The sequence below is a fragment of the Calypte anna genome, chromosome 6, assembly GCF_003957555.1.
Source record: "Calypte anna isolate BGI_N300 chromosome 6, bCalAnn1_v1.p, whole genome shotgun sequence".
NCBI classification, from domain to species: Eukaryota; Metazoa; Chordata; class Aves; order Apodiformes; family Trochilidae; genus Calypte; species Calypte anna.
The window spans coordinates 29,937,823-30,082,001 of record NC_044252.1 but is presented as its reverse complement, the minus strand read 5'-3'; the positions used below and the strand labels follow the sequence as shown (position 1 = coordinate 30,082,001).

Below are 144,179 nucleotides of genomic sequence, written 5' to 3'. Positions count from 1 at the left end.
CTGTGTACAAGAAAGCTGATTAAACTTGCTTTAAAAGCTAACATTAGAGAGCAGATAATGCCTTTGACCCCCTGAGCATACTTCATACTAAAAAAACAACCTCAGGAAAAGTCCAGCAGTTGTCCCTGCCCTCCTGCCTTGGGCTGTGCTCCCTGGGACATTTCCCAAGGGAAGCAGTGAGCAGCAATGAGATGCTGTCACACCCTTCTTCCTGCCCTGCTGCTTTACTGCTTTAGCTCCCCAAGATTTTACTCACCTACAAGCCAAAACCATCCCCTGCCCACCTTCCTTCCCCTGCTGCTCTCTGGCTTTGCAATCTTTCCTTTGCTTGCCACACCAAGGTGCCCACCAGAAACTTCCCATCACTTCAGGCAAACACTGAAATCGCTGCAGTGGGATGCAGGGGAGGGGGCTTTTAATTTTGTTTGCAGTTTTCTTTTCCAGTGTCAGGTTGGTTGTTTCCTTGCTGGAGCATTGCTGCACAACCCCTCCATCTGTGTTTTCCTGCAGGTTTGTCTGGAAGCTGTTTCTGCCTGGCCAGAGCCCTCAGCTCAGGGGAACTGGTGGTGATCAGCAGGGGTTTGAAGAGCAGGATGTGCTGGAGCAGAGCTGGACTTATCTCAGCATTAACAAATGTGGTTTCTGTTTTCCTCAGGCTTATCTCAGCTGCCCGTGGGATGTGGCTGCTTGTGAGCATTTGATTAGATAGATTTCAAGTGTTTTTTTTCCAGGTCATTTATAAGAGGAGGTAGGGACTTGAAGTGTCTGAACAAGTTATGCAGCACTGAAGCTCTCCCAGTGTTACAAAAATACAAACGTGGAGGTAAGTTAAAGTCCATGGGAATGGGAAATCCATTTCTGCTGCTTGGCTCACACTGTTCTGTTAGCCACTATTAAAAACCCAGGATGCTCAGCATCCCAGCCAGGCTCCTTGGCAAACCCAGAGGCCTAGTAGAGAAGACCTCTTGGATTAAAATTACAAGGTACCATGTAATGAAGATAATCAGGCTCACACACCACCTCTCACTGCTACTCATCCCACGTCTTTGACACTGTTTCTTGTTACAGAAGTATGAAATTACCAGGTTTTATTATTTTTTTTTTTAGAGCAAAGCTTTCATCCTGAAGCCAGAAGAGTACGAGCTGCATGTTTCATCCTTTCATCCCTTTTCCCCTCCCACTTCCTTTTCTACTGTTGAGAAATAAGTCAGCTCTTTGTGATCTCTGCTTTCTGAAGGTTTCATCTCCCAGGCTGCTTAATAGATTATCAGGGCCAGCCCAGCTAACAGATGGCTGGAAGTGACAGCAGTGCTGCAAAGAATTAAGTAAATTATTTCCATCTCAGGACTGGTCTCATTCACTGTGTTTTGTAGCTTGGAAGTATTTTCCATCCACTCGGATGAATATTTGTGTGTCATTTACAGAACATGAACAAAATCTCTCTGAACCAAGATTTCCAGCCTCAAGGCATCTTGTTGTTTTTGGAGTCACCATTAGGCCTTGGGCAAAGACTGAAGGGAAATCTTATCCTCTGTAGTTGGGCCAATAACCCTGTAAACTTAAAGATGAACTGTCTTTTTCTGAGCTCAAGATTAGGCAATGAACCAACCTCTCACTGGCAGCAGTCAGAAAAACTACTGAGTGTGGCAGTTTTTTTGGTAATTGTTTGTGTTTGTTATTCTGACTCTTTGCTCTGGTTTGCTAAAAAATCCCTTTCATCTGCAAGTGTGGAATGTTCTTCTGTGAGAGGCAAGCTGCCAAAACCTGAATCAGTCTTTTTTTCTTCTTCTTTCATTTTTCTCCCTACTTCAGAAGAGAGGCTACGAGCTAGAAAACCAGAACTGAGAGGTGATGAGGTTTTTTTTTTTCAGGGCTCAGCATTTTCAAAGAGGGATTCCCAAGGATCCCACAGCCAGACCCCCAGCTGGGTGGGGTGGGGCAGATGGAACGGGGAAGCTTCCCAACTGGATGCTGCCAAGAGCAGCTTGTGTTCAAGGCTGTGCTCTCCTTGTGGATGTAACTGGTGTCCCAGTAAAGCCCTCACACTGGATAGGAAAAAGGAGGGGAAATCCATCTCTATGCCAAAGGGTCCTTGTGGTATGCTGAATAAAAATGGGGAAAGCCAAAGCAGCAACCAAAGGGACATAAATGAAAAAAAAAAAAATGGCATTAGTCTGAGTTCAGGCAAGTTTCAGTTTTGGTCCCATGTGAAATGATTGGTGGGACCAAGGCTGTTAGAGCAGGGTGGGTGCAGCTACTGTGTGAAAACCATGATTTGCTTCACTGTCATTTCTCAGTTTGCCTGTGGATGAGTTCAGCTGGGAGCTAAGGTCTCCAAAAGCATGACATGGGAAGGTCCTGCCAGCTTCCATTTCACTGACATGGTGACAATCTCATGTTAAACAACATTTTGCTTCCAGGCACATCTTGCTTCACCAGGTTGGAAAATTTATTAGCATCTGGACAACAGCAGAATAAAGCACCCACTTCAGGAAGATGTGCAGTCCTCACATCCTCCCTCCCATCCCTCTCTGTGGTCTTCACCCCATCAGTTTTCATAGAATCATAGAATTGGCTGGGTTGGAAGGGACCTCAGAGATCATCGAGTCCAACCCTTTTGCATAGGCATAACCCATTCCAGGATTATTACTTTCCCCCCCCCATTCATATTCTCCTTCAAAGCTTATCAATACAGTGGTTGTACCTCTGGAGGGCTTGGTTGATCACAAGCCCTCCTAAATAACCTATAAAAATAATGTTTTCATCACAGGAAAAAAATATAGTGCTGAGAACAGGAAGTATCTGTTACTGAGCTTCTTTAAAAAAAAAGGAAAATCATGGCTGACACTAATGTGAGCATCACTCTTTTCCATTGAGAAGTTATGTCACACATTCCATAACATGTTCCTGGAATATTTTTTTTATTAACAGATGTGTTACACAGTTCTGATGCATTCATACACCTCTGTGCAGTGAGGATTTAGTTCTCCATCCCCAGCCTCACAGCACAGGCACAAGGACATGTGGAGCATGAGCAGGCAGGACACTGTTACACCCATACCAGAGTATGCCCAGTTTTTCCCACTTTCCAGTGCAGAGAAGACATAATGAAAACACTTTTAAACCCCAATCCTTGTTCTTCAGAGATCTGTAAGAAGTTAAAGCACAGGTAGGTCACACCACACCCTCAAAAGGATGCTCTATGAGCTTGTCCTGCTCCTTTGGTTCATCAAATACCTTTAGTTCAGCTGGGTAGTGCTGAGCTTCAGCCATCCCGGGAGAAATCACAGAGGGGGATGGGGGGCACCAGAGGTTCCTCTGGCTGATGGGGGGGTCTGGGACTCAGCTTCACCTCCAGCTTCCCATCGTGGCACAAGAGCAGAAGATCCTGGTCAGGGTTTCAGCAGCACATGAGGCTTTGCAGGGAGCATGTGAATCATTGCTTGCCTGCTGAGCTCCTTGGGAATTGTGGCAAGGAGCAGAGGGCAGATGCCTGGGGCTGGTGTAGTGGCTCTGCTGGAGACGAGAGCTGCTTTGTAAGCAGAGGAAATTTTCTTTGTGGGTATTGGGGTTTGTTTATATTTTTTTTCCCCCCCATGGCTTATTCCTGTTGTAGCTGTACTGATACAGCTGGAGCTACAGCCAAAGTCCAGCTGTCTGAACCATCTCATGGGAGCCTGGACCCGCTGGCACTGACAAGGCACTGACAATTGCAAGGTGTGCTCTGAGACACGGGCTGCGAGCCCATTGATACTGATAACAGCGCTAATTTAAAAGTGATTTAATCAGGTGGCAGCTTTTGCATCTGCTGCAGCCTTCACCAAATTAACGCCATTAACAGATTTGCATTTTGGGGACCTGTCTCAGCCGCCTGTTTGGAATGTCAGGAGCCAGGGAGCCAGGGACACAGCTCCCAGCGTTGTTACATCGGTGCTGGGATTTCCAGAGGTTTAGGCAGCAACTGGAGCCAGGGGGGGATTTGTTCGATGGCCCGGGGCGGGAGGTTGGCTCTGGTTTTTTTGTTTGTTTGTTTGTTTGTTTTTTTTTTTTTTTGTTTTTTTTTTTTTTTTTTTTTTTTTTTTTTTTTTTTTTTTTTTTTTTTTCTTTCTTTTTCTTGCCTTTTCTTTTTTATTTCTTTTTTTTTTCTTTCTTTTTCTTTCCTTTTCTTTTTTCTTTTTCTTTTTTTCTCTTTCTTTTTTTCTTTTTTTTTTTTCCTTTTCTTTTTTATTTCTTTTTTTTTTCTTTTTTTTTTTTTTCTTTTTTTCCTTTTATTTTCTGTCTTTCTTTTTTTTTTTTTGTATTTAACACCTTGGAAAATTCGGTGTTGAGAGGACGGTGCTCAGCTCTCAGCCAGGACCACGGCAGAAAAGCGTGACACTGACCCACTGACCGGCAAGCAAAGGGGGGGGGAAATTAATAAATAATAATAATAATAATTAAAAAGCATAATTTTGATTAACCCGCCATCCCCTTCCCGAGAAGCCCATGCCCCGCATGCCAGGAGCCCCAGGAATCCCGGGATCCTTCCCGGTCCCGTCCCGTCCCCCCCGGGACCCCTGGGGACCCCCCGCGTCCCTTCCCCGCCGGGCCGGCAGGGGGCGCTCTGGGTCCGGCCAAGCGCGTGGGCAAGGCGGGAAGGTTCGGGCGGGGGTTAGCTCGGGGTTTGGGGAGGTTTTGGGGGTTTTTAGGGCTTAATTTGGGGTTTGGGGTTGCTGTGTTTTGCCCCCGGCAGTCTGAGGGGGAGGCAGGGGCAGCAAAGGGGGAAATTTTTAACTGCGCTGCCGCAAGTGAGCGCAGAGTGAGGGGGATGAGAGTGTTCGCCTCACGGCTCCCCTGACAGGAGGAGCGGGGCGGGGGTGAGCTGAGGGCTCAGAGACTGTGGGTGTCCCGTGGGTGTCCCGTGGGTGTCCTGTGGGTGTCCTGTGGCACCTCTCGGGTCTGTATCATCATCCAGGGGTGAAATCCGTCGGGATGAGTCAAAGGGTCTGGGGAGTTTTCTTTTTATGGGCTGTCCCAGAGGTGGGGCTGCTGAGGGTGTTGTTTCTCTGGGTGGGACTGTGCCCTCTGCTCGGTTCTGCCTGGAAAGAGGTGAAACAACAAACAGCTGGTTCCAGAAAGAGCAGAGGATCACAGCACCAGACCCTGACTGCGTGGCAGCAAAGGGCATCACTTGCTAGAATATCCACTTGTTATCACCTATGTGACTGATGTGTCAGTACTTGCCTCTCCTTGCTCTTCATATGAGCAATTTCCTCAGACATCTGTGGAGGCAAAGCTGAGCTTATCCACCACCAGCTTCTCTGTTTGCCACCATTTCTACAGGTGTCTTGGCCAGCTGTGGCAAAGATGTTCTAAGCAGACTGTGAGAGCAGCAGAAAGCTAGATGGGGAGGCCAGTTTGCTTGTCTCTGTGTTAGAAGAGAGGAAATGGCACGAAAAGTGGATGGAAGATGGAGAAGTCAATAGGAACAGAGCTGATGGGAGGAAGGAAAGTGATGTGTTTGTATCTAGGCTTGTTACCAGGAGCAGCATGCAAGTGTCATAAAAAAATCAAGTAAACACTACTGAGAGCAAAAGCAGAGAAGGAATAAAACCATTTGTGAGCAGGTGAGACAAGAAATCACCTGTGTTCTGGGGGTTATTATGTACTTCCCAAGAAAAGGAGAAATCACAGCAGCCAAAGATGCAGGGGTCCCAGGAGGTGGGGATGCAGGGAGGACCCTCCCCTCCTTTGGCTCTGTATTGGCTCTGGTATCACTTGGAGCAGCTGATAAACCTGACAGCTCCTGGTGGCTCTCATGCTTTTGCAGCTCAGTTTGCCCTCAAGAGCCCGAGGAGAGCAAAAGGACAGAAGTTCAGTATTCCTGAGCCTGTTGAGGTACCCAGGTGATCGTGGAAAGGTCCCTCATGGACAGTGAGTTTCAGCAGTGTTAATCTGTGTATGGTTTGTAGCTCAGCATGGTTCAGGGAGTGAAGACAGAGAAAATCTGATGGAGCAGATCTGACTAGATTTGTATGTGTGGCAAGCAGTCGCTTTGTTTATAACTTTTAGTGTGAATTTTGCTGTATTTTTCCTCTGCCCTGGGTTTTACTCAGCTGTAGGTTTGCTAATGCCTGGGTGCTGTGGGGTGAAGGTGGGTAGATGAGGCACTTTGGGCTTTTGGAATAACCCCATTAGCTTAATGCATCTGAAACTCCAGGCAGTGACAGTGTTGTCATCAAGTGTCCACCTTTAATTTCCAGAATCAATCTCCTACAGAAGGAGGAGGCTGCTTTCATAGCCCTCAGAGTGCTTTCCTTGAAGGTGTGCAGTGCTGTAAATGTGCTACAAAACTGCCAGCAGGGTCACCAGGTCCAGGTGAATTAATTCTTAATGCAGAGCAGCTGCAAGCAGAGCCAAGGACAGCCCATGCCAAACCCTGCTGGCCTTGAGGGATCAGAGATTTCCCTGTGCTTTCAGTCACCCAGCCAGGAAGCTGAGAAACCTGTGCTCAAAAACAGGAAAAGAAACAAAGAAAGAAAAGCCCCGAGAGCCTTGTCCTGGGGGAAGACGGTGGCAAAGCTCACAGCTGCTTTATTCCATGGGTCACACCTGTCTGATCCACTTGGGATGTTCACGTGGGGAAGTTTGTGCAGAAGGATGGCAGAGTTAATAAATCAGAGGATTCATCACAAAAAACCCCACAGCGTTGCTCCCAAGTCAACCTCAGGGGTACAGAGAAATGTGGGTCTTGTAGCTCCCCTCTTAGATTGCACTTCCCCTCCTGGAAGAGCAGGAGTTATATATTTTTTTTTTAATTCTTTTTCAATCTCTTATTTAACATCCACTCCTAATACTCTACTTCCTGAACTCTAAGCACCCCTAATCCCTTTCCTGTACTCCAATCCACTATCAATTTAAAAAAGAATCAGAAGCACTGAGAGATACAAATGTAATTGTGGCTCAGCCCAGTCAGTGACTGTTTGCTTCAGGCTTAAAGCCAGTGATTATGACAAAAATCTGGGCCAGGAGCCTCTGGTGAAAATCCAATAGTAAACACACCACGTGAGGCAAGCATCTGACATCTGCAAACGGGTGCCATCTGTTTCTTCTTTAAGAGTATTAGTCAGCTGAGAAAGGAAAGGAGGTGCATGAAACTTGCTCTGAGGTCAGGAGGGTGCACCTGAGATCAAGGGTTTGGTGGCTAAGTGGAAGGGGGTATTAATTCACACCCCACAGTGCTTCTGCAATAATAACAGGGGGAAGTCTGGCTGCAGGGCAGGGACACATCCTATGTCCAGGCCAAAGGAACTGAGCAACCTCAGAAGCCAAAAAAATGTGATTTTTTTTTGCAATTCTGCCCCCACTCCCAGCCACTCATCTCCAGGTGAGGAACAGCTCATAGTGTGTCTTTGGGGTGTACTTCCAAAGCCTGCTTGTCTCCTGGGGCAGTTGGTAGTGGAGCTGCTGGCTGATCTCTCCTTAGAACCTCCCAGCACTGCTGCCTTGCAGCCCCACCTGATTTTACCAAGGATTTGGATTCCCTATGTCTGCTCCAAAGTGTTGCAAACCAGCACCTTCCACAGCCTGATGAGAACTCCTTATAACTGAGAGGCTTTACAGCAGGGTGCACTCCGGGCAGCTGTAGGGAAGCAGCAGCCTGCTCTGTAAGGAGCATCCACCTGGCAGCTCAGGGAGGTTTTGCTGAGCAGCAGGATGGTTGCTGGTGCTCAGGCAGAGTCTGGCATGTTTATGGTGCATGTAACAGCAAGGAAAAGAAGGGGTTCTGCTGTGAAATTCACTTTCCTCATGCTCACAGCCCCACAGGAGAGCATCTTGGTGGGTTTTGGTGCAGGCTTTAGCAGCTGCAGCTGCTGGGGTGGAGGAATTAGATGGGAAGGTCAGTTTTCCTTCAAAAATAAACAACAGCAAACACTCCTGGGTTGTGGTGAGATCTAAACTGGTTTCACTGGTGCTGTGCTTTTCTCTTTGCAGGGTAAGGCACATTCTGCCACCAGTCACACTGCACCCTGCTTGTCTCTGCATGGCTGAAGCAATTTAGACCTGGATGGAGTGACTTGGCCTACAGATGTCCGGACCAGACCCAACTCCTGCCTGTTCACAGCAGCTTCTTGGTTCTGGTTTGCCTGGAACATACCCCAGAGACAACTTTGGCTCAGAGGATATCTGAAAAATCTGGAAAGGAAAAGTAAATATCAATATCTATACCTATCTATCTACATAATATTTTTACCTCCTAAATTGGGCCAAGTAAGGCTTTTAAGGGGAATTTTGGTGCCAAGAAGCCTTGTTAATGCTTTGCTATTTTTTCTCAGGTAGTACAAGCAAGGCCACATTGTGCTTATGTATGAAGGCACCACTGTGTGTAGGACAGCAATGCAAATAACCAAGGCTGCATCAGGGGTGACTCACAGCTCTGTTACTTTGTGAGCATGCAAGTTGTTATCATCCCCCTCCTGTTTGAATTCGTGTGGGGCTTACACAGAGCTACAGACACAGACCCTCATCTGGTTCCTGGTGTGTGTTTAGCTAAGAATCAGTTTACCCTCAAAAAAAAGAAAAATCCAACACCAAACAACCAAACCCCTAAATGCTAGAGCCAGAACTGGCAAAACAGTGGTGTTGCATCTTTGCCTTTGGATACTGATCAATGCAACTGTTTACGTGAGCTCCTCCCTCACTCCTGAGCTGCTTTTGGCCAGCAGCCTGGTGGGTGCTGCCACCAACCCTGAGCCTGCCAAGCTGCCATCTGCCAGGGAATCCAGAGCACTAACCCAAATCCAGCTGAGGGGCTCGTGGATAAGATCCAAAGCTCTTTACAGCTCACACTTAGTGCTCTGCATACATGCATGCAAATACTTGTGCATACCCCAGAGGGACAGGGATTTCTGGCTCATCCTGGCCATCCCAAAACATTTACATAGGTGCTTCCAGAGCATGCAGATAGTTATGGATACTTTGGGTAAAGTAGCAGCCCCGGAGGTTGAGGGGTTTGTAAACCCCCTCCATCTGCCTTGCACAAGCACTAGTGAGCACAGTGATTGTGCTGTGGTGGGGAGAAGGGAGTTGCCCAGGTAGCCAAGAATGGCATCCTGGCCTATATAAGGAACAGTGTGGCCAGCAGGTCCAAGGAAGTGATTCTGCCCTCAGCCCTGGTGAGGCCACACCTCAAGACCTGTGTCCAGTTCTGGGCCCCTCAGCTCAGAAAGGAGATTGAAGTGCTGGAGCAGATCCAAAGGAGGCAACTGGGCTGGTGAAGGGACTCGAGCACAGATCCTATGAGGAAAGGCTGAGGGAGCTGGGGGGTGTTCAGCCTGGAGAAGAGGAGGCTCAGGGGAGACCTCATCACTCTCTACAACTCCCTGAAAGGAGGTTGGAGCCAGGGGGGGGTTGGTCTCTTTTCCCAGGCAACTCTCAGCAAGACAAGAGGGCAGGGTCTCAAGTTGTGCCAGGGGAGGTTTAGGTTGGAGATTAGAAAGAATTTCTTTCTGGAGAGGGTGATCAGGCATTGGAATGGGCTGCCCAGGGAAGTAGTGGATTCTCCGTGTCTGGAGCTATTTCAAAAGAGACTGGATGTGGCACTCAGTGCCATGGGCTGGGAACTGCAGCGGGAGTGGATCAAGGGTTGGACTTGATGATCTCTGAGGTCCCTTCCAACCCAGCCAATTCTATGATGCTATGATTCTATCCCTCAGCCCCAGTTCCCTGCATGCAAAGTGGCTGCAGTGGGGCAGAGAATGGAGGTGCAGGAGATGCTGCCCACTGCTGCAGTGGGCAGTAAGGAGCTCCATGCTGGCAAAGCCCCTGACATTACCAAGAGTCACAACTACATTTATTTATCTGCTTTTAGCAGGTCATACCCAGAACAGATCTTTCAGTCAAACTTTTGGAGCTGTTTCCCTGACTGCCCTTCACCTGCGCTATGTCTGTTGTTTCCCACTGTGAACATTTTCACAGCTTTGGCTGAAAGGAGTCTGCCTTTTGCCAAATCTGTGTTGCTGCCAGGCAGTTTGAAGGCACAGCTACTCAAACAGGGGAGGCAGTTTGGGTCTCCTCAGATCTCCAGGGCTGGAGCCCATCTCTAAGCACACTGAGGGAGCCTGGTGGTGAGGGAATTTTTTAATTACAGCTGCCTACACTGACTTGCTTGGCCTGCTGCTTAATTGTGTTGACTTGCTCACCTTTTGCCTCGCTGAGCAAAAGCCCTTTGTGTTGTGCTGTCAGGGATCCCTCATCAGAAGGACAGTGATCTCCTGCTCCCAGGTAAGCTGGGGATCAACTCCTCTGTGTGTGGGCTGCTGAGCTTCTCTAATTGCTGCCACGTCAGCTGGCTGGCTGAGCTGATGGTGTAAAACCTTCTAATCCCTGAGGATTCCCTTCCTCACCTCAACCTTTTGCGTTCATGGTTTGGATTTGCTGATCTCCTGTGAGGAGCTTTCAGAGGATAAAAAAGGCATTAATGGGCTGAGGCTTCCAGTCCTCAGTGAAGGCATCACCTGCACGTGAGCTCTCAGAATCCAGCTCAAAGCTGTCAGGCTGTCTGCTGTGTCCTCTGGAGCTCAACAGCACGGACTCTCAAAGGGCTCAAAGAAAAAATCAGAAGAGGGAGTTATTCCAGAACACATCTCTCCCAAACCCTCCTGAATTGTGCAGGAGGGCCCCACCCTAGTGCTGTGCCTGAGGACTTGCTGTAAACCAGGTTGTAAACCAGTCCATTCCCCTGAAAATCCACCTGAGCTGGGACAACCCCACCACCCCAGGAGCTCTCCTAGGACAATGAAGCAAAGGAGGTCAAACAGCACCAGCACCTGCACCTTGCCCACCATCCCCGAGTACCCCGGCTTCCAGGACTTCAAGGTTTGTAAGCAAAACCTCTCTGTGCAATAGATGACACCACCACCTCTGTTAGAGGAATCCCCTGCTTCCTGTGAGTTGGCTTTTTGATCTGATCATAAGTTTTGGGCTGTGTTTTGGTACAGAAAAGCTTAATTTGAAATAGTTGGATTCTGCTATTAAATTTATTCTTAACTTTTAAAATGGATTTTTAATTTTGAAACCATTTCTTAAAGCTACTTTTTAGCCAAGTTCTAGCATTCTTCACTTACCTCATTCCTAGAGTGCCACCACCCTTAGCAGGGTCATTAGATTTGCTGGGTGCCTTCCAGAATGAAGTGTGATGGAACAGGGAGAAATCAAAACCTTGATTACTGCTCAGTTTACATGGCATGTCCAACCCACTATTTCTCTTTTGTACTCTACATTTTTCATTCATTACCAGTAGGCAACGTGCCAGATGCTGATGATGGAATGCCCTGCTGAGACATTGCTGGGTTCTGAAATCAGATTTGGGGCTTGACTCTTAGCAAGTATCTAGACTCAATTAAGAGTTGTCAAAAACTTCATGAGAGATGGCTTTTTTTTTTTTTTTTCCTTTTTTTAATTTTAATACCAAAAGCATCATCAGGCATAATAAATGATTGCAAAAATGTTCCATGATCCTGCTGTGGCTGTCAGCTACATGCAGTGTGGTCTTTTTATTGATATGAACCACTAATAGAATATAAAACTGTTCTTTCTTCAAGCTGAACTGCTAAGATATTCCAGAGAAAAAGCCATGGTCCAGTCTAACTTGGTGTACAGACACCAGCTGCCTCTCCTGGTAGCTTGAGGGTGTCTCAAAAAAATCTGTGAGAAAGGTGGAAATGGCAGAGCTGTAACTTCCAAAACCCAGGGGACATTTAACTGTGGACATGGAAAGGCAGCTCTTGGCACAGTGAATTTCCAGCAAAATTTCACAGTGAATTTCCAGCAAGATTTTCTCTGACATGCAATAAAAGGACTTGCAGTGTGGGTCGTGCTCCCCTTATGTCAACTTAAGGATCCCCAGTGGTGTCCCTGGGGGCAGGATCAGGCCTTTCTCTGCCTGGTTGGAGAGGCACCCTGAGAGGGGAAAGGAGGAGAAAAGTCTGTGTGCACCTGTGATCTGCTACAGGGTAATAACAGTAAACTTTATAGGTTTAAGATGCAGAAGGGGGAAAAAGAGAAGGGAAAAAAAGAAGGGAAAATGAGTATGGAAACTGAAAAAAATCCCTGACAAATGGGATCTGTTTTTACCATGGGAAACAGCAGCTACAGGATAATGAGATCTGAAAAGGATAAACCTGAAGTTCTGTTAATAGAGACAGGTGAGAGGTTCTTTCAGAAAATCAGCTTTTCAGAGAGGTTGTAGGGAATTGTGGCAGTCCCTCAGGGCCAGGGGGAGGTACAAATGCTCAGCACTGTTTGACCTCAGCCCAATGGACTTTTTCAGAGAGGGTTTGGCACAGAACTGCTCAGACTTCACAGAGTTTGGGTCAAGAACCTAAAACCTTCCCTAACAGCTGTTTACTCCGTGGATCCATACACTTAAGTTTTTTTTTCTACTGAAGCCAGCATCTTTTAGTTTCTTTCTTTCTTCTCCCACCCAATCCTGCCTCTCCTTTCCTTCCCCTATTTTAAGTTATCAAGAAATTATTTGGTAACTTCAGCCTTTAACCAACGTTTCCAGGATTTGGGAAGAAAAAAGAGATCATCATCATCATCATCATCATCATCACAGCTGAACAGTTTTCCAAACAGACCTTCATTAATCCATTGCTTGGGGACCTCCTCAAGAAGCCCTGGGAAAGGCCACCCAGTAACCAGCAGTGGCTTCCAGGACAAACCCCTGCAGGAATATTTCAACGAGAGGCTAATGGAGCTCAGGAACTATGATAGTAAGAGGTCCAACAAGCAGACAAAAATATTTGCTGATAAGAACCCAAACCCCTTCCTCACCCCCAGAGGATCTTGGTGCAGGAGCAGCTGTGGTGCTGTTTCTGGGCATGGCAAGGGGAGAGCAGAGTCCTGTGGCTCAGCACACCCAGAGAGCACAAAGGTGATGGGATGTAACCACCAAGAGGAAACCCAGAATGTCCTGGACCTCTACAAGGGTGATTTCTTGGACTTCTTGACACTGCACATCACTGCCCCCCTAGAAGCTTTTGTGCAAAAGAAATGATACTGGAGCTGGCTGCAGCTTTTCACCCAGTCCTGAAAATGAGGAAGAATTGCTCCTGTGCAGCACCAGCCTGACTCAAGGAGTTCATTTTTGTCACTCTGATGCAGAAACTTTCTTGTTTCTGGGAGGAAATATTCTCACATTTTGCGTTCTGGATTAATGTGTCTATTTTTTTCAGTTATTTTCCCCAGAGTGTCTGTAGAATTGAGACATAGTTGTGACATTATATATGGAGAGCAGTGTTCTAAAATACATGCACATGTCTTGAGTTCTTAAGCTGCCTTTAAAAAAAGGTGATTAGTGTTAGAGGAGCAGTGTGTTTAGAGGAGCAGTTTAGATCAGAAAGACTGCTGGTTTTTTTATATTATGTTATTATTGTGTTTATTTGCTTGTTTTAAACCTCTTGTTTTTTATCACATCACTTTGGCCTGACTCATTTCTGGTGATGTTTTGCACAGATGCAAATGGTTGATGAAGAAGGGTTGATTTTCACTTTTTTGCCACATGTATGCACCAGGTTTATGTGTCTGAGGCCTGAAGAAATAAACACAGACATTAAGTTTTACTTTAAAGTGTGATCAGCCATCATGGGTTCATTTGCAGCCTCACAAACCTTTGGCTCAAAAAGCTTCACAAGGGCCAGGAGGAAAAAACATGCTAGATTTAAATGAGAATTTTGGAATTAAGTCTGAAGGAAAGCTCCTGCCCTCTTTCCTACTGTAAATATGAGACCAATGTAGTGAATTCCTAACAGAATATGAGCTTCAAATTGTTTGTTGTGTTTTAGTGTTTGATGTGGTTAAGCACACACTGTCAGCTGCAGCTGAACCCTTGTGCTATGTGAAACAACAACCTTTAATTCCACAGCTCACTGCTGGAGTTTCAGACCCAGAGCAGGGCAATTCTTTTAAGCTTCCAGAAAGGACCAACAGCTGCCTGTGGTACCACCAGCAATAAATCCCTCATTCCAGTGCTGGTTTGAGCTGCTGTTTCTCTCTCTGTTTGCAGACTCCTTTCCATGTGAGCTCACAACTCAGCCATGCCCCTGGCTGGAGCTCTTCCTGTGCTCCCTTCTCTCCATCAGTTTTACCTCTCCAATCCTCCCATTTCTTCAGCCCTGGTGAAACTTGCTCCAGGGTGTGTCTTCTCTCTTCATAGAACCATAGAATCATAGAATTGGCTGGTTTGGAAGGGACCTCAGGGATCATCGAGTCCAACCCTTGATCCACTGTTGCGGTTCCCAGCCCATGGCACTGAGTGCCACATCCAGTCTCTTTTGAAATAGCTCCAGACACGGAGAATCCACTACTTCCCTGGGCAGCCCATTCCAATGCCTGATCACCCTCTCCAGAAAGAAATTCTTTCTAATATCCAACCTAAACCTCCCCTGGCACAACTTGAGACTCTGCCCTCTTGTCTTGCTGAGAGTTGCCTGGGAAAAGAGCCCAACTCCCCCCCTGGCTCCAACCTCCTTTCAGGGAGTTTTAGAGAGTGATGAGGTCTCCCCTGAGCCTCCTCTTCTCCAGCCTCAACACCCCCAGCTCCCTCAGCCTCTCCTCATAGGATCTGTGCTCGAGTCCCTTCACCAGCCCAGTTGCCTCCTTTGGACCTGCTTCAGCACCTCAATCTCCTTTCTGAGCTGAGGGGCCCAGAACTGGACACAGGACTCAAGCTGTGGCCTCCCCAAGGCTGAGTACAGGGGCAGAATCACTTCCCTGGACCTGCTGGCCACGCTGTTCCTGATCCAGGCCAGGATGCCATTGGCCTTCTTGGCCACCTGGGCACACTGCTGGCTCATGTTCAGCTTCCTGTCATACTTTCCCTCTTCCCAGTACTCACCTGTCTGCAGAGATATTTTTTTTCTACTGCCCTTCCCTCTTATTTCTTATTTCTCTGATTTCTGGCTTGGCCTCCCTCTTCTCTCACTTTTTTTGAGGCAGCTGAAGTCAGAGAGTTGGTGAGTGAAGACACACAGAGAGCAAAGGGATCTCTCAGGAAACAACCAAGAGCTTCTTTCTCCCCCAGAAAAGGATGGGAAGCAAATCAGATTCACTGCGCATCCCTTCCTCAGCCCTGGGATACTGGGAGCACTCAGCCTGTGTGTGCTGGGGAGAGCATTATGGGCTGCAGCTGCAGGAAGGACTCAGCATTCCCAATCACCATCCGGCTGCAAGGGAGGGGAGCAGCCAATTAGGTGAGATTTTCCCTGCAGGAAAAGATTTTTTTTTTCTTTTCTGGATTTATATGGAAGTCTGAAACACATAATGCATGAGCAGATGCTGCAGAGGGGATGCAGCTGGTTTTCATTGCAAATCTGCCCGAGGTTGGTGAATGCATAGTAAAAACATAATATTATGTGAGGACATAGAGCAGTGCAAAAGGCCAAGGGACCAACATTAATGGGACACAGGCAACCTTAGTTCTTTCTTTCCCTAAGCATGTGGCTTTGCACCCCTGGAAGCTGCTTTTGAAGTTTAGTTTTGCAACTCAGTTCTACCCACAAGCTTTTTAAAAAAGGCAAAGTGCCTGCCTGTGCCTGGCATGGCAGTGATCCCAGGTAGCAGGACTGGAGCATCCCGAGCCTCCCTGCAAACCTCTGCCCTATGAGCTAGCAGAGGGACATGTTTGCTGGCACCAGAGGAACAAACTTGCCTTGAGCTGAGAAAAAATGTAGTGATAATAAATTGTAATTAAAAGAAACAATTTAAAATCGAGTAAGATTTATTTAAATGGGCTACTCGAGCTGGAAGAGCAATGCAGCTTTTGTGCCAGAGCTCCTCTTCACTCAGAACAAGTCAGAGCACCAGTTTTTAATAGACCCTATTTTAAATTTTTTTTTCTTTTTTTTTTCTCTTTCCTCTTTTCTTTTCCTTCTCTTCTCTCTCTTCTCTTCTCTTCTCTTGCTCTTCTCTCTCTTCTCTTCTCTTCTCTTCTCTTCTCTTCTCTCTCTCTTTTCTCTTCTCTTCTCTTCTCTTCTCTCTCTTTTCTCTTCTCTCCTCTCCTCTCCTCTCCTCTCCTCTCCTCTCCTCTCCCTCCTCTCCTCTCCTCTCCTCTCCTCCCTCCTCCCCTCCCCTCCTCCCCTCCCCCCCTCCCTCCCCTCCCCTCCCCTCCCCTCCCCTCCCCTCCCCTCCCTCCCCTCCCCCCCCTCCCTCCTCCCCTCCCTCCCCTCCTCCCTCCTCCCCTCCCCTCCCTCCCCCCCCTCCCCTCCCTCCCTCCCCTCCCTCCCCTCCCTCTCCTCTCCTCTCCCCTCCTCTCCCCTCCCTCTCCTCTCCTCTCCTCTCCTCTCCTCTCCTCTCCTCTCCTCTCCTCTCCTCTCCTCTCCTCTCCTCTCCTCTCCTCTCCTCTCCTCTCCTCCTCCTCTCCTCTCCTCTCCTCTCCTCTCCTCTCCTCTCCTCTCCTCTCCTCTCCTCTCCTCTCCTCTCCTCTCCTCTCCTCTCCTCTCCTCTCCCTCTCCTCCTCTCTCTCCTCTCCTCTCTCCTCTCCTCTCCTCTCCTCTCCTTCTTCTCTTTTCTTTTTTTTGTTTTCTTTTCCTCTTTTCTCTTCTTTTCGAATGAAAAAGCCCAATAAATTAGACACTGACTGACTTGGAAGGAATTTCTATTGACTCCTCCCCTGGAAGCACCCCATAGACCTGAAATTGTAGAGTCAGGCCCATTTATGGTATTTTTCATCTGTAAAGCACCCTAAGGGACTGAAAAAGTTGACTTTTTTTTTTTTTTAATTGGATTTCCTTCAAAACAGTGCAATGACTTTCCTCTGAGAAGCTGCACATCTCATGCCAGGGACTGTGTCAGTCTAGGGACAATTAAACCTCCCGGGAAGGAACAGATCTAGATGTTGCTGTACAGAAAGGACATCACGTTATGGGGAGAACAAAACCATCACAAACTGTTAGAGAAGGAGTAAAATTTCATCTCAAATCTTCTCAGATTGTTAAAATCTTGTGAAAAATGCCTTGGTTTTGTCTGGACTGTGCTAAGATGTATGACCTGAATGGATGTAGTCCATTCCCTTAGGTTTCTGAGCTGAGCTCTTGGCCATTGCTGCTGCTCTCATGCAGATCATCTGTTTTCACAACGCTCTTTTCATGAAACCTGATGCACTGTTTGCCATTAGCAGGCCCATAAAAATCTTCTTTCTGCCTCTTTCAGAAACTCTTCCTTCTCCTTGTAAAGAAAAAGCAGAGCACCACTTTCCCCCCCCTGAGGTTTTGCAGCTCCACTTTATCTTTGTTATGGATCTTTCTGTACGGAACACTGAAGAGGACCCTTGGTTGCTGTTGTTGTTTTCCTTCCCTCAGGGGGAGTCCTCTGCAGGGCCTCATAAGTCAGAGAGTGCTCAGCTTAAAAAAAGAAAAAAAAAAAAAAGCCTTCTGAATCCTGTGTCCCTAATTATGATTTTTGTCATCTTTCCCTTGAACTTCTTTTTAGGGTCATGAAGAGCTGTGCAGAGCGAGGAGAGGGACATCTCAGGGGAAACACCAGCAGTGAGAACCCGAACCTCCACACAGTGAGCCAGAACCTCAGTTTGGGTTTCAGTTCCCTCGAGCTCTGTTGAGATGTGATGGGCCAGAAAGGACCAAAGAGTAATATTAAAATGTGTGATAAGGGCTGCATCCCACCCTCACTGTAACCACCTGCACCATCCCAAGCACTTGAGAAAGCTCTGTGTGATTATGTGCCTCATTAAAGCAAAAACATAGGGCTTTCATGTAGTTAAATTAAGGAATTTATTAAAAAAACAAAACAAAACAAACAAGAAAACAAAAACAAACAAACAAAAAAGCCCAAAACCCAATCAAAACAGTGGTTTGATCTAGATACAGCAGCACTGTGACATTACTAAGACATTATGTACGAAGAATCCAAGCAGCCATAGAACACAGAAGCCTTTATCTCCAGTAACAATCTCAAAATGAAACTCTCTTCATCAAACAATGTTAAAGATCTTCCTGGAAAGAGAAATAAAACCAAACAGACCCTCCCAACCCCTCACCCTTTGGATACTAGTAGGATTATTTATTTTATTTTATTAATACCAACAGCCACTAGCTCTTCTAATTGAGAACACTTTAATTTATTACAAAAATGATCTGTTGACTCAGTTATGAAAGACAACTTTAACATTGCTTCAGAAGTGTCTGCTCCTCTTATAGACTACAGTAGTAGAAGTGCTTAAAAACATTTACTCCTGGATATGCTCTTGAAATTCAACCAGAAGGATATTCTGTGTGTCTTTATATACCAAATATGACTTTAGGTTTTTGAAGCAGGTGAAAAGACTAACCCTAATATGAAACTGCAATTTTACAATTTAATAATTAGTCAGATATGGGCAACCACGTGATAGTTCATGGAATCTTTAGGTCTATCTACATTGCTCAGAAACACAAAATAAAGTTTTTACAGCTTTCACCTTCAAAAGGCTAAAAGGTTAAGTCTTTTAGAAGAGTGTCCAGTGTTTTAAAGAAAAGAAATTAAGGGAGGCTGCATTCAGTACACATGAAATAACTCGTTTCAGCTTCCTAATAAACACATTTAACAGCTGCATGTGGGGTGATGAGAAAGGAAAACACAGTTGGCATCCAGCCACTACCTGAAATGTTTTCTTCTCTGAGAATGAATCTTCTCTGGTCTTGCTCTGGCAGGGGTGTTGGACTCGATGGTCTCTTTCAAGGTTCCTTCCACCCCCTCCCATTGCTGTGGGACTCTCTGCAGGACCAATATTTCTCCAGAAAACCTGGAGCTCCCCTTTGGAGCCTTCCCAAGCACACGGTTCCCTCTTTTGGTGCCACAGCTGGGCTGTGTGCTGACTCAGCGTTTCCCACAGGTGCTGCTTTGTGCTTTCACACAGCATCTCACTCAGCTGGTACTTTGGCCAAAAAAAAGTTGAACCAATGAATATTGTTTTGTCCCCTTCCTCAGAACTATTTCTTTGCAATATATATATATATAAAGAGAGGAAATACTGGTGTGAACGCTGCAGTCACTATCTAGCTCTTAAACAAGAAATTAACATTTGCACTGTCACCTTCTGTTGGAGATGTCTTTACAGAAGCACAGTGCACTCTGTTTCAGTATCTCTAAAGAACCAAGACAACCCAATAATAAAAAAAGAGCCCTAATTTACCAGAGTCATCTCCCCAGGCGTGTAAATAGGAGCAGCTCCATGGAGTCTGTTCCACTTAAATAACAACACAAAGAGCTGATATTGATCTGTTTTATGCACAGGCTCCAAAGTGCATTCTATTGACAGGCAGGGAGCATCTCTCATGTTCAAGAACGGGCAAAACAAAACTGCACAGAGGTTTGGGAAGAAAAACAAGGGCAGAAGAGGAACACAAACCACCACTTCTGGCTCCAGGGCATAAACCAAGGAGAACACTTCTGAGCCAGCACGAATACTCAGTCCAGAGAGTCAGCAGCAGTCTGTTCAGAGTTGTTTCTTTCATCAAGAAGATACTCACTGCAGCTGAGCTGCTCCAGCCACAGCAGCTTCTATTTGTGTTATCACAGAGAAAGTGGGGGAGGTGAGCACATAACACTGCAGCACACTCTTGGCTTTCACCTCCTCTGGTGGCTTCTCAAAAGGAATTAATCTCAGAAATTCTCAGAACCAATTTTTTTCTTTTCTTTTCTTTTGCAGTTAAGGACAGAAGGTTATTACCAACCAGCACTGCATAAACAAAGTCATTTAGTATAAAGAGAGATTGTGTCCTGTCCTGCACACAGAAGTGAAGAATTCTTTTAAACTTATGCACTCTTATCTCTCAGCTTGGGCTGGTGAGTGTTTGTCATTAATATTCTTACTCTGAATAATTAGTAGTGGCCTAAATTGCAGGTGGTATTTGTGGAAGACTTGACACAGACAACTCTGGGACTGTTTTCCATGAAGCAGAGCAAAGAGACCTCCCCACAGCCTGAGGGAGGCTTGGACCATCCTCAGGCAGGAGAGACTTCAAGCCTTCGGCTCCCACCCCACTCATCACTGGACTTTTCTGTTGCCAGGACAGACAAGAAGTGGGGTTGTTACGAAGCTGGGATCTGCTCTCTAAGTGTTCCTAACTTTAGTCTGGAACAGCAGAGGTCCTGCAGGCTGCTTTGTGTTTCATGGTGCACAGATGAAGGGTGATGCTGTACATCCCAAGGTGCAGATGGACCCAATGATGTGCTTTGAAAGTGAAGTCTTTTCATGGATTGTAAGGGAAATGCCTAAAAATGTCTGATTATGGTCTCATCAGCACTGAGAGACTTAACAAGTGAGCATGACAAATAGGAACTGAAAAAAAATAATCACAACTAACTGCAGAGTAGAGGCAAAGCTGTAGTGAAATGAGGCAACCAGGTGCCACTAATTGCCAGGGAGTGAGCATGAGCTTGTGTCAAGCCCACCTGTGCCCAATTAGGGTGGGCCAAAAGGCTCCTTTTAGTGGCCCCCTGATCCTGCTCATGCGCAGTTGGGGCCCACCCTAATCAGGCACAGGTGGACTTAACACAAGCTCATGCTCGCTGCCTGGCAATTAGTGGCACCTGGTTGCCTCATTTCACTACACAAAGCCACCCATTTCTTGTCCACAATGCAGTCAGTGCATCCTGTTCCATGGAGACCCATAAAAAGAAGCAGCTGTGCTCTAAGGGTGGGTACTTATTGCTCTTCTAGAAAATTCTGCAGAGGGAACTCCTGACTGAGGCTCAGGTGATAGGAGCAGAGGCCTGTGTGAGGGCTGTTCCTGCAGGTACCTGGAAATCAAACGTTTCCATCTGACCTGCACACAGACAATGTTGTGTCTGAGCCATGGGCCAGACCCTAACCCTGTGTTGTGCCCTTTCCAGGTCACTCAAAAAATTGTGAGCCACAGATGATGAACCAAGGAAGAACGTGCAGCAGTGTGTGACACCAGCTGCCACTGGACACTTGCTGAAGGTGCACACACTGTGGGACATTTCACACTGACCCAGAGCTCACAGCTTCTCTGCCTTCCTTGCCCTGCCCAGGGGTTTATGAGTATTACAGATTGGGTTCCTGGGTTTCTTTTTAGCTGAGACATCTCTACTGAAAAGGATCAACAGGATTTGAAGCGTGAGGCACTGAGAGATGAAGCAAAGAACTCAACCAGGACATAAAGAATCAGTGTCTGAATCAGATGCCTTACTGTGTCAGCCAAGATTCCTCCTGCTGATGGCACTGCTGCCCACAGTGAGGGGACAACTGCAAATTAAGAGGGTATCAAACTGTCCCTCTGGGAGCTGGTGTTGTCTCTGAACCACCAGTTACCAGGCACCCCTATTCAGCAGGGCCAGGAGAACTGCAGCTCCCAAATGCTCAGTTTGTTCTCTGGTACTTGTTTGGTTTGATAATCTGCACAAGGGGTTTGTGTTCAGGAGCTACAGCTGAGTCATGGCCATTCTTGTAAAAAAATCTCTTTTTGGATAATCCAGGTTAAGAGTGCACATTTTTTTTTCCCCTCCCTTATCCCTTTGCTTAAAAAAGTCTCTCCCCAACCAGAGAGTGGGAAAAAAACTGTTAGAAGACTTAAGTGAACCTTGAGACACTGGAAAATTAATAGCAAACATCTGAGTCATAAAGCCTCTAAATGAATTAGTGCTCATCAGACTACTCAGTGAAAGTTTTAAAATAATAATAAAAAAAAACCCCATTCTTGCACAATTCAGGATGGGATTGCAAAATATTTCTAATTCTTAAAAAGAGATTAAGAGTTGCTTGGGTTTTGCCTTCCCCTTTACTCACTGCTCCCAAGGGGCTGAGATCCAGAGGGGCTTCATCCCTTCCTTGATGCATCCTTCTTCCCTACCATGGTGAGGATTCAGGACATCTAACCCTGCCTCCAAGTATCAGGAACCACTGAATGCACCTCCTGTCCCTGTGTCTCCACTGCTGGAATCCTAGAGGAGCTGGGGAAGGGTCTGTCCCAGCTGAAAGGAGAGCAGGAGAAGGCACCTTTGCTGCCACTCATTGCTGTCACATGAAATTCATCCACCACTACTTAGGGCTGACAGCACCCAAGAAGTGTAAGGCCAGCTGTGATCCACTACCAGCTTGCTCACCAGCTTTCAGTCAGGGGTTTCTTGTAGTGAAATGAGGCAACCAGGTGCCACTAATTGCCAGGGAGTGAGCATGAGCTTGTGTCAAGCCCACCTGCACCCAATTAGGGTGGGCCCCAACTGCTCATGCTCAGGACCAGGGGGCCAATCCTAATTAGGCACAAGTGGGCTTGACACAAGCTCATGCTCACTCCCTGGCAATTAGTGGCACCTGGCTGCCTCATTTCACTACAGTTTGTTGCTGTGAGGGATTTTATTTCAAATGGGAGATGGTAAAGAAAATTTTGTCATTGTGCCCCAAACTGGTAACATGTAGGAGATGAAGCCCTTAGGGCAACAGCTGCTATTTTGTCAGATTTATCCAATGCAATGGATAAACCTTCCCCAAACCTTTTTTCCTTCCTCAGGGGGGTGAGTAGATGTGATCACCCACCTCTGTCTGATGGGGCACTATGCCTGGCAAAGTGAGATAACAGCAGTGGAAAAAAAGAGCTCAGACCTTCACTCCAGCACCCAACCAGCAGCTCCTTTCCCAAACACCAGAGCAGAGGAGGAAAAATCAGGGTTGCACAGACACACTGCACACCCCAGTGCTGGAAGGTGATGTCTGAGGAGTGATAAAAACAATTTAGAGTCTGCACAGCATTTGCAGCTCTCCAAGAACAACCGAGATCTGCCTTGTGTTGTCTCAGGTACTACACTGATACACATGTACATCAATTGTCTGACTGACATCTGCTCCTCCACTTCTCACCTACACTTCTTGAAATCAGGTGAAATCTCTTTGAAAAGGCCTCTGAAACCCCCCCAGGGCAGAAGAATTTCTTCATCCAGGGTGTGATCAGGTGACTGATCAGATTCCTGCTGATTCAGGCAGCTTTAGGTCAGGCCATGAGCAGAGGACTGGAAGTAACAGCCCCACCTGTGCAGAGTAGCTTTCACCTCTACAATATTTCATTCCCCTCCTGTCAGGAAGCTGAAACACCTATAGACTTATTTTATAGCTGGTACAGAGGGAGAAAATGACTCAAAATTCCCATCTGTTACTGACTCTCCCACAAGATATTAAATGGGAGAGTGGCTGAAGCTCTTCCTGAGCACCGCCAGTAACAAGGAAAAGGAATTTCTGGGCCACTCTGATCTGAAGGAAAAAAAAGGAACTTCTTGTTGATCCAAGGGCAGAAGCTTACACAGCTTTACTACACGAGCTGGAAAACTGGAGGCTTTTAAACAGTGTGGACTTGCATCCTAACATACATTACTCCTGACAAAGGCCCCATCTCCCTTCCTTGGCTTTTCCCTGCCAGCTGCCTCATGCAGATCCTGACCCTGTTGTCTCTCTCCCTCATGACCTCAGGCTGCCTCAGTCTGTAATTCCTCTGACTTTCTCACTCAGAGCTCTGTCACTGCTAACCTGCATCCTTTTTCTGGTCAGGTAGAACATGACAGTCTAATGGATTTTGGCTAAAAAGACTTAAACTGGAAGAGTTCTTCCTTGTGCCCTGGGATAACTGCACCACCAGCTCACAGAGTTTTACACTCACCAGGCTGACCTTCAGATGTTCCAGGTGACCCAAAGGATTAAACTCATCAGTCCACTGCTCTGACACTGAAAAGAGCAGGGTGATCCAACTTGTTCTACAGAACAGGTTGGGTGTTGGTGATCCTGTCTGCACTTGGAAGGTTTTCCTGTTGAAGAGAAATAACCATATTTTTTAGCTGATGTTTTTAATAACAATAGAGAGTGGCCCCATTGAGAAGAGCAGGATTCTGCTGCCAGAGGTCCTGCTCCTGCTCCTGAACCCATCCTGTCTGGACTAGTGGGGACAAGGATTTCATCAGTGCTTAAAGGATCCTGGTCAGAGAAGGATGGAACCAAAAGGAAAGAACCAAAGATATTACTTCCTAACTGACATTTTATTCAATTAAGTTGAGGACCTCACTGAGGGGATGAGTCCTGGTGTGCTTGGCATGACACAAGGATGGACTTTAAGTGAAGACACAGCCCAGAGGTTCTGCTACTGCTCAGAAGCAGCTCAGATCTCACTTTGAACCTGCACAGCCCAGTCCTGGAAAGCTGACATCAACCTCATGCTCAGCACAAACCAGATGAGTGAATTTCTTCCTTGCTACCTGTGTGGAATGAGCAGCTGTGGAAAGGCCTTGGACTTTGGGCTGCAGCACAGAGTTCTGCTCTCATTTCAGCAGGTGAAAGTTTCGAGTCCTTGAAGAACAAACAAATGCTCACCTGCTGGCCTGGTCACCTCTCACTCAGTTTTGTCCTTGCTGTCATTAAAAACAGCAGAAAGAATTGTGAAGGAGAAAGGCTTAAACCAGGGTTCCCTTTCTAAGCAAAATGTTTTTGATGAGCTAAATCTCAGCTGTGCTGGTCCCAGGACATCCCAAACCTTAGGCAGAGCAAGCAGCATTCTTGATGGCATCCAAGTCTTGTCTTTTAGCATTTAATGTGAGACATTACAAGCTAATGAAGAGGAGAAATGTATGCAGTGTTGCTGTAAAACAAATATACAGATGCAAAATAATTAAGAATAGACTGTTCCATAAAAATGCATGTCAGTAAAACCCAGCCTGATAAAGTGATTTATGAATAATTTTCTAGAATCACTAAAAAGAATGATTTCTCTTTTGAGGCTCTGGAAGTCTTGAGTCACATTTTTTTTTTTTCCTTAAAAAAAATGTCTTAAAACACATGGCTTTACAGCTGCTGCTTGGAAAATATACACCTCCAAAGTCTGACTTTCATTTAAATACAAATGTACAAAATGTAAACTGAGACAATAGAGAAATTTACAAAACTTTTCTTTAAAAATAATAAAGACAAAATTCAGTTCTAGTATGATGCTATTTAAATACGTGCAAGTAGTCATGTTCATTGAATTTCTATTGCAATGTTCTAAATAGACAAATTTGATTCACACAGTCTTGAGTGCCACCTCCAAAAACAGACCTGAGTGGAAAAGTCTTCTTAAAATGTGAGGCTCCACTGGAAGGAATGGATAGAAAAAAAATCTCCAGTTTTGGGAGATCCTTTTTTTGTTTGTTTGGGTTTTTTTTTTTTCTTCACTCAATGGTGGAGGCTCTCTCATCCATAGAAGCTCCATAGATTATAGTGGAAGGATGCAAGATGTTGCTTCATCAAGCTGAGCTGGAACTAGCTGCTTCCAGTGGAGTTGGAACTTACGTGATTGGAATTAATGTGGTGATTTAAACTGGCCTTGGAATTTGGAGAACTCTTTGAATTGTTCTGATGCTGCAGAGAGAGGAAGAGAATGAAAATTAGATTCCTCAAAATGTGCCATGTTTTCTCGTAGTCCAACATTGTTCAGTTTATGGCAAGAACTGGACTGACTGCACTGAAAGATTTTTGCTTGAAGATCTTAGGATATAAAGTACTCTCCACTTGCTTACCTGTATGTATATGTATCTATAAATATATTTTTATATATAAAAATTTATATTAAATATACCTTACCTGTTCTCTTAGGTCAGGAGAACCGTGGCAGTTCTTGAGGAATGCAGCAAGGAAGACTCTCTATACTCCAGGAGTCAGAGCAATTCACTACAAAATGTCAGTGTCTGCTAAACCTGACTAACAGAGGTTTTAACCCTACAGAAACAGATAGGTCTAAGAATGTTTAGATATGAAAATGGTTCCATGATGCCTCATAAAAGGTATAGATCACATATGCCCTGGTCTGCTCTATTCTCCAGTGTCTTGGTTTCCTGCTATTACTACCTCCCTTGATATTTGCATTTTAATTTTATTTTTTTTTTTTAACTCATGAATCAAGGGCTGTCACAACTTATGAAAACCATACAAGCACTTCAAAAGGCATTTCAGCACACCACTGAAAAATAGCTTGAGTAAGAAGTTTCCAACCACTGGAAACAAAGCTGAAAAAATGGCTGGAACTTCTGGCAGTAAAAAAAAAAATCACAAGAAAAAAGGGAGAAACCTGGGATTGGCAACTTTTGTCAGGAGGTTACCAGGTACCTGTGGCAGTAAGGAGTCTCTAAGATATACTGAATTCCTTCTACATGACCAGAACATGGCTGTGACACTGGGTATGTGAGGGAGGCTCCTTGTTTCAGTCACAGGAGATCTCACCTGTCGTTTAAATATTCTCTGCAGCAATCCTTTCTTGGGTGGCTCTGGAGGGTAGCTTTTGTTTAGGTCTGGTGAAATAGTACCATTTGGTCCAAATACATTCAGTTCTTTGAAACACTCTGTTTCTATCATCTGATGGAATGCGACAAGAAAGGGAAAAAAAAAAAAAAGAAATTATACATCTGTATTAAATATATTCCAGTGGTGCTGGGCTGTTTAAAGTCAAGAGCAGGACAAGCAACTGGAGCAATGTGTTAGGGGAGTTAAGAGTTGAATTCCTGCTGGTATAAAGAGAAGGTAAATAGGATGTATGAAAAAGTGGGGATGAGCGTGTTCTGCATCTCTGCACTTCAGTCTTATTAGAAATTGCTCCACAGAGCTTTCTGTTCTGTTCTTTAGCACTGTGAGGAACACTGGGTACAGACAGATGTACTCACAAAGTACCCCTCTGCCCAAGTGAACCTGGTGTTTGATCCAGGCTTGGGTTATGAAACCCACTGCTGCCTGTCTTTTGATACCAAACAGGAACAAAGAGCCAGCACTAGAAACCCTGGGGAAATTCAAGGTCAAGCTGGGACCTGCTGCAGGTTCAAGACAATGGGTGTGATCAGGATTCCTTCCATCCATCCATCCATCCATCCATCCATCCATCCATCCATCCCATGGGAGTTCCTCAGAGCTGCTGTGGAAACACCTCTGTAGAAACCCAGGAGAAGGAACTACAGTAGAATTTTTGCCAATAAACACAAATCTGTGGAGCCAACAGATACAGTCACCTGACCCTGACAGCTGTGGTACATTACAGAGCTTGAAAGAGGCCATTTGTAACTCATGAAAGCATCAGAGTCTGGCAAGTTAACTGGTAGCTATATATTACTGGAAATGCACAGCTCTTCTTAAACCATCTGTGTTAGGGGGTTTATTGGAGTAGTTTTACTCTGATACATCCTTACCTCATTTTGCCATGGAATAGACACTGATCCTGTGGAAAACTTGGAATAGAAATCATCATCTGTTTGGTCCAGGTTAACCCCTTTCACTGTGGAAAACTGCTCAATGTCCAACACATCCTTGCAGTACACTGCTCTGGGCTATTCCAGCAGGAAAAAAAAAGAAAAGAAAATGAAAAAACCAAACCAAACCAAACCAAAAAAGAAAAACAGCAAGAGAAAAAATATTTCTGAGTCTGACCATGTGCTTTCATTCACAGATTCAGTCAAGTGAGAATGCCCAACGAGTGACCAGCTGCAGACTCCTTCTCTAGGCTTGCTCTGCCTGAATATTTATCATCAAAGGCTGACTTTGCTTTAAGCACCTTAAACTTTGAAGTCTTAAAGCATCAGGGGCAGCCAAAGTGGGTTTTAGTCATCCATGCAGCATATGGCTGTGAGGTGAGGGGAAAAGGGCAGAGAGAGCAAGAAAACAAAAATCAAATCCTGCAGTAGCCTTCTCTTTTAGAGAGGGAAGAGCAGAAAACCAGAGTATGAGTAACAGCCCTGAAAAGCAGCCTCAGAGAGAAGTGTCCATCTGCTCAGATGGCTGTGGAGTTTGCAGCTTAAAAGTTTAAAGGAATGTATACTAATTGCTAAAGAAAACAGAAGAAGTTTGGCAATTTTCCATTGTTTATATTAATAGCTCAGCTGCTGGAAGCTGTCCAGAAACACCTCTGTTAACTCTTTTAACTTGGCTGCCTTTCTTCAGGCAGAGTCAAAAGTCTTTGCCTTTGAAAACTGCCTCAATTTCTGGGATGTCAGAGGCAAGGCTCTCCCCAGTGATGCTGCTTGTAGCTTGTCTTCCAGTAGCCAGCCACAGAAAGCAGAAAAAGCCATCCCTGGTGACCTCTCCTAGTTAGTGTGGTCATCTGCATGCCTGGAGAGCTCCCACCAGCAGAGTCACCCTTTGCTGCACAGGAATAATTGAGGGGTGACTTTTGGGACCAGCCTGCCCTGCTGAACTCAAGCATGTGTTGAATCTTTCTGCCTACACGAGGTACCACGACTGCACAGCCCGGGGCTCCAACAGGGCAGCACTTTTTCTAGAGCTGAGCAGTGTGACCAAATTAATGAAGCTGATTTCTGACAGAAGTCCTGCTTGCTGGAGGCTGCGTCCCCCTGCATTCCTGATGGCTGCAATCCACAACATTTTTGTGGAGACAGAGTAGTCTAGAAGAAGATGAAGAGACATGGCTTGGCTATATAGCTTTGGGTGATTCAGCTGACTTCAATAAAAGACTTGGAAATCTACGGATGAAGGGCCAAATAAATTAAATTAGGGGCAGCTCTTGAGTTCCCAATAAAAATTTATGGGCCTGTGCTTCAGCAAATATGTCTGTAAGAGGTGCCTTCTAGGCCTTACATGCCACAGTTAAGCTTTTAATACACTCTGGCGGATCCCAAATTTGAGCCCGGAATTTTCAGATTTTCTACATCAGAAAGAAATAGCAGCTTGTCTCCTGTTTCTTCCCACTAAAGCAGGTCATAACACCATGGGCTAATTGGCAGGAATAACCAGGCCACATAGTAAAATGTAAAGCAAAACCAGAGCAGCTAAAGTAAACTTCTGCAGCGCTCAAACCACTTTGGTTTGGTTGAGTTTGCAGGGCTGTGAGTGAGAGCTGCCAAGATGTTACTTTCCTTAAAACGTTAAAAATGGGAGTGTTTACTCAGAACCATGTGGGACCTTTAAGGATGGAAGGGCTGGCCAGAAAGAGAGCCCTGCAGGAGGAAAAGAATCAGATAACTTTGTGCACTGGGGTTACAGAGTGATACCATAAAAAGGGTGGAAAAAAAGTTTTGGTTTTGCCAATGGAACAAAACCTTTCAGTATGTGCAGGGCTGGTGTGTAAACCCCAGGGCTGCACTCCCTGCCCCATGAGCTCAAAATGCTCTCTCAGGTCCAAGTCCTCTCCTCTGCTGGAGGGGACACTTGTTATTCTGAACCTGGTTCAGACTCTGTACCAAATGCCTGTTTCCATGATGATCCAGTGCATTTCTCTGTTCTGTAGGAACTGTTCTGCATTCCTCAGTCCATTCCCATGTTCTGTAGAGATTTTTTGTAATTCTGCCTTCACCTCAGCATATATATTTAAGTATCTGTGTATATAACCACCTGCACGTGGCTTTCACTGATGCTTGTTCCAAGCACCACCTGGTCCTGAGCCTCCTTATTCTCACAAAGCTCCCATGGAAGCTGTCAAGGAGCACAAAGTTTGTGTTCCCAACGTTTGGGAATTGAGGCATGAAGAGATCAAAAGGATGTCTCCAGTGCCACATAAAAAAATTATGGTAAGGTAAGTGGGAATGAATCAAGCCCCAGCTGGATGCCACCCCAGCTTGCATGCACATTTCTCCCCAGAACCTCTCCTCTTCCTCCCATCCTCCCCACCCCAGCCCTGCTGCTGCTCACACCTGCCTAGGGCAGCTACCCACAGAGGCAGTGAGGACAGCTCTCAGAGAAGTTATTTTAGAAACAGATCTCTTGAAAGAGGCCACTGAGGCTTCTTCCTGCCATACTTACGTCAGGGACAAAAGGAGGATCCAGCATTCCTGCTTCCAACCTCTTGAAATTCATGCTCTTGAAAAAGGGGTGCCTCTTCACTTCTGCTGCACCTTCCCCTTGACATCCCAGCCGCTGCTTCACATCTTTGGTGAGGAGCTGAAAGATGCCAAGAGGAATGGGAAGGATGGCAGAAAAACAAGAGCTCCATAAAGGTAATAATAACTCCAGATGGCTTTGAATGTGCCCAGAGCTAAGTGCAGAGGGAAATTGCCACTGCTGTTAACTAATGGCCAAAGTTAAATGGATTAGGACTGCACTGCTCTACATGCTGGTGAAACCCTCTGGAAATTACCTGTTGTCAAGTGTTTACAGTCAAAATAGAGACTGCTCCTTCTGCTTACTGCCAGTGAACACTTTCAAGAAGAGGTCTGACATGGCCTAATAACATATAGAGATGCATATTCCTAAGTCCCATGTGCTTTTTATATTTTTTTTCCCATATTACTCTTGTAAGAATAATTTTCCTGTGCTGCTTAAGCTGGATAACTTCACTCCTAAACTGCATTTCCCACTGTAGCACAGTCCCTCACATTGAGCCAACCCTTTGTGCTCATGGCTCTGCTGAACTCCAGGGCAGTTTTGTCCCTGGAGCCAGTGTTGGCAGCCACCCTCAGTTCAGCCTAGTTTGTTTTCAGAGACAGGCAGTGCACCACCTCTACCTGCTACAGCAAGCCTGGCACCTTTCCTGAGGACAATTCCTGGAGGAATGGAGACCAACTGAACTCAGCACCCTTGTTTTATTGGATAAACAGGTCCATGAATACAAAGGCAGGGGTGGTAGGTCCTAAAAGACCTTGGATGGATGGATGGATCTGCAAGCAAATAGTTCATTAGAAGAACAAAGTGCAGACTAAGTGGTGGAGGAGGAGACAGAGCATGTGGCCAATCTTCACCAAAATGCCTCTGCTTTTCAGTGAAGTGGGCTAAAAAAATGCATTAACACATCATTACTAAAAAGCTGAAGTGAGGCATAACTCTGAATGCAAATGACTGGTGCAAAAAGGCCACTGCTTGTGACAGGCACCTTTCTGAATGTACCACAATTTCACTAATTAGTTTTCTTTTTTTCCCCTCCCAGTCATCTTTGAGGCAGCTTGCATGATGCTCTTTTACATCGAGGAGGGAAAAAATCACTCAGAACCCACTGTAAAAAGGAGATTAAAAAGTCATACAAAAAATACAACTCTGAACACAGGCAGACATTTCAACTGCTTATTGAAGAGCTGCATAAGGTGTACAACAGCAAAACAGCCATGAAACTGACAAGTTTTTTGTCAGGATTTGGGGGAAAAGTGGACATTTAGCACTGCAACTTGATGGGGGAAAGAAGGAGGAGGACACCACAGCACTGACTGACAGGGGCAGCACGGCCGTGCCGTGACACCCATGCAGTGAACCCCATCCCACCCCAAACTCCCCGGGAAGAGGCGACCGAGGAGGGGCAGGAGGGGGACCTCGACCCACAGAGCGGGTGCCGTGCGCCGCGGTGCCGCTAGGGGGCAGCAGAGGAAAGGGCAGCGAGGTCCGGTCCGGTCCGGTCCGGTTCGGGGGATGGAGGTAACGGAGCTCCAGGGGAAGGATCCCGAGGATGAAGCGGTCTTGGAGCGCGGACTCATCCCTGGGGAAGGAGGGCAGTGGGTGCCCCGGAGGAGGGAAAGGTTTCCGCCTCACCTCCTCTTCCTCCCGACGCTTTTGCTGCTCCAAAGTGGGAGCCCCAGGGGCTGCGCAGAGCAGTGGTACCGACACCATCAGCAGAACCCCCTGGGACTGCGGGGTCTTTGGGTTCTGAGAGGGGCAGACCCCGGGAATCTTTCCCAGGTGTAGGTGGCAGCCGGGGCAGGCAGTGAACTGAGCGAAACCTCGTTTGGGAGAGCAGGAGGCAAATAAATAGCTTAAAATAAATTGTTTTGGGAGGGCCAGGGAGGGGGAAAGCAGCATTTCAGGGGCTCAGGTGGATAATCAGGTGAAGCCCTGCAGGAGGATGGGAACGGAGCCAGGTAGCTAAGGCAAGGGTGTCTGGAGATGGGGTAGGATTTCCAGCTCTGGGTATGCCCCAGAACCCTCTGGCCAAGTAACCAGAGAAGGTGGTGAAGAGGTTTTGGGGACAGAAAAGAAGAATCTTTTGCTCAGCTCTCTCTGCCTCAGCAGTAGCAGCATCAGTAGGCAGAGGAAACCGGAGGATAGATTCCTGATAGCAATGTTCCTTTCCTCACAGGTTCCTCTGCCTCTGCTGCTGCCTAGGTGACACCATCTGGTCTGACTGGGCACCACAACTGCCTGGTCCAAAAAGATGGAGAAAGAGTTGAAGAAACATCTCTATGCCTTGCCATCTGAGCACCCAGATTCCTGTGATACAGCACCAAAGTGACCCAGCTCACAGGAAAGATCTTTCTTGGAGCACTTTTCTGGAGCTTGCTTTCCCTGGGTGCAAGGAGGAAGGGATGTTTTGCTTGCAAACCCTTTCATGACACTCCCAGCTGTCATGGTTTGGAGGTAAATTGGTATTCTAACAGGATTCAGCCTACACAACTATAATTTCTAGTGAAGATATAATTTACTCTATTGTGGCTGGGCAGGGAAGACAAAAGTCCTTTTGGTCTTCCAGTCTCATGTTGAGAGGACTTTCCTGGCAGATAGAAAGAAGAATCTGAAGGCAGAAGGACCACGCTGAATACTCATGGCTCTGATATCCTTTTGGAAATGGCAGCTTGAAGCTCTCAGGAACACTGCTGCTGAGGAACAAGCTGTAGTAGGAAGGTGTAGATTTGGACTTGCCTGTAGGTGACAAAGGAGACCTCTGCAGCTTCTGCTCTCCAAGTCAGCAGTGAAGGGAAAAAAAAGAGGTCTGTGCAGCCAGTAACTCCTGGCTCTGGAGTAAGTGGGAAGACCAAGCTAATCTGGGAATTTAAAGCTGTAAATGTTCATGGAGTGCATGGCCAGAGGATAGCTGAGGACAGAAAAAGGCTGTCTAGGGGATTCCTGAGCTGTTCCATGATAAACAAGGGAGTATTTGGTAACCTCAGCTGGAAGAAAGAAGTCTCTGGAGCATGAATGCAGTTGGTTGTGGGTGGCTGGCCACTGCTGGCTGGAAGACACAAAAGGGAACAGTCCACTGGGAATAGGCTGGGACTGAAAGACCACAGAAAAGAGAAGATTCTTCTGCAAGGTCCTGCTGCAGGGGAGCAACTGCCTGGGAGAGTCCCAGAGGAATCCCAATGGAAAAAATATTAAGAAATTCATGGTGTTTGGTAAGATGTAGCTGCAGCCAGCTCTAAAGATGGAAAAAAGGTGAAATCAGACACTCCTTCTGGCTTCTGTTGTGGATATCAAGAGACAGCACAGACTTGAATATTTCCCAGGAGAGAAAGTCCTTCCTTTCTCCAATGAATAATAAATCTTGTACCATTTCCTGCAGCCCAGAAGCTTTCTGCAATAGTAAAACTGCAAAACAGTCCCAAAAAATGCATCCCATTTGGGAATCTCACCAGGGGAAAACAAAGAGGTAACAACTGTATGTTTTGAGTCATCTCTATACTTCTGTTTAATTCAGTTTCAAAGGTTGTATTTAGTATGAAGAGAGAGCAGAACAAAAGCAGCTACAGCAGGTTGATGCCAAGCTCTCCTGGGACAGCAGTGCAATGACCCAATCAAACATAATTTAAGTGTAATTCTACAGTCAAAGCCTCTGGAGAGTTCAGAGAACTTTAGATCTGAGGATGGCTTAGGCCATCCAACCATGCATGAAGTTGATAGGAAGCAGGAGAGCTTTGTGTACTGGTAAGAGAGGCTCCAGATGAGACTGGATGTGTGTGGAGGAGGGCAGGATTTAGTCTACAGAGCTCTGGGCAAAGCATAACTAGAACAAGACTTCCAAAGAAGAGTCCTGGGTAGCAGTGGTGAAGTTACATTAAGATCTTTTTCCTGATATGAAGAATTCTCTGATAGTTTCCTGTCACTCATTTGATCCCCACTGGGGATACAAACTCTGCATTGTCTAAGACTTTTTCCACGACTTTCTACAAAAAGAAACAACTGTTGTGAGGGTTGCTAAAAAAAGCCATCAGTCCCCAAAGTGCTGCTTTATTTATCTTCATGTGATCAGTCAGTTCCTATCCAGATCATACCATGTAATAAATAACTCCAACTCCTAAGATATTAGTCCTGAAATTATAGGAGGAAGGGAAACATTCTGTAGGGTAAGAGTGCAAAAAATTGCTTCTCATGAAAGGAGAAAAGGAAAATGGTAAACCCACTTCCACTGACCCAGCTGATTGAGTAGTTTAAGGGATCACCTAGATAAATTCCAGCTCTGAAGGAGAAGCAAGCAGAGGACTTTTAACAATTTTTACATAATAGAAGAGTGATACTGTGTTCACCTCTCAACTACTAAATGCTACAAGACAGTGGTGTGGGAACTGATTATGGAATCATAATCCATGATCTGATCTGTCCAACTGAAGAGTAAAACTCCTGAGGCATGGAATTAAGCTTATTGCAAAAGCTTACTACAGAAGAATATGTATTATTATTATTATTATTATTATCAATAGCAACTATAATAATTTAAAGAGCACTTTGGTGTATGTGAGGTGCCTCTCAAGACACAGTTATTCTCAGGCAGCACTGATAACTTGAAGGTGTCATGATGTGTGACCAGGTTGGTTTCCAGGGCTGAAAGCAGAGAGGAAGGATGAAAGCAGGCAGGAGTTGTAGCCCCATGGTGACAGAGTCCCTGGTGGAGAGTAAGGAAGAGGAAAAAAAATGATTTTAGGGAAAAAAGAATCCATCATCTTTTGGTTGGCTGGGGAGACACTCTGGGAAGGGAATAGAGATCAGAATCAGCAAGGAGCTGAGGCTGGAAGGTGCCTTTGCAGACTGTCCCAATCCTGCTGCTCAAAGCAGAGTTACCTAGAGCTGCTTAAGGCTGTGTCCAGCTGGGTTTTGGCTGTCTCCAAGGGTGAAAACTCCACATTCTCTCTGGGCAACCTCTTCCAGTATTTGACTACCTTCTCTAAGGAAAAGTGTTTTCTAATATTCAGAAAGACTCTTCTGTGTTTCAGTTTGTGCCCATGGCCTCCTGTCCTTGTCACTGGGCACCAAACCAAGAGTCTGGCTCCATCTTCTTTGCCTCCTCCAGTCAGAGATCCCATTTGCAGAGTAAAATGGGAGCTGCAGGAATAAAAAGCAGCAAGGAAGAGTCTGGAGGCCACTAACAGAGTGGCAGAAGAGCACATCAATATGGTCCCATCCAACACTGCTGACTTGAATGCACTTCAAGTCACATCTTTGGATGCAAAATTGCACTTTTCAGGGAAAAACATGCATGTGCATCAATGAAGTACAAATCATAACAGCAACAAACAAGCAGCATTTCCTAGAAAGATTGGGTTTTTTTTCACAGAATAAACACACTATGAAGTGGTTATGTTATATGGGAACTATGGGCTAGGAAGCTTCCCAGAAAGCCAGCTGCCCCTGTTCCTAATTACTTATTATTCATCTCTGTTTCAGTCCAAAATGAGGTCTGATTTATGGGAAGTGACATACAAAACGAAACATGGAAATATGGGATGGATGATGATTAATGGGAGCTATGATATGTGCCTACAAAAATGCAAAGGGCATAGACATCCAGGAGGGAAAGGTTGACATGGAGTGACACAAAAGGGTTTTCATATGAGTAAGGGGATAAAGACTATTAGGGAATAAAGCTATTAGCTCATGGAGCTAATAGAAGAGCAGGTTAGCATGGTGGAAAATATGTTATTCCTCACTCTTGCCCTGAAGAGGCCACTACAGGAAAGCCTTTTGTGGTGGATCTTTGTGGAGGCTGAAGTTAGATTTATGTACTGCAGATTGGTGCTTCATTTTGCAGGTATGATGGGTATTTACCTATAACTTTTTGTTCCTTTGTTAAGATGCTGATACAAAGCAGCAAAGTTCTGGTTTTCAACACGAAGAGCAAAAAGAATCTGAGGAAAAATATCTGAGGAATGGATTTTTAAAAATATCCCTTGATAAAATAAATGACTTTTGGATGGAAAACCACAAATGCCATCATGCTCAGTATCAGAAGTAAAGCTCTTCCATCCCTAAGGCACAGTAATTTTAATGCATTAATGCTCAGAAAGGACAGGGTTATCTTTGGATCCATTAAGAGTTTGCACAAACCACCTAAATAAACATGCCACATGACTGGACAGTGAAGCAGTAATGATCAAGTGGTTCAGGAATGATTTGCATATAGTTCTTGCTTCCCTGAGGCAAGAGATGGGAAGTTGACAACTTCCTGAGGTCCCTGACTCCCTGAAACCATAGACTTTATGGCTTGAAAGATGAAAATGACCACTGTCTGCTTCCCTGGCAGTGGTAAGTCATCTGCAGCACTATCCCATCAATGTTCCATTTAATTCTTCTCAGCTTTACCTTCTCACAGAGTTGGTTATTTCCATTCTGCCTCAGGCCTGCAACTACCTACAGAACAAGCAACGGGAATCTCATTTTTGCCTCATGACATTTTCATTTCATGCTGACAGTGGGACATGCACAAACTCTCTGCCACTCCAGCAGATGCTGCTCCTCACCTGGTGGGAGTTGAGAGATGCTAGAGAGGAGATGGCAGCCTGTTTGAGCACAGGAAATAGTCTGTAAGAGCCTGTGGCTGGCCCAGATCCTCCCACGACAGACTTCACTGGGGGGTCTGAATTGCAGATGGAGGGCAGTGAATGGCCCAGAGTGTCTATCAAAAGTGATGTCAGTTAATTACTACCCTGGGGATTCAGCAATGAGTTGGTGCACTGTGAGTTAATGACTTCCAGGCATGATACTTGGCAATAAAACCATTATTATTTTGCAAGGAGACTTCAGTGTCTCTTCATGAAGCCAGCCAACCCAAATGTTGTTCATCTGCTGTTTGCTTGCCTGTTGCACAAGATATTGGTGAAACTCTCACTACCTATTTGCTGACCTTTCTTTCTCTTCATTCTCTCCTGAGCAGTATACACAGATAGGACATTGTCTCCAAAGGACACTTCACACTTTAGCAAACAACATCAAGAAAAAGGCCACATCCCTTTCCAAATTACAGTTCAGCCTTCTAAAGATGGATGTTGACAAGACAGTGATGAATTCAGACACAGCTTTGAGATTTCTCAGAGGATTTGAGGATTTCCATTGTCAGACATGGCTATTGTGCTACGAAAATGACTCCCAGATGAAGGACTGAGAAAACATTTTAAAGGACAGCTCAACAGTATTAAAAAAATCTGGATACCCTGGCACCCTGGGGGAAAAGCTGCTAACAAAGTTAGTGAGATGGGGTGGGACAACATTTGAGTGTCACAATAATTTCATTGCATAATCCTTGTCCTGCTTACCCCCAGCTCTCACCAAAGACAATGGAAACATGGGGTTTTTAGTTCCTTGCAGGAGATAATCAGAGTTTTGCATCACCAAGTCTTTTTTCTACAAGATTATAAAAGACAGAAATGTATTCTTGACTGCAAACTAACATTCAAAGTCTCACGAGAACAGAGACTGCTCCCTTGGCCATAAAACTTTGGAGGGGACTCAAGATGACTGTGATGAATCTCATGGAAAAAAAAAAAAAACCAAGCACAAATAGACACAATTTGAATGCACAGAGAATGCAGTCATCCCATCAACAGATGAGCTTGGTTAGTCCTTGACTGGGCAGCCCCTCTATAGTGCTGCTCAGGCCATGCCAGTTTCCTACTGGAGCTGCCACACTGGGCTTCCCAGCCCCTTACCATTTTACAGATGGACTTGGCCTCCTCAGAGAATTTATGGGAGTACACTTCTTCTGTCTCCAGCACCCTTCTGTCCACTTCTTCCCTCTTCACCTTCTCTTTCCTCCCACGAAATGGTGATTGCCCAGCAATCATTTCATAGATGAGACAGCCCAGCCCCCAATAGTCAGGGCTGAGTGTGTATCTCTGGTTGTTCAACACCTCGGGAGCTGTGGAGGACAAAGGGGTAGCTGGTGGAAATGCTTGATATTTACATGGGTGAAAAATGTACCCAAAAATGAACAGTTCTGCAAGTTCCATTTTGATGACTGAATACCCATGGGCAGAGAATGGCAGGTAAAATATAAAAATATCTCCTGGTTTCTGCTGATGACATCACAGAAAATGAAGCATGCTATGTGCCATGTGTTTTTCTCTGCATGCTACATGCTGTGTGCATGCCAGCTCCTGACTGCCCTGCCAAGGCAGAGCAATTGAAAAACACAAAAGAAGTTGAAGCAAAGTATTAAGCAGAGCCCTGATCTTAAGAGCCCTTCCAGATTTCTCCATTTAGGGAAGAAATAACACACAAAGACATATCCTGCAAACAGCACTGACATTTCTTCAGAAGCAAATTCTGTCTTTTTGGTCAATTTATAACATGTTTTTTCCCCCCTTTAAAAAACATATTTTTTTTTTGTCTTGCAGCCATCCAGTGTGCTTTGGGCATATGGTCATTGTATTGCTGGCATCCTCACTGCCAGGCATGGGTACAAACACAAACATGCACGTGCTCACAAGCACAGTCTTAGCATGCACACAAACTTACACTGAGATAAAAAAATTTAGAAAAAAATGTAGAAATGACAACTGATTTGCTTGTTTTCATCAGTCTCCATATGGTGTAACAGCAAGTTTTTATTTAGTCAAATAAGCATAAGCAATTTTTATTCCAAATATGCCCACCCAGAGAATGCATGAAAAGAATTATATTGAATTTAGAAAACAGATCTAGTTAAAGCTTGGGGAGGAGCTGGTTTTTTACCACTGTACAAATCTCTACTCTTCTTTTGTGCTGCCTTCCCTGCATACAGGGGTAGACTCAAAATAACCATGGTCAAGTTGACCACAGGTATGAACTTCCCCATTTGATCATAAACATACAAATACATTTTAACTATCACAGAAAGTAGCAAATAGAAATAAACTTTTCTTCTAGCATAACTCTTAAAATAAATCAACACCTAAGATCACTAGAATCCCAGTTGCTGTCTCCCCTTTTAATTGTCTTTGCTGATTTCAGATTATAGACCAGTCTCATTAAGAGCTGTTATGGTTTTGCCCACATCTGATTTCCACTTGCATGACTTCTTGGTGGGTAGCTGCAAGGAACCAGACCCAGGAATAATTTTAGTCTTTTTCATCAGTTTATGTGGCAGAAACATGTCTCAAACTCAAGTAAACTCAACAAATTGTAGAAAAAAAAAAACAGATGAGGTACTGAGCACTTACCCATATATCCTACTGTCCCTACTCTCCCACGGATTGATTCACCCTGAGGGATTTTAACAGCTAGACCCAAGTCAGATATTCTAATATGACCTGGAAGGAAAAAAAAAATGAAACCAAACAACACAAAGCAGATACAATAATATCCAAATTAGTGCAAAACGACAACTGTTGCCATTACTACAATACTCTTGCAATTTACTTTGCAAAGATTTTAAGAAAAGAGTGTTCTGAATTGCAGCAGTTTCATTGATAAGGAGAAGAGGAATTATTAAGAGCTTTATAATGCAGTGAAACTAACTTTAATGGTGAGGCTACAGACTAGAGTGGCTCGTGTTAGCTATTTTAAAATCAGCTGAAAAAAAGGTAATGAGGAGCATGCTGTGGGGAAGTATCTTGAGCTGATCACAGGAGATGGATGGGCTGACATAATTCTGTGGCTCTGATGGCTGAAGTGGCTACATCTGGTCTGTAAGTCAGCAGGAGATTTGATTATCAGTGCCTCCAGCAACAAGCAGGTACCTGGCTTTGCAAAAACCAAGATATGGTTTAGCAAAGGAGGAAAGTACTTTAGAAAATGGAGCAGGGAGCACAGAATTAGAAATCCCAACTTCCTTTGTGTTGTGTCAGCTTTGGAACAACAAGGATGGAAAAACAATGGGAAAAAAGGCAGATGCCCCCTGGGAAAGCTGTGTTCTTGAGGGCAGATCCTGCTGAGCTGCTTCATGGGGAGCTCCAGCACTTCACCCACCCCAAGACAGGAGCATTAGTGTGGGTTGAGCCTCTTACTCACTTCAGAGCATTATTTGTCCTTGTGCAATGTATATCCTAAAATGAACTTAATCTACTTTACTGTGAAAACATCTCTGTAAGCCTCTGAGACTTACCATAATCATCTAGCAGGATATTTTCTGGCTTCAAATCTCTGAAAAATGAAGGATAGGCAGCATTGGTATGAAGCTGGTTTTGATAACAGAACCATACAGCAGTATCTGAATGCATTTATTACTCGTAATAAACCAACTGAGTGTCAACTCAGACAGCAAGGAACTCATAAAACCAGTACCACATTCTATAACTCACTTTGCAGATAGACTGAAGCCATATGTCTTCTTCTAAACTGGAGTTACATTTTTTCACTAAGCCAAGCTTTTAGATCCTAATCCACTCTATAATGGACTCATCCATCCAGTCCTGTGAGCCCTGTAAACCAGACTCTATAGTCTGTGTGCTGTTACAGCTCTGTGCCATGTTCTAAAATCTGCTGTTAAAACCAAAAATATTGTCAATTTTAAATCCTTTCATTTGCATATGAAAATGGCAATCTGTTAGGCTCAAATTTTCCCTTCTTGGCATCTGACTCAGACCAAAGATGTGAATGTGTGTACAGGCACTTGTGCACATGTGTAATGATTTCAGCAAGTTTGGAAAATGAGGGGCAGAGGGAGGAATGCTGTGCCCAGATTAAAATTCTTCTTACAAACATTTGTGAAACTCTAGTGCCTATGTGGTTTGGAGCAAAGCCATGAAAATTGGCAAGGTGGTCACTCTGATGTCAAAGATGTGCCTTTTACTGCTCCAGTGAAAAAAAAAAATAAACTCCCAAATCTGGCCCAGTTATAAACTTCAGGAAAAAAAAAATTAAAAAATCTCAGTTTTCATATATTTAGCAGGACTTTGGCTGGTCATTCTTCTAAAATGTACCAAACCCACTTCAACACTTGCTGTTCCAGATGCTGCCCAGACCAGCCACAAGTCCCCTCTCTTGACCAAGGCTGTTTTCCAACCCTGGGGAGCTGACTCCACCTTTGCAGCTGCTGCTGCAGAGCCTGGATGCAGTGAGCTGCTGTCAGGAGGGCTCCTTCCCCTCCTCCCTGTGCCACAGAGCAGGGATGAAGTTCTGCTGCTAGTGCAGGGCAGGAATGAGACCAGGCTGGGACATGGGACTTGGAGATGTCAGTGGGAAGACAGGGACATAACTGGGCATAATCCTAGAAGGGTTGTGCTGCTGCAGGAGCCTGAATAAGGCAGCAGTGCAGCTGGGTGAGCCAGGGAAAACCATATTGCTGCAATTCACAACATCATGCCCTGACTGTTATCTGATTGACTCCTGCTCAAACACTGTGCTCTGCCTGGTGCAAATCCAAGAAGTGCTTGGCCTCCTCTTTTTTGAAGGCTTCCTTGCATTTGTGAACCAGCTTGATTCTGTTAAGCTTCCCAGCAAGACACATTTCATTTTTGAAAGAGCAAAGAGAGGGGAGTACAAGAGAAACCCCCACACTAGATCAGTGCCTTGCATAGTCAGTGCAAGAACCTGCCCTGGGTTTCAAGCTGGACCATTTCAGTGTCAATGAACTGTCCTGGGAATGGACAGAGGGATTTTATAGTTTTAACAATGCTGACATTAAAATTTAAAAACTAGCCTGTTTTTTATTTACTATTTCAAGCAAGAACATAGAGCACTTTGAACAATCTCTTCTTCTTTCTTGCCTCAGACTTTCCTGACCTCTCAAGAAAACCTTCACCAGGTACCCAGTGGCACCAAGCCTACTTTTCAGATAAACAGCACTGAAATATGTGAAGGGCAGCTGAATGCTGAGGAGAAGCTGTGGTTTTGTTTAACATATCACTGTGGGATTTTTCTGCCTATGGGCAGAAGGCTTCCAATGCCAGAGCAACAAGTCAAGGGCATTTCCTATTTATTTTTTAAAAATTAATCTTAATCCCTTAAGAACTATTTCTTTGAAGATCTCAGACTTCATTACTTACTTGATCTTCTTCTCCAGCAGTTATTAGTCCTATTTAAAGATACAGCTATGGCCAAATGACAAGAACCCTGCATGCAAGTTGGGAAATGTCTTGGAATGAGAAAATGAGAGAGCCCATGAGAACTCTAAGAACAGCAGCTTAGTCCTTACAGCCCTCTGTGATTCAGGGTAATTAGGGCAGTCTTTCCTTCCCCCCACACATCAGTTGTGATCTGATTTCTGATTTTAGGTTTCTCAGAATCAAGGCTGCCTTCCTTTGCATGAGTGCCACAGAAGAATCTGATTTCTGTCCTGAAATGTCTAGGAGAAATAAAACTCTCCAGTGGACACAGTTACATGTAATGATGCTTTCCAGTGCTACAGCTTCAAATTTGTAAACCAGCCTTGCCTGAATGTATGGAAACAGAAAGAGCTGGCACTGTGCCCATGCCAGAGAGGGGATGGTCCATTGTTTGGGTCTACAGGACAGCACAAACAACCCAATTAATCACTGTAGACAGGGCTTCACTCTATGCTTGGGTAATGCCTAGGACAATGAGATCTTGGTGCTGACTGGAGCTTCCAGGCACAGCTACAGTATATAGATAAACAATGTATATGTATTATATATACAACACAGACATATAATTGAAATATATATATATATTTAAGTGTATAAATAATCTGAGAAGAACCAGCAGCTTATTTTGTTTGCCTTCCATGAACAATTGACCCGTTGACCTTTACTGACATGATGCAGTTGAGAAATGCAATGTTAAGTGGCATGTTTAGGAATGGAATCCTGAATGAGATAAATCTGTCTCTGAGCCTGGTTGTTCTCTCGGGTCACATCTGCAGCGTGCGTCACTGGCCCAGGAGCTGGGGATGCATTTCTCTAGAGCAGTGCTTTGCTCAGAAGCATTCTCTTCATAGAAAATGCAATTAAGTCTGAGGAATAAGTGGTTTGCAAAAGAATACTTCACTTTGAGAAAGTGGTAGCATTTAGATGCTACATTTTATTGACCTGTGTAGCACTTCTCGTGGGTCCCAAACCACGTTGCAGTGTTACAAATTAGGGGCCTCTGCTCCTGAAATCCTGCTAGAAAATGTCACCTAGGAGGATAAAACATCATTCATCACCAGAATGAATGTGCCATCTGAGGTGTAAACTAGTAGCTCTCTTAAGAGGAAGATGAAAACAGCTGCTTAAGGAAGTAGGATGCCATTTCCTTCAGAGCCATGTACTGTTTTAGGTGGCCAGATCTAATTTATTAGAAAGCAGTATTAATATGGCATTTTCCCAGCCATGTTATGAATGTACCAGCCATTTTCATCAATAAAATATGCTTGTGATCTAGTACTTTTTTTAAGGAACACTATAATACCTCCTAGAACTTTTTTGAACATCGTAGGATGTTTTTTTAAAGAAAAGGGAAGCCAAACATGTCACTCCTTATTTGATTTTTCAATTGACATTAAACACTTAATTCAATTTTTTTCCTTGGAAAAAAAAAAAAATCCTTCTTGGGCCAGGGCCAACTAAAGCAGCCTGTTATCTGTCTGCCCTCTTTATGCCAGCCAGCAAGATCTGAGTCACAGTGAGGCAAACCAAGTGGCAGTTTGCTGGAGATCTCCTCCAAGGAGCAACATTATCATAATTTCTATGTACACAAGCATATGCACAGTGCTTATTAGAGGTGGGCAAACCAAATGATTTAAAGTGTGGCTCAGTTTTTTTAAAAATAACATTTAATTGTCTATTAATCATTGTCCTTGGAAGTTCTTTCATCAGTTTACAGGACTTCTGCTGTGAATGCCAGCAATGATGATGATTTCACAAGCAGGGATGATGAAGACAAACATTAAATGTTGTTTACAACTACACTGGTCGTTGATTAAAAAAATAAATCCTCAGAGAACCACAAGAACTCTGTCTGCAATCACCCTGCTTATCCAGCAAGTAAATCCTGTGATGCCCTGGAAAAATGCATGTATAGAGCTGCAAGCCAGACTGGAAGCTGAGAACTGGAAATTTGTCCCTCTGGAAGCTGGCTGCCTGTCCCTGCTGTGGGCAGAGCCCTGCCCCCTGGCTGCCCCTGCAGAGGGGGGGAAGGTGCCAGCAGGACACCTCCCTCCTGCTGGGAATGTGGGAATGTGCCTCCTTCCCCAGCTGGATTGCTGTGGCCAACCTCCCCATCCAATCTAGCTAATCAAACTAGTTGAGGTCCTGGAGGGTAAATCCATGCCCTGTGTCCCAAACACCCTCCTGCACTCATGGCACTTCCACTGGGAGAGGAGAGATGTTTTTCCCATATCTGATGTGCTGCTGACCCTAATGCAGTATCACTTAATTAAAATACAGGTTTGAATAGAATGTATTCCATTTCCTACCAACTAGAAACCAGATTCCTTAAAGAAATCCTTTTGAAGGAACTTTCCTTATCTTCTTATGCTGCCCAGTGCAGGCTGAGGTAGGGTTTGGGGAGCTTTGTGTTAGATCTGTACACTTCAGGCAGGAAGTATTTAGTGAAGCTACTGCTTCCTTCCATGATTATTGAATCACACTGTGTTTGTACACATCTCTGCAAAATTTCTCTGCAAAGCAGAGGGGCTTCTGAGCTGTGCAGCACCACAAGAAGTAGGGAGGATGCAGGTAAATCTTTCCTACCCAGAAAATGTGCCCTGAGACACCAGAGAGTGCTTACCTGTACACAGTATTTTCTCTGTGTAGGTCTTCTAAGCCACAAAGAATCTCTGCTGCATAAAACAAAGCTCTTTCCTCCTCAAAGCCTGGGTTTCCCATGTTGTAGATGTGGAACTTCAGGTCACCTCCATTCATTATGGTCAGAACTAAACACAGTGCATCCTTTGTTTCATAGGCATAGGCTAAGTTGACCTAGAAAACATTTGCAGCACAGTTGTGACAGTTGAGTTGGCTGCTAAGAAAATGCACTAGCTTTTCATTAAGGATTTTCTCTAAAATAGGAAAAAAAAATTGACTGAATTTGATACAGGCCTTATTAAAATAGCAAACATTAAAAGTACAGAAAAATCAGATGTTAAGACTTTATAGATTAATTTGTTGAATCCAGGCTACTCATCAGCAGAAACCCTCAAGGTTAATGCTCAGACAGCTTCACAGGCTGGACAAACATACTAAATCCAGACATACTTTTCCACATAAGAGAAATCTTAACAGTAAAGGGACCCCATCATCTCAGTAGGGTCAAACAGACCATCACTGAGGAATGAAGGTCAGCATCACCCCTGCAAGGCTCAGGTGGGAGCCCCAGGAACAGACAAGCCAAAAGCCAGCCATCACTTTTAAATATGTGTCATTGCCTTTGCTTCTGCCAGAGGTAAGTAAACATCTTGCATCTGGTGTATTCACCATGTTTCCTAAAATAAGTATGAAGAACAGAACAGATGCTGAGACAATTACACCTTTTTAAAATCTTTTTTACATTTTTAAATTTTTTTTTTTTATTTAATTCATCTCAGGTGAGGTTTTACTAAGACACAAGGCAGATGGCAGAGAAGCCCTATGTCTGGGAGACCAGTTCCATGCCACTTGCCTGATGGCCCTACTAGCCAATCTATTCTGATCTATGTGAGCTGAATCTCCTTCAGTCTCCTCCAAGCTCCTCTCTCCCAGACACTGGGAATTCAGGTAATCAGAATGGATATAAATAACACAGCCTAATGCAGCCCTGAGAGAAGTCAAGGCTGCAAAATGCATCATGTTCCCGTTGGTAGAAACAGGCACTTTGGTGCATTTCTCACTGATCAGAAACTAAAATGAGACTCTGTAAAGATTCATGGAACAGGACTAAGGTTCTAAGGTTCAAAGCAAAGGGGAGTCATCTTCTGGCACCTTCCCTGCAGCAGGAGTTGGAAGAGACATGGGATTCAACAGGAGACTTGCTCAGCAGGTGAGCAGAGAGCAGAGCACTTGGGAGTTCAATACTCACTACAAACTGACTATTGACTTTTTCTAAAATCTGCTTTTCATTTAGGGCCATGGATTCTCCTTTTCTCTTTTTTATTCTCTTCTTCTCTAATCTCTTGCAGGCGTACATCTTCCCCGTGGCTCGGACTTGGCAAGCACAGACCTGGGAATTAAAGAGAACAATTGCTGGGTGAATGGAAGCAAAGGCTGTGTCTGGGTTGCACTTTTGCTCCTCATGATCTGATCTGATTTAAGTCCTTTTAAGGCCAGAGACGGTGGCAGAGGCGGGGACTGCTGGGGCACTGACTACTGTTTCCAAACCTGCTGTGTAATATTGGTTTCATTATTTCACTTTCCTCCGCCTGCTTCCTATCCCACCTCCTTTTGTCTGTGCAGATCGCAATCTGCTCAGCTAGAGCCTCCTCTGACTCTGCTGCCCAGAGGGCAGGGACCTCGAGCCATCAGTGAAATACAAATAAGGGTGTGACCCTAATTCCACTCTGAATGCAACACTCGAATGCAAAACAGTGCTCAGAAGGGTTCTTCTGAGACGACAGTGTCATGAGAGGTTAAGTAGAACTGTCAGCAATTAATGAAAATCAGACTCTGCTGCATCGGGCTCCTGTAACCTGTAGTGCCTGAGAAGTAAGAAACACTTAAGAGAAACTTTCAGAATTACTCACCTCCCCAAAGCCTCCTTTCCCCAGTACTCTGTACTGCCGAAATGTGTTTTTTGTTACTGGTTGCCTGGAAGAAAAGGAAGTTAAAAAAAAGAAAAGAAAAAAAATGAATGCTCTCTCTCTGATTTATTTCAGAGCACACTTTTGAAAAGCAAAATAGATAAATATTATATAATCACATTATTTCAAGGTAATCATATTATACCATATAATACATAATTATGTAATCACATTACTTCAATACTATGTATGGCTTGAACTTTTCAAATCCAACATATTAAGTTGTAATAAAATACAACACATTAGTGAGTCATCAGTATAATTCCTGTGAGTATCTTAGGAGTGGTCTGAACCTCCATTATACATCTTTGGAGTTTGTTAAGAAAAGAGGAAGCCTGAGGGCTTCCAACAAGGTATGAATTCTCATGATATAAAGGAATTTTTTAAGGGTGGTGATGGGCTAATACTTTATGTTGCTTCGCTTGGTCTCCAAGCTGAGAAAAAGAGATTCAAAATTTAACCACCAGAAAATATTTATCATTTCTTGACTTAAACAAAAGAGGCAACTGGTGTGAAACAAGGAGAGAAACAATGCTGGGAAGCAGAGAGGTGGGCTGAGGTCCTGTTTGCAGGGGAGAGTAGGAAGGAAGACTCCAAGCCCTGGGTAATCTCCATCCTGGGAGAGCATCATGGGCAAGAAAGGAGGAAAAGCATCTCTGACATTTTAAAACAGGATTAAATAAGTTTTTCTTTCTGAGGGCAGAGTTTTCTCTAACAATCCCTATATAATCCCATAAAATTCTGCTCTCCCACAAGTGCTCCAGCCCTACATCTAACTTATACCACATTTATTCTCATCAAAGTTTTATGAAGTGGCAGAAGCAGAAATGTAGATTCGGAGACACCCAGTTTTGTATCCACCACTCCATCACCCAAGTTTTACAATCATATTAGCAGTCAATAGGAACATTCCTGCCAGCTCTGCTTTCCTCTGGAGGGCAGCCAGTCAGCAGAGGGAGCCCAATAACGTGGCTGTTCCCACAACAGTGATGATGAGGTTGATGACAATAAGGGATAAATATTAAAGTGAATCGTTTCATTTCTGCTCCTTATTGTTTTTAATAGTGAAGGAAGAAAAATATGTGGGAGGCCAAAACTGGAAGAGGAAAAGATGCTATTTTCAGGCTTCTGTGGAGATTCTGCAAATGCTACTTGGGTTAAAATCAACAATTAGCAGTGATAACTACGTGCTTAGCAATGTCCCTGGAATAAATGGACTGTGTGACTCCTCTGTTGGAGCCAGCAAACTGTCAGAAGGAGCTGTTGATCACCCTGTGCTACTACCATCTCTTTGCTAATCCTAAAAACAGTTCTTCCAGCTTCTTAAGCTGGACAGACACATCCCATAGCTTGTCACTTTTGTTGGGGGGAATGGAAAAAAAACAAATCCTCAAAGCATTTGAAAAAAATTCCTTATCCCAATGTGAAAATAGATAGGAAATAGCCTGGCTAGAGATGAATCATCTGATTTTTTTTTTTTTTTAATTGAAATGGAAGAGTGAATGTTGAATTCAGTAAAGATGGCATGTGGAAAATGTCTTGGCACAAAATGGCTCACCCCTCTGCCCACTGCTTCAGCAGCTTTGTAGCTTTCCAGGGAGAGGAACTGGCATGGTTCCTTTGATCTCCAAGGCACCCTGCTGACACACACACCACTCATGGATCTGGTCCTAACTCATCCACCATAATTAATTCCATTTGTGGAAACTGGGGCTTCTCTCAACTCAAGGTCACTGTTACCCAGCAGTGTGTGTCTGCTACAGCCCTTGATGAGAAGGGGAGTGCAGGCAGAGGCCCCTTTCTTTGCAAATTAATACCCACTAAGGCTGCCTGGTTATTAAATGTGCTCCAAAATGACTAAATGTGCTCCAAAATGCATAACAAATAAATATGGTGTGAGGACCTGTATGCCATGTTTTTGTTACAGTTACTTAATAATTATGATAACTGTTCCCACCAAAAAGTCACCATATTCAGACCAAAATTAAGCAGAAAGGCAACCAAAAGTTCTGAATGTATTTTAATCATACCTAATGTACATCACACCTTTAAACAGACAAACATTTGAGCTTTAGAAGCCAAGACTGGTTCCCTGCTGTTTTGGGGTAGATTTCTGTTTTGTTCTTTACTTCTCTACTGAGCAGCATCTGTTTCAGTCTCTCCTGGGCACAGTGCAGAGACTGGATGTGTATCTTACATTTTGCATTCTAGATGCACGAGGGTAGGTTCTAAAAAAGTGGAAAGAGTCCTTCAAGCTGTGCCATGAGTAGATCGTTGGGACAGGGCCTACAATGAAATTGGCCTCAGATGTTTCTCAGATTGCAGGAGATTTAGTTTCCTACTTTTCTATAGGCTGTAGGGCTTTTCCTGCTCACTCACTGGAGACTCAGTTCATAGCTGATTTGAGTCTAATGCCAACTTATGTTTATGACATCACACTGAGAGCAAAGCCATTATTTCTCCTTGAACCCTCTAACAATGAACTCTGAAAAACAAATGCTAAAATTAGGAAAGCCTTCTTGGTGCTCCCTGGGAGAACTTCCCTGGAGTGCTGCTCAGGGAAATGGGGAATGAGCCTTCATGGACCTTCCTGAAGGAGAACAGTGAGAAGAGGGAGAGAATCACAGCAAAGAGAGTGCCATAAATGGCAAACATTAGAGTGAGGCACAGTAATGACATAGAAAGTCCAAAGTGTCTTTCTCTTGAAGGCAAAGGGAGCAAATGTACAATCTCAGTTGGCACATTTTGATCATATTCGAAAGGTTTTGTAGGGAAAATTAAGAGAAACCTTTTATATTAATTCTAAATTAGCAAAAAATACTGTGACACTTACCTTTCCAACCACTTCCACTGGAGAAACCTGTCGAAGTACATGCTGTTCAGGTATTCTTGAAATGGTTCCCCACTGAGGTGGTCAAGGACAGATCTATCTCAGATGAAAAGGATATATAAGTATTTTATAATTCTGAACTTGTTGTAAAAATTAATAAAACAAGAGGAGAAACTCCAGGCTTCTTCTACAGTAGGAACCTTTTACTCCTATTTTATTTTCTACTTTATTTCACTCACGGATACAAACTAGGAACAAAGAAATATGTTGGATGGCTTTCATAACAGGAGGCCTTACACAAGCTGAATAGTAACATCTACTGGTTGTGCTTCCTGAAAATTAACAGGGCTTCCCAACAGCTAAAATGGACTTTTCCAAAGGCTGTTGGTAACCAGACAACAACCATTTTTGCTCCTGTTAGTAAATTAGGACTGGCTTAAGGCTGAACACAACACCCTGAGCTCCTCAACTTTGATGTTTACAGCTGGATTGAGAATGTCTGGCTGAAGTCCATTTCTGTCAAGGGACCATCAAAAATATTATTTTGAGAAAAAAAAATCAATCTCAATTCCTTCTACACAGAAGAACTAATGACTATGATTAAAGTCAAAAGGCTTTTCCAGCAGCTGTGTGCCTTGTGGAGTAAAAGAGAGGGAAGAAAATCTGAAGAGGGATGTGGACTTGTTTCTGGATCAAGTAAAGAATTTTGGTGCTCATGTAGTGAATACAAAGTCTTTTGTGTAATCAAAGGAATAAAGAAATAAAAAGGCCAGCCTGTAAATGTGAGAAATTAATGTGCTGCTTGTGGCAGGCAACAAACAGCCAGAGACAACCAGACATCCCCTAAGGAAGGTTTCAGAGCTAAGGAAAGATGGGCTGAGCTGAGCTGAGAGAGTGGCCTGAGATGAAGGTGGTCATGCTGTTGTTAACAGGGGGATTTGGGTCTGCTGGGTCTGGTTCTGGTCTTCCTTACTGGGGCTACTGTCTCTACCTCTGCTGGCAGCACTGGCAGGCACAAAACTTGGCTTTGGGTGAAAAATGCCCACAAGAAATGAGTTTCTGTCTTGGTGTATACAGATACTTTTGTGTTTAAGAGTATAGAGATTTCTAGATTTTGCTGGAGGAGGAAATCCTCTCTGAAGGACTGCTCTGGTTTGGGAATGGATAATCTCCATCTTACCCTGGGGCAGTTCTAGAGCTGAGCAAACAATTCACAGTGAAAAACCTGTCTCCTAAGTTTAGTTCTTCCCTGTTTATGAGCTGCAAATCTTAAATGTTTGGAATTTCTCAGCTGTTTGAATTTTTGGGGATAATAATTCTTGCACCACGAAGGTACAGGCAGGTAATTGCACATATTCAGAAGTCAAATTGTTGTCTTCATTAGCTTTGATTGGACACAGATCATATGGTTTCCCCTAAGTGGATTCAAGCTTACAAAATAAAATAAAGTAAAATAAAATAATAAAATAAAAATGTAAGTCTTAATGAGCTTAAACAAATGTGCAAATTCAAAGCCAAAACTAGAGGGGAAATTGGAGGGGCACAGAAGCAGGCAGTGGAAATATTAAAGGTCAAAGCAGAAGTTAGGGTTTCACATGTGTATCTCCTGCAGACTGATCTTATGTATGAAGATGTGGCTGAAACTCATCCTGGTTACTGCTCCTACAGGACAGCAAGCTTCATATTTGTATGTATGCCTCTTTTTTTGGTCTGACTGTGAACTCTTCCAAAATTAACATTATTCAGTACATTTAGTAAATACCAACAGCAAGTTTTTAAAACTTCCTTTTGACCCCATTTCAGTCCATGTGAAATAATCAGCATATTTATTAACAAGGTCTCAAACCTGGCTCGTTTACCCCTTTCAGTTGAGAGGGAGGAATGGCTGCTGGTGAGTAGGAGCCTGAATTAAGTGATGCCCAACTCGAGGCTATTCCATTCAGTTAATTAAAAGCTGCATGCATTTTAAAGAACAATAGCTGCCTTTCACCACTTGTTTGCTTTTTAGTTCCCCTCTTTGGCAACAACAAAGTGCATTTTAAAGGGAACTGCCAGCTTTCAAACCGATTTGAGAACTGGAAACAGGCATCAGGGGGGTTTGTGTGGAGCACAGTTCTGCCTTTGTCACTGGGACTGGCACACACAACTGGTGTGAGTTACATGAGCATCTCTACATGACACCAGGCCAATGCAAGTAAAATGGTTATGTTATAAGAGAGGGCCAGAAATAACCCACATCTCCTACCAAGGCAAAGAATAACTGAAAACAGAAAAGGTCAATTAAATGAATCAAAACAATGAGTGACAGCGGAGCAAATTTTACAAATCCCCATTACATCATCCAGGGAAAACAAACCAAGCTCAGCCAGAAACCACATGGGCCAGCTTGGGATGATCCCCCCTTTTCATATTTTTATTGGTTTATGATCTACTGGTGTGAAACTCCCTGGGTCAGTGTTTGCAAATGCTGATGGCATACCTGGAGCTTTAGCACATAATGGTACAAATCGCCTCTCTGCTACAAAACCTGATCAGCCTTTTCCCAGACAAAGGATGAAATAATGCACGTTTGTTTGAACTCCACAGACAGACAGAATGCATGAAAAAAGCCCCATTCTCCTGGTGAAGATTTTCTGGAAAAGCCATGTGGAGCAAAGCAAGTCTGCACATTCCTCTGTCTTAATGGACTGTATAGCCACTTAATTTTTATTCACTTTGAAACAGAGATGTTTTCTTTGGATACATTATCATTGTAGCTCTTTTCACACAGCATGAAATCCATGGCTGGTTTACTTGGCTGGAACACTCTGTCAAATACCTGAAACACTAAGTGCCTGTGTGTAGTGTATATAATGGTATGGAAATATGTATTATATTTTGCTCAGATGAAATGACTTCACTGCTTGTCAGCTCTGCCTCGAGGATTATGAGCACGAGCTGAACACACAGCTCCAGGTTGGAATGGAAATGTCTCTCTTTACCTGAGACATTCCTCACAAGCTGCTGACTGCAGGCCTCTGATCTTTGGGTATCGAGTTATACTTACTTTGTACACTGAGAGAACAGCTCTTTGCAGGGGCTGTTTTTGAGTTTCTCCTCCGTCTGGTGGATAAGGTCTTGACTGACTTTGGGGACGAAGGCTGGAGACTGGGGGAGAGAAGAAAGAGAGGGGCACGTTATCTCTCTGGCAAGGTGCAGCTTCTCCTCTCTCAACGTGTAAAAGATGCATTCATTATTTATGCCCTGAGCTGCTTCCATTCAGTTCCAGTGGTTGTGTAAAAGCAGAGGAGCTTTACGTCAAACAGCAGTAAAATAGGATCCCGTGGCAACTGGCTCCACATTCCACTCTCTCCCCACATTGCTTTTTTGCCTTCTCCTCTACCTTCACCTCCTTGCACAGCCTCATGAATATGCAGCACTCACTCCCTGCCAATTCTTTGAACTGCTCCCTCGCATCCCATGAAAAATGTGCTGGCCTGAACTGTGTACAAGCCATTCTCTTAAACAAAAGAGAATTTGCCCAGTGTTTTCACTTCATTGATGATTCATTGTGCTGCCTGAAAAATCCATCTGCTTTTTTTTTGTTTGTTTGCTTTCTTTCTTTTTTACCAGCAAAGGAAAACCCAAGCAGAGCATTGGTATTTATTGATTTATATATAAATAATATAAAGAAGTGCTCGGCAAAAGTGTCTGAACACCTTAATTCATCGTTAGAAGGACAAAAATAATCCAGTAGTTTAAAAAAAAAAAATTAAAAGGAACTCTGCCAACTAAACACATAAACTCTTTTCATCTTCTTCTCCCTTTAGAGAGATTGTTTGTTCAGCCCCTTGAAAAAGCCCTTGCCAAAGAGAGATCTTTAGCTGCATGCCTTGATGGTTAACCAGTTTAGGACCTTTGGGACTAATTACCTATAGAGACAATTTTTAGGCAATCCACATTCTTACTTATTAACAGTATACTATGATTACATATATAAAAAAGTGGTTATGCACGTGTGTGCTGTGTGCCCTCATTTATAGACATTTCTCCTATTCATATGACAGCCCCTTTGTATAACCAGTCAGATTTGGGTATTTTTAATAACCCAGCCATAGATGCCAAGATAATGTTTCCTTGCAAAAGCCTTAACCCATGGTAAGGTTCCCCCATCCATGGCCACAACCACCAGATGTGTTGAGTGGGTGGGTCACAGGGCACCATCATTCATTCCTGGCCAGATGTTCTCATTAACTCATCCCTAGGTGGGGATATCTTGGCAGGCACCGAGATGCGTTGAAGGCAGAGTTCAAAAACACTGGGAATGAGGACAAGAGGAAGGGGCAGAGGTGGAGGCAGAGAAAATCTCCAGGACTGTGAATGCTGAATTAAGTCTTTTATCTTTTCCTTCTCACTCCTGAAATCTGAATATGATCCTTCTTGTGACATGAAAAAGTTAGTTTGTTCCACTTGAATGTTTTCAAATAGGAACACGGTTTGCAGAACTGTCTGTGCATGCTGTGTGATGCAGTCTCACTATTCAGCCTTGACAGGCAATCTGCAGAACATGCTGGGTATCTTTGACCTCCCAGAAATATCCCCTTGTTTCCTCCACATATTCCTCCATTTCCTCAGTGAAAGGGATCTCGGGAACACCTACTTTTAATCACAGGCAAAGGATCTTTGTCAGGACCCACAAGGTGGGTGCAGCACTGTCACTTCTCACAAAGTGGGTACAGAATTACATCCTACAAAGTGGGCACGGGTAGAGTTCCCCAAAAGTGGTGGTTGACCCAGGGAGATTTGGACTGGACCCCTTTGCTTTCTAAACTCCTTCAGAGAGGAGCCTGGGTGCAGCTGGGCCCAATCCTCCTCCTCTAATTAATCTCTTTTAACAACCTATTCGGGGACATTAAGTTGGGGAATTCTCTTCTAGGAGTAAGATTGTTACCCAGACAGCCTCGCAGTTTCTTGAGGCAGATGAGCCCTCATATAATCATCTAAAAGAGGAAGAGGCTGAACCAAAGCCTGATTTTCTCAGCTTGAATGTGTACTGAGTTTGACAGCAACTGAGAATAGTACAGCAGTAAATCTGACAACTTACACAAATTCCTAACTATAAGTCCCAAGTTTAACTCAGAAGCCTAAGCATTGAAATAAGTAGGAAAAAACCCTCTAAAATCCTGTTTTCCAGTCCTAGAGATGATGCAATAAAACTACTGGAAGAAGGAAAAAAAAAAAAAAGGAAAAGAAAACAAAAATACTTTTAAAGGAAAATTCAGACAGGAAGCAGTGCAGCAGTATTTCAGTTGATTTGGGCTAGGAACCATATGGATTAATGTCTGCACTTTATACTTGGCACACTCAATGGGTTGTACTGCACAAGCCCATCAGCCACCCAAAGCTTGTACATGACTGGATGAGACCTGGTTGTCTTGAACAACTCTCAGGTTTACAGGTGCAGAAACACCACCCAACTCTTTAGTCTCCATGCTGCTGTGAATCTTTCCAGACATGAATGGAGTTGAAGTTACTACTGATTCAATCTAGATTTGTTCAGCATTCATAGATCACAATTGGGATCCAAAAGCTAAGTACTAGATCCCCATTTAATTAGGCATTTAGACCAAGTGACCTGATGCTTGTTCACACCAGGAAACAATTTCCCAAAGAGATGTAATCTGCTTTGAGGTTAGTGTTGAAGATCATGCACAGGATGAATTATTATAGTAATAATTTCATCAAATCTTGTCTGAGATTAAGGTACATTTAAAAAATAATCTATAGGCATCAGCTAAGTATTTATCATAACAAAACCCCAAAATTCTTACTGGGAAAGAGGAGAAGAATGAGCAAAAGAAACTCTAAGACAATGTCAGAAATATTATAAAATGGTATGAACAGTTCTTCCTCTCTCTAAATTTGTGAAAGATACAGTCACCACTCAGTTTCTCAAAACCACTCATTGCTGACCTTTGAACCTTTCTTCTTCTGGACAAATTATGATCAAGCTAACAATATCAAGATAGGTACAGACATAAATATGCTGACATTCTTCACAGGGATTAAAGTTTTACAATGCAGTGCTTTTACTAGACCACTTTCCTTTCTGTAATGAAAACACACTTTTTTTTCACAGGTAGATCATTTCCAAAGGTTTTGCAGGACCAGCAAAACATTTTGTTTCATTATGCAGCTCTTCCTAGTGCTCAGGCAAAGCAGCTGCACCACGGGTATAGATGGAGCATGCTCAACCCTTGCTATTCCTTCCAAATTAATTCCTTGGACCTGCAAAGATACTTTTCAGATTCTGAAAAGGTTGACTGACTTCTTCCTCTCCGACTCACTAGGATGCAACTGCTGAAAAGGTGCTAGGTTTGAGACTGGCAATTCACCACTCCAACCAGGTTCTTGGTGGGAGCTGAGAGCATGATGAGCCAAATGCAGCCTGGTTTCTCCTGCACTAGCACGGGTCTCCCTGGCAGCACATGCCAGGACATCCACACCAAGCAGCCCAGTGTGTGCTTCAGCTGGTACCATCCATGCCCCAGCACTTGGCCCCTCACTGAAGCACAGAAAAGATGCAAAATCTGATTCAGACCAGATGAAAGCTCCCAAACTCCCCATTATCCCTATTTTGAATGTCTCGTTTCATCTCTCTGTTTTAAAATATAAACTCTTCTTTTCTGACAGGTCTGTAAGTTTTGCTGCAGGCTACTTCACTCAGGATTTTTTCCCCTTCACTGAACAGGACAGCAAACAAAAAAGCCTCCTCATAAAATCATCTCTATATGTTTGCCATGGTACTTACAACGTGTCTCTGATGGTGTTTCCCCTGTGACTGTGTGACCTTTTTGACCATCTAATAATGCCAGCAGTACCAAGGGAAGCATTCAGAAGACCTGGTAAATTTACTTTTTCATGAAAACCTGTTATTTGTTCTAATTTTTCTTAAGACAGAACTTCTAAATCTTTAGAACAAATGACTTTGGTCAAAATGTACTGCACTCTAGGTGTTGCCTCAAAATCCATGGATGTGCAAGCATGCAGGCAGCTAGCAGAGGTTTGGAACTTCAGGGAGTGACAGCATTTTCCTGACCACCCAGTGGTTGGGTTTTGTGAAACCAGGGTGGAGTGAGTAGCAGGTCATTGTGTAACAGATGGGGCTTGGAGTAACCTGGTCTAGTGGAAGATGCAGTTCCCATGGCAGGGACTTTGGAATTAGATGATTTTTAGGGTCCCTTCCAACACGAACTATTCTGTGATTCCATGACTCTAATTATTTCCCAGATCTGTACAGAACCCAGAGCAGATGCACACACAACATGAACCTGCACGTGCAGAGTTGGTTTATTGAGTGCAGAGCTGCTGTTCCTGTGGGAAAAGTGCCCAAACAGCCAAGGGAACTGAGAAGGATGTGCTGAGACTCCAGTTAGAGACACGCATCCAGTTAGGGTCACCAGTGTTGAGAAAGTTACAGAGAGCTGAGGGGAGCACCAAATGTCTGAAGAGTTGAGAAACATGCCTGGGAAAATAATGCCAGAGGCAAGCATTGAGGAACTAGATTTGTTTAGTCTGGAAAAGTAAGAGTGAAACATGATAAAGGTCTTTTAATATAGAAATGTTTTTAATAAAGAAGGCAGGGATCAATTATTCTGCTCTACACTGAGGGAAATGATGTGAAGGAATCCAGTTAACTGGATATGAAGTGGGGTTTTTTTGTTGTTTTCTTGGGGTTTTTTTTTTTTTTTTTTTTTTTTTTTTTTTTGCTTGTTGTGTTATTTTTTTTTTTTTAATTTTCCACACAGGGAAGCACAAGAACAGGCTCATGAATATAGTGGAATCTGTTCCCAGAGGTTTGAAAGACCTCTGGGGGCAGACAGACATCTGTTGATGATCTAAGTGTATTTGATCTCTCTTCAATGCAAGAGGCTCTTGAGCCCTCTCCCAGTCCTTTGTACCGCTGATTTTGCAAAACCCTGGACTCTGTCAAATGCAGGCACACAACATGGCCCCAAGAGCAAGTGAAGAAGGGAGTTTGTATGCTGAGTGCTCACCAAAGGAAACCTGGAGCTCCAAGCAAAGGAACAAGTATCTTCTTTAAAACCAAACAGTCCTGCTTGAAAGACACTTATCTCTATCATCATTGTCTCCTACAAAAAAGAAAGAGCTTGCAGAACTCTGAACTTCAGACCAGAAAAAGGGATAGCATTGACTTTGGTCAGACTGACTTTGCAAGAAACAGAGCAGGTCTTTTGTCCAGAGGTAATTTGTCATCCTTGCACTTTCCACTGAAGAATATTGAAATATGAAAGCTTCACTGCATGATTAAGTCTTCATGAGGTGTCAATCTCAATATATTTTACAGAACAGTGAAGAGGGAGGTTAAGAGTTGTGTTTTGCAGAAGAGTTGTTCATCATCATTGGTCTCTTTTCCCAGACGACTTTCAACAAGACAAGAGGGCATGGTCTTAAGTTGTGCCAGGGGAAGTTTAGGTTGGATATTAGAAAGAATTTCTTTATGGAGAGAGTGATCAAGCATTGGAATGGGCTGCCCAGGGAAGTAGTGGATTCTCCGTGTCTGGCGATATTTCAAAAGAGCCTGGATGTGGCACTGAGTGCCATGGGCTGGGAATTGCAGTGGGAGTGGATCAAGGGTTGGACTTGATGATCTCTGAGGTCCCTCCCAACCCAGCCAATTCTATGATTCTATGATCTGTGACTGCAATCAAAGAAGTCTCAGTCAGATAAATGAAAGGTAGAGATGCCCAGATTCCTCAAACCAGTCCCTTTGTAGCTTGCAATTAATGAATAAGGAGCAGGAACCTAGAAATACAAGCTTCAGTTTTATAGCACCCCTTGCCAGTGGGTAGGAGTCATCATGTTATCTTAAAGCACAGCTCTTCATCACTACAAAAAACAGATGAACTAGAAAGATATTACACTCCTTAGAATGAATATACCTCATGCAAACTTTCGTCCTAAACACAACTGCTTTCTTGGCAGGTCTCAATGATACTGAAACACAAGGAGTTATTTTAAAAATCACTTGCATAAAACAAATAATGTGCAGCATATGTTATGTCTCAGGTTATAAAAACATTCCACAACAAACAAGCTTGGAACTATTAAAATTGTTTCAGTCAATGGACAAAAGTTCAAGCCCTAACTTTTCTTGAGCTGTCTCCAGTTCCAAGCACTTCTGTCTTAATGATATGTGTATTTTCAGATGTTGACAGCAATTTTCCACATCCACTGGATCTGCAAATCTCCACACAGACTTGCTGCTAGAAGAGACCTCAAAAGCATTGAAGAAATGGGCTAAAATGAACTTTGGTGTGAGATGGTGTATAATGGGATGAGAAGAGTTCATACACAAAATCCTGGAAATCTTGGTTTCATCCAGTTATTACCTTGCTGCATTTGATTTGCTCTCACACACCATGACCCAAGAGCTGCAATGGAGAGCAGTGGTTTGTGTCAGGGCCAAGGAATCTGGCACATGCAATGGCATTCCTGCCACTGCTTTTGCAGAGTCACATCCTTCTACAGACGTTTGAGGAAGGGAGTAGTTACCAGAACAGGTACCAATGGTACTGACAGTGAGTCAGTGGTGAGGCAAATATGCAAAAGGAGTCATGAAGAAGACCATAATCAGAGCAGTTACCAGAAAAAGGAAGGAAGGATAGGTACCCATATATACCTACTCACACAGCATGGCTAACCACGTGCAAGTAATGCTGGAAAGATGAATTTCTGTGCTCAGGTAATGAGTGTTTTCAAATATATTGGAAGGTAAAACAGACCATGAAATTGTGTCTGTGCCTCCAGGGTGCAGAGGTTCACCCCAAGAACTGGCCTGTGGCATCTCCTCTGCATTGCTGCCCTCAGAGCAGGACCAAGTCAGCACAAGGCACAGCCCAGGCTCTCCCTGTCCCATTGCAGGGAGGTGTCCAAAGTCACTTTGAGTGACTCTCATGTCCCCCCATGTCCCCACTTGAGACAAACCAGTGCCAGATGAGATCCAGTCTAAACGATAGCCTGGGGAGTACTGACCATGAAGATAGTGACCAATAGAGAGCAAGTGTGAAGAGGCTGATGTTAGGAATCAACCACCTAGGTTGGAAAAGACCCTTACAACCACCAAGTCCAACCAAGAAGTGGAGAGCAAAGCAATGAGGGAAGAGACAGAGTGTCTTGGTGGTACTTGGATTTTAGGAAGTCTGAGTTAGGCTTGTGTTTCAACCTGGTGAGGGAAAGGTTCCCAGCACTGTCACAACACGCTCAGTCTCTTGATGCTTTCTGGTGTTAGGCACAAAAATGTTGGAACATTCTTCTTTCTTGCCCCGTGTCTGATCTTGTCTGTTTGCTTTTAGCTGTATGTGTAATAAACAGCCAATTCTACATCAGGAGCAGCTGCAACATTTGAAGTAATCAACTTCTGCATTTTCTCTATTTTTTTTTTTTCCTACCACAAAGTCATCTGGGTCCATATGAGGCAAACCAGTAAAGCACAAGGCTTCATAATTCCAGGATATTTGCTTTGAGATGACAGATGTAGGAATTGGCAGTGAGGTGGACGGGGAGCATGGAGAGCAGCTGTGTTATGAGTAGCAATTTATCTCTTACAGCAGCATGTGGACATTCTACCTGCGAGCAGGCACCCGTAGAGCCTGGCACTACATCCACATGTCATGAGAGCCAAAGGTTCCAAAGCAAACCCATCCACTAGCCCCAGGAGTGGGAACAGGAGCCAAAGACATGAAACACCTCGTCCAGGATTACAGAGTGGGTCAGTGACAGAGAAAAAACCAGAACCTGATCGTGGTCTCTAAATCAAATGGTTATTTCAGTACTGAGGATCACGTGCTGGGAGCTCAGTGAAGGAAACCAGCAGTGCCTCTCAACTGGGGTTTGTTTTGTAGCTGCAAGATGGTCTGGAGTCATGATGAATCTGTTTTCCTGCACATTCTACTAAGCTATCAAAACACATGTTGACATATAGAATGTCTATGAATACAACAGAGCCTTCAGCAAACAGCTGAACATTTTCTTCTGCCTGGAGGGCTTGTACTAATCCATCAAAAAAAAAAACCCCAGTAATGCTAACCACCTCAGATCATGAACTCATTGACTCATTGACTACACATTGTAGCTTCAGGCCCGTGTCCTTGCTCTGGACTCACTGGGTTGCCTCTTGGGACTCAGCAAGCCCACAGATAGAAAAAGGGTTTCTTCTCTGGGTTTCCAGCAATCTTTCTCTGTGGTGCTGGGGTACAAGCTGTAGTCTTGAACTACGTTCTTCCTTGGAGGTTTCCTTTCTGACAAGTTCATGTTTCAAAGTTTCCTTTCTTAGAAGTTTTCATGGCTCTCCTGCCAGTCAGCAACAGGGTCTTCTATCTGGCTACCTCTTGGTTTTCCTGTTCTCAAAAGACCTTTTTATAGCTACTCCTTTCTAGAAACACATTTCTGTTCCTGATTATGGCAAACAAGCCACTGCCATGCAAATGGCACAAGTCAAAATGTTTCCTACATAAAGCTCTTCAATCCAAGGTGTGGTTTCCTTGGAATGTTAAATTTCTTTGATTCAGATCAATTTGGGGGTGCAAGCATAACATGAATTTCAAAGCAGATTGTCTAGATCAAGAAAAAGAAAAAATTTCTCCCTGGCTTCTAGAGGTGACCAGAGGAAACTGATACACTCAAAGCATCAGAGAAAGTAATTTTGAAATAACAGATTGTCCCATGAGACAATATTTAGTTATTTCATCTTTTGCTTCTTTTGCAAGTCCAGTGAATAAGCTGCAGATTTAATATTCTTCAAGCACACAGAAACACCACAATCCCAATCAGCTAAGAGGTTTTTGGTACAGTTTAGTTTTAGAACCTACACTGGTCACCACAGAAGATATGCTTTTGACTACAATTAGGGAGAAACTGGGCCTCACAAGAAGTGCTTGGAAAGATATTTTTCAAGATCTTTAAACCCTACTTTAAAAATAATTCTTTGGAAACCAGATTATAGAGGTTTCCTTGCCAAAGAAACAATTTTTTCCTCCTTTCTGTAGACACACAGGTTTACTGGTGTAGGGGTGCTCTTAAACTAGCCAACTGAAGTTGTTTTATAGAAGCTTGCTCTAAAGCAGGGGAAGGAAAAGTAAGTTTTACTTGTTGTTGCCTTTTTCTCTGCTTAAAAAGCATTTTGCACACAGAATAAAGGATGAAAGCACAGATGAGGAGGGTAGCTTAGGAAGCAGAAGACTGATCAGTCCTAACCAGGATTTTCTAGCAATCCAAAAGTTAGTGTACTCACACAATCCTTGAAAGTGTCATTAATTTAAAAGTCAACCTCTTTTGTTAGCAACCCAACTGAGCCATTTAGTGCATTCCTCCAAGCAGCCAGATGTTTGATAAAACATTTTTGGAAACAAACAGTATTTTTCACATTAGTGGCAACAAAGATGAGGGCAATTTTGAAAGCTTCTGTTGTCAGAAGGTTTTTTTCCTCTCATCACGTGTGCTTAATAGGTTTGGATAACATCCAGTGTCCAGCCTCTTATCAGAACCTTTCTACCTTTTAAAGCCCTCCTGCACTGATGGATGGCCTAAACATTAGCAAGCAACCTTATGTTGCAATAGTCATAGCTTGGCTTCCTCTGGTAAACCAAATGTCATTTGTTCCATTTAAAAAAAAAAAAAAATCCCTAAATCTATAAACACTCATTTACAACCTCAACATTATTGAATGGCTTTCCTGCAGAAAAACAAACAGATCCCTGCTTGAATTCACTCCTCTGAGACATAAGCCTGTGAACATGAGTAACCCTTCCCTTGCAAGTGATCTCCACACTGCAGCCCACAAGCTATTTGCTCTGCATGAAGGTAGCTCATGCATGAAGGTCTGACCTGGGCTGCACTTCATGGCTGGAGGGCAACCAATTGCAGTGGGGATTTTGTACAATTTGCCTCCATCTTTTCCCATTAGCAGGTCAGAAGCCTGAGGAAACACTTGAAAAGAAATGGAAATCCAAAAGAGAGTGAGTCTGGGAAGGCCTGCAAAAGGATCAGGAAGAGAACTAAATAAACATCAGGCAGGAACCAGTGGCCCACTCACAGGAGTAGATACACCCACAAAAGCAATCAAAATCACTACCTAGCATTGCTGGAAACAGGGCATTCCCTAATCACCTGTATCACACATCCATTAACAATCATATGGTAACAGCCATCAGCAAAGCATTGAGAGGGAAAACATTTATTGTAGGAGATGACACACTGTTTGCAGTGGCCTCTTCCACTCCTCAGCTTTGCTTGTTGGACAAACAGCATCTGTTTGGATAAAAAACTTGCTACACGCTTGATTTTTGACTCAGATTAGAGTCTGGCTTGATTAGAAAATAATAAATTGGCACAGAAGCTGAAGTTTGGCACGCAGGTTGAATGAGTTTTGTAAATGTAGCTGCATCAATGAGGAAAAAATATTAGACATGAATAGTCTGAAGTGCCACATATGCATAACTTAAACATGCTGGTTAATTTAAAATCCATTTGTAATTAAAAGACTTTTTAGAAAAAAAAAATCTTTTTTTTTTTAATACTGCTCTACTGATATTCCAATGAGTTGAAAAGTATTTATTTTCTGTGAAAATGAAATCATTCTTTATGGTAATTTTGTAATTCCTGGTTCCAAGTTAAATAACACACTCTAACTTTATTGGCTTAGTGAGTCTTTTAATTGCATCACCCCAGCCAGAGGTGACAGCCTCACGCATCTCATTGGAATTTGCCTGGCCCATTCTTCTGAGGCTACTCAGATGCTGAAGTCTCTAAATGTTTTTCCAGAATCTTGATTTGCTTTTATGAGGGAATCAAATGAGGAATAAGGCATGTTTAACATCCATTTTCATCATGTTCCTCTTCATTCTCTTCTTTATTGGGATCAAGCACATGGTTTCCTGTTACTGCTTTGGAGTTTAGCACAATGATCCTAAGCTCAGAGATATTTGTTGATCCAATACACTTTTAGCTTCAGAAATCCAATGATGGAAAGGAAAAGAAAGCAGGAAAGTTGCTGCAAGTCACAGCAGATGGATGGAAGGGCTGTGGAGATGTTCAAAATGCTGCCTTAACAGAGAAATCATGCAGAGAAACCTGTGTGAATATGCCATGCACTGTAATTTAATATATTCCACATATAGCTAGAGTGGAAGTCACCTTATTGCCCTTTAATCATCTAGAGAACAAGACACACAAGCTCCCTGTAGTCAGTGGGCAGGAGGAGGCACCTCATCTCACCTATCCAGGTGATCTTTGGACAACCAAGGCTGCAGTCTGTCTGTTTGGAGTGTAAGAGGCTGGACTTAGAGGTCTAATTTAATGTCATTCTGTGCAAGCCATCTTCTGCAGATTTCTGCACATCTTGCCAGTGTTTCAAACACCTGGAAAAGTCCAAATCCTTTTTTTTTTTTTTTCTTTTCCCTACATGGGCAAAATTTTTAGGCAGCAGAGTAGCTGGAGAAGCTGAATGAGCCTTAAAGGCTGAGAATTAACTTCCCTGGCTATTGGATAACTCATTCCAACTGAGAAGAAGTGAGGAGGGGTAGGGAAAAGATGAGACCCTGAAGCCAAGAGGAGGAAACTATAGTGAGCATATTTATTAGCCAAGGGCAGACGAGTACATCCTTCCTGTTCTCAGATAATCCTGAGCAGACAGCTCTTTATTAGCACAGTGTCCTCAGCCCTTTTGGATGCCCTGGCTACTCTCTGAGAGGAGTCAGAGCAGCCTGGGGGGCCCTGCCTCAGCAGACAGATGTGAGCCAGGTTTACTTGTGTGGTTGACAAACTGAAGCAAGTTTCCATTTTCCAAAGGGTCAAGTCAGAGTAATTCCAGCAAACACAGGGAAGGGAGAAGGCTTTTGCCCACTGAGCAAGTCATCCCAATGATTTTCCTGACCACAAATGGCAAACAGTTAAGTAAGATGCATGTTAATGTGGGTGTGTAACCCCTCCAAAACAAGAAGGAAGGAAAAGCAGAGCTTCAACTAATAGCACTGCTTAGCATAAAACCAGGGAAGTTAATGACTCCAGCTCAAACCTTCAACCAAATGCACTGCACATGCAGCCCTCCTGAAGTCTGGACACAGGACTGCCCAAGGACCTATTCTGGGAGAGCATCACCAGGATAGAGCAGGCTCAGGGTTGCTTCCATAGGCTCTGGTGCAGTTTGGCACCATTGCAGGAGACAGAAATCCTCAGTAAGTGTTTGGTTAACTAACATTTGTATTATAAACAGTGGGTAAAGGATGAGGAAATAGGACTTGAGCAAACCGTGAGAAAATGCCTTTTAGGCTGAGACCACAGCAAAAGGGACTCCTCATCAAGGCAACTCTGATATTTCAGATTCCTCTGCTACACTTCACTACAGCCAGGCCCCAGTGAGAGAAGAATGCTCATTAAAGTAAATTCTGATTAGAAAGCACTAATTTCAGTAACAGGGTTGTTGTTCAGCTGCTTTCAGATATTTTCCCAGAATTGAACGTTGGAAATTTGAGCTTATGCAGAAAGCACACTGAGAAGGTACTTTCCCAGACTAAAACATAGAGATCAGCAGAGATATTGATCGAGCTGTCTCTGGAACAACAACAAGAATTATGTATTGATTTCTCTGGAGACTGGATTATATATTGATTATGCTAGCTGCAAAGAAGAGGCCTAAGTAATGCTATCATCTCTGGCTAAAATGGTGCTCGTAGAGTAGTGAAGTCAATAGAAAGGGGAGATGAAAAATCCATCGAGTCAAAGGGTAAAGTCCCAGGGTAATTAATTAAATGGCAAAACTCTCCTTGGCTCAAATAAGGCCAGGATTTCTACTTAAGTATTTAGCATCCTGAAAAGTCTCCTAATAGGAACCCAAAGGACACAGTGAATAACGCTTTGAGCAAGTAAATAATTCCAGCCCATCCTGACTCCCTGTAACACACTGTGTTCAGACAGGCACCTCATTCATTGCTTACTTCAATCTGGTCGTTAATGAAATGCATAGGGTTTAGAAAAATCTGAAAACTAGCTGTGGAGATAACTGTTGGACCAAGCCTTAAGGGATCATCCACTGCAGCCTGTGAAAAGAGAGACTGTGGTGGCCTTTAGAAGCAAGATAATGAGCTTCCAGAAGGAGGGAGATGAATTGCTGGGTAAAAGTCATATAAGCTGAATTTGTACAAGAAAGGTAACAATGTAGAAAAGAGTCCCTGAAGGCTCACCTTTCAAAACACAAAGCCTCTCAGCCTTGTATTAAACTCTGCAGATTGCTTTACAGAAGCTTAATGTTTCTTTCATTCCGAGCTTCCCTTCCAGTGACATTCAGCTTTTGTTTTGGTCATTCCAAAAAAACTAATTAGAACATGTTCCCTGGAAGGCATTTAGAAAAACTAAACAGTTAGAGGAAGAGGTCTTGGTACTTGAATCCAATTCTTGGTACAGTATGACCTGCCCTTCTAGGATTCAGCCAGAATCATTAAAAAGTAACACACAAAACTTTTCTTCTGGGAGATGGAAGGCTTCAGTGATCAGTAAGGATGGCTCAGTAAGAAGCTGAAGTTTTTATTTATTTTGGTAATGAAAATAGGAAGAGAGAAAGAAATCTGAAGGAGAGAGCAACTGAAGGTAAAGATCCTTGGAATCAAGATTAAAGTAAAGGTGTACAAGAAAAAAAGTGCAGACCACATGCAGAGATGAGAGAGGGTGTTTGTGAGCAGGAGCCTGGGCCCAGCAGCATGGCTTTATCCAGCAGAAGGCCTCATTATCATTTTAATTTCATCTCACCCATATTGCATAAATGCTTTCATCTCCATAAAGAACTGGTTAGACAGAAGAGCACCTCTTAGCCAGTACACAAGTGGAAGGTCAGGCACTGCTGATCAGCCAGTTTCCCTTTTACAGGACTTTTCCCTCCCTTCCTTATCCTATAATTGTTAAAAACAAAGACATATTTTCACTTAGCAAAATACCCATTGCTAAGCTTAGGCTGCAGTAAGGATGTTACTGCTGTGTCCAGCTAACCTCTTGCAGCAAAGAAAGAAATTGCAAACATGGCCTTTATTCTGTGCCTTTCCTGGAGGAAAGGAGACTGAACAGGAATTCAGATAAGAAAAGCAATGCTGTTGCTTTCCTTCATATTCTGTGAAATATATTAATGGGGATAACAATGCACATCACACATCCTATTCAGTAACATTTTTTAGTGCCCAGCTGAGTCCAAATATAAACTATAATGGCATATGGAGACTGCCTTAAGAGCCATTTCAAATCAATTTAGTTTTATACAGTGTCTCTCAAAGTATCTCAAGATGATTTACAGTGAAAAAAAAAGAAAATAATGGGCTGGTGATTTAGTACTGTAAGGCAGGAAGGAAAAAATGCTGCACGGAGATGTAAAACTAATTTACAAGCAGTACAAAGGTAAAATCTCTGGTACAATCTCTGCTCTTCTGGTACAAGCAGCAGCCAGGCCAGGTTCAGTTTAACTCAACTGTTCCACGAAGCACTGAGGGCTTTTCTATCTACAGAAAAAACTTGAACCTAAAACTTGAAACTCATTACTCAGCTGTTGAGATCAGAAAAAGCCAGGAAAGAAATATTTGTGACAGATTAATTTTAGCAGTTTTACCATCATATTTCACAACCTCAAATTTTAGACTTCCTGTGGATTGGACTTTTGCCCTCTGGGTTTATTAAGTCAAGAAGGCAACTTTAAGGGCCTTTCTCATGGAAACTCTTAAAACCTCTTTTGATGAAGCAAGAAACCTTGACCTTGCCAGTGTGGCAACCATTATGCTGCTCCTGTTAAGCAAAGGCAGCCTGCAGGTGGAGTTCCCTTCACATCACATCTTTAGGCAAGAGAAAGGGAATTTCTAGGTGAGGAACTGCACACCTAGAATCATAGGGCAGCCCAGGTTGGAAAGGACTTCTAAAGATCATCTGATGTGACTTTGCATGGGAAAGGGAGCCTGGATCATACTCCCTAGCACCATGTCCAAGAACATCTTGAAAACCTCCAGTGACAAGGACTCTACTACATCCCTAGGGAGGTTGCTCTACACAACATTTCTTTTAGAGTCCTAAACCAGTGGTTTTCCTTCCAGGTGCCAAGACACAGAATTTGTCATTGCTGTTGCCTCTATGCCAGGGTGATGGTGGAAGCCTAACCTGCTCATGCTGTCCTTGGTGTCAGCCATGACAAAGACTAGCAAACCTCTTTGCAACTTCCCCAGCAAGCAGAAAGGGGCTGTTCAGGATGTTAAATCTGCAAGAAAAGCTGAATTATGAATACCTGAAGAAGTGTCTTCCCACTCAACCATCCTGGCAGGTGCTGAGCTTGTTGAGCAGCGTTGGGGCTGATGTTAAATGCTCTCACAGGGAGCTCTCCACGTGGGAATTCACTGTTCCCACATGTTCTGAGTCTGCTAACAGCACAGCATAGTGCAGCTCCATCTTGCTGACAGTGACTGTGTGAGTCACAAGAGGCTGTAAGTACTGGGGAGATGTCTGTTCATCTGGGAGAGAGGTGTTTTCTTTCCCTTTCTGCTCTGCAAGTGGTATATGTTTTCTTAAACAAAGTGCATGTTTCCTGTGCAAAAGGAATGCACTCTAGAATGATGATGTGCTGACACATTGTATGTTAAATATGTATGACATTTAAAAAAATCTAAGAGCTGAAAATAATGTATAAATATTAAAGAGCACGAAGTCTACTTTTTGTTTTCATTTTGCTTTTGATCCCACACTATGGAAAAAACCACTTTTCTCACTGTAAGACTGAATTATCTGTCCAAGAACTAAACCCATAATTTTATTCTATCAGTCAAGCTGTATGTCACACTATTTTTATAGCAAGACAGTCAGGTTCTTTGAAGCACAGACACACACCTTCTTAAAAGAAGCACTCTGAAAGCAGAAGACTTTGGAATCAGTCACAATTTGTATCTTTCAAGGGAAGGATAATTGGATGGAGAAATGCAGCTCCTAATGACAAGAGGGCTTCTTTTCTGGCCAGAAAAATATTCCATTAGGATGTTTGGGTCCAAATTCACCCCTCTTGACTGCAAGTATCTAACCTAGCTTCAAATCACTACTCATGGCTTAAAATCTGTCCTTTGGAGGTTCTTATTTCTCTTGACAAGAAAGGACAGGAGGCCATCTGAACTCCTAACCTGAGTAACATAGTTAGGTATCTTAAAAGAAAGTAAATTGATCCAAGTTTTGCTCTAGTTTTTTAAAGTATCTGTTATGTGGGAGAGCTGTTAGAGAATCTAGCATTCAACCCATTGCATTCTACCCATTCAAACCTTGCCTCTAGGAAAGTAGTTTCTGGGCTTAAACATCCCTCCATAAGAAGCAGAATTTTCCCATTAAGAAAAAAAAGTTAATTGAGACCAATGCATACGTAAAAGCACCATCATGAGGGAGGCAAATTTAGATTACAAGTGAAGGAGTAAAACTTTGTGTTTCCTTCTGCCCAAAGACCTTAAGGCAATTTGCAAATACCAGAAAAGTTTTAGAAGAGACTGTAAATATCCAGTGTCCATTTTATGACTGAAAAAAAAAAAACCCAACCAAAAAACCAGGCACATAAGTCAAATATGAAGTGCAGAGTATGTCAGAAAATTGAAACTCCAGAGTCTCAGTAATTTCCCTTCCTGCAACACCACCACTTTTTCTTGATGAAACAACTGCTCTCAGATTAGACTTCACTGCACATTCACTTACCTCAATAAACTGCTCAGAGTGCTTCTGCTGCACTAAGGGATTCCTGGCAAATGGACAAGAGTGCCATGAGAGAGAAGGGAAGGATCTGGCATCTGGAAACCTGCCCCAGACTGGCTGCAACGAAGCAGTAGCCTCTGTCTCTCACTTTACTAGCCCTGCTCTCAGCAAAGTACCTTTCTCCATATCCAGATGAGAACTAGAGAACTGGAAAACACTTCCCCTCAGTATTTGTCCCTCATTCCTCTGCTGGCAGAAATTTTAAGACAAATGGTGACTCTGGTGGAGTTAAAAAGCAGTGGAACTTCATGCCCCTACAGAATAGGCAGCAGGATCTCACACTGGCAGTGCTCAATGGCTGCACATGAAACTGGCCAGGCTCAGTAAATGGAACCAGATCCCAAAACACAGCCTGAGATAACTGAAAGTCTGCACTGAAATTTATTGTAGGAAAATGACTGACTGGAAAAAAAAATAAAAAATGGTCTGCTCTGCCCCTGCACCTCCAAAACATATTGTACCATTTAAAGACTCTAGAAAGGCATCTGACAAAAATGCAGCCAATTCTCCTGAAGGTCAGATGTATTTCTCTTGTAAAACAGTTGAAGCAGCAATTGTATGTCTCAATTGCTCTTGTGAAAGCAACTTAGGAGAAATCCTAGGATTGTTCTTTCCTTTGAAGCTGGATGTTGACTGCTTACTGGCAGTGACTTTTGTTGCAAAGTTAAACATCGTCAGTCAGCTAATGATCAAAACAGCCCCCAAAAAGGGTGGTTTTGGTACAGCCTGTCCAAAATTCCCACATCTGTAGTTCTGTTTGGAGCAGCATCCTGTGGACACAGCTCCTACCAGGAGCTCCCCTCCTACCAACAGCCCCAAGAGATGCAAGGGTGACAAACCCACAGCAAGGGGAACAAGAGTGGTGAGAGCATCTCCAAACCATGAAGCCCCTTGTTCATCTCCAGATGAATGAAGTCCCAGTTAGCTCAAGTTATCCTTGAAAGTCAATTTCTGTATTGGATTATAATTTCTTTTTCTCTCTCTGCATCAGACCTGCAGGTTTATTCACTGGAGATTGCCACCATAGATTTTAGGACTCTGATTTACAAAGCCTATAACTACCTTGTTTAGCAAAGGTGTGCCCTGGAGCAGTCTTTCAGTAATGCCACTTTGGATTCCCCTTACCTCTGGGGTGAGGTATTTCATCATGATTTCCTTTCCTTTCTCTCCCAGCTTTTCATCTGGAGCAATTTCATATTCTGCCTGGAACAGATTAAAAAAAAAAAAAAGTCAATATTTGCACTCATATTTCACCATTATAACTTTGTTTTGGATGTGGCCTTAAAGGAATGTCCTGTCTGAAACATCAGAAGCATAAATACCTTTTTTTGATGGTATTTATCCTGTTAAAAACCTTTCCACTACATTTTAACCAAAGCCTAGTGGTGCATTTTCAGAGATTATGGCTCTTAATTAACACCAATAGAATGCAATTCATTCCTATTCCATAGCCTTGCCAAGCCAGCTTTCAGAAAGCATTCAGTGCCTCCAGATGGCAAATCTATTTGGGTTTGCTCAAAGGGAAGATGGACACAAAAGGTAAAATTGTTCCTTTGCCTAGTAGAGAGAGGGAATGTGTGTTAATTTTTGCAGTGTTATTTCAAGCCCCAGGTGAGCCCCTTCAGTAGGCTTTTTGATTGAATAAGTTCTTATTTTTTAGGTCTTCCCCTTGTTCTGACACCCTTCCTACAGAGCAGGGATTTGCCCCACTTCTCATGATCCCTCCAGAAGCTGATTTAGGAGTCTACTCCTTACACCAGGATAAGAGAGACCATTTAGAGAAGCAGACACTGGAGGCAAAATTCTCTTGGACTTCCTCAGTGCCTTAAAAAATAAAAAAAAGAGAGAGCACCACATTCCCTTCCCCCAGGTTTATCTGCATTTTAAAATTCTGAGTATTCTATGAACTGCAGCATTACAGACTTTTGATGAGTTTCAGGACAACTTTTACATAAGAATCAAAGGAAATATCACTTGTGCACCACAAAAACATTAATCCAGGGAAACCTGGATCCATGGCAGGTGTTTGAAAGGAACACACACTGCATGGCACCCCAGTGGCTGAGTGACAACAGGTTCTTAGAGACATTCCCACTTGGTACTGCCCAGGGCACAAAGCTTTAGCTTTGAGATCAAAATATTTTTCCAGAAAGATATATATATATATAAAAAGAAGACAGAGTAACAGCTTCCATGAGTGCTTGTATTAGAAAAAGGATCCCAGAGAATCCTGCCAAACCAATCAAGTAACCTGGTCCAATACAAGCTGTCTGCTGTGATTAATGAGGAGGAAGTTTAAAAAATAAAAAAAACAAAACAAAACAAAACAAAAAACCAACCCCAAAAACAAGAACAAAAAAGAAAAACAAACAAACAAAAACCACACACACAAAAAAAAAACCCCAAAAAACAAAAACCAAACAAAACCCCCCCAAAAACCCAAAAAACCCAAACAAACAAAAAGTAAATCAGACTGAACACTTGGAAGAACAAATTTCAAAACTCTTGCCCACTGGAAGATGTATTTACTACTCTGAGCTTGCTGCAATAAATCCAAAGGCAGGCTGTAATGGATATCCTAGCTAAGCAGAGCTAGGAATGACATAAAAACCACAACGTAGTAATAATGCTATTACCCATCTATCTGGGCAGTGCTGATTTAGCTATTGCAGCTTAAGTCTGAGGCTATATATTTATACACACCCAGCAGGTTGCTTGAACAGTCCAGAAAAATGCTCCTGATTTGTTGTGGGAAATGACAATCACTGCAAATAAAAGAGATTCCTGTGCTGATGATGATAAATAGACTGAAAGCTAAAAACCACAAGTGCACTGCTTTTGCTTTAGTGACCAATTTGAGGATGAACTGATTACCTTCTCATAAAACTTAATACAAGGGGTTTTTTCTAAAAAAAAAAAAATAAACCAAAACACTTTCATCCAATTTCCTGGCCTTTTAGATGGTATCTGAGCATGGGTCATTTCAGCTTTTAAAGCTCAGTCACTCTCAAATGTTTACAGCATTTTAACAGCATTTTTCTCCATCATTCCTTGCTAAGGAATAAAGCAATGGCAAGAGTAACAGCATCAATTTTTTAAAAGGTCGAAGTTGCTTCTTTGTTGGACCTTACATTTTATGGTTTGGTTCGCAAAAGAGGCGTTTTTCACGTAAAAGAAACAGAAACAATGTATCTTAACAGAAGACAACAAAGCAAGGTATCATAGAAGAAAACAGAAACAATGTATTTTACTAGAAAACATAATCAATCTATTTTAATATCATAGAATCATAGAATTGGCTGGGTTGGAAGGGACCTCAGAGATCATCAAGTCCACCCTTGATCCACTCCCGCTGCAGTTCCCAGCCCATGGCACTGAGTGCCACATCCAGGCTCTTTTGAAATATCTCCAGACACGGAGAATCCACTACTTCCCTGGGCAGCCCATTCCAATGCCTGATCACCCTCTCCAGAAAGAAATTCTTTCTAATCTCCAACCTAAACCTCCCCTGGCACAACTTGAGACCCTGCCCTCTTGTCTTGCTGAGAGTTGCCTGGGAAAAGAGCCCAACCCCCCCCTGGCTCCAACCTCCTTTCAGGGAGTTGGAGAGAGTGATGAGGTCTCCCCTGAGCCTCCTCTTCTCCAGCCTGAACACCCCCAGCTCCCTCAGCCTCTCCTCATAGGGTCTGTGCTCTAGTGCTTTCACCAGCCCTATCATAGAATAGGCTTTCACCTATCATAGAATAGGCTGGGTTGGAAGGGACCTCAGAGATCATCGAGTCCAACCCTTGATCAACTACGGCCACAGTCACTAGACTATGGCACTGAGTGCCATATCGAGTCGCTTTTTAAATGTCTCCAGGGACGAAGAGTCCACCACCTCCCCAGGCAGCCCATTCCAATGCCTGATCACCCTCTCCAGAAAGAAATTCTTTCTAATCTCCAACCTAAACCTCCTCTGGCACAACTTGAGACCCTGCCCTCTTGTCTTGCTGAGAGTTGCCTGGGAAAAGAGCCCAACCCCCCCCTGGCTCCAACCTTCTTTCAGGGAGTTGTAGAGAGTGATGAGGTCTCCCCTGAGCCTCCTCTTCTTCAGGCTGAACACCCCCAGCTCCCTCAGCCTCTCCTCATAGGATCTGTGCTGGATCCCTTCACCAGCCCAGTTGCCTCCTTTGGGCCTGCTCCAGGACCTCAATCTCCTTCCTGAACTGAGGGGCCCAGAACTGGACACAGGACTCAAGCTGTGGCCTCACCAGGGCTGAGCACAGGGGCAGAATCCCCTCCCTGGACCTGCTGGCCACGCTGTTCCTGATCCAGGCCAGGATGCCATTGGCCTTCTTGGCCACCTGGGCACACTGCTGGCTCATGTTCAGCTTCCTGTCAATCCAAACTCCCAGGTCCCTCTCTGTCTGGCTGCTCTCCAACCACTCTGTGCCCACCCTGGAGCTCCCCATGGGGTTGTTGTGGCCAAAGAGCAGGACCCGGCACTTGGCCATGTTGAACCTCATCCCATTGGAATCATCCCAACTCTCCAGTCTGTCCAGGTCCCTCTGCAGAGCCCTCCTGCCTTCCAGCTGATCCACACTCCCCCCAAGCTTAGTGTCACCTGCAGACTTGCTGATAATGGACTCAATCCCGTCATCTAAATCATCAATGAAGATATTGAACAGAACTGGGCCCAACACTGATCCCTGGGGGACACCACTAGTGACCGGCCGCCATTTTGATGCAGCCCTGTTCAGCACCACTCTCTGGACCAGGCTCTCCAGCCAGTTCTTAACCAGTAAGTAAATATAAGTAAATATAATGTAAGTAAACAAACACTGTATCTCAGTAGAATATACTAGTGTATCTTCACAAAAGAATGTAATTGTACTTAAAATCTAACTGTCTACAAAGAAAGGAGAACTCCTTGGCTCTCCAAGAAGCCATTTGGGACACCTTCTGAGTTCTCCACCCAATGCTAGTTATAATTTATCCAATAATAACCATTTATCTTCCCTTTGTTTGATTTCAGGCTCTGAATTCTGGTAATATATTAGCTCCCTAGGACACACCACCTGATTCAAAGTCTTCATCTACAATGTGAACGCACCACAGACCTCTCAAAAAATTCCGTGTCCTTTTGCCACAGATATCCCATTAGATTTACACACCAACCAAACCGTGCTGCACACAGCAAAACAGGACAGACCAGGACGTGGCAGAAGTTCAGCAGGAACTCGGATCCGTGTTTTGAAATGCAGTTCCTGATGGGATCCAACATTTGCAGAGCTAAATTCACACACACACACACCTACAGAGTATCTAATTCTATGCCAAGGTAGCTGGGAAGGAATAAAAGGAAAATTTAATTACACTTGCTTGTGACTTCCTCAGAAAATATGACATTGTGGGGAGGGTTGGAAGTGACAGACAAGGGAGTGTGTGAGAAGGAACCATAAACTCCAACTGAGAACAGTGTTGGTTTCACTGTAGCTCAAGTATCAGAAGCCCATTTCACTTTTGTCACAGTTTTAGCCAGTAAACAGGTGACAGATTATTGCCCTATTACCCTCCCTGGGCAAGCCAAAACGGGGAATAAGAGAGGGAGACTTTAAGGTTGGGGAAAAAAATCCCCAAACACCACTAGGTTTAGCGAACTACTAATAACGACGGCGAATTACAAATACACACAAATACATAACTGCAGAACCCGCACTCCTCAGCTGGCAGCTTCTCCCCAAGCACAAAAGCCCCAAGGAGGGCTCAGCTCTGGACGAGGGTGCCAGTGACAGCCCACAGCAGCCTTGGAGCAGCCAAGTCAGTCCTGCCTGCGGAGGCAGAAGGCGACTTGTCCCAGGGAACATTCTCCAGGAATATATCAGGAGTGGAGGCAGCCAGGACAGCCCCAACACCCCCGTCCCTCTCCAGCCCAGCCTGAGGTGATTTCTCCCTCAGGTGCCATTTCTTTGGCCGCGCCCTGGGCAGGAGCGCTGTGATTGGTCCATCCAGGTCACCTGACTCACCTGCCTCTCCCCTCAGGCACCGCCACCGCCCGGGTGGTTCCGAGCCTGGTCCGATCCAAACCATTTTGTTCCTAAATCCGTTGTTATTTCACCACTTTAGAGCTACACATTTCTAGCCTGTTGCCACGGGAGAATCGCCCCCCTAAGCAGAGAGTGACTGCCCCACGCCCGCCAGCCTGGGAAGCATCCCAAGGCCCTCAGCCCTCCATCTTGTGTGGCAGTCACAGGATGCAGCATCCCCTTCATCCACCAGACCCAAAAGCAGGGATGCAACTTGCAAATCCCTGATGGTCAGCAAGAACCTCTCTACTGAAAATCCACGTGGCACCAAATATCTTCCTTTGATGAATCCAGGCATCTCTTTTGAGGTTCCTGGAGTCTCAAGAGCTTCTCCATGCCCTGGTTAGGTCAGACGGGGCCCTAATTCATCCCTCATGGAGGAGGGGAGGATTTCTGATCACCCCGATGATGAGGGATGAGCTGCAGGGAAGCTCCTTCCATCCCAATATAAGGACATGGGCCGGGCACCATTTGCTGCTGCCTTCCCACCCTGTGCTTGTATTCTTGGGGTATGGCTTGAAAAATAAGTGAAAATTGCAAAAAAACAGAGCCCAAGGGATGGCTCTGATGATATGGGGGGACACTCCCACCACAGGTCACTGTAGGATCATGGCACGGTCACAAGAGTTGGTGTCTTGTACCCACCAGGAGACTGGAGCAGGCTCCTAGCAGAGTGGTTTTGGCTACTGAGTTTTGGATCCAATTTCAGGCATTGGAATGGGCTGCCCAGGGAGGGGGGGATTCTCCATCCCTGGAGGTTTTTAGGAGGAGACTGATGTGGCGCTTGGTGGTAACCACAGTGGTAATGGATTAAGGGTTGGACTTGATGATCTCAGAGATCCTTTCCAACCTGGATGATCCTATGAACTTCACACCACTGCTTTATCAGCTCCCACCTCTCCCAGATTTTCTCTCTGCTCCATCTCCTGGTCACTCCTTCCTCCACCTCCAGGTTCTGCCCCGTTATTGCTCTGTGCTCAAGTGCCTGCCCTTGCACTTGCCTCCACTGGAGATTTAAAAGCTGTGACTGCAAATTGGAAGGCAAGATCCAAACAGCTGGGGTTCACAGTAACTCACATTTTTTTAAATGAAAAGTGGACTTGGAAACCACATTTTTCACATTGCAGGGCAAAAATAGCCCTTTTGACTGTTTAAAAACACTTTTTGAGTTAATGAGTTTGTTGGTATCAACAAACTGGCATTTCTGATGGGAAAAGCCTTGAACAGCTTTAAGGCACTCAAACACAGATGGTTTATATAGCATGCAAGGGACTTAACCAAATGACATCTCCCTAACAGCGAGACAGGGATTTTACAAATGGCATTAAATGGATGCTCACTCATCCTTTTACTCCAGACAAGTGTAATGTGTACTCAAGCATACAGCTGAAAAGCCCACCTGAGGCGATTGTACCTCTCACCCCTGGCCAAATGCCCTGACAACACAAGCAGAAAATACGTGGAGAGGCAGTGGGAATATTTTCTTCCAGAGGATGGAGTGACTACAGTGCAAAGAAAAAACATCATACAGGTTATAGAGAAAATAATGTAAGGTTATATTCTCCTTGACTGGAATTAACCACATTCTCCTCTGGTCAATCTAAATCTGGTCCACGTTAAAATGTTAAAAGCCCATCTCTGGAAAACAAAATAAAAATTAAAAGAATTAGGAATGTGAGTAGATGAAGCAGGAAAGGGAGTCCAGAAGCTAAAGTCTTTGTTATACTGGTACACAAAAGGAGAGAAGAGAGGAGAAGAGAGGAGAGGAGAGGAGAGGAGAGGAGAGGAGAGGAGAGGAGAGGAGAGGAGAGGAGAGGAGAGGAGAGGAGAGGAGAGGAGAGGAGAGGAGAGGAGAGGAGAGGAGAGGAGAGGAGAGGAGAAGAAAAGCATCAGGAGTGAGCACATGGGGAACATGCTGTTGAGAAGGGGACATGGGCAAGGGGTCCCTGCTGAATTTCCATGTTCTTGCACTGGAGGCATGGATTGTGGGGAAGGGAACATGCCTTGCTAGCAGATTCCTTACTCACAGATCTGCCTTTCAGCACAGGAAATGTATCCCCTCACACTTTATTTCACCAGCCATCTTTCAGCAGCTCCGAAGTTGCATGATGTTGCTAAAATACTTGTAAGCACAACAAACTGTGCTTTAGGGCTGTGCATGAATTCTTTGCTAAGGGTTTATAGGGGAGTTGATTTAATCACAAACCATCTCTGCTTAATGATAATAGTTTATGTTCACATAGTTCCTTCACCTGAATGGCTACATGAGGGTTTGGTGAACTATTTCTGGGAGATCTTTGTGCTTACATGCACAGATAAGCATGCAATGCATTCAGAGGCAGAAGCTGCAGCCAGTGCTACTTCTTACTGGATATTTTATCTAGCCAGGTCAGGACCTCTGTCATGAAATTGTTTGCACAATATCCGTAAGAAGAGATGGCTCTCTGGCTTTATAGCCTTACCGTAACGGTGAGGAGAATGGGTTATTGCTGCCCCATTTCCCAGCAGACAGACAGACAGACAGACAGAGTGATGGCTCCTCACTGGTCCCACAGCAGTGCTGGGAACCCAACACCCTCAGCTTCCCCAGCACTGCACTGCAAAGCTCTGCATCTCTTTGCTTTTGTTGTTTTTATAATTTGATGTTGAGGCCAAACCATGTCTGTTTGCAGCCTGTTTTACAATGGATAGATGGTGGCTAATTACCCAAGCACTGTTCTTGGAAAACGTCTACAAACTTCAAGCTTCTTTCATCTCAGTGACTGGTTGAAATTGGCCAAGGTATTCACAGGTTTCAGAGGGAACTGACAGATACACACCTACATGCATGCAAAATTTAATGACACAAATCCTTTTTTCTTCAGGGAGCAGCCTAACAACTGCTTAGCTGCACAGACAAAAACCCTCAGATTGCTGCTATAATTGCATTTGCAGGAGAATACATCAGACCAGGTTAGTTAACAGCAAATAAATGAAATAAATGTCCAGCAAAGAGGAGATACAGTTATTTCCTCTTCATGTATTCTGTTCTCCAAGATATGGTAGAATTTTACCAGCCTTTGGAAACCAAGGGGTGAGAGAGAGCTTGCAAAACTTAACAATGTCAATGGAGGCTGTTGGTTGAGTGTCTGACTCGGGTTCTGATTTCCTCTCAGAAGCCCAGATCACTGCTTTCTTTGCAAGCAGTTGAGTGCATTGATTAAAAGACTGTATTAAAAATCAGGCAGCATCAATTTCTGGCCAGTGACTTTGGTGTCATCTGGAGAAGTCACTTAGCTCTGCTCCATAGAAGACTGGTGGTCCTAAGTCTCAATGAGCAAACATCTCTGTGAGCCTCTAGTGAACACCTACATTTTCTTCCATTATTAATTTTTTTCTCTTGAATTGATATAATACAAAAGCTACGTTTTGCATCTTGTGTTACAAAAAAATAACTTGTCAAAAGAAAACAGAGGCTCATGGCTTTTTCTGCTCCAGGCTTCTTACAGGTGGTCTCCAAAGAGTTTCACATTCCTGGTGGTCTCAGAATAAGGCTGTAAAGTCAAGCTTCTGGTCCCATTATAGGACTTTTTTGCCTAATGCAGGACTTGGCCTGAATCCCACTACTCACTCAGTGCAGTGTGACCCCGCTGGGTGAATTTCAGTAGCAATCATCCAATTTAATGGCTATGGGCTGTGCTGCTCGACCTAAATGTTGCCTAATGCAGGGATTTTTCAGGGGCTGGAAGCAAGCTTGTACAGAATTTGAAATCAATAGACAAAGGAGGCTGCTGTTAATTAGTGTTAAAATGGAAAGAGAAAGAATAAATATACAGAGCTCCACACAGCCAGGCATTTTATCCATGTACTGCCAGTCTAAGCCTAACTGGGAACAGATCACTGACACAGTGAAGGTACAGAGGGCATTTCCAGTCTGCAGAAGCAAGGTGGGGGTGGCTGCACACACTTGGGGACATCAGATTGCTCAGAGAAGCTTTAAAACAAGAGCAGTGACACCTGTGCTACAGGGATGCTGGGGAGGACACAGAGTCTGAGTGCTTGGCACTGCCCCACGGGGCTTCCTGAGACTGCAATGACACAGTGTCCTCCATTCCCACAGCTGGAGGGAATTCCCCCAGTGCTACTGGGAGAAGCTGGGAGATGCTGCTGGGCAGTACTGCAGCTGTGAGCCCAGGCCAGCCCTGAGGTTATCACTGGGGCTGGTGACACTGGGGACACCAAGAAGGATGGGGGACACAGAGGTCAGCTGGAGTGGCTGGTCCTGAGAGCCTGCTGCCAGGAGTGTGCAGGGCTCAGACAATGTGGGTTTGTTCTCCCCCAGCCTCTGGGCACTGCTGGAACCAAAGTGTGATGCCTGCCACTGCGAGGAGGCGTGAGAAAAGAAGAGTCTTGCTAACCCTCTCCAAACTGGGGATGGATCTGTCTGTGCTGTCTGAAATGAAAACCACTCGGAAAAAAGGCTTTTGTTTTGCTGTCCCTGGAAGGATTTCTGTGGCTTCTGACAGTGATGGCCATCACACATCTCCTCAGGGCTGTGGGTATCACGAGTTATGGAGCTTTTCTGCAGGAATGTCTCCCTCAGATGGGTGTGTGGTGTTTCATCAGTGGCAGACACCTCGTCAGGAGATGGTGCAGAACAAACACACTCAGTGTACCCAAACTATCCCCCTGCTTGTTGGCCTGGAGCACAGACAGCCACATGGAACATTTATCAGGTGTAGTAGCTTCCAATACCTTAATAGCTTAAGCTTTCCACTGGGGAAAAGCATGACAGGTGTTGGGAACATCAGGTACAAGTTGTGACCCAAATTGATGGGATGTTAGTGAAATTGATGTGAACAGGCCTTTACCCAGTGCTTTCTGAAATGCTGTGGATCTGCTGTAGATACTGCAATAAACCTGAAGTGACCACATGTCCTCTCCCATACCTCATACTACTTCAGTGCAATGCTTATATCTGCCTGTACTTCAGAATTACTTAACCAGAGCACAAACAGAAGAATCTGTATTCCTCTTGGTTTGCATAATTTTGCTTTTTTCTGTCAGGGTCAGTGAGAAGCCCCCTGGACACTCACACTCAGCAGTGACAAGTTCAATCTTCCTTTCTGGTACAATTTAGCCTTTTATTTCCTCAATACCCAACCCTTCTGCAGGCTCCCAGCAAGAAAGCCACGGAGAGACTTCTCCTGGGAGCAGCTGCTCCCATTGGCTCTACACATGGCCAAGTGCTGTCAGCTTGAGAAAGAGCATCAAGTCCCCCAGGGCTGCTCGGGGTCGGGCTAGCTGATAACTCACTGGGGTGGAAAATTGAACAGATTTGTTTCATGGTGACTTCCACCAAGTCAACCACTGTACCCTGTGCCTCTGTTTTTCTATTTGAAAAACGGGGATAAGAATTAGGATGTCCTTTGGAAATCACCCTGAAGTCTGCTGATGAAAAGGCTTGGCAAGAGATTGATGTTGGTGTTATCATACTCCTCATCTTCTCTTGTCAGCCCATTCATCATCTTCCCCTCCCTCTCAGTGCCTCCCAGCACTGCAGACTTCACCCACATCAAAAGATGTTAGTCACAGCAGCCCAGCTGCCTGGGAATTGACACAAAAGGAGGCTGTGCCAGCTGAGGTGTCTGTCCTTCCCCCTTTCCAGTGTCTCCTGTTCCCTGAGGCTGGGACCCACCCCGCATATAGCATTTCCCCCTCTTCTGCCAGCGATGCCGGGATGCCAACAAAGTCAGCCCCATCTGGTGCTTGCTCAGGTGCATTAAATATAGACACACCCCCCGTGAAACAGTGATTTCTTGGGGCCAGGGGAGTCTCCTCTGTCAGGGGAGAGCTGTGAAGCACCCCAAAATATCACAAGAATTGACTTACCACCGAGTCAAGGAACCTAATGCAGCACTCAAGCTCAGGTCGAGTTTCACAGAACTGCCGAAAGAGAAGCCTTCCAATCGGCTGCTTTTCACATATGCTGCAGTAATCTCTCTCTAGAGGCAATAAAGAGAAGAAGAGAAGCATGAAAATGAGAAGAGCTTTGCCTTTTGGGTTGATTAGGAGTTTAAAGCATTGCAAGTGAGTGCAGAGAGATGACCTCAAATCAGAACTGCTGCCTTCTCCCCACTGCTGCGCTTCAGGTGTCCAAACACAACATGTAATTAATGGCCATAAGACACAGGAGAGGTTCAATTTTAGGAAGCTTGTGTTGGTGAAATCCTCACGAAATCCATTCAGTTATTATGGAAAAATAATTTCATATTTTTCGGTGGTGGAAATATCTGCACTCTGCAAAGGTACTGCTCAGCATGGGGATGTGAGGAACCAATTACAAGTCCTTGAAATGTGAGTCATACATTAAAGGGTAGGGAGAGATGGAATTTGTGAAGACCTTCCTGGATGCTTCCTAGATATGCAGCGCTTCCAGTCTCTGGAAATGCTCAACCCACTCCCTGCTAAAAAATCCCTAAACAAGTCCCTATTTTCAAAAGCTTCAAAATGCCTGCTGTTTGCTTGCTGAGCATTAAGGAATGGCATTTAGCTGGTTTCAGTTGCACACAGTGCCCCTTTATGGACCATCTTCTTTAAATGCCATGCCCTGTGCTGGTGCATCCAGAACCATCATCCCAAAGGAAAGCATCACAAGGACTGACAGTAGGAAAACATGTAGGAAAACACAGGAGAAGGGCAGGCATCGTTAGCTGGCACTACACCAGTACAAATCCTCAGGGGGTTGGATATTTTTCTGGTGAGAACAGCAACCCTCCAGCCTGTTTGGAGCAGCAGTTCTTGCCTGAGACACGTTATTCCTCTAGAAGCACACACATGTCAAACACCATACTGTGTTTCCTTGAGAGTTCCTCTCACCACCCTCCTCCTTGCCATATGGCACTTGCTGTTATTATGGAAACAACCAGCTTCTAAACACATAACATAGCACTGCAAACAGACATAGGAAACCCACACAAGTTGTCAGAGCCTTGGTTACTTCTTTCCCTGTTCTAAAGTCACTTCTGCCATGTCTTTCACTACCACTTTCCTTTGTTCCCCTGTGCCCTTCAGCTCCATCCACTCCAAGGGCATGTAGCAATAGGACAAGGGGAAATGGCTTTAATGTGAAGGAGGGGAGATTTACATCAGACATTAGGAAGAAATCCTTCACTATGAGGGTGGTGACATCTCACCATCCTGGCCCAGGTTGCCCAGAGAAGCTGTGGCTGCCCCATCCCTGGAAGTGCTGAAGGACAGATTGGATGGGGCTTGGAGCAACCTGGGCTGGTGGGAGGTGTCCCTGCCCATGGCAGGGGGGTTGGAACTGGATGAGCTTTAAGGTCCCTTCTGACCCAAACCATTCAGTGATTCTATGGTCTGCAGGCACATGGCTGTGAAGGAGCTTGCCCTTGCCATGGAGGCTTCTAGCTGAAGGACTCACTCATCACCTGGGGACCATGTCCTGCAAACCCAGGAACTGCTTCCTGAATGGAAAACGGAGATGTTGGACTTGGTGACCTGTAGCTGGGAGGCAAATGGGCAGAAGCCCTCAAAGCTGCCACTTGTATGAGGAAGGAGAGTGCTTGGCCAGTGCTAGATCTGTGTGCAGGTACATCAGGGAGAGGTCCCTGAAGCACCTACAGGGTGGTGACTTCTGAAGCAGTCTGGAACAACCAGCACCATTTTGTGGTTGGTGCTGTCAGTCTATTTCGGATCAGGAAATCACTCAAACTTGACAGAAGCCTGCAATATTTTGATACTCTCTAGTAAATAAAATGGGATCAAATCCACTGTGTAAATCCTAATTTCACCTCCAGTCTACCTAACTCCCAGCCCATGGCACTGGTTTCTTTGCACAGACTGGAGCTTCCAACATGGAACATCTCAACAGACACACACTGAGAAAGCCAGCAGGCTCCTCGAGTGCTGAGCAGCCCTGGGGTTGTCCCTGTGGGTGCTGCTCACTAAGTAGCTTTTTAAGTGACAGTGTAATTACTGAAGGAATGTGCAGACAACACAATGTTCAGATACAGAGTTAGGAAAGAGTCTGAGTGGATGAAAACAGCAACTCACAACCTCCTAGAATCCAGCAGAAAGCCAGAGCCTGTGCAGCTCAGGTGAGCTTCTTCTGGGATGTCTGGAAGTTCAGCTACATCTGTCTGATGCTGCTTTCTGCTGCCTTGAGTAACTGACTCTTCTGAGGGCATGAATAAAATCCAAACCCTGAATATGGGCAGCACACAACCTGCCTGATGGCCATCCCAAACCCAGTCCCTCTGGAAGCCCAAACCCACAGCAATCATCCTCACGCAAAAAAAGCCCTACAAGTGTCTGAATTTGTAACAGAATAAACCACAAAGGAACACATACAGTCATAAGCTTGTTTGCCCTCTATTACCTCTTGTACAGGACTATTTGATGCTCAGTGGCAATGCTTGTTGTACAAAATGCAGTCAGCTTAGCACAGTTGTTATGGCATGCTGGCCCTCATTGTAGCAGAGGATGCTCTTCAAACAACAGGGCAAGTGGTATCAGCTAAAGAGGCAAGAAAATTGCCCATCCAATAACTTTACAGCAGAGCAGGAAAAGAAAACAAGTAGCTAAATGCTATTAACTATGTGGACAAATGAAACATAAAGAAGAGACAAGCACAGACTTCCTCCTAAGGTACACAAGTTGGTCAGCATGTGAGGAGGGTGACCCATTTGTGATGAGGAAAAAGGAAATACCAGAAATAATCTCTGAAAACACAAGAACCAGAGCAGTTCCCTGGAGCCATCCACTCCTGGGGTCATGTTTGTTTCATTGCTGGATATACCACTACAGACAATAAATACATGATGCAATTGCTTTCATTCCTTGTAGGTGACACAAAATATTTTCTTGGGCCCTGATCTTGCCATTGGCCTCACTAAAGGAGTCTGCTCTCAGCTAATTCTTGGGATGCATGGGCCCCGGGGAGGGGAGGGACTAGGAAAGAAAAACACCTCTCTCAACTGAAGGAGAAAAAAGGAGTGCATAGTTTTATTATAGCAAGGAAAGCAGAACTGCTTCAGCTGCACCCTGAAGACCTGGCTGAAGCACCCCAAGCTGTGGTCCCAAGGGGAGGAGATGGAGAAGTGGGTGGGTACCACTCCAGGGGCTCCTGGAGCTGGGGTTAAGCATCGTGTTGCTCTCGCTCTTGCCTGCCAGTAAAAATATCCATCCAGTTTCAAAAGTTTAAAAAAATAGAAAAAATGATTTCCTGAGGAAATGGAAATGTTAAACACTTGGAAGCGAAACCATATGCTTAGGATGATGAAGTGTAACTAAAACAGCTCCAAGAGTGGTATCTTTGGTAGTCAGATCCTCCTGTTTCAGCACAAGCCTGTTTAACACCTGCAAAGTCACCCAAAATGGGGATGAAAAGCTGAGTGGGTCAGAGCCCTAGGAAAGAAGTCACCTCTCACTGATGCCAAACTCTTTATTTAGAAAGTATCACTGGCAAACAAAGTCTGCATGCAAGTGGATTCTTTATCTTCCTAACAGTAACAACACAGATTAATATAGAAAAGGTATTATACAAAATGTCATCATAAACATCCATAAGATAAAGATAAATAACCTTTAAATTCTACTGACTCATTTTTCCCTTTACTTCATAGCTTATGGACTGAAATGCTACTTCCAGTACACAGAATATACCAAAATAGTTACACCTGCACACAGATAACACCATCACCATTCAAAGTCTGTGGCCAAATTTGTTCCCTGACACATATTCCAGTAAGATGCTGAAAAATACCTAAGCACATGCCTAGGAAAATTAGTCCTGTTAGTTAAATTTCACACTGGTCAAAACATACCATCAATGAAGTGAATACCACAAACCAAGGTATGTTGCTGATAAAATCTCTGACTTTTAAGTAAGAAGGGAAAAGATCTAATATTTTATTAGAGAAAAAACTCCCTGTACCTTGTGAAAATTTTTTTCACTTTAATTTCCCACTTAAATACCTAGCATTTTTTTTTCTGGCTCAAAGTCACCTTAGACATTTGGGGCAGAAACAGCAGTCTGCAGAGGGACCAGATCCCCCCTCCTCTTTCCCATTTGCAACATACCTGTGGGTTTTGATGGGTTCGTGGTGAACTACAAAGCTGGGTGAGGCTTTTTGACTGAAACCCACTTTTTTCTGAGGCCATTTAATTCTGTGTAAACTGCAGGTGTCTAAACAAGACTGCTCTGGAAAGCTGTACTTCTGGGTCTGGGCAGAAGCACCCATTTTGAAGGACTACTAGGACAACATCTGCAGCCAGCTGGTTGAGGTTTCCTCCTGTAGATGTTTGTGGGGAGGGATGAGCTCAGTTTAAATCTCTATATTCAAGTCTACAAAAGCCAGGGACATCTTTTTGGCTTCTTGGTTATTACTGATGTGGCCAATGATTGGACTCATGTGCTATCTGTTCAGCAGCATTTTATTCTCAAATGTATTGGAACCCCCAGAGCAGATATTTTGAAGAAATTCATGGAGGATCACTAAGAAGACATGTGCCATGTTGGACATGGCCTCTGGATCTCTCCTCTCCTTGGCATTAAATCAACCTGGATTAAAACTGAATGAAATCCAAATGGAACTGAATGAAATCCAAATTTTGCTGCCTCAAAAACCCTGAAACCAACCCAACCAACCCAACCAACCAACAAAAAAAAAACCCCAACAAAACCCCAAATTGAACAAAAATCAAATTAACCAAAACAATTCCCTCCTTAAAACCCAGAAACCTCACAGGGGATATAGGAAGATTTAGTTGATCCTCATGCTCAGTGACCCAAGATGAGAACACATCTTCTCTTTTCTTTTTTTTTTTTTTTTTTTTAAGCTGAATCAAAATATTTCAAACAGATGCTGACCCAAGTTTATTATTTATCTGCTGTTCTTTTCCTCTGGCCTGCTTTAGTCCCTAACAACAGAAAGAACAAGAAAAAAGCTTTGGAATAAGAGGGAACCCTCAGTCTCTACACTCAGGCTTGACAACAGGGAGCAGCACCAGAGTCCGAAGGGCTTAGCAGTCAGTTTTTAAGACTTGTTAGCACACCAAAACTAAATCTTCCTTTTTTCCAAGAGGCTGAGACCTGTCAAAGTGTTTCTCACCAGCCCTGGGATGGATGAAAATTTCAGTGAGAGATGTCCCAGCATTGCAAACCTCCCTCCTCATACAAACTCTGTTAAAAGAGATCCGAACCACCCCAGCCCAAACCTAAAACCACTTCTGTTTTTCCCCCATCCTTGTTTTCTACATGTAAGCTCTCTTCCAGTGGCACACAGTGAAAAGGAGGACAAAAGCAGGAACTAAAAGCAAGGTTAAAAAATATGCATTGAACTAAGAAGTCCATCACAGCCCATTGCACAGTGTGCACTGCTAGCAATTTTCTCTTTTTTTGTCAAAAAATGAAAACCAAAGCCTTTAAAGTTGTTTGGTGTCTATTCAGGGTACTAATGGAAAACAAATCACATCTTTAGACACTGAATAATTCCTTTTAGAGCTGTAGCAATACATTCCCCATCTAAAACCAGCAAGTCTAACACCAGTGCTTATAAATATCTCTTATAATTTACTGCTGCTCTTCTCCATCCTAAAGTGCTATAAACTTAACAAACAGAACATACTATACTGCCTAGACTTTGAGGATGATGAAAGTTGCTTCTTATCAAAAGACCCTTTGTGGATGCTTTAAAAGGATTTAAATTGCTTTGATTGCATTATTAACAGTGTCTGCGTTGCTCTTGTATTTCAGAATAATCTGAGATTCTGGAACATTAGCTCTTGCATTCTACAAAAGATGGCTTTCCATCTCTAATAAAAATGCTTCAATGCAAAAGTTAATCTTTGTGTTCAAAAGCAAAATCCTGGGATTGGTCATGTTAACACTTCTGCAGACCCATTTATTACCTTCTGATTTGCATGGCCTTCAGGACCAGAGATGTGATGGTCAGTCACAACTTCACAGACTGATGGGAATCCATGCACTTGGAGTGAAAAACATATCAGGTTTCTTTCTTTGAGAATCTGAAAATATGGGCCCATTTCTGATGAAGAAGCATGGTTATTGCTGTTCAAACTGGCCAAGTACACATACAATAAGGCAGTGAGGGACTTTCATAGAATCATAGAATCATAGAATTGGCTGGGTGGGAAGGGACCTCAGAGATCATCAAGTCCAACCCTTGAACCATCGTTGCGGTTGCTAGACCATGGCACTGAGTGCCACATCCAGTCTCTTTTTAAATATCTCCAGACACGGAGAATCCACTACTTCCCTGGGCAGCCCATTCCAATGCCTGATCACCCTCTCCAGAAAGAAATTCTTTCTAATCTCCAACCTAAACTTCCCCTGGCACAACTTAAGACCCTGCCCTCTTGTCTTGCTGAGAGTTGCCTGGGAAAAGAGCCCAATCCCCCCCTGGCTCCAGCCTCCTTTCAGGGAGTTGGAGAGAGTGATGAGGTCTCCCCTGAGCCTCCTCTTCTCCAGCCTCAACACCCCCAGCTCCCTCAGCCTCTCCTCATAGGGTCTGTGTTTAAGTCCCTTTTCTCTTCCTTTGGAATGTTGCAGAATTGGAAGAAGCAACAGAGAGGAAATTTGCTTGTCCTTTTTGTCTGCTTTTTGGTTTGGTTTGGGCTTTTTAGGTTAGGTTTTTGGTTTTGGTTTTTTTTGGGTTTTTTTTGTTTGTTTGTTTGTTTGTTTTTGTTTTGTTTTGTTTTGTTTGTTTGTGTTTGTTTTGGTTTGGTTTTTTATTTTTTTTTTTTTGAAGGTTTATTTTCTTTGGTTTTTTTGTTTGTTTGCTTTTCAATATATCAACCTGTTGTGGAGCTGCTAAGGACTCTCCACTTGCCCTGTCTCCAGCAATGAATGCATTTCAAAAGTGAGGCAAGCCAGATAGTTGGAGAATGCAAAGACAGGAACAAAAACGCCTCGTTTCAGTTCATTCAAAAAAAAAATCCCAGGATCTGTGGCAGTAAGTCATGTTATAAAAGCCTAACACAAGCATTCAGGCTCCTGGGGGAATTCAGTTAGCAGTACAACTAATGTTCTGCAGCCTGCAGACCCCAGTGCCATGCTGCATGTATAAAACGATGCTAACAGCACTACCTTGACTCAAAGCAGATTAACTACTGGATACAACTGGAGAGCCCTGTGGCTCCTTGCAATTTCCTTGCAAACTCCCAGAGTGGAAATTTAGTCCAAGAGAGCACAGCAGAGTCTTTTTATACATGATACAGCTCTATAACTTCACCTGGCACTTCACTGAGATTAAAAAATGATGATGTAGCTCCTGTCTTGGAGAGAGTTTATCTTGGCAGGGCCAAAGTTGTGCAGGTGCAGGACAGAAGTTCTGAGGCCAAGGTTTTGGGATGAAGTTGTGTTGCTAGTGGCAAAAGCACACTCCCTCTTAACAATAAGCATTTCATCTCTTTATTTTTAATAAAATATGGAAATTGTTACTATTTATGACAGAATGACAGCCTGATAGATTCCTTATTTTAAACAGCAGCTTGGTCTGCAGTGAAAACCAGCACTGCATTGCTATAGGAAGCTCTAGACCTTGCAGATGAAGCTCCAGAGAAGAAGCTCTTTGGTCTTGGTTGATTTTCTCCCCTTGAATTTATGATTTGCTACAAAAAAAAACTTGGAGCCCCTCATCTGTGCTGTTCCAGTGAGCATTGCTTTGGCACTGGCTGAGTTTAATTAATTAAAAATACAAATGCAATCAAGCTACGTGAGACAATGGAATTGCCCCAAACTGGTTTTAAGTCCTGCCAACAATTTGTCTGCTTGTCAGCTGCCTTTTTTAAAGCAAACAAAATGTAATCTCCAGATCATCAAACATCTAATGTAATTATTCAGATGCAGACAGCTTTTCCTTTGTATAACTTGCCTTATTTCCACTCTTTCCATGAGAAGATGGAAACAGTCCAAACCTTAGAGCTGGACCAATATGGAAAAAAATGTTCAGAGAATATTGTAACAAATTCACAGCTAAACACACCTCAGTGATATATGTGGATCTTCTCACTTGTTTTTTTGAAAGCAGCTGTACTGGAGCTTTGCTCATGGAATTTTATTTGAAAGTCAAATCCCACAAACAGTTGCATAAATATGTTTGCAGGAGTACTTGAACCAGAATGCCTATGTGGCTCTGTTGATTTTGGACAAAGATTTTGGCAGGAGGGTTAACAACCCACCCACCCTTTTTGTAGCAGCAACAGCAAGAAGCTCAAATGAGACCCAGTGAGCTCAATATAGACACTGCATCCAAAAACAGAGCCTGGGGAGGGACCTTCAGCTGTCTCAGGGGAGACATTTGCTCACCCAGCCTTGTGCCAGGAGCATAAAATCAAGTGGTGAAGGGTGAATGCTCTGCCCTGAGGCCAGGCTCTTTGCCAGTGGAAGACAAATTCCCATCCCAACAAAGTCTGAAGTAGTCTGCTGAGTTATCCCAGCCCTCCTCCAACACTTGTGTTATCTTCTAAAAGTTACTCATTCAGGCAATTGCATCCTTTCCACCTGGGTCATTGCTCAAGTCCAGCAAAAGAAGCAGATTGCAGATACTGCAGGGCCAGGAGGAGTTTATCTTGAGAAGATGGAGCTCACCTTTAATGTTTTATCTCTTTCAGATCATAGAAGCAAAAATATTGTTGTATGAAGCACAGGGTGCATGGAAAGACAACAAATAATTGCTACAAATAATGAGAGTGTCCTTCAAGCCTGCTGAAATGGATGGAAAGACTCCCATAAATTCCCGTGGGTCTTGGATCATGCCTCATTTTCCCACCTCCCTCAAGCTCAATTTACATGAATTAAACCCTCAGTCTGTCTCTGATCACTATGACAGTGGAAATGTGTGCACCATGATTAATTGCCAAGGAATCTGGATGGTGAATGTGCAGTGGGAATATTTCCAAATATTTTTTTAAACTGGAATTATTAGGTACCATGTCCTTAAACACATTCTTTCTTCTGCATTTGGCTACCAGTTAGCATAACAGTGCATAGAAAGGAAACAAAAATCAGGAAAGAGCAGGGAGACTGACAGATAGATGGACAAGTATGTTACACTTCTAGTTAAAAATATCCTAACTACTAGTAGCAAGCTGGGTACCACCCTGATAAATAATACTTGAAAAAGACATGCTCCTGGACCAATGCCTTTGGTGAGGTTTCCTGAGAAGTGTCTGAACTGCTGTCTTCATGGCTCACAAAGCTATTCAGGGCATGGTGAACTTCCAAACTATTTCACACAGATCACAGAGGATGGAGGCACCATCACCAAAATCTCCCAGCCCTTGAATGTGGTGCTTGTTCTGCAGCCCTAGGGGAAGGGCTGCCCACACCACAACCATCACTGCCACCCCTAGAAAAGGAGTTTGCCTTTATCTCCTTAAATGACTTCCAACAATGTGTCTGTGGCAATGCCAGGGGAATGGAAAAAATCCCCCAAACAAATATGAAAGCTCACCTCAGGAAAGTCCTGGGAAATTCAGGGAACAAACACTCGGTTGTTCTCATTTTGTTCATTTTGGGATGACAGAACTGGATGATTTGTCCTCAAAGAAGGTAGCTATTGAGATTTATTTGTTTATTTATTTTAATTTGGGACTTTTATGTCCAGGCTCTAAGATTTTAACTGAAATACCAAGCTTTCTGTCTCGTGCTGTTATTTAGACTCCTGCCTGGTGATAGTCTGAGTAATACGTGCTGAAAGAAAATGTCAGTAAAAGTTGTAATTTGAATGTTTAAGGTTATGAAATCTACAGAACTGTTGCTGTTGTACATAGCACAAAATAAACATCTCGATTCCAGGAAACTAAAGGAGACATCTTGTGAATCGCTTTCTCCAGACCAAAAGACTTCTGCAAAACTACTCTTTGACTTCTAACCCAGCCTGGACAGAAACCGAAGCAGCCGTCAAGACTGAACCTTTATTGGGTCAATAAAATGGGAGACTGCACACAGCCACCAGCACAGGCACTCTGCAAATGCATATTTAATGCATTTAAGCAGCATACGTTGCTGACAGGCACATAATAAAACTATTCACAGGGATTACTACCTCTGCATGCCACTCAGGAGCCACTGCAAGGTCTGAACATCTCATCTGTTTTATTGGTGACCTTTAATAAGATGGCACTGGTTATCACTTCATTGTTAAAAGTATCTTTTTTTTTTTTTTTTTTTGGTGCTTTCAGTTTTTCTTCTGATGTTTTGAAACCCCAAGCCTCGAGTACAACAGAACTCCACGATCTTGCACTAGTCAGTTGTTTTTCCTAAGTGTTTCTCAATCCCAGCCTTAATAAAAAAAAAAAGCAAAATAAGCTCAACCATCATCCTAAATAATCAAAGAAAAAAATGAATAGATCCTCAGCAATTTTAAGGGATATCACTGACCTTTGACAATATTGCTAAATTACCATTTCACTGGATCTTCGGCCCAAGTACAAGGGATCTACACCTAATAACACAGACACTGACTTTGCCTTGGTTTTGCATTTGCAGGATGATTTGCCTGCCTGCTGAGTGACAGCTTTCTCTAAGTGGGTGCAAAGGGGCTGAGCTGCTGAGTAAAATTGATCTGAATAATGGAAAGGAGATTTTCAAGTCATTTAGAAGCCCCAAATACACTAAAAGGAACTTTTAGTGCAAGAGGGGGATTGCCAATGGAAAGTATTTTTTTTCTCCTTGACAGAAGTCTGCAGTACCAAGGATCTCCTCATGCCAAATTACTGAGATGAATGTAAGAGAGTGTGGCAGGTGGTGTCCAGACACAAGATCCATGAACAGTCTTACTCAGGACTAAAAAAAAATATGCAATTTTAGAGAGAACTTCCTCTTCATTCCTATGAAAACTGTTTTGTCATAGGCAAACTGAGTACTTTCATAAACTTAAAGGTTATTCTAATATTTAGATTTTTTTTTGCAGTTAAACTGAAATTCCTTGGTTTAGTTTCACACTGTATTATGAATAACATCTTAACCTTATAAAGTGGGTTTTTTTTTTCCCCATAACATTTTGTCTCCTAAATTTCAACATACAACCACAAATGTTCAGCAACACAAAATAAAGCCTCTGCAAAACAAGAAGCCCAGACTAACACCTCCAAAGCTGCTGAAGGAATTTTAGCAGACAGAAGACAAAATTAACAAGAACTTCAACTAGGGTTGCCAACATAATTACTGCTATGGTATTTATGTACTGAAAACATGAGCAGACTTCTCACTTGGAAGATGATACTTAACACTCATTCGTACTCTATTTTGGATCTGAAGGAATACATCAATAACTGAGATCCTAATGCATGTTTGAAGTGTTCTCCAGCACCCTTCCAGCCAAGTCCTGACCCACTCAGACATTGCTTCACCCAAGGGTATGAACAGGACCTCTGTACAGACTTCATCAAATAAGAAGAGCATTAAAAAACCCACTAAAATCTAACCCCATTATCTCATGAGTGTCTATACCAGACCAATACATGGTGAAGAACAGTAGTGGTGTGTTAAGAGCAGCATCACACCTAGATGTCATTAAGCCTTTGAGAAACCTGTTCCCAAGTTATTCTGGTGAAGAATGTAAAGGGAGGTGTGGGGTGGATCAGGCTAAAAATAAGGATGGGCTTATTTCCAAGTGTGGGAGCTCAGCAACAGCTCACCTTGCCTTTTATCAGTTGGGTGACTCCCCCTTCTCTCTGTGTGAAGCTTCAGCTCTGTGACCATAAAAGTGAAGTTATTCTCAGAGATAAAGCACTCTTAAGACCCTTTTCCTGAGGAATAGGATCCCCTCTAGGGCTGTCCTTTCAATTCAACCACCAAAAAGAGTAGCTTCTTGTGCTTGTACCTTTATGCAGATCTCCAGAATGGGGGAAGTAGATGCTGTATATAGATTTTTGGGGCTTGGACATTTAAAGCAAGCTGTTGCTTCACCAGAAATATTCTATGGGCCATCTGCATAGCTAGCTGATTCTGTTACTTCATTAGTGAGTGCAAGTTGCTGGGAGGAGTTCACAAAAAGTGGAAGTCAAGATTGCCCCATGAAATGATACCCCTAGAGATAAGCAGATTCTCCTTTGAGTAAGATGTAGCAACAAAAGTAGAGTAAGTGAGGCTGGAATCACAGAATTTTAGGGGTTGGAAGTGACCTCAAAAGATCATCGAGTCCAAACCCCCCTGCCAGAGCAGAATCACCCAGAGTAGGTGGATGAGAACCATCAGATAAAGGTTAACACCTCCATCCCCAAGACTGGGGTGCACTGTCTCCTAAGTCCTCAGGTGAGCCCAGGGACTGCAATGAAGACAGGGATTTCCTCTTCAGCAGACACATAAAACGTACTTCTATGAAAGGAAAAGGGAAAAAAAGGGTATGGAAAAGAAGAGCCACATTGCTGATCTGAAAGGAAAGCATGTTTGCAACGACACTGAAACATTAGAGACATTGTTGGAGTGCAGTTCATCCTTGCAAAAATATTATCCTCGTCATGATGCCAAGGTCGGTGAAAGTATGGGCTACTTGCCATGGAAGTGCTGGGTATTTAGGCTAGACCTGTCATGGGGCTTATTTACTCTCTGTGCCCAACATTTCAGACACACTCGAGTGTAGTGTTCCTGTCTTGGCAGGAACTTCCCATTCATGCATTTTCTCCTGGTCCCCTTTGAGGAGGAGTCTTCCTCCCCCAACATTGCAGTGGTGGAAATTTCATTGCTTGCTGAGAAAACCAACGTGGATTAATGTCATCCTACTCGCATGGAAGAGGCAAAGTATGCAGGGCTCTAGCCAGGGACAAGGAAATCCCTGCTGCTTCCATGCCACATTGAATAAGGAGCCCATGGTTGAGGCCATTGGACTTCAACAGTCTCCATTCCACCCGCAGGGAAGAAGCAATGAACCGTGGCAGCATGGGAAGCAAATGGGAAGTCATGCAACACATTCACTTTTGATTAAAGAATATTTTTTTTCTTTTCTGAGACACAGCACACCACAAGGAAGAATTCTGCTGTAGCGTTACATTGACACACCCCAAATTACTAAAGGAATGGGACTGAGGTTGCAAAAGTTAAGCCTCAAAACCGAGGGAAAACCTCAATTAAAGTTGTCTGTGTCTCTTGAATGCCGTTCCTCACCCTCTGTGCGTTCTGGTCCAGTCTCTAATTACATCACTGCAAACTGGGTTTTCCCACAGGACCTTCACCTCATTCAAGGCAGAGGACAGACAGTGCTTACTTAATGAGCAGCTATTCAGCCTTTCGTTTTCTCCTCTGGTTCAATGTGTGGCCCTAGACTTTATTTACTGCACACCAGTCAGGACTGATCTGAAAGACAGAGTGATTCATTTCCCTGTGGACCTTGCTGTGGCATTCTCCACTGGAGCCTTTGAATACTTCATGGATCTATTTTCACACCACCTCTGGGAGATGGAGAGGATGTCATTAGCCCAATTTTACAGATGGGGGACTTAAAACATACAAAGATTAAGGTAAGAAGTATCTGCTGATTGCTGCAACGTGATTTTTCCATGTATTCAACCTTATAATCTATCCTCTCTCTTCACAACCAATCTTCCACTTCCTTCAGTTACAGATGTTACTACTGAGACCCAAAACCCTAAAGGCAGCTACTCAGAAAATGCACAAAGAACAAATAGGGGCCAACTGTGAAAACCTTGTTTCAAGTGACTTGCCTTTCATCACATAAAACCAAGCTTGGCCAGCCCTGCCTAGTTCCCTAGTGTGTTATTCAGTGCTTTGGCCACAAGACAATTACCTTTGATGTTGCAAATCCCTCTTTAAATTTATCACACACCTTTTACCTCATGCAATAAATGAGTCAGCAATTCTATCCTTCTTTATTAGACAATGCACTATCATTCCCAGACTAACTCAGTCTTTTGAACTGACTGTATTAGGGCTCTGGGGAAGGAAAGCCAAGCATGTAATACATACAGAAATATGAATTTAAGGTGTTTAGGCAGTCTTAATTCAAAATCCATTTCAGGTGCTCATCATTTTAAAATATATTTTTGCATGTTTAATTTTGCAAAGCTTTTAGAGGAGCTGAAAAGCTGGAGAAAAGGTTTGCTGTGGACCACCAAAGAAGCTCTTGCTCATTAGGAAGAGCTCACACAAAAGACTGGGAACTTTCAACTTGGCAACTTGGAGAATGTTCTTTTATCACAGCATTTCCTGAGCTCCTTCCTAACTTTGCTTCAAAACAGAAGCTCCATCATGTTGACACCCTTACTGGTACCCATACCAGAAGATCTGAAACAGGGATGTCACTGTATCCACTGGTGTTGCTGGGAGCTAGGAAAGGAGCTGTAAATTGTGTTACTGGATCATCCTCAGCTCTAGGGTCTCTCTAGACTGTGATTCTCTGGGTTTTTTCCTTTCACTTTCCCTCCCTAACTTCTCACCATCTATCCCAGCAGCACTGCTTCTACATTACAGTTCTAAAACAAGCAAGTTTCCTCCTCTTCTACAGTCAGCCTCAATCTTTCTAGGTCCCAAATCCCTGCCTCCCAGGACTTGTCCTACACCAGCAAGACAAAATGCAGCAGTACAGGTGGGATATGACAGTACTGCATACCAACAGCTCTACAAATGGACATCCTTTGGGAGACATCTGCTGAGACTTGGCAGCTCAGTGTGAAGTGGAGGGAAATGTCTTCAAAGATCCCAGGGATCAATGTTGGGCCCAGTTCTGTTTAATATCTTTATTGATGATTTAGATGAGGGGATTGAGTCCATCATCAGCAAGTCTGCAGATGACACTAAGCTTCAGGGGAGTGTGGATCAGCTGGAAGGCAGGAGGGCTCTGCAGAGGGACCTGGACAGACTGGAGAGTTGGGATGATTCCAATGGGATGAGGTTCAACACGGCCAAGTGCCGGGTCCTGCACTTTGGCCACAACAACCCCATGGGGAGCTCCAGGCTGGGCACAGAGTGGCAGAAAGGGACCTGGGAGTCTGGATTGAGAGGAAGCTGAACATGAGCCAGCAGTGTGCCCAGGTGGCCAAGAAGGCCAATGGCATCCTGGCCTGTATCGGGAACAGTGTGGCCAGCAGGTCCAGGGAGGGGATTCTGCCCCTGTGCTCAGCCCTGGTCAGGCCACAGCTTGAGTCCTGTGTCCAGTTCTGGGCCCCTCAGCTCAGGAAGGAGATTGAGGTGCTGGAGCAGGTCCAAAGGAGGCAACTGGGCTGGTGAAGGGACTCGAGCACAGATCCTGTGAGGAGAGGCTGAGGGAGCTGGGGGTGTTGAGGCTGGAGAAGAGGAGGCTCAGGGGAGACCTCATCACTCTCTACAACTCCCTGAAAGGAGGTTGGAGCCAGAGGGGGGTTGGTCTCTTTTCCCAGGCAACTCTCAGCAAGACAAGAGGGCAGGGTCTCAAGTTGTGCCAGGGGAGGTTTAGGTTGGAGATTAGAAAGAATTTCTTTCTGGAGAGGGTGATCAGGCATTGGAATGGGCTGCCCAGGGAAGTAGTGGATTCTCCGTGTCTGGAGATATTTCAAAAGAGCCTGGATGTGGCACTCAGTGCCATGGGCTGGGAACCACAGCGGGAGTGGATCAAGGGTTGGACTTGATGATCTCTGAGGTCCCTTCCAACCCAGTTGATTCTATGATTCTATGATTCTATGATCCTCAAGATGGGATTCTTCCCTGAAACCCACCTCCACGGCCCCTTCCCTTTTTGACAGGTAGAGGAGTTGCAGTAAAATACAGTCAGCCTTTGGGGACTCCCTCAGGAATATGCAATGTAAGTAACCTCATCTGAAAGAGGAATAAACTATCTTGCACTTAGCCTGAATATTTAAGGGAACAACTGTAGTGGTGTTGATTCACCAGTGCTCAGTCCCTCACTGGGCTGATGGTAATGTTTTGTCTTTCTGATCAGTCCTGGCTCCCACTTTCAGACTACTGCTTTAAAAAATATAATAATAATAATAATAATATTTAAAAAAATATATATAAGAAAACATTCAGGGTAGAAAATTTCAGTCTACACAACACTGGCAAAATTTTAACCTTATGATGTGCAATCCAAACAATGAATGGTGCTACCCAGCCCACTGGTAGCAGCAACCCTTACCCCTTACTCAGAAGGTTTGGTTTTAGGAGAAGAGTCTTTACTATTGAGGATGTGTTGCAGTGCCAGTGCTGTCCTGCTTGGTGATGTCTTAGGACCTTGCCCTGTGAGCAGTCTGACTGAATTCAGAAGGTTTGACTGGAAAATTCAGTGAGGATGCTATCTTTGAGGGTCCTATGGCAATCAAAACAAGCAGCTTTTTTTTTTTTTCCAACCTAACTAGACAAACATAAAAAAGCAGAAAATGAGGAAAAAGAAGGCAGATTTTTAAAGATTTTTGCAATGTTTTGTATAATTCCATGGTTTTTAATACAAGCATCTCTACCTTCTTATCAGGGATTTATATTGCCTTATTTTTCTTGAACTCCATTTAGCTCTTGCACTATCCATATTCCACATGAGCTCTCTCTTCTCTCAATATTTCTGGCACAAATATGATCCTTTTTGGTAAGGACTCATAAGGTTATGAATGTCTGGACAGCCTGAGTAATGAAAGGCCATTTGGGGCTGAACCATTGACCACAGCTTTTAACTTGCCAGGAAGGAGACAACATAAAATGTAAATTAGGTACTAATAACCCATTTTTCTTCTCAATCCTTGGTACAGACATGCAGCATGGAGCACAGACGATGTTTTGGGGAGAGATTTTGGAACAATTTGCAGTTAAAAATATTGCATGGGGCTTTGTGTTGTGGTACTCCGAAGAGGCTGAATTGTGAGTTGTTTCTGCTGCCCTTGAACCCACTTCAGTCAATGGAAAGTTTCATTGGCACCTGGATTTGTTGCTTTGGGTAGCTGCCTAGCTACCAGCAAAACCCAGCACATAATACTGTCATCAGGGAAAGAGAAATGTGCAGGCCAGCAAGCAAGACATGCATGGAAAAGTACATTTCTCCCAGCATGTTTTGCAATCTCCACGCTCTTCCCTCCCTTTCCACTGACCTCATCCATGGAGATGAAGTCAAGAAGGAGATGTAGGAAGTAGCACTTGCATGGCTAGATCATTTTATTGCCTCTTGCACTTCCAAAATCAGCCTTAACTTTGAGCCTCTCATTGGGGCCCCCCTCTCTGCCAAGCAGAGCTCTGCTGGTTGTCAGTCAAAGGACATGAAGGCAACTTGAAGGTGGTTGGGTGAGTTAAATTCACACCATGAACTGGACTTAAAGCCACGTTGTTTCATTCTGCTGATCACTAAACCATTGGGAAACAGGAGAACATTTTATGCAAGTTATAACACAAGATTTCTGTTGTGTTGTTTTCAGAATATAAAGGCATGTTCTTCGTGTGTGAACTCCAGCCTCCAATTACATTATGTAAGAAGGTTTGAGTCTCCAGTTCCCTCCTTAGAAACTATTGTTCTTGTTCTGATCACTGCAACCCAGCTATGAGGAAATGACAAGTTTTACATTTCCCAGTTGGGCCCAGGACTACCTAAAACCTGTGGAATTAGCTGCTTGAGTTAATTATGTCCCAGGTCAAAACATACCTGAAACATAAAATGGCTCACCTGTGGACTTGGCCCTAATGAGATCTCTAATTGCTTCTCCACCTTATGGCACAAATCTCTTTTATGAAAAACTCAGAATCTGGCTACCTCTCAATAGGTCAGTATGCCTGACATGGCCAACTCAAGCCACCGTTCTACAGCTCAGCAATTCCTACCACTTTTCTGCATTTAGAAAACAAGATAATTCAGTCAATGGTTTTAAACATGAAATAAATAGCAGGTTTTGGCCTGCAGAGAGGGAAAAGAGAGAGCAAAGCAGAGTCTGTGGAGGAAGAACTCTCATTCCCCAGGGTATGGTTTGGGTTATCTATCAGCCTGAAGTGGGAAGCTCCAATGGGAATACTCAAGCACTCCTACAGAGGCATTTTAATATTAAAAGTAGTGTGATCAGTGGGTACAGCACACTGGGTACCCTCCTCAGCCTCTTTACAAGGGAAAATCAGTGGCTACTTTGTTGATATGAGACTGAGGAGCAGACCTCTGCTCCATCCTTGCAGAATTGCCTTGCTGGAATAAGAGATCTGCCTGAAATATCCCCCCAAAGAGCGAAGCAAATCCTGCCTCCTCATTCACTCTTCCTGTTATTAATCTGTAATATTATTACTAATAAAGATTATTTTACTGTGCTAATGCCTAATCATGGCATGGCACCAAGATCATTTGAGGGGGAGCATGGTGCTAGGCAGTGAATAAACACAGGAAAACAAGACAATCCTGCCCTAGTCAGTGGAAAGGTTTAGGGAATATGAATAAATATTCATTGCTTCTGGATGCCTGTGAAAGCCCCCTTCCAAGTTTTCTCAGGTTCAACTTCTGCTATTGATGTACCAAAAAAAAAAAAAAGAATCGTGATTTATTCAGGTAAAGAAGAAGACTCCCTAAAAACACACCTTCTGGCAAAACAGAAAGAGACTGAACAAACCTCTTGAAGGATTATGCATTTGAGAAAGTGCCTTGATTTAAAAGATGTGTTTTTTATCCTTCACCCATTACATGGACCCATGGGATGGCAGCATGCTGGAGATACACCACGTGATAATTCAGGGACACTGTCGCTGTAGGAAAAGGAATGATAATGCAAGAGTAGAGCAAATAAACCTTGAGATTCTAAAGAACAAAAATAATAATAAAAAAAAATAATTCCACAAGGTCTGCTCTGGTGCACATTATCAGGATTAGTGTTGATCATGAATTCATGGGCCTCAGAGGAGGGCTGGTGTGCCTTCCCACAAAGGAGGTCTTAGGGCCATGTTCATTCCTAGCAAAGGACAAGCTCCACACTTACTCTCTTATATCATCCAACAGCAACATTTAAGTGGGCAGAGTACAAACACCCAGGCTGCAATCTGACCAGGGCACTACATCCAACATCCTACTCCTAATAACAAATTCCAGAGAGGCTGGAATGTCCAAGCAGAGCAGACACAAGCTTAATTAAATGGTTTCATCTGATGTCTCACACCCGGCAAACTACCTAGACCAGAATTTGATGGGCAACATCAAATGTTGGGTTGCAACTTCCAGCTGTGGTCAAGCACTTGGAGAACTTTTGTTGTGGAGGAAAGGAAGCACATTTTGCCCTGGATGGTCCTGGGTATGTCCTACAGGAAGAAAAAAACTGCACAGGGTTTCTCTTCCTCCCTGTTCTGTCACTCAGCTTCCCTTATGAGTACCAGAGATGAGCTCACTCACAATGTGATGACTAAATCCCTGTTTTTTGGAGGCCAGACTTTAAGTGAAAGGGAATTAGGGTGTTTGGAAGGTTGTCACTTTATCCTCTGCCAAAGACAAGGAGAAGTTTCTTATTTTCTTCCCTTTTTTTTTTTTTTTTTTTTTAAGGAGTGGCCAAATCACTTTCATGAGTGAAATCATAAGGCCCACTTTCCTTAACACAAAACTAAACATATTTACTGCTCATCTACTGGATTTCATCATTGTCTGCTCTTTTTTTTTTTCTATCAATCCTTTTTTTCTGTTTTCCAATGCTATCATTTTACGTGCTCAGGCCATTCTATTTCTGGCCTTGCCTATCTATCTGACTCTCTCCATCTTGACTTTTCTTGCATTCTAATCTAATCTAATCAAATATCTCCTCTTTCTTCCTTTGCTCATATTTCCTTTTGATATTTTCTACTCAAATAGGGATACAGGCTGGCTCCTTCCAACCTCAAGGTTATGATACTGGTGTGTCTTATGACAACCCACCAACCACCACAGAGATAATATGATAAAAACTGAATGCTGGGCTCATCGTAGCATTTAGTTCAGTTTTATTAGTCCAACCCCATTCAATTCAGCAGAGTTGCAATGACTGGAAGAATGTGGTAACCAAATAAGCTTTGGGGCTTTTAATTATTCTGTGTGGCCTCTGCTAGTCCAGACAGGACCCCACAGGCATTTGCAAACCAGTGTAGCTATGCCTTGTGTCTGTCTGGTTTTACTCATACCATGATATTCCCACCCTGTTCTATCTATAAACTCACAAGCCCTGGTCAAACTGTTTATTTTCCATTGATAACCACTGAAGGTCCCTAACAAGAACTCTACTGCTATTCTGAATGTCCCTATCTGAAATTAGCTTTAAATCTCTTGTGCTGCTTAAGATCAAGGAAGTTGACTGATCTTGAAGTCTGGTATCCAGAAAACCATCTTTCTGAAATAGCCCATCCACACCAAAAGCTAAGCAGAAAAGAAATAGACTTGGAAAAACTTGCAGAAATTACTTCAAGACACTCTGCAGGAAACATACCACTGAATTATTTACTTATTCAGTTCTCAGAATAATTTTTAAGTATTAATCACAATCACAGTGAAGGATTTAGGGGAAAAAAAGTAAAAAAATAAACATTATCCAACTTCTGTCTGTCACAGCTCACAGCAATAGTGGTAGCCAAAGGGATGTAGTAGCACTGTATTGTACAAGGGAATGTACAATTTATCAGTGAAGTGGGAATGGAAAATATTATGAGCATCTGGAGACATTCCACATCAGCTGAGGTTAGACAGAGGACTTGTATCTAATGGAGAAACTCATAGGAAATGCATCATTTTCTTGTAAATATTAGCAATCTACATCCAAATCTACTATTAAAAATGCATGTAGTTCCTACACATTTTCCATTTAGGTATCAATATCTTTTGCTTCTTCAAGCAAAGGTTTGTAGGTTTACCACTTAAGAGGAAACTTTAGATACAAATCATAAGCTTCAATCAGTAAAAGAGACTGAGAGCATTTCCAGAACACTCTACAAGGGTTCTGCCTATCTGACTGCTGCTGGCTGACCCAAAAGACCATGGAGAGCCAGCTCAGAAGCCAAATATTAGTAAAACATTTAAACCTGTGTTTAGTTTTAAAGTTATTTAAAGTGAAGAACAGAAAGGTTGCAAGTAGCAAACTCTTGGGCTTGCTGACACATGTACAAGGTAAAAAAAAAATAATCAGACATTCTGCTCTTCTGCAGTGCTCCATCACATGGCACAGCTCCATACAGAGCTCTCCAGGCACTGGGAAGGATGTGGAGAAGCAACAGTCCCATCTTGTGAGGACAGATGGATTTTTGACCAACAGTGCCCAGCCTGGAGTCTGCAAAGCCCTTGGAGGAAGCATGGAGTCAGTTCAGTAGGACAAGATTGGGTAATTCTCTTCATAACTGCACCAAGGGAATAAATGTCATGGGGGCAATCTGTCCAAGTGCCAATTGCCCAAGGAACCCTCAATTAGGACATGGGAGGGGAGCTAAAATATGTCCTAGGGCTTTCCTTTGCTTTAGTCTTCCCAGAATCAATCTATACTGTTCAATTAAAACAGTGCCCATATAGGTAGAAAGTCAGCAAGGACAGAAGGAAAACATAAATTTCCCAGCACAATTAGAAAAGTGGTGTTAATTACTCTCATCAATCAAGACTGATTAGATTGGGGTGGCAAGACCTGGCTGTAGTTATGGAATAATCTGCTTGCATCTCTCACAAATGATATTTTGACTGAACAGACCCAAGAGAGGATTCACTTTGCCTCAGGTGCCTGTGTTGACACAGTCTGATTTAATCTCTTCTGTCACATGGTGCTACACTTGGCATAGCTGCACTGACAGCACTACAAACCCCTCATTTCTGTAGTCAGATAATTCCCCTCTGCACCTCTCATTGTGAAAAGTTTTACAAATATTGCAAGATACTCCAAGAATTCATTCAAAGTTAATTGATTTCATGGGGAACTGGGATACAGTAGAGTCCTCCAGATCAGAGTTTTTTAATTTAAATGGTTTGCTTCTTTTTTTTTTTTTTCACCACAATTTGGCATTCTTGGGTGGCATTTTAACTTGTGCTCTATCTCAGCTTCTCAACAGATTTTTGCTGTATTCCTCACTCCAGCCTTCACATAATTTTCTGATTAAATAATTGAAATTACCTGAAACAGACTCAGAAAGGCCCAAAGACTTCTAAAAGCTCAGTAAGAGGGGCCAGGGCTGACCAAGCTTTACATTTCCCACCTGGGTATCCACATTACAGCTGGTTTATATTTGGGTTCCTTAAATCAAATGAAAGTAAGAATTCACTGATCATCACCTTGATCATCATGACTTTGTTACTGCCCACAGCTAAGACAGAGATGGCTTTTTATTTCCTGTGTCTGATAAGACATCAAACAGCACAGCTCTGCATCAGTCCCATGATCCTGAAGGTAATTATTTCAATTTTTGGATCCCACAATCCTCAGTGCCTATGAGTAGTTTGCAGATCAGGGAAGAGCAACATTTCATAGAGCAACAGGAGGTCACTAAAGCCTGAAATGACTTAAAATATCCTTTTCCTAAAATTAACAGGGCCATGAGTTACACTTGCTGCAAAACAGGAGGTCCAAGTTAAGATCTATTTTTGCAGCACTCTTAAGTAGAAGAGATCAGCAGTGTGGAAGGACAGGACAAGTATATTTTGAGTTAGTAAATGCCTATCAGGCTATCCCAGCTGCAGTGAGCATCAGGATGAAACACCAGGACATGTTCATCTTGAGTTAGGGGGAAGCCCTTCAGAAACATCAGTTGTTTCTGAGCCGGTGCTGCCCCTCTTCTCAGACTCTTCCCATTAAACCACCTGCAATTGCACTTGTAATTCCTGGACTGCTTGGGAAGGGGCCTGGAGAAATTCTGTATACCCAGCCAAGAGATAATGCTGGTTGTTTGAAGAGTCCAGTGTGAAGCCTCCAAGATGATGGAGGGAGTGCAAAATCTCCCTTGAGGAAAGGCTGAGGGAGCTGGGGCTCTTCAGCCTGGAGAAGAGGAGAATGAGGGGTGAGCTCAGCAATGGTTATAAATACAGAAAGAGAGAGAGCCAGGAGATGGTGCTAGATTCTTCTCAGTTATGCCCAATGATAGGACAAGAGGCAATGGATATAAGCTTGAGCATAGGGAGTTCCATGTAAGCATGAAGAGAATTTTTTTCACTGTGAGGGTGACAGAGCCCTGGCACAGGCTGCCCAGGGAGGTTGTGGAATCTCCTTCTCTGGAAACATTTAAATCCATCTGGACTTGTTCCTATGTGACCTCCTGCAGGAGACCCTGCTCTGGCAGGGGGTTGGACCCAATGATCTTTTAATCATAGAATCATAGAATTGGCTGGGTTGGAAGGGACCTCAGAGATCATCGAGTCCAACCCTTGATCCACCATTGCGGTTGCTAGACCATGGCACTGAGTGCCACATCCAGTCTCTGTCCCTTATAAGCCCTAATTTTCTGTGATTCTGTGATTCATGAGCACTTCCACCAGTACAAGACCAAAGTACTTGTTATGGTGCTGGATCTGTTCTTTTAGATTTGTCATCACCTTTTGATGATGTCTTTCTATGGTCCACTAATGTTTCACTACTCACCTCATCCCAGCTCTGCCTGAGAAACTGCAGGTTTTTATGCACTTCCCACTGCCTCGAATTAGAGCATGATCTTTCACCATAGCTCTGCTGTTCTCAGACCCTTTCACCCTCATCTCTTGGATTCTAGGTTTGAATACAACCCAGAGGCCACATTCCTTGTGTTGACTGATAACCTCCTCCAGGCCACAGATCACTATTTGTCCCCAGCAGCTCTTTCAGATAGCCCAGCTATATTTATTACAGCACATTGGCCACATGGCCTTCCCCTCCTTCAGTGACAGGAGCTGCAGAGCAATGCCAAGCACCCATTCTTTTGTCTTCCCTGGGAGATCCAAGTCATTCCTATCCCTATTCCACACTTAGACCTTTGATGAGACAGAAGGTCCAGCACATCTGGACTGCTCTGGAGTGCCAGGCCAATCCCAAACAATTCAGGGACAGCTGATAAGCCTGGGGTGAGAAAGAGAACTGATTTACTCAAACAGCATGAAAAAGCCAGCATTTCCCAGAGGCCAAAATGAAGGGGGCTCTCTTGTCACTCAGGGTCAGGGCTGGATTTGCCAAGGGGTTTTTCTGCTTTTATGACTGATGAGAGAATTGTGGGCTTGGCATTTCAGCAGGGACCTCTGTGCAGTGATTCATGCCTCTGCTGGCTTCCCACATGCCATCTCCCCTTTCAAATGCCTGAGAGCAGGATGATGCTTTTGGATGGCTTTTTTTTTCCTCCCCTGGTGCCCTGTTGGAGACCTGAGCTGCCCAGAGTCCCAGAGACTGTGATTACCCAGCAGCTGAGTTCCAGCTCCAGTGGAAAACACCTGTAACAACCTCAAGACCAGACATCTGCTGTCTCCATGCCATGTCACTTGCAATCACTCGAAGACCTCAATACCAGCTCAGCTGGGAGGGCTGGCTGCAACTCCTGGTGCAAAGGTTGTCTCCTCTGGAATGTAATTCCCCACTCACAGCCTGGATTTCATGACCTCCAGGTCACCCTGGAGGGTCCATCTGGTTTCCTAGGCTCTCAGGAAGGGAGGAGGAATTGGGGAAATTATAAGGCTACTGTAGGAAGTGCTTAGCTTTAGTATGGTGGGAAGAGGTTGTATCCTGAGACACTGACTTGGTGGGTAGAAGTTGTACTGATGCTGAGTAAATCTGTCGAGAAAGCACAATAGGGAACTGGTAGTGAGCTGAAGAAACAGGAACTTATTGATTTTGGGGGGCTGGAGATAGAGGATTTTTATAATTTAGTAAGTTAAATTGTTCTGATTAAGGTTTTAAAGCCTATAAATATAGAGAACTAGCAGGAAACATGGATCTTGCAGTCGTAAAAGGGAGGGAAGAAAAAATGCCATTAAGGGATTGTTCCAAGAGCCCACTTAAAATATTTAACACTGATCCCTTTGCCTTCTAGCTCCTTAAAAGAAATCACCTCTTACATTATGCCATTCAAAATGAATTACACTTTCAATTTTCCTTGTTTCCTGCTATATTCATACTAAACTATTACACGCTGGAAAGAATCCAGCAAAAGCAACTCATCTTGCTGTATAGCAGGAATGGTTTTCTTCAGATGGCTTTCATGCTGAAGACAAAGGTCAGCAATTTACCCCAAACAAAGCACTGGAATTTAATCTTTCCTCTGCTTGTGAGCAGCATGCTCCATGGCCTTCACAGCCTTCTTCAATTACATTCCTGCTGGAAAGCAGGGCTTAAAAAAAAAACCTCTGGAGAGGCTGTTCAGGTTGTTGGTTGGGTTTGTTGGTTTGGTTTTTTTTTTCCCTGAGAGACTTGAAGCTGTGAATACTGTATTAGGGAGCTGGCAAATTATCTGCAGAGGTCTTCTACCATTTTACCTCTTCCAGGGATGCTTGTTTGATGAACACATTCCAGGAGCTGCAGGACTCCTGGCAGCTGAGGGTTTCTTCTGCTTTGACAGATGAGGAGGACGAGAGCAGGGACAGTTTGTGTTGAATCTTGCAGCCCCCACACCAGCTTTGTCTTGCAGCCTGGAATGGCCTCTCAGAGCAATCCCAACATGAAACCAATGAACTCTGCTGTGAGATGAGGAAGGGAAAGGAAGAGAGCTGGAAATGTGCATTATTTAAAACGCTGTAGGATGAGAAACAGATGCTGGGGTGGCATTTGTGGAGCTGCAAGTTACACAGCTTATGCTGGTGGCTGGCAAGCTGAAGTTCTATCAGCTCCACAACTGTGGAAAACCCACTGCCACAGCTGGCACCCAGAGCTGGCCAGGAGCAAAACCATGGGGGGTGCTGGAATCTGCTCCCTCTGACTGGGGAAGGGACCCTGGAAAGGACCAGAGCAGAGGGAGAGAAATCAGATTGCATCTGTCTGAGTGATAAACACAACATCTGCCTTTGGAGGGCTTTCTGTGCATTACCTGTCACCAGGACTTAAATTCACTTAAATGAGGGGGGGAAAGGGAGGAAGAAAAGCAAAGGGGTGTCTCTGCTCTCTAATTGAGGTGTGGGTGATGCAGCTCTCACAGGCAGAGCCTCCAGCTGAACTTCCAGTGCCTTCTCAGCTTGGAGGCAGTCAAAGGAAAGGGTTTTTGATCCCTCCACAGTGCACGTTGTAAGTGGGTGACTTGGCAGTCAGATGAGATGAGATTCCCTTCCTGGCTGCTGCCTACCAGAAAGGGAAACTCTGGAAAACTGCCAGATCTGAGGACTTGCTAGGGAAATGCTAGTTTACTGATGGGAGGGGAAAAAAAACCAGATGAGGCAGAACGCCACAAAATCCTGCCAGCTAAAACACTGCTTTGCCTTGCATCAGTAGAAGGAAGGTGGAAGCTAATATACAAAAAGGATGAAGGTTTTTTGGGAGATGGGATTCAGCACCTTCACTCCCCAGCAACTACTGAGAGAGAAGGCTAAAATCACTGGGGCTTGGGAAAGAAATGTAGTATCTCCTTGAGGATGGGAGGGCAAGTTTTCAACTGGTCTGATATCATAGGAGAAAACAAAGGAATATCCTACCTACACTATGAGTTCCAGTGAGCACTCAAGGAGCTCCTTAAAGATTTCAAGCAGTCTGTAGGTGCTTGCTGCAGGTGATGGTTACTTTCTATGTTGTTCAACAATGCCACTGAGAATAAAATCCTTTTTTTTATTGGCACCAGAATGGTAGGTCTCCACCAGAGCTCCTTAAGGACTGGGAAGAGAGGCCAGTGCCAGAAAACTTGCGAAAACCACAGGGCTCCAGGGTGGATCCATGTCCTCCCTCTCTCTGTGCTGGCCCTGGTGTAATCCCAGGCTGAGCCCATTGCAGGGAGCAGGGGGAGTAACCACAACCTTGTGTGACCTCTGCCTTGGCAGCTCCTCTGAAGGGATTGAAACTTCACATTGCCACCTTCCACCCCTGAAGATCTTCACCTAAACAAGTTGATTTTTAACTCATCAGAAAGGCTATGCCCCCCTGAGGAGACTTTGAAGTAGATTCTAAAAAAAAAAAAAAAGATGCCAGTCCTAGTCATAGCACTAGGGGTTGTCCATGGCAAAAAAGAACAGGGAGAAAAGGCTGTAATTCTCCCTTGCAACTCTGACCACTGATTCATAGTCACACTGGCATAGACAATACTGGCATAGACATTATTTTTAGAAGCTTGGTGTTGTGTTGGTTTTTTTTTTCTTTTCCATAGAAGATAATGAGGTTATGGCGCCCCAAGGACACCCACAGTCTCCTGGGCAGAGATGAAAGCAGTCTCAGAGGGAAAGAGTCTTTACCTTGGAGGAAGAAAATCTCTGTGAAGGTCAAGTCATGAGGGCCACTCCCAACATCAGGGTTGCTTAATAGCTGCTCTTTTCATGCTGTTTTTTTTTTTCCTCCTCTCCCAGGAACTACAACTCCCAGGAATATCCCCCCTGACCATGCAGATGGGATGTATCCCCAGTGACCTACAGCTGTCCCCCTTAGCCCAGGCTCCTGTCTTCCATTCTCCACCACTCCCTACCATAGGTTTCTCTCTTCTGTGCTCTGGATTCAGTGCTGTACCTCTGCAGGGTGTCCTTACTTACCTTTTGGACTGAGAATGTTGAAGTCACAAACTACACCTTTGCTGAAAGGTCAAATGCAATGAACGTGATACTCAAGTGCTGAACACTCGTTTGGATTGATCAGAATATTTCTGAAATGACCTACACCAAATTCTTCCTGTGCTCAAAAACCCTTTTTTTTTTTTTTTTTCCCATAAGCCATGTTTACAAATGCCCAAAATATTTTGAACCAGGAGTTATAAAAGCCTGAAAGCACTTATAGAGGCCTGTTTCAACACTGCAAATACTTATGCATAGTTGAGCCAGGTCCTGGTGCTCCTGAGAAAAGCCTTCACCACTCTGTCAACACTGCCTTGTCCTGAATTAACCAAGCAAGAGCTCAGAAAAATTACTGTGATGGGAAGAGACCCTCAAGGTGCCACTGGGTGCAGGACAGGGCAGGAGGATGCTGAATTTGGCTTCTTTGGGTCCAAAGAAGCTCCTAACTATTTGCAGAGATTATATTTCTGTGAGTCATTTGACACCACGGAGACTTCCCATCTTTTGAAATTAATCAATTATTCTTCTGGAATTCTTGGCATTCTAAATTCAATTATGACTTAAATGTCTTGGCCCATAACATATTTTTTTAAGGATTATAAGAGGTCAGACTTCTTGTTGAGCCATTTTCACACTGAACTTTACCAATCCCAGGACAACAGGGAGTCCTTCAACAAAACCAAACACCAGTCTGCCTTCCTCTCCAAACTCAGGAGATTTTCATAGTTTACATTATACCATCTTGCTTTATAATTTCATTTCCCTTTCACTCATCCTTTCTATTAGTTCAGCTAAGAGACAGCAGTTTAGGGCAGACAATATTTTACTTTACTTATTTCAGACCCCCCTGGTATTGGTTTAACATGGCAAAAATGTGATTAATAAGTAAATAAAAGCACTGGCATAAGCAGGAACCCTACTCAGAACTCCTCAGTCTCATAACTGCTGCTTTAACCCTGCCAAGTGGGGGTTCTATTTTAATATCAGTATTTAGAAGATTTAGTGATGCCCCAATTTCTGATCTACAGAGAAATATTTCCAGCTATCACTTCCAAAGTGTTTTCAAAGCAGTGTACACTGATTACCTGAAAAATACATGGAATCTCTCAATGACTTCAGGGATTCAGCCAAACCACACACACACACACACACACACACAAAAAGGCTTTTAACATTCCCCACGTGAATTCCTTGGAACTCTGTCTTAAAACCAGCTCTGTGTGGGATTATCCTAAAAACTCTCAACCTCTCTTTTCCTTGAAAGCCATAAATCAGGACCAGTAGGGTAATAATGGGTCAGATTTGCATGAAGCAGCTTTATCTGGGGTCTCACCTCAGACGTGGATTTACAAGGAGCATGAATCCCAACCCTGTCAATCCATAAAATAACCCACAGTGCTTTATATTTAAAATTGAAATATTGCATTTATATTCCTTTTATTGTCCATTTGCAATGGGAAAGGTAACTAAAGTGGTGGAACTGAAAGGGACAGATCAAGGACCTTCACACCAAAGGAAGAAGAAGAACTCGTGATGAAGGAGGAGACTGTGTGGCAGCGCTTTGGTGAAAGAAGGGCTACAAAAGCAGAAATAAAACTGGGGAAAAAGAAGCACAGGGTTGCTTTTATATTTTATTTACATTAAAAATAGCATATATATACATAATGTAAACTTTGCTTCACTCAAGATATTTTATGAACTTTGGGTGACTTGTAAATGAAGACTACCACTTTCTGTTTTCAGGTAAAGAACAGGATGTTTCTTTTTCTCCTGCCCTTCTTCCACTACAAAAGGGCATGGTAGGATGAAATAAAAGACATAAATAGTGTTAACCAGAATAGAACTCCACTTCCCCACTACACACATTTAATTAAAAAAAAAAAAAAAGCTGTTGTTACCAAATATTTCAACCAAGGGCTCAGTCTTTTATGTTCATCTACACTGACCTGCAGCACTTCAGCATGACTGTTCCTAGCAAGTCTAAAACCAAGCCCAGCCACAATCCTTGAGGCCTCTGTAATAATCAGCAGAAGCCAAGCCAGAATACTGGATCTTCTACCAACTTATTCAAATAAGTTATTTTCCTTCAGAAGCATAAACTCTGGTTAATCCAATCCCTCCCTAAAAACCTGAATGCAACCCCAAGTGTGAGGATTTCAGGCTGCTCACTCCATGAGGGCACTTCCCAGCATCCCTGGGTATGTCTGGCAGGTCTTTCCTCTCTCTTCTGCCTCCCCACAGCTCCCTCCTGTACCATTTTATTTCGGGGAAACTTTCTTATTGACTCCAGCAGATCTGAGCAGAGTCAACCAAACCAGGGCTTAGCCCTGTTACCTTCTCACCACTGCCAGCAGCAAAGCTATAAGTGAGTTCAGCAGGGAAAAGAGTAAATTCCTGTCATGAATGTAGCCCTACCTCTCATTCCATTCTCAAATCCAGCAAATGCTAAATTGGATTTAAAATAAATTTCCTTAACAGCCAAGTACAACTATTTAACAGGACCCGTGAGCACTTCTATAGCTTTTTACAACTCCAAATCACTGCATAAGTATTAATTAGCCTTAATGACTCATATTACCTAATAAGATAATGAAAAACCCTGCAGCTCACAATATCTACTTGTATTTTCAGTGAGAGATGAAATGGATCTTTTATAAGAATATATTCTCTTTTAATTCCTTTTCTGCATAGCCCTGTAATAAGTTCTGGAAAGAACTCAAAGTGTGTTGTGGCTTTTTTTTTTTTCTTAATTTGTGAAGAATAACTTACTTCACTGAATACAGTCTTTGCAACAAAATAAAAATATAGAGGTTTAATGATAGCATTTATTCCTTAGGATGCTTTCTGTTGACTGATGACTGGTGTGGACCCAGTTTGGCAAGGAGATGTGGATTTGCTTGCCTGTTCTTTATAGAGAATAGCAATGTCTTTCTTGGTTTCTTTCTAGGTTGCCACTGCCAAGGTAATACTTGATGGATTAAGTCTTGTGAAATAAATTCTGTAAATAGAATGTGGGCTGAGATCATTTCAACTCATTTCCCCTGCGTCCCCTTCCCGTCCTGGAAGCTGTCAAGCACAAGCAGCCTGCAAACTGCCTGCTCTCCCCCAGTGTTAGTCTTGAGTCTCACTTGATGCATAAACCAGCTTGTTTTTCATGTGCTTTCTGTGATGGCATTAAAAACAAATTGGGAAAAAAAAAAAAAAGAAATAACCCCTTCTCAATTCCACCCATTGCTATAAACTGGATCCAGCTCATCTTGCAAGGGCACCAAACATTGCTCTGTTTGTCCATCACTGGAGCACTAAAAACCCGTGTTTATGATAGAATTATAGTTGAACCTAAAGGATTTGAAAGAAAAGAACTGAACCAACTGTGGGTTTGTAAACAAACAGTATGGTTTTGACGTCAGCCATGTGCTGGAACAGTTTCTGTGATGCAGGCAGTGGAAGAGTATCTCATTTAATTTAGATATATTCATGATATGGGACAGCACATCAAATCCAAAAACTACAAGGTCTGTGCTGGAAAGATTGCAGAAGCTGTGCTTTGAAGGAGCAACAGAGACCTTTTAGGGTTGAAGGAAGAGAGGGGAAAGCTGTGTCTGCTGTAAAAGAAAGAAAATAAGAAAGTGAGAGGGAAGGGAAAGGTACAGAGTAGGGACTGTCAAGGGGAAGGATGTTGTTTCTTCTTTAGAGATAAATCAGCTTGAGGATTATTTTTCTGCATTAATATTATCCAAAAAAATCTGCATAACTTCTTCCAGAGCAATAAATCCTATCCACAGCTTTCAGCAGTTCTGCCAGTTTTGCTTTCAGGCCTTCTTGGGTTCCTCTCTCTCTTCCCCCTTGCTGTACTCACCCCACAACCAACCATCCTGGAGAAAACTCATCTGGGAGATGCTCTGTTAGGTACCAGCCAGCACCAAAGGGACTGTCCTGGCTTCCCCCAAGCACAGGCAGCCTGGGCTGTGACCAAACACCTGGATTAGGAGCAGACATTTGGGTGGTGTAAGAACACCAGGGAGCTATCACTTTCCTTTTACTGACATGACTGAAATTTATCTTATGCTGCAGTTATCTCAATGTGGGAAAACTGATTTCCAAACAGAGCAAAAGTCTGATTGCTGAGAAAAAACACCCCATCTGTTGTCAACTAAATATAAAGGGATTCCCTGTGTGGATAAAAAAAATTATTTGTAGGACTATTTGTTTATTAATTATATAAATTTCTCAGGAAACATATTTCAACAAACAATATAGCAATGAGACAGTATGTTGGTTTTTTGGGTTTTTTTTTACTAGATAATATTTTCCACTGTACTGATTCCATTGCCCCAGGTTTACAGAAAGCCCAGGGCCTCCCAGAGGTGGTGTAGAGCTTGGGGCTGGGTGTTCAGCCCTGGGTGTATGCACACACACCAGCAGCATCTCTCCAGCATGGCTCCCTGAACACCCACACATCTGGATAAAAAATAGGAGACAACTCCACTGACTGCTATTTCATGCCCCAGAACCCTGACTTCTTGCTGAAAAACTATTTCTGACAAAAATGTAAGGGTTTTTTCCAAGGGAAGGTGATACTTTCTACAAAAAAAAAAAAAAAATTCTCAAGCTCTAGTTTTAGCAAAAACCATGAGACCAGCCTTAGGTGTAGTATTCAGATCAATACTATAAGACAGTCACAGAAATTAGAACTAGTTGTGTTAAATTATTTACAGTGGAAAGCAAGCTCTACTCTCTCCTTTGATCTATTCATTGGCTTCAGGGTAACATTTCTAAACCTTGGTTTTTCATCACTGTAAACATCAGAGCTGAAGAATTTGGTGGAGAGAAAATTGGCTCCTTCTTTGTGGTTTCAATCAGACCAGGCTTTTGATGCCTTCTCTTTCCCAGTTCCAGTGCCTGAGCTTTATGAGTGACACCACCACACAGTCTCAGCCTCTGGAATCTACATAAGCACTGTGTACCTTACCAACATCTCCATTTCCCAAGCAGATTCACCCCCTGGGTGGCTCTGACACTGTCCCCAGCTGAAGCAGGGCAGGGTACCACAGGCACACATCATCCTGTGATGAACATGGATACTTGAATTCTCAGAGGCAGCTTCTTTCAGGACAAAGCCTGGAAACTCTCATTTTTCTTTTCCATGACCCCCCCCCCCTCCCCCATGTGTTTATCTCTGCAGTGCTGGCAAAACACCGAAGCCAAGGAGCCCTGGTAAGAACTCATAAAAGATGTCCCAGCATCGTGGAGCAGAGCAGAGGTGGCCAAGCTACCTTTAAATGAGATAAAAGGAGATAACTGGGGTATAGTAGCAGTCTTTCTGCCACAGGATGGAGCTCAGAGCAGGCTGCAAAGCATTTCTAGGAAGCTGGATGAATACTGAAGCATCTCTCTCTGTCACTGATGCCCACACTGCTGCTTCTTGATTGCTATCACAGCCCATGCTGGGGGCTCAAAAGCCTTCATTTAGGAAGGGCTGAATCCCATTGCAGAGACTGCACTATCAATGTGTAAACTCTAAAGTGACTGAAAAAAAGAAGCATGTAGGTGAAGGTCTTGATCCTGTCTGAGAAAGTACAACAACAAAAAAAAATGCTGGGGGGGAAAAAGAGTCAGCTTTTGTGAAAAGTGAGCATGTGACCTCCGTGCCTTTGGTTTTGTCCCATTTGTTCTGTTCACCATCTCTAAAAGCATTTCCCACACAGAACTCTATTCTTAACAACAATGAAAAGAACCTGCCAGAATTGGAAGCTCGAGCTACATTTAGCTTGGAGAAATGGGATGTGGATGTCATGTAAGAGGTTAAATGGCACAGGAAGGATTTTATTTTCTCTTTCTAAAGCAAGCCAAGTAAAATGAGTATTAATGGGGCTGATCTTTCTGACTGTGACATCTCACTGAACAGACAAATCATCAGACTTCTCCTTCTATCTGAGTACAATCCACAACCAGAAGCTGCTTTACTGAAGGAGTTAAAGTTTTCTTCAATAATGCAACAAATCACTCTATGCGAGGAACAGCAGACACATTCTGTGGCACTTTCCCCACAAACTTCAATCAACAGGGAAAAAAAAAATTCTTGATTTATTATATAGCATTTGGACAGTTGTGAAAGCAAATCTGCCAAAGATCAGAAGAATCAACTCTTTCACCCAAGCAGGTTTTTTATGGAAGAAAAAAGCACAGAATGGGTCTGAGCAAAATAAATAAAAATTCCACACTTTTAACCAACCGAACCTTTTGCGTCATTCAGAAATATTTACAGACATCCAGAATCTTTCATCATCAAGAAGACACTCTGGACTTTAAAATTACAACTTTTTCTTACATTTTTCTTTACTGATGGCCTTTAAACTAGTGGGTATCCCTAACTTGTGGCATCTCTCCATGCTGACTTTATCCAATGCCAGAAAGTTGAAGGCTGCACCTTGCTATTTTTTCCCCCTTTCCCTCAAAGCATCTCTCTCTTCCTAAGCTATTATCTGGGAATTTTAAAGACAGCAGAACATCATCTACTAGCAGCATCCTCCAGGTGAGTTGCTAGAGTCTCAAACACCAGTTTGTATTGACTGAAAATGCCAATATTAAGCTGGAAAGGGCTATTTGTTTCAATACCATTAAATACAGCCAGGAAGAGGGATGTAAATATAAATCTCCATTATCCATTCATAGTATACAAATATCTATATACAAGCCTCTCTCAGAGCCCAATCAAAGCATAACATCCCTGTTCCACTTGCTTATTTAATTAGCACACAATGAAGGTGACTGAATTTCCCTGCAAAAGGTGTTGTGTACTTTGGACAAAAAGGAAAGGAGAAAAGAAACTGCTTTTCAACACAAGCCAAAAAAAATAGCTCCTTGGCTAAAGGGTACTTTTAATAAAGATTTTTCCAGTGTTTGTTTATTTACCAAAAAGCAGAGATTCTCTCGGGCATTTTGATTTTTTGTGTCTATGAACAAGAAGGAGGGGAAAAAAAGGGTTTTACTGAGCAAGCCTTTCAGTAAGACACCAGATGATGGATAGTCAAACACACGAGTCTCCTGTAAACACAGAGGGAACCAGAAAGTATGAACTGACTCATAATTGTGTCAACACAGGTCGCAGACCCTTGGTTTACTTCAGCCTTCCTGTTTTTCACAGATTTCTTTTCACACTACACTATGTTTTTTAAGACACAGACTCTTTTCAGCCCTATTTAGCGGAGTGCAGGAGCACACAGGTTCTCCCACCAAAACGTGGGCACCTCCACACATGTAGCCTCTACTGCCACCATGACAACTTCATCCATGGCTAATGGCTGCATTAAACTGACCCATCTCTTCCTTCACAGCTCTCCGTGCCCTCTCTAAATCAAAAGGTCCATCCCTGACTCCAGCTTTTCCACAGAGACCCTTGGGAAGTATCCAGAAAAGAGGCATACAACCAAACCTCAACAGCCTTCTTTGGCTCTGGTTTGGGCTGCACGCCACGCTGGCAGGTGAAAAAAAAGAAGCACCAGGAGTTTCCTGCCAACCCCAGCAGCTCCAGCACCAGCTTATCCTGTGTCACAGCACCAGTGCAGAGTCCTCTGGGATCCAGCCCTGCAGACCAGAGTATTCCTGAGTGCTCAGGGTTTCATAGAATCATAGAACTGGCTGGGTGGAAAGGGACCTCAGAGATCATCAAGTCCATCCCTTGATCCACTACTGATGCAGTTCCCAGCCCATGGCACTGAGTGCCACATCCAGTCTCTTTTGAAATATCTCCAGACACGGAGAATCCACTACTTCCCTGGGCAGCCCATTCCAATGCCTGATCACCCTCTCCAGAAAGAAATTCTTTCTAATCTCCAACCTAAACCTCCCCTGGCACAACTTGAGACCCTGCCCTCTTGTCTTGCTGAGAGTTGCCTGGGAAAAGAGACCAACCCCCCCCTGGCTCCAACCTCCTTTCAGGGAGTTGGAGAGAGTGATGAGGTCTCCCCTGAGCCTCCTCTTCTCCAGCCTGAACACCCCCAGCTCCCTCAGCCTCTCCTCATAGGATCTGTGCTCGAGTCCCTTCCCCAGCCCAGTTGCCTCCTTTGGACCTGCTCCAGGACCTTGATATCCTTCCTGAACTGGGGGGCCCAGAACTGGACGCAGGACTCGAGGTGTGGCCTCTTTGTCTGGCTTTGCCCAATGCCTCCAAGGTCCCCTGAGCCAGGGCTGGGCATGCTGCCCAGAGGGGATGTCCTCACATCTCAATGGGTTTCGGCTGTTCCAGCCATCCCACCTCTCCCACTCACTGCCCTCTCCTTGGCCACACTCAGGAGCTCCTCCCATTCCTCCCCACACCTTCTCCTGACCTGTTTGTGGATCCTGTTTGTGAGGGTCTCACTGGGCAGTTTCTCGTTCCTGACTGCCGGTTTGTCAGATCAGGACTGAACCGGATTGAACCGGCCATAACCGGTCAGAATCAGTTGGAACCTGTCGGAACCGGTCAGAACCGGATTGAACCTGTCAGAACCGGATTGAACTGTCTGGAACTGGTCGGAACTGGATAGAACTGGTTGCAACCAGATTGAACCAGTTGGAACCGGTCAGAACCGGTTGGAACTGGATTGAACCAGTCGGAACCAGTCAGAACCGGTTGGAACTAGACTGAACCAGCCAGAACCAGATTGAACTGGTCACAACAGGATTAAACCGGTCGTAACCGGACAGAACCTGTCAGAACCAGACAGAACCGGTCAGAAGCAGCCAGAACCTGTCAGAACCGGACAGAACTGGTCAGAACCAGACGTATGCAAAGAGAGAAGGTTGTGGCAGCAGGGAGAGGCTGTGGTAGGGTGGCTGAACAGAAGGAGACTGGGATTTCTGTGCCCTGTTGCCCCACAAATCCCCTCCAGTGCTGGTCCAGCCCACTCCTCCATTCCTGATGGGAAAGTCTGGGGAGAGTGGGCTCATCTTCAAGGTGTTGGATGAAGCTGCTGCAGGAGGAGGGTCATGAAAGAGCAGCGAGCATGAAATCTATGAAATCTGAACTAACTTGCCAGAGGACACAGCCTGGTTCATGAAAACTTCTAAGACTCTGTGGGATTTTTTTTTTTTTTTATGCCACCAAAGTGGCAAGACTGTGTCTGACCAGAGGTGCTGAGCAGCAGACACACAGCAAAGGGGTCTGTGATACCCTCTGGTATTTGTCTTGATCTCTAAACACATTGAATTGAGGTTGTAGCCTTTTCCTTGTATAAACTTGTTCTTCCCTGCTCGTTGCTTGGAGGAAAAAAGCCTCTCCAAGGTGTCTTTTATTATCAAATTTGATTGGCACTGAGCAGTGGGCTAAGAAGTTGTCAGAGGAGGGTCTGATGAAGCAGCCACCAAGCAGTGGGGATCCCCTGAAAATCACAGAGCAGTTCAGCTGATGGTTCAAGAAAGGTGTTTCATTACATTCATCACTAAACTACCTTGTTGCCTGAAATCCTGAGATCCTTATCTCAGTCCTGAGGTCCTGAGATCTGTTCTTCCTCAGCAGAGACAATAGGAGAGGAAGTTTAAGACCAGACCAGTCCTTGTCCCTGGCCACCAAGGAGATATGCAGATGGAAAAGATCCATCCTGAGCACTACAGATCAACCAGACATGTGCCAACAACCCAATGCCACAGACCCAGAGAGTTTGGTTTATCCAAGGTGTGTCAGCATCCCTGTATGAACAGCAACTGCTTGTCTGGGATGTTTCAGCCTCAGCTCCATTAACTAAAAAATGGCAGAACCAGCAAAGACAGGTGACCTACTCAGGCTGAGCAGTGCCCCTGCCCCTCTGTAATCACATCCATCCTGGGGGGTAAGATACTCAACAAAAATCAGTCACAGAACAAGGATTGGGACCTTCTTTCCTGTTTAAAAGTCATTTGGTAGAGTTCTCAGTCAACTGGTAATTGCAGTGAAGCCAAATCCACCAAGAGAACCACAAGGGCTCTTGCCCTGTTGCTTCACCTATTTGTTCACAAAACAATTCACATTTAGGAAAAATCTCACATCAAAAACAGCATTTCAGAAAAGATAAACCATTGTCAGGCTTAATTTTTTTAAGACTACACATTTTAAGATATCCCACCTTTGTAAAGAGCAAGCATTTTATCTGGAGCCGTTTTCCCCCATTGGAATCAAGGCTGATGGAAAAATAGAGAGAATTCCCAATGTAAATTATAATATATATTCAGTCAGACTTGCTTCCAGCAGGTTCTGTACCTTCAGAAATTGTTCCAGGGATTATATGTCTGTAGAGTGGCCATTAACTGGTAACACCTACTCTCTCTTCTCCTGCCTCCCCTTCCTTTCTTTCCCCCCTTAACGCTCTACAGAAGAAGATGTGGAAAGCAAAATTTACTGAAGGGGACCATGAAAAGAGTTTCAAAACATTCCACAGATTTTTTTCTGCATAAACACACCGTGAATTTTGAAGGTACAGAGTGCCAGGGCACTGTCAGTCAGACCCCAGGAGTTCACCCAAGTTAGACAAACCAGCCTGCCCGTTATCTCAGCTGCTGCAGTTCCTTGCCTTTCATTCATTCCTTGCCAGTGGCTGGATTTTATGTCAGTGCTGGGGAGAAAAGGAGCCTCAGCTGCTGAAGTTAACCTCTTGTGGTGAGATCAGTTAATACTGGAGAATTTACAAGAAAATAGCTGCTAGTCTTGTTTGCCAAAGCAGCAGTCAAAAGAATGCTGAATTTTGGCAGGTAGGAGCAGGGGAAATGCTGTGTTACAGAAACAGCCACTGCAAGCTCCCTTCCTAAGCTACAGTGCTTGATAAAACAGAGTAATATAATTCTTTTTAATATGCTCTATAAAAATACCTACATGAAGTAGTGTTGTGGTTTGAATAGAGGATGCTCCTGCTGAGCAAACCTGCCTGGCAGAGGGCAGAGACTGCTGCTTCAAACATCATATCCAGAGCATAACCTTCAGCTGTACCAGTAATCTCTCTGCTTTCATCAAGCCTCATTTCCTCCCTGATAAAGACCTACTTATTACAAGGGAATGCCAGATGTGATGAGGGGAATGCATTTCTGAAAGTGCTTTGACAGCCACGTTGGTCCTGGGAGGGAGGGAGACAAAGCATCTGTCCTGTCTGCCAGGTATTATCCAGCTGTACATTCCCTGAGCATGCACAGCAAAGGGCCTGGACACTGCCAGCCCCAAGCCCTGCCCTTCCCAATATGATGTCCATCCCCCCTGCCAGATCCACCATGCCTTGTTAGGAGTTTGCAGCACCATGGGATGTACAGACATTGCATGGCCACCTCTAAACCAGTTCCATTTAATGCTGAGTATCTTTAATGCCATTCTGCTGAGCCAGTTTTGACTTTTATTTCTGCAGTACTTTCAAAGAAGAGAAAAGCTCTTACCTATTGTTCTTCTGAGATCTTCACACTGGCTAATGTGAGGGAATTTCAAGATTTCCTTCCACTTTTTGCTTTTGCCTTTGCGTTTCCCTCCACCCCCTGCAGAGAAAGAAACATCAGGATTAGATTGCTTTGGCCCCATCCAGAGGTTTCCAGTCCCATCACAGTGCTTATGGATACCATTAATAATGAAAGCTGAGACATTACAGGTAGATGTACAGATCAAGTCTAAGCTTGTCTGCGCTGACACAGACCAAGGAGGTGGCATCTGACCAGATTGGTAAAGGTAGGGAGTTCAGATAGGCCCATCAGGTCCAATTCAGAGGAGAGTGCTGAATGAGCATCTCCAGCATCACCTCTGCCCCAGCTGACAGTCATTTTGCATAAGTCAACCTGAGTCTCCCTCATCTGATTTTGGGATGAGCCCTGGTTCCACCCCAGAAGAAGTGCTGGAAACTGAAGACTAAAATTCAATTATCTCCATCCATCCCTCACCTTACATCACCTGCCAACATGGCACTGCCACTGCTGTTACACACAAGGCTTCCATAGCAGAATAGTAGGAGAAAATAATGTCATATCCTCATGAAGGGAAAACCTCTTTTTTTCCCTTTTTCTCTCTTCCCTGAGATTTCTTGAACTGGATTGTTCTCAAGGTGAATGACCTAGCTGGCATCCTCCAGCTCTAGCAGGACCAGGTCCAAGATCCTCAGCTCCTCCACACTGATTAACCTCCCTCATCAGCAACCCTTCAGAACCACCCTGCTGCTGGAATCACTGCCAGCCCTAGGTGCCACAGCTGAGCTTATCCAGCTGAGCTACCTGCTCACAATTCCCTTCTCTTCCCTCCACTGCAGCTCCACCACTTCCCTGGGCAGCCTCTTCCAGTGACTGACAACCTTTCAGTGAAGATTTTTTTCCTAATAAACAATCAAAACCTCCCCTGGAGCAACTTGAGGTCATTCCCTCTTGTTCTATCACTTGTTACTTGAGAAAGAGACCAAACCCCACACACCTCCCTCCAACCTCCTTCCAGGGAGTTGTAGAGAGTGAGATGCTCTCCCCTCAGCCTCCTTTGCTCCAGGCTAAACAACCCCAGGTCCTTCAGCCACTCCTCATAAAACTTGTGTCCCAGATCCTTCCCCAGTGCTGTTGCCCTTTTTTAGACAAGTTCCATCACCTCAATGTCCTCCTTGTAGTGAGGGGCCCAAAACTGACCCCAGGATTTCAGGTGTGGCCTCCCCAGTGCTGAGCACAGGGTTCAATCCCTGCCCAGTCCTGCTGGCCACACTATTGCTGGTACAAGACAGGGTGCTGGTGGTCTCCTTGTCCACCTGGGCACACTGGTGGCTCCTGTTCAGCCAGGTCATCAGATGGGGCACTCACATCTGGAAGCAGCTCAGCCTGAGAGGATGATTTTAGCTTTTCCTTCTTTTTTCCTGTAATTGGACACTCTTACTCCAGCCCTCCCCTGGGTTTCCCTTGTATGCCTCCACATTTTTTAAGCTGCCACATCAGCATCACAGCAGAGGGCAGGAGGTGTGGTGTTGGGCTGGGGGGGTTTATTCCCAGCTCCTGTTTGTGTTTTCCTGCTTGGAGAGGCCATGCAGCCACTGGAGAAAGAGCTTCCCTCCAGATCTGAAAGCCCAAATGCAGACTGAGATTGCTGTATTTACTGCAGTTCAGTCCCTGAGCACAAGATCTGATTCACTTGAGTCTATTTTACAGGCACTGGCATGTGAGATGATAAATGCAGAGCTGAGTTAATTCTGTAGAGGGGTTGGTAGAATCAAAATTGCAGATTGAGGGTGTGTTGGGTACTCCATGATCCTGCAGGCTACATTAGGAGGGCAGTGACTCAAAATGGAGCAGACCACTACAGAAAAAAAAAAAATGAACCTTGTAAAAAACTGTGAAGTATTTCCCTCTGGGAGGTGTTTCTCATCTCCTCTCTGGAGCACGACTGCTTCTCCTGCACCTCCCCTTTTATCCCTTTGCTTTTGGTGACCAATGGTTTTGTCATTGCAGAGCTTGCCTTGGATTTTTTTAAACTCCTCATGGCAAAGAGCTCATTTATGCAATGCAGCACAGACATATCTGTGCTAGCCAGGAAGCAACTGGGTTTTTTTTGGACTACCAGGAGTATGCTGTGCCACTTTTTCCAGGAATTAATCTCCAGCAAAGCACAGGGAGATGCGACAGCCTCCACAGTATGCTGTACCACATAATAAAAATGTACCCTTTGGGTCAATAATGAGCTCTTCTTCAACCTCTTCCCTTCAGTGCATCCCAAACATTGCTGATGAAGTAATTTCCTCCCCCTTCCTTCCAGCCACAGTATTGGAGAGGTTGTCCTGCTCTCTTCTCACAGTGCACAATGTTTGGTTTTGCATGCTGAAGGTCTCAAATATGCCACCAGGTGCTATGAAGCATTTTCTGGGCTGGGCTGGGCACTGTCTCTTCAGTGACATTTTTCGATTGTGGCTCTGCTGTGGTCACCCAAAGGCTCCATTGGCTTCCATCTTCCTGAAAGGCCACTCCAGCAATCCTGGCCAGCTGCTCCTGCCTCCCAGGCTGCTACCTCCACTCACTCCTCATCTCTTCCAGAGGTTTTCTTGCACACTCCTTGGTGCTCCTGACCTTATGCCTCATCACACTGGACTTACACTTCTCTGCCCCCTCCCTTCACATGCTCCTCTGGGGAATGAGCCTTCCTCCAGGAATTCCCATTTCCTCCTCTCCACCACCCATTCTCTTTGGCTGAATTTTCTTCCCTGAACTATTGCCTCACGTTTTCCATCACACTCATTTGTCTTGTAAACTCTGACTTCAGTGCCTTGATGCCAAGCCTCCATGGGAATTAAAAGAATTAAGTATATATATGCATTAGCACTGGGGGAGGGATGGGAAAGAAGGAAAAAGCAAGGAGTAAGGGAAGCAGCTGGGCTGGTGTCTCAAGCAGAATGATCCCCCTTTGAGAGCCACAGAGTTTGAATCTGGATTTCAGGATTTCCAGGAGGCAGGAGGAGTAAGCCAGATGAAAGCATCCTTTAGGCTGCATCTGCTCAGCACTGGTACATCTCCACCCACTGGAGATTTCAGAGCATACCTGCTTCTCCAGCCACCTCTACAGAAGTCCTCACAAAATGGTTCCATCTTTAGCAGCACCAAGCTGTGCAGAGCATTGCAAAACAGCTCTAAATGGCAGCTCTCAGGTTTGTGCAGAGCTGGAATGATTCTGCTAAGCTGGGCCAGGACACTTTTAAAATCCATTTGGTGTAAAATACATATCGATGCACTTCCACGGGATGATGCTCTTCTGACATTAAATTCCCATCCAAACTGGAGAAGGGCTCTGAGGTCCCCTGTCACAGCCATGATCAATACAGCCAGTGTGCTCTCTTCTCTTTTTGTGGCCATCCTCCAAAAATAAGCAGCCTTGCCTGATGAATCATTTGCTCTTAGCTGAGCCTGAAGTAACGTTACTGGTTTGCCTGTGACGTCTTTATGTTAAAGATTCTGATCAACAGCTTTAATCGACCTGACCTTTCTGCTCTCAGCTTTTCTGGTGGAGCCAGCAAATGTTAATTCTAGGGGGTCTGAAGGACACAATGCAGTGAGGCAGCTGAGACAGGGTAAATTGGCTAGCAGAGCTAAAAGAGGAGGGTTCTCTGAATAGGTCAGTAATTGTGCAGGTTGCAAAGGGGAAGCTTTTCACACGTTGCCTTGATTGCAGCCTTTGCACTCTATTCTGGACAGGGGGATTTGCTCCCTTCTGCTTTCTTCAAGGCAGCTCCACAGGGCAAGGCTTGACAGACGTGTCATGTTTTAGATCAGAGTTCCATCATGTGGTGTTGGAGGGTCTGACTTGTAAAAATCTCAGTTTGCTGAGGATGAGGAATGGTGAGCTGAAACCTCAGCTCCCCTCCCCTGCATGCCCTTAACAACTCAGCATTTGTACACCAAGGAGTGAAACTAATTCTCTAACATGTCAACCAGTCCTACAGGAAACAAAAGCATTTGCTCTACATCCTACCTACTGAAAAATACATGGCATTTCTTGAATCATCTTGTGAAGCTGGATGGCAAATCTAGCTCTGATCTCTGCCTGCAAGGAGACAGGCACAACCAGAGGCACACATGTAAAACATCTGTGAGGAGGAGCTAAACTTAGCCTAAGGTGCCTCCTTCTTTTTGCCTCCATGATTCGGAATATACTTATGCTCTCAACACCTAGAAGAGCCAGGAAAGTACCTGCACGTTGTTAAACCAATGAGCTATAAAGTCAAGCCACTGTATGGGTCCACATCCTGCCAAGTGGATGAGATGACTTGATCCATCGTTCATCTGATTGTTTCATTCACCATTCATCTGATTTCTCTCTGCTGACAGGAGAAATCAGAGAGAGAACAAGGAGCTGAAGTCAAGGCCTTGAGCCTCTTGATCCTGCTAATGATGGGATCCAGTCGTGCTCCTGCTCAGCTGATTAAAGATATTCCCTGACATAGTTAAACATAATGATGAGTGGATCCATTCCAGCATCATGCCTGTGGCACAACCCTTTCTGCCTCAAGCCACCACACAAGGTGGCTTTCAAGCATGGCCCAGCTGGCGTCATACTTGTTCCCTGCTCTTGCCCAAGCTGAGGAGCCTGCATCACACCTCATGCTGCCAGCCTTGGCTCACCCAACACAGCCAAACCCCTCATTACCTTCAACTGTATTACCTGCAATCTAGTTAGCCCATAATTTAGGTCACTTATCCATGGATCACTGAAGGAAAACTACAGTTTGTGTCTTCCATTTCACAACAGTAGCTCAGCTCCCATCCAAATCCTTCCCAAGAGACCACGGAGCTCCCTACACTCTGACAGCATGGCCTTGATTACACAGCACATGAAAACAGTGAAACAAACTTCAGAAAATAGTAAAAGTCCAAAAATCATGGTTAGTGTCCTGCTTCCACTCAAAAGAAGTTTAGATTTCTTCTCCTCTTCCTCTTGCCAGCCTCCCTTTCCTGATCTCCATCACAGCCTACACAGAGGTATGGAATTGCTGTGTCAGATTAAACAAAAGGTCTGCCTAGTACAGAACAGACCACAACCAGCTTCAGATCTCAGAAAGATGGTTCTAAAGTATTTAAAAATCAGGAACTTCTTCAATACTCTGTCTTAACAAAACAAAACCTGGAGGTATACTGCTTCCAAAATTTCTTCTTTGTTTTCAGAACCTATGCTATTTGAATTCAGGCCATTCTTCTGCTCCTAATAAATGCTCTGGACTGTTGAATGTCCTTTTGCCTCATGTGGGTGTGAGTTCCAGAGAGTAACTATGTATTTGTGATGGAAAAGCATATAAATTTTAAACTTGGAACTCCTCATTTTCCTGGAGTGCCTCTTCCTAATCTGACAGCATGAAAAAAACCTTACAAGGCTGTCATTTTTGCCTAAGAATTTTTCCTGTCTAACTCACCTTACCTCTCAGGCAAACAGTTCTGCCCTTCTTAGACCTGTTGCACATGGAGCTTTACCCAAGTTTATAATTTTGTGTTTCATAGCAGTCCTAGCTCTGTTTTGCTGCACTAGCAAGTAAAAATGGTTTGTTTGCACTGAATGACAGACACTGCTTCCTCTCTGCCCTTCTCATCTGAGAAAAAAAAATCTAAAATAAAGCCTGTTGCATCCTTACAACATCTTAGATGGTTCTCCTGAGCAACCTGTGCTTAAAACAAGGAACCTCTTCACAAAACCCCTTTTACATCACCCCAAGGAAAAGGAGGAGAGTCTGAGTCTGGATTTTCAAACGTAGGTAAGTGCCCCCATCCACCAGGATGCAGAAGCATTATATATACTTACTTATTTATAATAAAATGTTTTTTTATATTTTAAAAATATTTTTATATATATATATAATATATATATATAATTTCTTCCCCAAAGCAGCCTTTAGAGGCTCTGGTTTATCAGATAAAACCAACAGTGCACAACATGCCCTCCCAAGAGAATCACCTTACATAGCTCCCCTTATCAATGCTGATCTCTCTTTATCTCCTGCAGCCTGATGACTGTGACTCTCTCAACAGCCACAAGGCATGACCATGGTTGTGTGCCCCTCTTCCCAGCTGTCACACCATCTTTGCACATAAATCATCTGCACGTTGCTTACAAATACCTAAGCCTGACAAGCACTGTGCAAACCAGCCCATTGCTCTTTGGAAATGAACAGCAGATGTGGTTCATGTTTAAACCTTCAGAACCACAGAGATGGGGATTACATAAGAGAAAAAAATGAGAAAAAATGCAGAGCCAGGCTGGCTTTGCAGTCTGGTGACCAGAGGACCAGAGGGCAAAACATTTGGTATGCAATTGGTGTCTGAAGTCCCACTGGTGTTGGCTTAATGAATTAAATCTTCAGAAGCAAATATTTATTGCAGGAATATCTGCCTATCATTTAAATAAGAGGTCAAGCAGTACTTGATGAGTAACATGACTTTATTAATGCATTCTATATGTTAATAACAATGTGTAGGGTACTAACATGCTTTAATAAGCACGTTTTAATCCCACTGCCCTGAAGGGACAGAGGGAGCAAAGGGATCAGTCATTGAAGATTGATCTTCAGGGTTTGACCAAGATTCAAAGCCATTTTGGGATTATTCTAGCAATAAAAAGAAGTCTTTACATAAGCTACCTTGTGCCTAGTCAGAGCACATTGAAAGGATCTTTACTAAACAGAAAAAAACATGCCTTTTATTTCTTCTCTTGGTCTTGAGTGGGGATCCCCAGTTATGCCACTCTCCATACAATCTTACCTACATCACCCATTAACACACATTTTGGGGTTATTTCAACAATTTTGGGGGCATTTCATATATGGTGGTGTACATTTCACTGCTACACATGCTAACAGGGAGCTGTTTGTTGGTGTGATTTCTTTGGATGCAGGAAATTTTCCCTTTCATAAGCAGCCTCAGTTTGGCATCTCTCTCTTTTTTGCCTCATGTTTTTAACTGTGTTGTGTTTATCTACAGATGATGAATGAGAAAAAAAGAGATCACTGCTTTTAGGCAACAAACAAAAATAATCCAGATGATACAAAGCATACTGAAGATTTACAGTCTACTAAAAAAAACAACCAAACAGTAAATAGTATAAAAATCAAAGCAGCTATCAACTGAAATAGTAGAACTAAGCACAGCCCAAACTTCTTACTCTTGACCTCAAAGTCAGCTAGGCTACAAAAACCAGGCATTTTAGTTGTGTTTAAACTGCATTACCAGATACTGTGAAGATGAACTGAGTTCCTGGTTTCAAATTGAAAGATGCCTGGATAGTATTTGAAATTGTAATTGGCAGCAAGAGCAAAAGAGAGAGTGCAGCAAGGGAATCTGGAGCCACTGTGCTCCTTTGGAAGCTGTTTCTGGACCTGTAAGATGTCTTGGAAGAATGTGCAGAGGCTCTAACATCTGGAGCTGGGAAGTATGAAGAGATTTTGTCCATCAGTGCTGTAAGTTACAGAAAACACTTGTCTGAAATGCTTCATTATCAATTATAACTATGGGAACCACTTTTTGAACAAACCTGTTGAGAACCAGTATTTTCACCCCTCTGCAAATGCTAAATATCTCAGTTAAGTTCTCCTCCAACTGGAGCTCAGAGTCAGTATTTCAAAATTCTAGAAAATTCTGATTTAAGGACATTACATTATTTACTTTTGATAACATTTGAGTCATCTCTGTTCTCCAACGTCAAAACATTATCACAGTACCTATCAAATAGAGTACGAAAATAGATTACACCATTGGAGGAAAATGGGCAGGGTAAATTGCCATTCTTTCCTTTATTAAAATGATCTTTCTATAGTAGATGCTTTCCTGCAGACCCTTTCATTTTTGACAAAAGCTTCATTCTCAGAAAGGAAGACTCTTCTGTCAGGAATGTTCTCCACCATCCCATATTTTGAAGCACATGAGGATTAAACAAGGAACATTCCCTCCCCATGTCTGAATGTTCAAGTGAATCTAAATTCCCACATTCTTTACCAGTTCCCTTGAGTTAATTTGCACAGCTGTGATTAACATTGACTGCAGGAGACCTCCTTCCCATTCCTCCAAAGAAAGAATGCAAATCCCTGCTCCAGAAATCTTGCTCGAGTAGGGCTTGATAACATCTTTCCAGGAAGGAACTCCCCTTTGAGCAAAGGCTCTTAAACTCTCAAAATTTATGATCTGTTCTATATACTCATTACCCTGTTTTACTAATAATGTATGTGAGCTGCTAACCAAGCCCTCCAAACCTGCAAATGCAACTCATACCCCACATAAAATCTATATATTGCCTTCTGACCAAGTAGATTGCTCAGGAGCTTGTGTAATGGTGTTCCTCAAGCAACCTAAACATTCTTAGGGCTGTTCCCTAAAGCCAAAATACCTTGGAGGGACTTTTGGATCCTAATTAGACATGGAGACATCACCAGAAACCTAAGAAGTCTCTGCTGACCTGCTGCTCCACATGGTGCAATTCTGATGTTTGGAGACAGCTCAAGCCAGGCAGAAGGAACAGAATATAGCCCAGGTGCAGGTAAATACATGGGGCTCAGCTCTTCTGAAACTTCTGGTGCCAGTTCTAGAGGGAGAACATGGAAAACCCCAGCCCTGAGCAGGGGATGCTGTGGGTTCAGTCTGTCCCCGTCAAAGAGCTGCGTGGGCTTTTTCTCCTGCAAATAGTTCTGCAGCCTCTAAAAAAAGAACTTAGCCCCTGTGTTCCTGATATTTGAGTTTTATAAGGAGTATTTCTGAACAGTGGGAAGGAGATCCAACTGGATGGGAGGTGAGAATTCGAGTGTGTTCCTACCACCAGCCTATAGTCAAGCTCTGAAAATTATGCTTTCCTGGTTTTTTGGGTTTTTTTACCCTCACTTAAATAAACTTACCAACAGGGCTAAAGAACAGAATTTTAGCAAACATCATGAATAATTAATTATTTGAAACTGTCTATTTTATTAAGCATGACTGATTTATTAGCTCCACCACATAGGCAGAATTGGTAAAACTCTGAGATGTGCTGATAAGAACCCAGAAATTCAGATGTGTTTTTCTTTCCAGACAAAAAATAACACCACACTCTTTCAGCTTAAATGCTTAATGTCTGAGTTAAAAAAAAAAAAAACCCAGAACAGCAAGAAAGAACCAGTGAAGAGCAGCAGATTAGGTCCCTTGAGCATCTAGAAGGCCACCCTGGGTCCTCCAGTCCTGCTCTCTGCTGGGCAGACTGGCACACACCAAATGTTTAGGGCTGCAGAACACAGATCTCATCTCATCTATACAGAGCCTGATGCAGAGTAACTCTGCAGCTCCTTTGTGCTGCAAATAATCTACCAAATCAGTGCATTAACAAATGTAATCCACCATCACCACGTTTAAACCACAATCTCTCCTTCTACACTTAATCCCACCCAGCATAGGTACTGATGTGGACACCTGGGGAGGAAAGCAAGAGGTGTTATCAGGTGCCCAGTACATTTTTGGCTTGTGGTATTTCTGTATTTTTTTCAGTGGTCTAGAGGACCATGAAGCCAGGGGAGACAGCCCAACAGTGATAAGAATTGTCCTTCAGTGATGCCTGGCTGGGTTCACCCTTCTCACTCAGCACTCCACAGACAGCTGACGTAAACAAGCTAAAAATTGTGAAAATTAGGCTGGGAACCTCCTGAGAGCATGTGTATGGACTATACTGCCAGTATTCTTTTGGAAGAACATCTTCTCTGAGACATTTCAGCCCTTTTGCTGCCAGAGTCAGCCAGAAGTACAGCATCGTAATGTGCCTTGGATTGGGAACAGCCTCAGCTACAGCTTGCTTTCCCACAAAAGCTGCAAAAGATCCTGTCCATCTTCCTGGCTCTTCTTGGTCAAAAAACACGTCAGATTTTCAGCTCTAGACTTTATGTACATTAAATCCTAGATATATGACAAACCTTCACACACCCTGTAGAGGAAATGTGGAAAAGGGGATGAAAACACCTTGAAATGCCTGGTGACAACAAGCACTCTGGCTGGCAGAGGGGAAAAAGGTGCTGGCATTCACTTTGGCTTTGGAGGGTAAGGTTGGAACAGGTTGAATTCTAAATGGAAATGGTCAGCTTTAGGGGGGACTTCTCCCTTGCTTAGCTACAAAGCTTGGCTTTGGCCCCCATCACCTTGTCCAGCAGCAAGGTACCAACAGCACCTTTCTGCAGAGCTCGGTGGCTAAATTATCCCTGAAATGACAGAAAACATTATCCTCAAAAATCACTGACAGCCCGAGACGTGGCAGTACACAACTCTCTGCGTCAGCATTTAGGATCATGCCTGTAAAAGGTTAGAGAAGGGACCCAGGTTAATGGAGGTAATCTGTGATTATCTGATGTAACAGATTGCTCTGCCAGTGACTCATTCCTTCTGCCACAATATATTCTGGGTTACAGCTGCAAATACTGAGCAGGACAGAGCCAGCTCCCAAGCTAAGACTGTCCCTGTTGTTTGGAGAAACCCCTGTCAGAGAGGGTGCCAAGGCATTGCTGGTGTGGGAGAGCCCAGCAGAGCTTTACTGGGAGGAGGGGGTCACAGTGCTGTGCTGCAGTCACCCATTCAGGGGTGTTACTATAGCTACCAGTTGAAGGACTCAAGAAGAAAAGCAGAAATAAAAAGAGAAAATGAGGAGGTAGAAGAAAAAAGAAAAAAAAAGAAAAAAAAAAAAAAAAAAAAAGGGGGAAATTTGTTGTAAAGCAAAGGAGAGGGCTCCCCTGTTTAGCTAATGAAGTGCTGCTAAAGAAAAATGAGGCTTGAAGGCTGCATGGAGTAAGTGTCAGATGATGAAAGTAGCTGCCCTGCTCTTGTCTTGCCTCTCCCACCACCCACCCTGAGAGCTGGCAGTGGTAAGCACCATCTTCAGAAAAACAAACCAGCAGCTACGTGCCAGGCATGGATTAACTGTTTCCTCATTGCTCACAAAGTCCTGCACTGCCACTTGCTCTCCCCACAGCCCTGGGGCCAGAATTAAAGCAAGGTATTAATTTGGGCCATTTGCCCCTGGGAGCAGTGTGGGAACAGGGGATGATGAACAAAGATTCTACTACCAGAGACTCCAGGAGAGAGGAAAAACCAGGTACTGTCATAGCCTGGAAGATGAAGAAAGAAGAAACCATCAGCACACAGAGATCCCACACCACCCACTCACACCTCCCAGTATGAAGACCCTGACTTGGGTTCAGAGTGATGCCTGATGTCCAAGCCAGCCCAACACACCAAAAGCAGCTGCAGTCAGTGACAGACACTTCTAATACGTCCATAAATCTAAATAAATGTATAATTCCTGCTCACATGCTTTCCTGACTGCCAGCTTGCTGTTATCCTTGCTCCGAGATTAATGTCTCTGTCTGGAACAGCTTATTAGCAATTTTTATTATGAAACATATACATTTGGCTGGTGGTGGGCAAAAGCTAAGCCTTTGAGTAAATAAAATACTCGGGCAGCTGATGGGGAATGACAGAGAACAGATATCTGAGGGGTCTTTCCCCTGGTTCTGAGAGCCAATAATGGCAGGAGGTCAGAGATCACCAGCTTAATTGTCAGACGAATTAATGGTGACGAACGTCTGTTTCCCCTCTTGTTAAAACTGACACCAGATATTTCAAAGAAAGCAGAAGGGCACTTGGCCATGAAGGAATGTTTTGATGGCTGGAGCTGAGATTGTTGCCAGCCCCAGCCTGTCAGAGTAGTGTGGGGTCAAACAATGTCATTGCAGGAAAACTGCTGCTGAGTCCAGCCCAAAACAGAACCTTCTGGGCCCAGCCAAGCAGCCCTGAGTTATCCTGCTCACTTTGGGAAGGAAGATTGTTTTTTTATATTAAAAAAAAAAAAAAAAAAAAAAAAATCAGATCCAGACCTTTGAATACAACATGAGTAAAAAAAGAAGCTGAACTGGAGGAGTGCGAGTTGCACCACAAAAATGAGTGAGAGCTTTTTTCTTCCTGTTTGGAAGAAAAATCAAGAACAACAGAAAAAAGGAAAATAATAGCTAAATGTGTTTTTTCCTTACATTTCCATCTCCTGAAAAGGTTCCTTTCATTGTCCTGTATAACCCTGGTTCAACAAAGCATCTTTGAGTGGAATGGGAGAAGTAACGAAACCAGGAAATACTAGGGGACCATTTCTATCCAGTTAGTGACATTTTGTGGAGCTGGCTAACACTTTCCTATTGAAACAACTTCTTCCACAGTTAAGAATGAGGTCTACTTACTTATTTTCTTTCTGTTGCTCAATCTCCTTTCAATCCACATTTTGGTGTGGAGTTGCAGGAACAGGGATGAAAGCTTCCCTTTGTTTTAAGGTGGTTGTGTTAAGTTTCAAGCTGTTATGAAACAGACTGAAGGGCACATCTTTCCCCTCCATCTGAATATATGTGAACCCCTCTGGTATTTAATTTAAGCTAAGTAAACAAGCAACAACCACTTTCTGACTTTTTAAAAGTATTGTCTCAGCCTGCCAGTAAGTTTCTGAGATCCATAAAGTAACTCCTGATGCCTTAAGCCATCCCCCTCATTAGGGTACACGCTGGTACCTTTAATTATCAGAGGTAATAGGTAACACTGTCAACAACTGAATTAGATGACTAAAGTCTAAATATTCTTTCAGTAGTGTATTTCCATAGAGGTCACATCGACCAGGGAACAGACACACTGGTTTTCAAGTAGATCTATGTGCTCAGTCTCCAACCAAGCTAATTATAACAGTGCCTCCAGTATTGATGGCTTCAAGTGTCTGCCAGCACGCCCCTAACAAACCACCAGGTTCTTGTTTTTCTAGCCCACATGGAAAAGTCTGATTATCAGGTCAGAGTCAGTGCTAGCTCCAAAGGCCACTGCTCCTCCATCCCCCCATGAATCCAGCTTGCTGAGCTTCAATTAATAATGGAGAAGTTCGTGACAAGCCACCAAGGAAATATTTGCTTGCTTCTCACTTCTGCCACCCACCAGTTCCCAAAGGGTGAAGGCTGCTGGGTCCTGTGGCGCTAAACAGTCCCCCCCAGAGACTTCACATGGTCCCACAGGGCTAAGGGAAGCATCTGGGGCTTCAGCAGCAAAAGCCTGGAAGCTGCTGCTTCAGACAGGGCAGTGGTCGTGGTGCAGCCCATGCCAACTGCAGCAGTGCTGGCAGCACAGGGCATGAAATCAGTCACACAGAACCTGATTCTGAAAAATGAGGCCATGATGCTGGTAAATGAGGTCACAATTCCAATAAACGAGGTATATCCACTGTTTGTGTGGCACTGAGTCATGCTGGGGCTGAACAAACCTACAGGGAAGACACAACCTCAGCTGCCAGAAACATTTTCTGTCCAGGTGTTTTATAGAAATCCAGGTTGCTGTTAGCATTCCTTTCAGGGTGTCAGGACAGAAAAAAAAGAACTCAGCAATGGCTTTATGGTATTTTACACTTCTGAGAGCAAAACCCTAAGCAATTACAGAGACAGCCCAAGCCTCCTCATCTCATTCAGCTCCCCCAGAGCTCTGCATGGTGCAAGGGAACACAGCAGCAAACACTGATTTCATGCTGAAGCATCTAAGCCCAAGTGGCACATGTGCTATTTTAGCACCTCTTGGGACCACTCTGGGAGATAATGTAATTAATATTATTTTGGTGCTGGCTATTTACCACATTCCCACTGGGAAACTGCAATCTGTGCTTATGGAACTTGAACCCAGTTAATACTCACTTCCTACCAGTTTCAGGTGTCTCCTAATTTAAAGCTGCATTTACAGACAAAACAGGTCAGTAACTCTTCCCTGTGAGCCAAACAGTATCTTAATCACTTGTGTTTAATAGGAAACAAATGACTGAGCACTGATAAAGTTTGCCATTATGCTTTTGAGGAAAAGAAAAGTGACTAGAGAACAATCTGATAACAAGAGAATTTGCTTCCTGTGTAACTCGATATTTATAAACCTCCTCAGCAAGGGGGCAAGAAGGAAATAATTTCAGCTGGCTGAAGTTAACATTCTAAATTACATTTTAAAAGGACAACAAAAAGAGGACCCCAGCAGAAAACAGTCCTGAGGGGAAAGGCAGACAGATAAAAAGAGGAGGCTGGAAGCCCCAAGGCCAAGCTGCCCATGGTTGTGCTCTGCACCTTGGGTGGCCTCTCTGGCCCAGGGGACATGGGCAGGAGATGGGAGCAGGATTGCCTTGGTTCTTTTCTGTCTTTGATGGGATGACTGGATTGAATAGCAATAAACACAGAAAAGGCTCAGATGCATACAGACAAGGGATTTTTTTTTTCCAAGCCAAAAGCTTGGAGACTTTCAGCCTTGCCATAGTAGGAATTTCAGTTTATTTTCCATGCTTTTGTGTATTTAATCCTCTTGAAGTGCAATCAATGGTTGCTCTACAGCCTGCCTGGTGTCTCAACAGCACCACCAGTTCTCAACCTCAAGTCCAGCTATGTCAAGCACCTACAACTCCAGCTGATTTCAGCAGGAGCCATGCATGCCAGCAGCCTCTTACAGAAGCCCCTTGAGAAAGGGAGGGATAAGGATCCTAAATCAGGAGTTCCCTTTGCATAAAATTACAAGTTCAGATTGTTTCTGGAGTAAGTGCTGGTTCCTAAGGCTTCCTGGTATGGAAGTTTTTCATGGGAGAGTAACATGGGAGCTGTGCAAAAGTGATTAATTGACAGGAAAAGAAATATAAATTATTTTTATTTTATTCCAAAAAGATGGTGTTCTCAATTATTTGTTAAAAAAAGAAAAAAGGGAAAAAAAAGAAAAAGAAAAAAGAAAAAGAAATGTTTATCTCCCAGAAGTAGAGAAGCAAAGACAGAGGAAAAAAGCTGAAGGTGTGTCTAGTTTGTTTCACATTTTCCATGTTAGTAAATGACAAAGTGGTTTGCACTTTGCTGCCTTGGCTTCAGGTATCAAGTAAAATATTTCTGAGTTGGTTTTAAAGCGTATTAATAAAAATAAGAAAACAACACATCCCTTGGCTTTTCAGCAGTGCCCTCTACTTAAGGACCCAAAAGCATTTTGCAAACAAAAATAGCAAAAGCTTTTCCAGCCTGAAGATGAATTTTTGCCCTCACATAAATTAGCATGACTTTTACAGTCCTGTTGAGACACTCCACATGTACAACTGGGAAAAGAAATTATCACAGGCAGTTTAAATGAACAGCTTTACTTAGGGAAAAAACCCAACCAACTAAAACCAGACCTGTTCTTCTTGAAATGTTTCCCAGTTGATATTGTCAGAGAGCCTAAGATAACTACCAGGGCTGCTAGAGGGGAAAGCATTATTTATTTTCTCTTTACTTTGTTTTAAGCAACTTTGGTTTACTTTTTTGTTAAGCAACGTAAAGTTTACTTTGTTTTTCACTCTGCTACTTCTGTTTTAAGCAGCCCAGCTCTGGAGGGAAAAAGCCCAGGGTGCTGCTGGATGTGCTGTGCCCACAGAGGTGTGGATCCCCTCCACCAACTCCAAACTCTTGGTCACTTCCCAAGGGGGTTGCACAGCACCCTCCTACTTCTGAGAAGAGAACAAGAAGCTGGAGAGAGCAAAAAGAAAAAGGCTGAGACTCACCCTTCACCAGACAATCCAGTGGCACCCACATTTCATTACTCCCACATCTGCTTTTTGCACTGCCTGGAGGGCCATCACTTTGGGACTTCTTTGTGCAAGGCAATGCATGGACAAAGATCCCATCCCCAGAGAGTTTCCAGCTCACAGTACAGCAGGCAAAAGCATTCCCTGTGACACCCTGGGCACATTGCTGTCACTGGGGATGCTGCCTTTGCCTTCAGCAAGGGCAAGAATTTCATCCCCCGTGGCTCCAGGTCATGGTTTTCCCACTCACCAAAGCAGCTGCTTTCTGAGGAAGACCTGTTTGTGCAAAATGGGGTGGTGTTCCTGAAAAACCTTTCAAAGTTGCCAGGAAATATCAAGGGCTATACATGCACTGTTGTCCAGAGCTAACTACATTTCAAATTGATTTAATAAAAACATGAAGATGGAAAGAACATTGAAGAGTAAGGGTGAGTCAGACCAGTTGTTTTTCTTCACTTTCACCCTGCCATCCCTGGGCTTTCTGTATTCCCCAGTTCTGTCCATCTCTATCACATCATTAGATGTGATCAAACATTACTACTCCCTTCTATTTTCCAGGTTTGCCCATTTTTCACCTCAAAATCCTTACTGACTACCAACTGTCACCAGCCTTTGATGCCACCTTCTGTCTCTGACCTGTTGCAAGCCAAGCTGCTACTCCATATCCTTCCAACTTCTGAAAGCCAGGCAGTGAGTAAGGACCAGAAGCCTGTTGTTCATCCCTCATAACAGGGAAATACTCCTAGGAGTAAAGTCCTGTTCCCTTCTCTCTCTCTCTGGTCCGTGAACCCCAAATTCTCTTCTGCACACCTGAACACCTTCTGCAGACAGGAACCCCTCACTAATGGCACCACCAGCCAAACCAGCTGTCTGGTGTCTAGGACATCATCCCATCTGAATGAGGCAATGCCTCATGGCTCTTGCATGCAGGTTCCAACAAGTAGGATAATGAAGGACGGGGGTTTGGGGAAGAGTTTCTGGCCAGTATTGAACAGTCCCTGCACCAAGTTGTGTCTGAGCTGTACATGGAGCCAAAATTGTGTCAGAAGATGTCCTGACAATAAACAGTGTGGACAACTGCATACCAGTGCTCTACCCTCCTACTGTGGTTATACTTAGATCACCAATATGGACATTGTCTGTGCTACAAAGAAGAAAATATTTATTGGTTGACTTGCTTATGGCCAAAGTTTCACCATAAGCTGCCACCAGGAGTTGGCTTTGAGCAGTGTCCCCAGCTCACACCAATGAACTCAGATATATTTGGGTGGCTTTCACCCAGTGCTGACACAGGCATGGACCCATTTCTGCATCTAAGGGATGCAGCCTGGCATCTGAAATCACTGGCCACAGGCCTGACCATCAGGAGATGCCATGCTAAGACAGCTGAATAGAAGGAATTTGTGGCAATTTGCTCACACAAAAATAGCCAAGAATAGGACTTAGTCTTGCCCTGAAATCCAAGGGAGATACAACACAGATGTCTTTCATCTCTATGACCTTTTCCACTAAGACAAAAGGGAGACAGGATATTAAATCACAGTTTAAGATTTTTATTACTCTTGGCAAGCATTTATTTATTATGCGTTTGTTTGTTTTGGGACTTTGTTTTTAGTCAGAGGAGTGTTATTTTTTGCACTTTTCATGGAACTTCAGCTGAAATACCATTAAAAAAAAAAAAAATGTCTGACAGAGTTTCTTTCGGGTGAATTGCACATTTCCAAAGTCACAAACTGACTCCCCTTCCAGCTCATATGTCTCAACCCAATGTGTTTAAATCAGGACAGCCTTGTGACATGAACAATAGTTATTAAATTTTCACAGAATTGTGGAAAAGCTTGATGGAATATGCAGTTACACTGGGGGGACAGCAAACCCTTTACCAGCAGCACTAGATCAGGAAATATGTTTAAAGGCCACAGCACATCCAATGCAAATCCCTTAGTCCCAAATGCGGAGAATACACAGTGGCAGCAGGACCAGACATAAGGAATGTGAGAGAAAGTACAGATTAAGTGCATTTGTCTCCTTGATTTGCTTATTCCCTCACTGGAGAAGAGCTCTCCCTAGGATGCTCAGCTTCCTTTACAGCTGACTAAGCAGATGGGAGGACAGGGATGATACAAGGGAAGATAATCCAGAGGAAAGGACATTAACCTCAGACCATGGGAGGATTATTTTAAGTCCTTCCTCTAGCACAGATTTCTCCTGTGGTTTTAGGCAAAGGTTTAGGCTATATAAACACCCTGTGAAACCAAAGGATCACAGATGGATTCAGGTGAGATGGCTGGAGCAGATATGGGTCTGCTCACCCAGCCCCTCTGCCAGGGGCTGTCAGCCTTGAGGAGCATGAGGGTTAATGGGCTGTGCCCCTAATCCACAGCTGCTGAAATTCAGATTATGGTACCAGGCTATAAGCTCTCACTGCTGATATATATCCTACCTAAAGCTACCCAGGTTCTCAAGTCAGAGCCCTTCATCTTGCCCTCAGGCAGTTCCTAGCACATAAGAGGAACCCAAGGTACTTCCTAAACCTCCCTTGGATACTGATGGGTCTAAATCCACTAAAGACTGGGAAACCCTAAATCCAGATGGAAATTTTCAGTGGAGCATTTCTCCCTCAGAAAATACCAATCAGCCCAAAGTAAATGTCTCACAGATGTGTCGATTCTGATAACACTTTTTTTTTTTTTCTAAAAAAAGGAAACTAGAAGGGTTTACAGGAAGGTTGAAATGGTCTGGTTTAGCCTTTCATTTCAAACTCTTCTTTAACCCTTTTAAAATGCTGCATTACATCATTCAGAATAAAATCAAAATGAAACAAATGAAACATAAAGGCTCAGTTAAAACATTTTTTCTCAGTTTTGGGGTTTTTTGGGGGGTTTTGTTTTTTTTTTTTCCCTCCACAGCTAATTAGAAACATTTGCATTCTCTTTCTCTCAGAATAGAAAGCTGTTTTCTTGAAATCTGGGTGGAAAACCCAGTAAACAAACAAACAAAACCCCTCAACACAGGACACCAGGGAAAGTTTTGGCCCTCCCAAGCTCCCCAAGGCCCCCAGCTCTGGCAGGCAGGAGGGCAGGTGAGGACAGGCTGGAACTCTGCATGTTCCATCTGAGTGACTAAAACACCACGTGGGCCAAATGCAACCACATGATACTTCCAAAAAAGAGAACACATATGGCTGAGCAATTCTGAAAAGTCAAAATCTGCTCGAGCTGGAAGCAATGGGAGTTTTACTCTTGACTTCTGTGGAAGGAGGGTTAAGGCAACACCGGGGAGGACGGGAAAATCCCAATCAGAGATCAAGCAGAGCACTCCCCCTAAAGATTATTCATAAAGTGTCTGCAGACGTCAGGAGAAAACAGAAGGTGCTACAGAGCTGTTATTTTTAAGATGAGGGTGAGAAAATAGGCAGTGAAGCATAGAGCAGAACTTCTTACATTGCTTTGTCACCCTGCTTGCTAAGGAGCATGGGGAGATTATTTTGAAGAAAAAAACCACTCATAACTATCTCTGTTTCTCCACTTCAGAATAGGCTTATTTTTAAATTTTGTGTGAATGTTTCCAGCTTTTTAAATGCTTCTGAGTTTTCTGAAAGTGTTTCCAAGACTTGTTTCTAAGACCCACCCAATTTCCAGAACCACCAAAACCTCACAAGAATACTTCTTTAAACTACCCAGAGGACATTAGAAGATATGTTCTGCAGTCCCCTGTCCTGGACAGGATTGAAATCAGGTCCTGTCTGCCTGCAATGCCTTTGCAGAGTTGGATTCTGTGTCTATCTTATTTGGCAAAGAGCAATCAATTTGGAAAAGCTGAGGCAGACACAGAAGTGGATCACAGGGAGCATCTGTGCACAAAGATGGATTCCAGTTCTAATCAGCATCACAGGGCTGTAATCCTCAAATCCAGGCATGAGCAATTATCAGTAGAAGAGCATAATTTATTCCTTGTAGTCAGACACAAGATGGATATCTCATGGGGTACCAGTTAGATTGTTATACTTATTTTAGAAGGTTTTGTGAAACCATTTATCATGGATGAAGCAGCACTAACAGCAGGCAGGCTGAGTTGTCAGAGGAGTTTAATAAAGGGCTTAACTAAAGTTAGCAATGTGCTTTCATTATGCATGAGGTCAAAAATGCTGGCATGGAAATGAAAGTATAGCAGCTTCTTGGACTTCTGAGACTATAATAGTCTTAAGTTTCAAATCTCTCACCCAACATACATCCTCTCATGCATGCAAACTTTTGAAGTATGTCAAATAATACACTAAGGAAAAGAAAACATGAGCAACAAAAATGCAGGATTTCAATGCAAGCACCTGAGATTAATACTGATTAATATTTAATTTACCTGTCAGCACTCAGGAGTTGTCCTGTCTTAATTACTCTTAATAATTCTCATGACTCACCTGTCTGACAATTAGCAAGGAAAAAACCCAGAAGGATCTGTCTGTCTCTCACACTCTGAATTACAGCCCCCATTTCAAGAGATGCAGGAACACTCTGAGAGTTTATCAGCAAGAGAGCCCAACCCAACACCTGAGACCTTCGCTTGCAATCTGCTCATCCTTCCCTGTTGCTGCTTTTCCCATCCTCACAGAGCCCAACCTCAGCTGCCCAGCTCGTGAAAAAAGGGACAAAAGTGGCCACTCAGCATGGCTTGGCCCAGGTGTAAAATAAATCAGGCAGGAATTTGGGTTTGTTTAAGCCCAGCAGTCCCCAGCCCAGCGGTGACAGCCATGATCATGGCCAGCGGAGAACACACATCCTGAGAGCTTCACCCTTGGGCATGGACCAAAAGAGAGATTTGTTTTTCTAATTGGCTCAATATTTTGAGAAAGTAAATGGTGAATAATAACAGGCTCAGTCGCAACATGAGACAGGATGAAAGTAACACCAACTGCTCCTTTACTGCTTCATGGGGTGAGCCACACGTTGATTGACTTCCAAGCCCAGGAGGAAACTGTCCTGCAGGAGACATCCTCCCTCACAGCACTCCAGGGAGCGCCCAGGGACACCTCTTCTGGCTTTGGTCACCTCATTTGGCTTTTGGCCTCACTGAACTAGGGTTTCTGTACATATTTCTGTACAACTCCAAGCCTGGTTTGCAGAGCGATACGTTTCTCACTGAGCTGGGAACTCACTTCCTTTACTGCTCCGAAGAAATAAACAGTTCTTTGAGTGAAATGGCATTTCCATCAGCTAGATGCTGTCTATGCTAGGTAAAACGTTGATTTCTGCAAAGTATTTCCTCCGAAAGAGCAGCTTTACAAATGGAATTTGGTGACAACAACAAATCTAAGGTTTTCTTCAGAGATTCCTAAATCCTTTGTCCTCTCAAACACAAGGAAAAAAAAAATCAAAATAGCCACAGCCATCATTAGGTTAAATACAATTGGTCACACTTAACCCCTGATAATTTAACCATGCAGAGTGGATTTAACTCACAAAAGCTGCAGTAAATGTAATGCAATCTATTAATATCACTGAGGCCACCGATGGCTGAGCTGTGGAGTTTGACCTCCAGGTTTCTGATTTAAATGCCCTGGGTGATGAGCACAGCATGCTGCAGCCATCAACTGCTGCTTGGGTTCAGCACTGACAGATGTCCCCCTCCAGATCTGTGAGGGGAAATGAATGAAAAGCTTCCACACCATTCATGGCTGCCAAACAGCACAGTTTTAAATGCAACCAAGAGCTGCATCCTTCTACAGCTCCAAAAACCTCTCCTGCAAGCAGCCTACCTTTTTATTTTTCTATGCCTGCCATTGTTCTAAGTCTTTTTTTTTTTTTTTTTTTTTTTAATTATTTTATGCAAAAGCATCCAGCCTTCTTGCCTCAGTGCCAGGGACATAATTCTCCTGTTTGCAGGGCAGAGCATGACCTCAGTCTTCTGCTCCCCCCCAAAGAGCATATCTGCCATTGACGTCAAGGGCTCTGCACACAGAGGGAGGGAGATAAGCATATTGGAGAAGAGATCTGCTCTCTGAATGAGAATGGGGAATTTTCCTGTAGGAATTTACAAGCCTCTTGCAGTCTCCTCTCTTGATTAAAGCTGGTGGGATCATTACACAATTTCAGCTGCTGGGTCCTGGCTACGGGAAAGCTGCCTCATGCAGGGGTCTCTGCTGTTAACCCAAGACAAAAAGCATCATTTTCAGGGAAAAAAAAAAAAAAAAAAAAAAAAAGCAGGACAGATATAAAAAGGGCTGTGTTGGAGGGGGAGCTGCTGACAGCTCTCTGCATGGCATGTCACACCTGTGAGCTCAGAGGAGCTCTGAGAAATCCTGCATCCTGCTTGCGGTGCACACTTTAAACAATATAGACCCCTAGCCTGAATTTGGGGTGGGGTGGGGTGTTATACCCAGTATTAACAATTACCTTCCTGAGAAAAAGGTGTATGGGGCTCAGCAGAGATGAGATCTGCATGAGCAGAACCTTCTGCGGACAGCACAGCACGGGGCAGAGCAGACCCAAGAGGTCCCTAAGAGCAGAGTTGCAGTGGGTCCCAAGACACTGGTATTAGGCTGGGCACACCAGCACCCTGATGTGGCACTGCTGGTTGGGTGTCTGCAGCAAACCTGGCCCATGCAGAGTCAGGGACCTTTCCATCATGCTCCTTTCCATGTGCAAACGTGCCCAGAGTCAGCAAAGGGACAGCAGCCTCACCTGGCAGGATGTTTCCCTCTGCAGCCAAGTTTCTCAGCCTCACTTTGCTCCTGATTCTCCTAGGATCTAAGAACTGGGAGGCAACCTCCAGTTGCCCAGTTTATATACATCCCAGAGCCCTCAGAACTGAACCCAGAGCATGGAGCAGGAACACCAGTCTTTTGAGAAAAGCTGCTTAACATAAATATCATTAAGCAACAGACCAACAGCACCATCTGATAACACTAGGGTGTACATTTCACCAGGATTATTTATAAATAAAGTTAATTTTTGTGTGTAAGCTCTCCCATGCTTTGATGCACAATGCTGTTTCATACATCACTTTCATGTGTCTCCTTTATTTCACTTTATCATGTGCCACCTTTAGAGGCATTGCAGCTGTAAAACAGTTACAGCTGCACGCTACTAGTTAGTTTTGGTAGCAAGCAAGAGATGACATGGGTTAGAAAAGATGCATGGAGAATAAATAGCTAAATGGCACTTTTCTGTAGCAAAATCAGGAGGGAAGAGAATGCTGTCAGAACATGCCAGTAGGTACAGCCAGTGATTTGCATGGCTGGACTGCTGTACCTGGTGGAACATCATACTGGGAACTGCTGTACATAAAGCCTACGTGGGACCCCTGAAGAAAGGGACACCCAGTTGTGGAGGTGATGACACATTAGACACTGACACAGCCTGAGTGAGGAGGCAGAGACAAAAGGTGAACCTTCAGTCTGACCTCTCAGCCCTCCTGGTGTTACACACCAGCATAGCTAACTTCTCAAGGGCTGTAAGGACCAGAGAGAAGGGCTGGTTTATGGGCTTACGGATGAGGGAGCTGGGGGTGTTCAGGCTGGAGAAGAGGAGGCTCAGGGGAGACCTCATCACTCTCTACAACTCCCTGAAAGGAGGTTGGAGCCAGGGGGGGGTTGGGCTCTTTTCCCAGGCAACTCTCAGCAAGACAAGAGGGCAGGGTCTCAAGTTGTGCCAGGGGAGGTTTAGGTTGGAGATTAGAAAGAATTTCTTTCTGGAGAGGGTGATCAGGCATTGGAATGGGCTGCCCAGGGAAGTAGTGGATTCTCCGTGTCTGGAGATATTTCAAAAGAGCCTGGATGTGGCACTGAGTGCCATGGGCTGGGAACTGCAGGGGGAGTGGATCAAGGGTTGGACTTGATGATCTCTGAGGTCCCTTCCAACCCAGCTGATTCTATGAATTCTAGTCCACAAAGCAAAAAATTAAAAAACAAAAGAACCCCAAACAACCCTTTCTTAGACAAAAAGTAGACATTATGAATGAAATATGAATGGATAGAAACTTATAGAGGCCCTTACCAGCTCAGCCTACTTCAAGGTCAAAGCTCATTCATAAATGTTCTGGCATGGCAAAGGAAAGAACAAGAAACTAATTGACAGCCCAGAGCCTCCTCCTTTCCTGTTTTCCTCCAGCCTAGACACATCAGGGCAGGTATGTTAGAACAATACAGTAAGTGATAAGCTTTGATATCCACCAGACAATGCTGATGTGGTTTTCAGATGATTCACACCCAGAGCTGGGAGGTTTCTCAGCCTCAATCACAACAGTCGTTCATTGTTTCTCCTTGATACTTCAGAAAAGGGTGTTTGAAAATGCCTGCTGAAGTGTTTAATATGAAGCTGGGGAAGAGACAAATGATAGATCATATCCTGAAGTACAAGATCTCATTTTCATTTTCTTGGGCTTCCTACGCAAAACCACAAACTTTATAAATCATGATAGTACCAAGGTTTTTCCAAATCTTCCTACAAAAAATATGACTCCCTGCCAAAAGAGCTGCAGCAG

The 144,179-nt window shown here is 43.9% G+C and overlaps 1 protein-coding gene across 2 annotated transcripts; it reads right to left on the bottom strand.

Moving 5' to 3' along the window:
- Window positions 1-24,479: 24,479 nt before the first annotated feature.
- Window positions 24,480-120,149, bottom strand: GRK5 (G protein-coupled receptor kinase 5). 2 transcript variants are annotated; one of them, XM_030453381.1, is made up of 14 exons: window positions 120,074-120,149; window positions 70,237-70,314; window positions 52,358-52,458; window positions 49,315-49,407; window positions 46,425-46,488; window positions 45,764-45,904; window positions 44,498-44,688; window positions 39,933-39,970; window positions 39,049-39,138; window positions 37,558-37,766; window positions 29,747-29,884; window positions 27,184-27,321; window positions 26,231-26,362; window positions 24,480-25,372 (listed from the first exon to the last, which is right to left on the bottom strand). In XM_030453381.1, the coding sequence occupies exons 2-14, from the start codon at window positions 70,258-70,260 to the stop codon at window positions 25,274-25,276; spliced, it is 1,458 nt and encodes a 485-aa protein (XP_030309241.1). In that variant the 5' UTR covers window positions 70,261-70,314; window positions 120,074-120,149; the 3' UTR covers window positions 24,480-25,273. The 2 variants fall into 2 exon arrangements, with proteins under 2 accessions (XP_030309241.1, XP_030309242.1); XM_030453382.1 differs by lacking the exons at window positions 70,237-70,314; window positions 120,074-120,149 and having other exon boundaries at window positions 49,315-49,411; window positions 52,358-52,454.
- Between the last annotated feature and the right edge of the window lie 24,030 nt (window positions 120,150-144,179).

What these genes read in the sequence shown, in the direction of transcription:
- GRK5 (XM_030453381.1), bottom strand. Translation starts at nt 70,260, where the DNA reads ATGATGAAATACCTCACCCCAGAG. An exon ending in GGAAAGGAGGCTTTGGGGAG is followed by an intron (nt 45,905 to 46,424) that starts GTGAGTAATTCT and finishes TTTAATTCCCAG; the next exon opens with GTCTGTGCTTGCCAAGTCCG. An exon ending in AGAGAAAATACTGTGTACAG is followed by an intron (nt 39,971 to 44,497) that starts GTAAGCACTCTC and finishes TTCATTTTTCAG; the next exon opens with AGATTTGAAGCCAGAAAATA.